A 144,179-nucleotide genomic window follows, 5' to 3' on the forward strand; every position below is an offset into this window, starting at 1 on the left:
AGTTAATCTCCTCCAGAACTGGATTACCACTGGCTAATCCCTTTAACCACAGGCACATAATGTTGGAAATTGATAACTTGCTTAGAAACCTGCTCAGAGCACATGCCTTTAAGACACATACATGGCCTTTTGGCTGCTCAGCATCACGCCTGTTAGAGCAAACACTGCCCACTGCTATTTACTGGCTCCTGCCTTGCTTAAGAGGCCTGCCGTACCTTTCCTATATACATTATAGAAGGTTTTTTACTGAGCTGTTGTACGCTACCCTCCACATTATGCTGGAGCTCTGCTATTCCACCTCCTGCCTTCTTGGAATGTCTTTTATATTTTAGTTGGAGAGCTGTAGTAAAGATTTTAAATGAGCGGTTTCTGCTCATTACACAGGCCTGCCACCCTATTAAACAGATAGATGTTGCACTTCTCATTGCGCTGGAGTCTTCTGCAGCAGTTTGTGTACTGTGTCCCACACTACACTGCTTTTTATTTACATTTCAAAACACCTGTCTAGCGCTGTGCGTGCTGCACAAAAATTAAAATTGCAGCCTAGTGCTGGAAATATGCTAAATATTTCTGCCTCGTTGATACTGCACTGGAATGTATGAGAGGGGAGAGAAAAGCATTATTATTTCATTCAGAAAGTATATGAAGAACCAGAGTTTTTTGATTAGTAGTGTGAAGCACAAAGGTCAGTTATGGTACAGGAGTAATAATACATCTTGGTTGATGAGTCAGCACCGAGCAGGGAGGCAGTGACATTGTTTTTTACTCTGAGCATTGTTAGTATTTGTTCCACAATCAGACAGTATCTGGGATATTGATTAAGTATAGATAGCAATACTGGTTATAGTCTAATCATGTAATTGGAAGGCAGCTTCTGAACATATAATAACTCATACAGAAAATCATCCATGCTCTGTGCTGAATTATCATATAAAAAGGAATATTATTAATATTCTGTAATGGCACAGAGGAGAAGGTAATGATCATAGAATCATAGAATCATAGAATGGTTAAGGTTGGAAAAGACCCTTAAGGTCATCGAGTCTAACTGTTAACCTATCACTGCCAAGTCCACCACTAAACCATGACCTCAAGCACCACGTCTACCCATCTTTTAAATACCTCCAGGGATGGGGACTCGACCACTTCCCTGGGCAGCCTGTTCCAGTGCCTGACCACCCTTTTGGTGAAGAAGTTTTTCCTAATATCCAACCTAAACTTCCTCTGGCGCCGCTTGAGGCCTTTTCCTCTCGTCCTATCCCTTGTTACTTGGGAGAAGAGACCGACCCCCACCTCGCTACAACCTCCTTTCAGGTAGTTGTAGAGACCGATAAGGTCTCCCTTCAGCCTTCTTTTCTCCAAACTAAACAACCCCAGCTCCCTCAGCTGCTCCTCATAAGCCTTGTGCTCCAGACCCTTCACCAGCTTCGTTGCCCTCCTCTGGACACACTCCAGCACCTCGATGTCCTTCTTGTAGTGAGGGGCCGAAAACTGAACACAGTACTCGAGGTGCGGCCTCACCAGTGCCGAATACAGGGGCACTATCACCTCCCTGGTCCTGCTGACCACACTATTCTTGATACAAGCGAGGATGCTATTGGCCTTCATGGCCACCTGAACACACTGCTGGCTCATGTTCAGGGGGCTGTCAACCAACACCCCCAGGTCCTTTTCAGCCAGGCAGCTCTCCAGCCACTCCTCCCCCAGCCTGTAGCGTTGCATGGGGTTGTTGTGACCGAAGTGCAGGACTCAGCACTGAGCCTTGTTGAATCTCATACAGATGATGATACAGTATATTCCGAGTCTCACATTAAAGACTAATCCAATGCTACATTGTGATTCAGGGTGTGAAGTTAGAGGCAGTCGAATGCAGTCCTACCCACCTCATAACCTTGGATGTTGATACCTGCTTGATGTAAGACGGAAGGGGCATTTTACTCTTTCAGTATATATAAACCTCGAATTTACAGAATCTTCTTATAAAATGGCCATTACATTTGCCTGAAGGCTCCCTGCAGTACCAGTTTCTAATCACATATGTATTTTCAGTATGTATAATGCCTAGAGAGTCATTCTAAGTTATCTGTGACTAGAAAGTTTTAAGCTGGTAAAAAGAGACACTGCCATAATATGAAATGAGGCCCTGTCTAAAAATCACTGATAATGGAGAGCAAAGGCATTATTTCTTTTTGTCATTTTAATATTGACCAGCACTGGTGTAATCAGTTAAGAAGAGTTGTTAGATTCACAGATTTCTACTACATTGGAAATACAGAAGTGACAGTATGCCAGTATGCCATATGTGCATCACTTCTGTCTCCTAGGCATAACAGGGAAACAATTTATCACTATAGCGCACCCAACATGTCCCCATCTATCATCCAGCCCCTTTATCATATGTTTGTGCCTCCATTTCAACAGCAGGTACCAAATGTCACACTTGTATTTACTACTGCATGGTTCTGCTGAGGCAGCTCCTCAAAAGACTTTGCACTACAAAACCTGATCTTTCACCAGAAAAGACTTTAAAAAAAAATGCACAAAGACTGTGCCAAGGTATGTGTCTGCATCCGGTTGGCCGCTGTCGGCAGAAATCCAAGGTCTAGGTAAACTGTTTTGGAAACGGTTCAGATGCTCGGGCAATGTCTAGTCTACAACCAGCATGTGAGCTTCACCTGCTGCTATGAGATTTCCAAGGAGGCAGCTGGCAAGTGAGGACGTCCATCAGCCCACGGGGGCTCAGAGATGTTGATGCTGCCCTTCTCCATGCATCAGCCAAAGCAGCCTGAGGATGGTGTTTGTCTCCAGGGGGCAACTACCTGCAACAGTGAAGTTGTTTCAGTCCTGTCAAACTGAGAAGTGTTTTCCATATGCTGAAGATTTGTTGTTTTATTTATGATGCTGTGATGGCTTACTGTAATGAAATGGCGTAATATGGGCTGCAGTCTCACTGGAGCAGAAAGCAGAAATTATCTTCATTTATTAAGATGAAGACTTTAAGTATTGCTAATTCCTTAAAATAATTTTTAAATGAGGTAACTGAATCTACACATTTGTTTCCAGTCTGTGGAATGAGGCTGGCTCTTAATGCTGCAGTGACTAGGAAGTGGTCAGATATCTCTGATCACAGAGACAGCATAGATATTTCAATTTAATCATGTACAGAAAATTTCTACAGGTTTTAATTATAGTCCCCCTCCATTTCCTATAAAATTCAAGGGTGCTTTCATTAATTGAAAGACCTGACAGTGATGTGAGATTTATAAATCTGGATTTTAAATTAGGTAATTTAGATTACTTGGGATAATCCAAAGCACATTACTTTGACTGGCAGAGGCTTTGTGTCCCAAAATGCTGAATTCAGATCTTTTTCATGGGCCTCTTGGGAAGACAACTTGGGCAGACACTGCTACCCCAGAACAGGCTACATGTCTCAGCATGTTCAGCTGAGCACTGGTGCTGGCTCACCTATACTATTAAATTGTTAGCACAGTCCTGAGTATGTTTAATGAACTAATACAGATGTCTCTGTTTCCAAGACAAGAGCAGATGACTCAAGAAGCTGTAGAGACCCCACCTTCTGGCTGTTACCAGTCACCGTTTACCACTCCAGAAACCAATATTTGATATTTTCAACCTGTAACTCAGGGGCTTTGCAAATCTTCCTGAACTGTGACTGTTTGAAATAGTACAAGCTACAGACAGATCTTTCAACCACTGTGACACCTGGATGCAATCTCTGCCTCAGTTCCTCCAACAGTTGTGCATGTTCTCTGCAAGCTGGGCTGAATCAGCTGGGACATCACAAATCTTCTCGTGCAAAATTTCTCCTAGAGAAACACTGTTGAATCTCCTGCTTATCAAGGCACAAGCAATTTTCCTAGTTTGACTACAAATCTTAGCACTATATTGCCCCATAAGAGATATTTAAATGTTGCTAGTCCATGTATTGAACCCAAGTATGATGGCATCTTGCGCTTACCTTCATAGGACAAGAGAAAATGAAGCAAGAGCTTCAATGCAAGTGTTTAGCACAAGGAATTCATGATTTTAAATTCATGAATTGCAAATAAACAGACCCGTAATAGGTGAGGAACCCGAACTTAAGTGCCAAGGAGTTTTATGTCCATTGTATTCTTACCTTAACAAATCAAAATGATTTAAAATTACTTTGGTGGCACAATAAGAACTGGTTGACTGTAGAAGGGAAGATACCACTGCTTAAGAAACAGTATTTGCCTCACAGTAGTAGGTGAAATCTGTCTCGTTCACTCATTTTGGCCATCAGTTGTTTTTGTGATGGAGCAGCTGCGAATTACCTTTTTTGCTTTTTTTAAATTTAAATCTTCTCCTTTGAATGTCTGATAATGCAGCCAGAGAATGCATTGAGGGGAGCATGCTGGTGAGGCACCTGGATGAAGTCAACCTGGCCAACATTTTTTTTAAAATGAGAAAGGTAAAAGGTCAAACAAGTAAGTGCAAGAGCACAAGGATAACAAGATGCACTTTTTCTATCTCACTGCTTCCCAAATACACACACACCAGAGACTACCAGGCTCTGTGTGATTAGTTGCATACTGACACATCAAACTCTTCCAATGAATTTGTAACCAAAGGACAGGCCAGCTCAGCAATTTGTTTCTCAAAATATGTAAACTTCCTTTGGGCCAAATTGTCGTGCAACTTCCAGAGCCACACAAGGGAATAACAGGACTCAGACGCCCCATAAAAAATTATACTGTGAGTGGTTGCTAGAGCCCAGCATTTGGTAACTCAGCTCACCTTGCAGTCTGCTGCTGGGGCAATGTAACATTATCAACCCTTTGCATGGGTCTCACAGCAAAGCCACAGTTTGGCCTTTAAAGAATAAATCTCCAACATTATATTATGCCTGAATTGTCAGCGTTAACCTGCCATGGTTAGTTTTGGAAGTTACATGGTGTTGCTGGTTAATATAATGGCCAAGCACGTGTAAAGTGGGAATTCTGAATATTGCAGCAGGATATTTATAACTTAACACAGTTTTTCAAGGCAAAATTCAGCATTACTTTTGGTGGCAGAGTGGTGGCAGAGTCTGTGCTGGGGCTGGGGGGGAGGAAGTAGAAAAGGGGACGGGAAGGTTGAACGGGGCAAAAGTTCTGCGTGGCAGAAAGGAAAAGCAGCAGAGAGCTATACATGGAAATGCTTTCTTTTCCCGCTACTTCTGGGATGGGAATAGGGGCAACATTTTTATCTGGGTGGGAGTAGTGCATGCCTTGAAGTAGTAACCGTCCCATATACTCCTATGTGGAGGCTGGAGCTGGAAAGTATATAGGGTGGAATAGCCTGTTTCAGGGAAGCTGCCTGCTCTGGCCCTGCCTTGAGCAATTTTGAGATGTCCTGCCTCAGATTTCGGCTGTCACAAACAGCTGGCGCTCCACTGACTTTGGAGTGCCACCTCTTTCCTTTCCTCTGTCAACCCCGTCAGCAAGAGGGGCAAAGGCACATTTCATATGTAGCACAGTGCCAACGGGAATGGCCACTTGTGAGTTTTTAAATCACATGTTCATTGTAAAACTCCCATCTTGTTTAATGGCTGTGCTCACCGTGCATTTGCTGTGCCTGTCAGCCTGCGAAGCTGTGCAGCATTCACACAGGAGCGTGAAAGGGTTAAGAGTCTGGCTGGAGCATATGCGCAGCTGCAAGTTCAGATAAACCCTTGCAGACATTGTACTTCACTGTTTGTACAGGGTTCATTTTCTACTGCACTCCAGCACACTCGCATGGCACCACTCGCACGGGCACAAGCACACATATAAACACACGAGTACCCCTCTGAGAAGATTACAGTAACCAGCAGTTATAATTTTACTTAAGCCTTTTTGACGTTTTTAATTAAAAAGGCTTTAGTGCTTTTCTAGCATGACATTTGATTGCACTCTAGATAATGCACCCTTGCCGATTCTGGCAGCAGTAAAGCGTTTAGAAAATATATTAAATATTTTTATAAGGAATTTTGCCTGATCTGTCTTCAATGAAAGACACAATGATTTCAAACCATGTGTATTCTTTTGAATAAAACAACAACATATGCCAGAGCAAGATAGCTGAAGAAAATCACGCTGTCCAAACTACTGCCCGTTCTAAACTGTATTATTTTCATTCTCGCTGCCTAGATTCACATTTATGTTTCATATAAGAATTTACTCAAATTTGTTGCACCATTTCTAAGCAGTGACTTAAGTGAAACCTGCTACAAGCTGCTTCTTGCCTGTCTGGAAAAACCTGGGTCTGATGCCCTCATCATCCATACCATTTTAATTTATTTGACTTAATCCTGATTTTCATCTCAAGCAGAACCTTAGATCCTCATTCCTCAGAAGCTGTCAGAATTATGCTTTATTATTATTTTTATCGCTATTAATATTTATATTCCTTTGATTTATTCACATGTATTCCTTTATCCACCTTGGTCAGCAATAATCACACTTTGCTTAAACATGGTACCTTGTTAATCTCTGACACTGAGCTCTAATGCTACGCTCTTTCCTGGATTTATGCAAATCTGAGAGCAGAAATGCTGTTACTAAGGACCTCACACACTTTGATGCCATGGATGCATTTCCAAGATCAAAGAACAAAATTCTAGCACCACTGAAGTCATCTGAAGGTAGCCATTGACAAAAAGAGCTCCTAGATCTTTCTCAACATAATAGATCTCTTAGATAATTATTTGGTTGTTTGGTTTGTTTTTTCCAACTAGGGAAAGCTTCTGACATTTCAAACTGTTTCCACCCAAACTGAAGTGAAACTCCCCTTTTTTTTTTTTTTAATTAATTCTGAGGAAAAAAATCCTGGGTAAAGCCAAGTTGCCCTTTTTGAAGAAATTAAAATCTTTTTTTTTTCAGTTTGTAGCAAAAACTGTGTGTATTTTATCCTGAAAAATATTGAGAAAGTTTTACTTTTGTTGTCTTTTTTCAAAATAAAACTTCCATGGAATATCCCTGCAGAAAGCTTCAGTTGTGGGAAACAAATTAGACATTTCATGATGAATTTGTCTATGGCTCCATCAGGACAGTATGCGAATGCTTCCCAAATGGATTTGTCCTCATAGCATCCTTATGACATGAATAGTTCTCACCCTTCTCCTGCTATGGATGAAGAAAAAGGCACAAATATTCACATCAAAACCTTCTCCTCATTTGTTAAATCCTGATTTGAAATGCCAAGCCCCAGATTTTTCAGCCAATGTTGTTTTACAGCGCTTTATTTACTCCGAGCATAATTCCCGCTGACTCCAGTTGTCACCCTGAAAGCTCAGCGTTGCTGCAGACCAAACACCAGATGTCCCCTGGTAGGCACTACAACAAGGAACACACACACTTAGTTACCACCTGTGAAAAAAAAGTGATTTATGCCACTTGCCCAGGGATGCAGGGTGACCTGACCCTGCAAGAGTCCTGGGGCTCGGCTGGACCTGCCCCAGCCTTGGCCTGTCTGCCTGCATACAGGGAAGGATGGAGGCGACTGGCAGGGGACAAGCCGTGTGTGGCAGGAAGGAGGTGGCTCCTCAGGGGACAGCTCTGCGGACCAAGCGTTGCCCAGGCAGATTGCTCCGAATTGTGTATCTACTTCAAAAAATCAGCCCCACATTGGATCTGCTGTCAGACTGCTTCTTTGGAAGGGCTGGGGAGAAAATTGTTATCCCCCACTGAGAATTGCACAGGGCTTTAGTCAGAGGGCAGGACTGGGTATCACTCTCTGCTTTAACAACCCATCCAGACTTCCTGTGGCTGCAAGCCCGTCAGTGCTTTCCATTTTTAGTGAGACGCGGGTCCTTTTTAACGAGGCTTTGCTAAATCCCTGTCTTGATCCATTTCCTGAATACCAGCTATCTCATGTAGTGTGTGAGGCGGGGATATAGAAGAAAACATTTTGTCGGACTGAACCTGGTAAGTCCTGTCTCGTTCATCAGCAGCTTGAGCCTCAAACAACGACGAGCTCTGCCCCTTGGCTCCATACGGAGAGTGGTCCTCCATTGTGCACATTTGAGTACGTAGCTCCTTGCTTTTGGCTCATCCCAATTTTTGTGATCCTTAGGCTGATATCACTGAGCTGTTCTACACAGCCCGGCAGCCATGGCAGCAAGCTGGGAGAGCTGGCAGAGGCAGCCCTGTGCCATCATGCCCGATGCCCGATGCCCGGTGCCTGATGCTGGATGTTGGTGATGAGACTGTGGGGAGAACTCTGCTCAGCCCCATCAGACAGCGCTCACCAACAGGAGCATCGGGTCTCTTTTTAACAAGCCTTCTTTGAGCCACAGTGAATTGAAAGGCTGCAGAGGCTTATGACTTGGCCAGATGTTGATAGCTTTTTTTTGGTGAACACTACAAGCATGTTCTGACACCTAGTCAGGAGTGGCCCATGACTCAGGTTTCAGATTTGTTGCAAACCATGGAGATTCTAGTATCCTTCAACAAAATGGTGGCTGAAGCTTTCTAAAATGGGTGAAGCGGCTCGTCTTTTCCTGCATGCCATGCTGGGGAAGCAGTGCACCATTTTTGCAATATTTTTCCTGGATGTTTTGCTAACACTTTTCCAAAAGCATTCACCCTGGGGCAAGAACTCAGCAGGAGATATTTCAACTCAGAAAGATTGGCAAAGTTATGAGAAACTAAAAATGGAGTCTTAAAAGGACACGTTTCAGGCAGCTTTCACCATAAATACCACTACTTATACCTATAAGGCATGCACTTACACATTACATGTAATTTTTGAGGCACCGTAACCAATTTTTCAACAGTAAATTTTTCTGCCGCTTTAAAATCAAAACTCAATGCAACCTTAACTCTGGAGCTAACATGTTACCTCCACAATGAAATTTTGTAATATCTTTAACACCAGCCATTCGTATGACTCCTGCCATTATTTGTGGCCTGAAAGATATCAGGAGAAGGAGGGGGAGGAATTCCTACTGACTTAAAAGAGGTTTTTAGAACCAGCGTATTATAGAGTGCAGTCCCCTTTTTCTTAATGGCCCAATTTGGTTCAAAGAATGCTTCAAGGCATTTAAAAATGCTTTAAAAGCAGCAGGTTCTCAACTACATATGTCAAGTTGCAGCCAAGAGTGAAATTTTATAGCTCATTGAAAAATAAAATCGTATTATGGAAAAATCTGACATGTCCTTAATTATTGCAGCCTGAATGAACCCATTACAATAAAGCAAACTGATAAAACTCGGGAGACACAAAAGACAGGTCTGTAATAGGAAGCCGGATCAATGCCTTGCATGCGTTGCTGCAGAGCTCTGGGGATCTTGACTTTTTAATCAGAATACTTGGCTTGTAGCCTCAGCGGCACCCCTTCTGCATGGCTGCATGGAAAACCAGCCCAGGATGCACTTGAACAAGAAATAGCATCGTTAAAAAAATCCAGTTATTTTATGCCAGTTGTAACAATTAAAGCCCCTGAGCCCCAGGTACCTGCAACATATAATCTTCTTACATTCTTTAGCGTACTGAGCATGTTCAGTTTCTCTGTGAGGAGAAGAAGTTATAATGCATTCATTTCAGACATATAAAGCAAATGGGGCATAGGGGAAATAGGACTACAGTACTATTTAGGTACTTCACTTCTGCAATTTTTGAGTATTAGTTACCTAATTATCCCTGAAGATGTGGGTTTGTGTGATCTGCTCACAGCCACACAAGAGAGCAGTGACAGAAAAGGCAAACCTTACCTCAGCAGTGCTGTTGTAAAGATAAAGTATTGTGTTTAAATTCTGTGCAACTGAGGGTCATATTAATCACCTTATTTAATATTCCCCTTTTGCCTTTCTCTTAGAGGGATGGTATAAAAGTACTTGTAAAAGCAACATCTTTATGCCATTCAGCAGCTTAGGCAGCTTAGCCAGTGTTCTCTTAAATCAAGAATCAAAAAAACCCAATGCCTACCACGTATCAAAATGGCTTTAAACTACCTTTTGGTTTTCCACCTTTTAATACAACCATGTACCTTCTGAGTGAACCCCCCTGTTCTTCCAGCTCTTCATGTTTTATGTTTATACCACTCTAAAGCTGACTGTGCTTATCCAGCTATAACCCCCTCTTAAATCCCAAACTGCCATATTCAGTACTTTCGCTCCCTCTCGTGGCTCTGTGTTATCTATACACCGACTCTAAAGCATGGTTTGCAGAACAATTGCAAACAAATAACTTCAGAAGAGACAGAGTTAATCTAATGTGCTGCAGATTTGCCTTTATGCATGAGCGTGCCGATTACACTGGATTAACAGAAGGAGTAAAAGAAAAGAAAGTTAAAAGAAAAGGAACTGGCATCCCAATAGATCTAGGCACGCAAATGGAGCCAGGCGGGTGGGTCGGAGCCTGCCGTCTGATCTGCAGCGCTTCCCCCTTTGATGGAATTTATGGCACGATGCGTTTTAAAATCAGACTGCTCACATCACCCGTGCCAGATCCACTCCCTATGTGGGGAAATCTGGGCAAGCGGCAGGAAAGCCTGCAAGGTTCCCTCAACGTGGCTTCCAGCAGATTGTTTTGTCAGATGTTGGCCACCCTGCAGATAAAGCCCCAGGGTCTGTAGATCTCTGAGGGAGCCTGCCAAAAACCAGACACCTCCTTTGGGTTGCTGGGGCTCTGGCCTCCTTCCCCACCTCCCTGCAGCCTAGCTCCCTGCATCTCCCTTTGGGCCCCTGTGGTCCTGCAAGGGGAGGATTTCACAGTACAGGAGACTGCCTCGGGCAAAATTCACTCCCCAAATTCACACTAAAAATCCTGTTTCTGGAGGTCAAAAAAGAGGATCTTAATGTCAACAGGCAGCACTCCTTTCTGCACGAGTCTCTGCACAGATCACCAGAGACATCAATAGGTCATACACGCCAGCAGACAGCTGGTGATGGAAAAAAGCATGCAATCTGAGATCCCTGCTTCTGTCTGGGATGGGCAGACAGCCCCTACAAAAGAAAACATTTGACAAAAGAAATAAGAGATATTTGTCTAAAAGAAATGCCATTCCTGCCATGCCCTTTTATGCTATAGAACAGATTATGAGGACATGGAGGTCTTTTAAAAGTCCTTTATATATTTCCCATACCACTCCGTTGCTTCAAATACTTGATTCTTCTTATTGAAGCACTTGAAAATGAGTATATCTTGAGGCTGTAAACCTCTTCCACCACCTGAAACAGGGTGAGACACTTTCTCACTGCTGACCAACACTGCTGAGCCTCAGCATGTGCACAGCTCCTGTTAAAGATCAGGGGCTTAGTGCCAAGGGCTCTCCACATCTGAATATTAGATTCCAAATCCACCATGTGGATCCTGTTAATTCCACACTGAGAAAGAATATCAGAGCTCAGAGTGATAATCCGTAATGGGCCTAACCCAAAATCCCCAGCTGAAGCAGCCGTGACCTCTGAAGGAGTTCAGACCCAGATCCAGACCTCTGTGACTTACCCCAGCTCCACAGGCTGTTCATGCAACATTAATGCGACCCAAATCCCAGGAGACAAAAGCAAACCACAGACTTGTTGATGCCCCAGCTGTGCTTGATTTACTGAAACTGGATTCAGGGCTTTCCTTGTCACAACTGGCCATACCACTGGCATGGCTGGAAGCAAAGGACATTATTTGCTTTTCTCCTGCAGTGTGCTAGTCTGTTCCTGCCTATTTTCTCCTCAATACTGCAAACCAAGGTAAAGCAAGGTTTGATATTCACTATAAAACTGTTTCTCTGTAGGATGGGAACTAGAACAAAGAGCTTGATTACAGAAATCTTTGAACTCCTCCTTCACACTGGTCATCTCTTTACCCCCTCTTATGTCAATACCTCCAATTCTGCTGCTATTTTCTGCTCCTTAACCTGGCAATTTTTCCTGTGGGATATGAACCAACACCATCTACAATATATTCATTTCTCTCTCAGCAAGTACCGCTGCTGAGGAAGAGAACAAAACAAAAACAAACCCTCAGAGAGGTGAAACAATGGTGAGAACAAGCCTCCCGCAAAGCTTTCAAGCCTGCTGTTGTTATATTGATACAGACCCCTATGAGAGCAGGATTTCTCATTGCTTCAGCATTTGTAGTCCTGGTGAAGGCAGGGAAAGAGATATGTATGAGAGAAGTTGAGCTTCAGAAGCTTCTTGAGGAGTTTCCTAGGCTGCTAGGTTTGGTTTAAGAGTTTTAATCATATCCAAAACACTCTTCCCATCCCTATTGCTGATGTTTTCTAAAAATTGATCAACACATCATTTCTTTTGCTATCTGTCTGCCAAAGATAAAGCCAGAAGTCTGAATAAGGTACATGCATTTTGCATGCAGAGTGTAGACTTTGATCAAGGAAATCATTACAGCAGTTGCACACAGCTTAAATGTCTCCAAAAGTACCAAAGGGGAAAGATTGAGCAGAGGTCCCTATTAAATCCTCCTCCCTACCAGACGCATTACTCATGTCTGCCCAGGAGTGCAACGTCACCTTGGCCGTACCCTTTCAGTGAAAAGACTGGCCAGGGCTCACCCACCAACCTTGAGAGCACAGGGAGAGAAATGCTCTTCTTTGTACAACAGATAGATTGACAAAATACATTCCAGGAAGACATAACCAGGGGTCAGATCCTTACTCTACCTTCAGAGGTTCAATCCCTTGTCTCTTTTCTCAGGTAAGAGTCAGGCTAAAATTGCTTTGGGAACAAGAGTGTTCTTACTCTTGTAACCCTGTGGGGAAAAAGATTAGGAAATCACCACACTTGTCTTTCCTATCTCCAGTAGGCATTTGAAAAAAAAAAAATCCTGTCATATAACTAAGCTATGTATTCAGAAACAGATTCAATTCCCTATGCCTTCCTGCAGCACGGATGTGTGCACATACACACATACACACACACACACACATGGACACATATGCATATGCACAGCTCAGGATGGTGTGCATCCAGTCCAGCATCCCTGCATGCTTGCAATCTTGCATCACTGTGATTCTATCATAGATGATCAAGTTTTGAAACAGAAATGCCTCTGCCTTTTGCATTTTCTTCATTTTTTTCCATTGCTGATTTTGTATGGAATATTTACTATGCTTTTTGTGGCATGACCTTTCAGGAGGGAAATGCGTATTCCTCTGAGCCTGCCTTTTGTTTGAATATCCCCTATTTTTCCTGTCTTATTCTTTATTATGGCATGGGCTGAGCACAGCTCTCACTGATTCCCCTCTGACTCCGATCTCCCCTCTGCCTGGTGGGCTGCAAACTCGGAGTAGCTCCCAGGTTGTTTTGTTTGTGTTGGAAGACTTTCTTGTTTTCCTTTGCCCTCCCCCTCCTGCAATTTTGTTTGATTGGGTTTCTGAGCCATGTGCAGCATCCCAGGGCTCCGTGGTCGGGGTGGACATCAGGGACTGTTCTGGCCAGTGAATCTGCATGTACAAGTGGCTGCAGACCATTCTGCCCCCCTTCTCCAGGACAGTACTGCAGCTGTGCTTTTGTTTTGCCCTGAAAATAACTGCCCAAAGGATTGCTTTGGAAAAGAAGATGAGGGTAGCAATCCCTGTCCCTTCTGAATATTGTGAAATCATCCTGAAAAAAACACCCTGTAGATCCAGTGTCTCTGGAGATTTACGTGAGCAACAGGTTTTGTCGCAACAGATTCAAATTTATAGGAAAACCTTTGTGAAATGCCAAGCAATTTCTTCCTAAGATCAAATACTTTGAGAAAGTGAATCTATTTTTGGTGATCACTGGCAATGCTACATATAGGTGCTTCCTTTGAATTGCAGCTGCAGATAAATAAGTTTTAATTTCCTATGCAGAGCCCACATTCAGATTGTTTCCTAGCTGTCTGCTCAGTGAAACTCCCACACAGAAAAAGGAGAGGCTTTTTATGGTACCTTGAGAGCAGTTTGTTGCACAGATGATGCATCCTCCAAGGGAGGCAGCTGTAATTGTAAAGTTGATGAACTCTAGAGCTGAACTCTTTGCTGTGTTACAAGAGTCATATGGGAAATGCTGCTGGTAGCTGAGGAGCTGTGCTGCTATGGGGAAGCAGACCCAGACCCAGTTAAAGGCCTCTGATCACAAATACCACTGTTAAACCCAACGGCATGTCAGAAGCTGGGAACTGCTAAATAAAATCTAAGTGCTTTCCCTTCACTAAAATAGCCTATATTCCATTTACCAAACAAAGCTCATGTGGAAAATGCAAAAGCAGAGCAAAACCCATGTTATTTGGGCAATACACATATGTAGAACACAAAAATAATACATGAACTACATAATCAAGGAATGTGTATATAGCTCTTATGAGAACAGACATACTTAAGTAATCAGCTTCAGTAAAATATTGTTGCAGAGTGAGAAACCTCAAATGAAAGTGTGAGCAGAGAGACATTTTCGCCAACCTCACACAGAAGCGTTGCATCCCATTTTAGAGTGAAAACTAAAAATAGTCTTAAGATGTTTGAGGATTTCTTTTCTGGAGGGGCAAGATGGGTATCAGGGGTGTCTGAAGCTTGTGTTGCCAGCACTTTGGACTGCAGGAGGGAAAGGGATGTTTCTAGGAGCTGCAGTCACGGACTGGAGTATTCACCCCAAAAGCTTACAGGCCAGGAACAAGGAGTACATGCAGCTGGATACAGACCAAACTTCAGAGACAGCAGCAGCACAGTATCTTCCGTGTGTCAATACAACAAAATCTGCTTACACCAGCAGGTGAGACTCGTTAGCATGGTGCATCGTTACTTACTGCTCCAACCTCATACAAGTCTGACCAATACCACTAGAGCCAAGACTTACTGGAAATGGTCCTCTGCGAGAGTATTTGTATCACCAACAAAAGTCTCAGAGTCTCTAGCCCAGGAGACTTACAGCTGTGGGAGGTGGTCTAGATCCTCTACAGAATTTGTCTTCCATCCTCTCAAGAAAAGATGTGTCTGCTTGATGACAGCATCTTTCACGAAAGAAAACTGAAAGCCCAAGCAAATAGGCAGACTGCACTAAGCTTTCACCTGTACAACTGGCCCTGGGAAGGGGGAGAGCAGCAGAAAAAGTAAATTACCCCACTGGAGCTCATTCTGTACCTGCCACGTGCTTAAAATGGGGCTTTATCTGGCTGGCTCTTTTCATAAGCAATGAGTTTGCAGACATAGCATTTTGTGTCATATTTCCCCTGCTTTGGAGCACATGCCATGCACTGTCTCTATGGCTGAATAAAAGGTCGTGACTGACCAGCTGGTAACGCAGAGTACATTTTTACACTAATGGCAGGGTATTCTAGCTTTTGTTTCACATTACAATGACTGCATATTTACATAAACCTACATCTGTTTAGTTAAATTAAGCCAGAGGGTGATGATCTTTGTCTTTACAAAAGAGCTGATTTAATTTTATTGAACATAGCTTTCCATTTAAAAGATCAAAGTCAGTGCAGCCCCCTGCAGCAACAATTCAGTCTTATGTGTTTCTTCAAATATTCAAATTAAGAAAATAGGAGAACTGGGACTGAAAAAGCTAATGAACTTTAACAGACACCTAGCAATTATTCATTCCTTAAAAAAAAAAAAAAAAAACAAAACATAAAAAAGAAAAAAGGAAAATAAAAATAAAAACTCTTTGGGGCCTTTGTTTACCCTGAGCTTGAAGAGAGACATGTTTCCTTCCATGAAAGTCCCATAGAATATCCTGACTCTCCTGCCTCTGTCAGGAATTGATAGCGGAGGCAGCTGGACATTTTTATGCAACTTTCTAGAACCTAGCAATGCTATGGGGACATTACACAAAATGTGGAACAGTGAAGAAAACCTGGTGGACAACTGGCAACCTAGAGAGCTAGGTGCCATGTGTTAGTTCCAGGCACTCAGCACAGTGAACTCTTATTTGATAAAACATCAGTTTGTATATAAAGTTGCTTGTTATCTCTACAGAAAATAATGGTAAAAAATCATGACTATGAAACTGTATCTGTAATGGAGATAGATATTTCATGTCTTCTGAAAGAGCCTGCGTATCATCTTCTAGCCTCTGACTTTGGGGAATTAGTCTTTGTCTTGCAAACTTTTACTTTGGGGGGGGGGGGGGGGGGGCAGAAATGGCTGAATACCAGCCTTAAATTTCACTGCTGAAGTTTGGTATTTGCTTACATGTGGTTTCCTCACCTCTCAGGCTGACAGTAGCTCTTACTACTCCCAACACTGGATGAGCACCATTGCTACACCCCATGCTATGGCAGGATGGGACCAAGAACACACCAAAATCCACTCTTCGCTGCTCCCATCCTGTGGTTACCCGCTGTAGGAAACCTGGCAACATGGACCAAAAGCAGCTGTAGCATGTTCCAGGTGAGCCCTCAATCTGGACACTGAGGAAACTGGACCCAAAGTCTGTTTTGGATCCAAGGAAACCTTTCCAAGAGATACATGTTGCTTCTATATTGCATCTACATAACACATTCACATTAGCATTTCAGCTTGGATCAGGAACACACTTTTGAAGCATTCCTCCTGACTACCCCTCCTCACCATGCTTTGCTTCATGTTGTGGAACAGTCCTGGCGTCTGTGAACTGGACTCCATCCAGACAAACCTAAACCAAAAGATCTGGTGTAGAAGGACACTTAACTGCACTACAGAGAGACCAGCCCATGTGACCAGATTAGAACTGGTCTGAAATAAATCTCTGAAATACATGGAGGGCACGCACTGCACCAGCTCCTCTGTGCTACAGATCTGCCCTACTTGTTCCAGGCCACCTGCTAATACAGACACAGCCCATAGGGACTGCACTGCTGCTTTCTAACCCTCTCACTGCTTACATGGGTGAATAGTGCCATTTTAGGCACCATATGGTATCCCTGGAGGCCTCCAGCTGCCACTCTACAGATCAACAGCTCAACCAAATGTCTCGTGTCATATCTGGCAACCCCACACAGACATCTCAGATACCTTAGGGAGACTAACTGGCTGTGGATGTCTATGTTTAGGCAACTGAATACCATTTTATTTAAGTATCTATTCCCCTTTAGACCAAAAAAATGGAAGCAAATGAAATTAAAAATGAGAAAAAAGGTTCTTGAAATACTATGGTGAGTTCTATAAAATAAAATAAAATAAAACAAAATATCTTGTAAAAGTGTCTCATATAAAACTCTTGGAGAAATTTTAAAAACAACTAAAAAGTACAAAAAGTTAAATTTGGGCAAATGAAAGTATTGTTTTGTACTTCAAGAAACACCCAAACTTTACAAATAGTGTTTACTGTTCAGTAAGGACTGGATTCATTGACGTTAACAGAACTATTGAGGAGCTTGATATGAAGTTCCTGTGTGTGTACTTTACTGATCTAACACCCCAGATGCTCTGAGGACTGTAGTATCAGGATCTCTGCAGGATCAGGTCCTAAAGCTAGGTCTGTACTGATAAATCAATAAATTATCAAATTGCTAAATTTACTGGGGTAGTAATAAAAGAAACATGCTTTGGCATGTCCTTTGCCCTGAGGATGACTGACAGAGAGCAGCTTTTGTCTGTGCTAGCAAATGCCTGGCCTCCAAAATGGGTTGGCCACAGGTAGACAGGGATGCTCCAGGGGCTGACCATGCTCAGGACTGTGTGGCAGAGGCTGGTGGCCACCGGCTAGCACTGTGTTATGGGTTACCCTCCCAGTCTTACACAACGACTATGCTCCGAAGCTACAGAAAACCAGTTTTATCTACCAAGACATAGCCTAAATTTCTCAATCTGCATGGACATATTTGAAGCTTCAGGTCTTTTAAGCACCGAAATCAAAATCCTGACCTCTTGTGGCCATCAGACTGCCCAGCAAAACAGTTTATAACACATGAAGCCAGTGTTCCTCTTGCTGGGCGCACGATGGCAGGTGTTCGTGTATTCCTGCTTCTCCTCTCCCAGACCTGCCTGCATTTCAGCAGCCAGTGACAAACCTCTACATTTGTTTTAACTGTAAATTAAAGTAAAGGTGTAATCTTTTTAGACACTGTGGACAAAAATGTGGCAGAAATGCCACAGAAATGAGACATATGATTATGCACATTAACATCCTGCATGTGGCACACAACCTCTTGCAGACCTTTAATTCTAACAAAGACATGAGAAAGGGACATGTTGGTTTGGTCTACCTTGCTTTGCTCTTCTGTTAGTCTGCCTAAGTAGCTTTGGGTTGAAGAAAAACATGGACTATGAATATATCATGCATTTGTGTAATAGTGTCTGATGCCATTCATTGCATATATATTATCAGCACTCTTTTAAATACAAACCTACACCTCTAAGAACTCAGCATCAAAAACCAGGCAGTCTGGCTTCACGTGCAAGTTTGCATAAGGAGAAAAGGCTTTTAGTGGCATTCCTCAGGCCAAGTGATCTCTTAACTGGAAAAGCTAAGACCACAAAACATTAAGGGCAGGCACACTATTTGTATCCTAATAATCCATGTGCAGTCATGCTCCCTATACGTGAATTTCCTTCATCCGGGACTGAATACCTGAATGCTTCATAACTGCTAAAACAAGTGGAGCACCTGCAACTATATATTTCCAGTCTGCATGTATGGCAAATCCCAAGGCTACTGTTATACAAATAATACACTGAATACAACAGTGGATATTACTAGTATGTATAAATTTGTTATGTTAATAGCATATACTCACAAACATTAAACAGTACATGAATAAAATGTATTTTTAGAAGTTTTTTTTCTATTACCTTGCATATACAGATGGGATACAGCAACCGCAGTACTGAGTACATTTTTATTTACAGGACAGATTCATTGATAATTGCCCTGGCTTGACACAGGAAAAGTAAGGAAAAATACTGGTTTGAATCAAATTTACATTTTAGTTATGTTCTTTCTGGATCTGCAGTTCATTTCTGACTCCACAAAGGCTTATCCATAGGTTTAGTTTTACACTTACGAGTAACAATAGTGAAACTAACATACATAAAAATAAGCCTTTGCAGAGCTGAAGTCTTGATAGTAGCCTGCTTTCACATTCAACATGGGAAAAAACCCATCTGAGAAAGAAAAGGTGAAGTGAAAAGGTACAGTCACTCCCACTGCTCAGATTCTCTGTGGTTTTCCATTTTACATTCTCTCAAAAAAACACAAATTCACATTAACAAAGCTATTAATAGGATATAGGAAATGTTTTGTAGAAAAATACTTTAGCAATCATATGTCAATATTTTTTAATTTCAGGTTCTTCTCAGGTCTCTGTTTCCAATATGTCAGCATCCTCCTCCTTCCCTCTGAAATGAATTGATATTTCAGTTGCATATGTTGACAGGCTTGGACTTTATTACTTAGAAGCCTAGATGCTTATTGGCCCTCATTTACGACACATTTTTTGCAGGATGCCCATCACAGCAGCAGCTGCTCATCCTCTGTTCCAGTAAACAACACTGGGACACTCGATTCTTTGTTCCTCAATGTCATGATCATTTTATTGTTTTACTGCTGGATGACATTTCAGCCTCTCCTTGGGCACCTAATGCTCCTGCTGCGGTCCAGTGAATTCTGGTACACAACAGATGCAGGAACAGGTTCTCCTGGTGACGAAGATGCAACACGATAGCGTCTTGAAATGTCACAGTGTCAGAGAGCACTCAGGTACTTCATACGTAACCGTAGTATGTCTGTGGCTTTGCTAAGAATGCTGAACAATGTGGGAGTGGTAATTTGCTTTATACAGTACCAGCAGGCAGCAGGGAAACAGATAACCTGCCCAGATGACTGTGGACAGAAGAAAGAGAAGATTCTTCTGTGGGACAAAACACATCACAGTGCATTTTCAGGTAGCAAAAATAAAGGGACAATAAAAAGTACATTTTAAGTGCTATTACAGAGAAGTTGCTTTCACAAAGCACAGTGGTTTTCAATTAGTTGTAGCACTGTCTTGAGAACCTCTTCCTTGGAGGGGCTGGCATCAACCTCTTGACACGCAGGATCCACCATCCTTCTGTATGACTCTTCAACTCTATTTAAAAACCAAACAAAAGAAACGAAACTGCAAATTGCAGGGATATGAAATGGCATTAGTCATCAGTCTGGGAAGAAAGTGTTTGCACTGCAGAATGGAATCTACTGCAAAGAGCAATAAACCATTAGTAACTATTACAATGTGAACCTCAAAGCGCATAGTTTCATTGACACTGGATCCCACAGCTCTATCCATATTCACATGGCATTAAAGTATTTCTTTCTTTACAGCTTAGCACTGGATAGTGTCTGATATAGCAGTACAGTGGACAGCCTGCTTCTAACACCTGAGTTAATTTATTCAGAGCCTGCTAAGGTGTCTCTAAACTATATGGCATGGCGTTGTGTAGGTATGTTCACTGACTGATCTCAGCTTTGAGTCACTGGAGGACTGGATTACCGAGTTGACACATCGTTTAACCTTTTCCTCTGATCAACTTTGCTAACCAGATGAATACCGGAATGAAATTCAGGATGAAAACCTCCTTGCTTAGACCATAACCCTTCTCATAATGCAGAACTCTCCCACGTTTAGTCTATGAGGATATGAATGAGAATTTGAATATAATTGTCTATGTTCCCACAAGAATTAATAATGCCAGACCTTCAGGCCACAAGTCATTAAGACCAATCAAGCAAGATTCTGAATGTTCTCACATCCAGGTTGACATAATTAACAAGTAGAAATAACCAAAGACTCTGTCGGGAATTAGAAGTAACAGAATTAAAACATGAAAGATTCTTAAATGGCAGCATGTTCCCTTGGCTCACCCATCCCTCTGCAGGTCCCGCTATATGAACTGTGTGTCTGCACAGAGCTTCTGACAGAATTAAGCAATGCATATTTTTAAGGTGTGTCATCACCAGAAATGTTAACACTCTAGAGGCAGATTTCAGTTTTGCAATTTGTACATACGGACACTGACATTCAGGTGTCTATACTGAGGTATCTACATGAGCACTAGGTATTTAAGTCTCCACTGTAGACAATGGTGGTCTAAGCAATATATTTGGCAGAGCCTAGACAGCAATTCAGCACACCCTGAAGTAGGATACCTAGGGTGCAATTCAGTTGCCTAAGCAAATGTATCTAGTACTGCTTGAGATGCCCTGGACTATCTCATTTAGCTTCCAGTTGCTGGTCAGAAAGGGTCAGCAGGTTCTGCATCACATCTGCCAACCTCATGCAGATGTCTCAGATCATATCAAATGGCTCTAGATACTTATGCTTAGATCACTGGGCTCCAAGCGGGTGGCGAGCTGAATCATTTCAAAGGCTCCATTGAGCGTATTGATTATATTGGGACCTGAAACAGCGCAATTAAAGACATCTGCAAGAGGAGATCTAAATTTTTTTCTCCTGATCTGGAGCTCAAATCCAGACTTTTCTGAGGAAGCTATGCATTTCAACTTCTTGCTTCCCAGTTCTGGAACTTTTAGGTCTCTGTCCTTCATGACCTCAATAAGAAAGGTGCTACAATACAAGCAGCAAGTAGCAAAATACAAGTATTTTAACTCCAAGGTCCTTCGAAGGAGAGCAAAGTTCTTTACCTGCAGCTTTCAAACATTTTCAATCAGAAGTGACAGAATTTGCCCTCCTTGTCAGCCATGAACACTTTCCAAAAAAATGCCAACCCAAATCCTTGTCCCAGTAATGTGAGTGGGACATTTTGCTACTGATCCCACAGGAGCCAAGATTGCCTCCATCCTTTTATTCCTCATTAAGGTGTACCTTTGGCGAAACAAGCTGTTAGCTTCCAGCTCAGCTTCCTCTTTTGTTTTCTCCAGCCCCCGATGCTGAAGTCTCTGGACTCGCTCCTCAGGATCAACAGTCAGGAGAAGAACAAGATCAGGTTTAAGCAGATCCTCAGGCCACTTGTACACCTCATCATGAACTGGTGGAAGATCCTGTACTTTCCCATTTATTTCAGTGGCAATTGTGTAGGCAGCTGTGCTGTGCCAGTATCTGTCAGGAAAATACAAAACAGAGAGAGTAATTTTAATGAGGACACTAATTCTTCAGTAATATAGGAGACAGGTGTCAATATAATGACAAGTGCAATAATGACTAGGTAGGTGACAACGTGATTTTGAAGGAAACTGTAAAAAACAAGTCTGTGCCATCCATTATTTCTTAACAGAGCAATAATACACAACGCAATATTCAGAATTACTGTGAATTATTAATTAAAACATGTGTCAGAAGTTAAACATTAGGCAAAGAGTGTTCTAGATACTCCTATCAAAAGAAAGTCTTCTCACATAATGAGAGAGATCAAAAGAAGAGTTACATCATATGTCCAAACCCAACACTCAGAGTCTCTTTTTTGTGGTTCCCATGCTACTTCATGCAACAGATTCGGTAGACAACATGCAGTCTTCAACCACATGTGAATGAAGACGGACTTTATTAATGGTTACACATTTCACTTGCATTTAACGTTGCCACCACTATGAGGCACTGTATTTTATATATTTCAGTGGTTTTGAGGCTGGTTAAAAATGGCACTTGCACACACGCAAACAACTTCTGTGTATGTGTGTTGTGGGGGTAGGTTACAATACATCATCTGAAACAAACCAGGGGTTTCAAAGTGCATCTAGACTTTCTTTATTAAGAGTAATACTAAAAGCTGCCTACACAGTTGGTGAAAACAAGAAACGACATAAAACCAAAAAAGTGGGAAGTATATTTCTGGCTTTACGTCCTCAAAGAGTAAGTCTACCTAAAACTCAGTCATTCTAATCCACCCATATCTCAGACACTTCTTAGAGATAGCCATGATCAGCAGCCTTCATTCTCCTCAGGTCTGTCACAGGTTTGGCTCAGGCTGCACAGTCCATGCCTCCACTATTCCTAACCAAAGAAGTAACGCTTTTCATGAGTGCCAAAGCCAGTTAAGAGTATTACACTGATGGATGTCCCCCACCTTACTGTTATCATAACTATTACACTTTAGAAGGTTTAATATTTATCTGACTACCTGCAAAGTAGCACTTCCAAAAAAAAAAGAAAATGGAAGAAACCCAGAGATTATCATTGACAACGTCTTCTTGTAACACTGAACAACTGTATGATGGCACTGATATAAGAGGTTTTCTTAAATACACAAACCTGTCTATGATCACAGGTGCCTGAGTGGATGCTTCCGCTATTTCTGAAGCAAGAATGTAGTTGCCTGCAGCATAAAATGCTCTTTTAATGGCTTCTGGCTCATCATCAAATATTGCCCTCCACTGGTTGATGCAAGCTGGTGGAGACCTTAGCAGAACGCCATTCAGGGTATCCTTGACAGACTGGGTCACAGTGGTTTTGCCTGCATTTCATTTACAGAAGGAAACATTTGTTATATTACATATATTACAAACTAGTTTTGAAAACTGAAAAATACTTCTATCTGTTCACTTGGAGCACATGTTCTGACACCTGACTATGTAACCTGAGTATCTTGTGATAAGGTTTTTCAGTGGAAAATGATCATGAGCCTGCTTCCACGAATTATTGCTCCACTTCCTAGTCTCAGGGCCACCGTCCCCTCCCTCTCGCCAGCTTTCTGTCTTCACTCCTTTAAATGTATTAAATGCATGGCAATTTCTCGATATGTCCGTTTACAATACTTTTCTAGGTCACAGTTCATGTGGATGTTGCAACACTGTGGTCTAATACTTTCTTTTTAGAGGGCATTTTCAGTTCTCTTTGCAGAAAACAAAGCTCCTCAGAGGCAACTAATATTTCTCTCCGAGACAAACTGCTGCCAGTTTCCCAGACTGCCACTATTTTAGTTCATTTATTTGAAAACTCTCCAGTAAAATATTTTTCATCATCTGCACAAGAAATTTAATTTCCAGTACTCCACTCTTTGTATTCTTTCATTTACATAGATAAGGAATTCATCCACTGCATGAAAATTAGCATAGACTGTTTCATCTTTTACAAGTAAGAGAAGACAGACTGCGATTTGTAATTACTAATTCTTTCAAATCTGTCACAGGTTTCCAGGATTTTTTGAATTTTTAAGCCTTATGCCTGGCTGAAAGCCACAGCGGTTGCTCTTTCCAACAATTTCTCATCTGCGGTTCTTCAACTACACATTGCTCTTACCCGTGGCATCCAGCCCCTCAAAAACCACGACGGGAAAACCTCCCTTCTTCTGGTGCTCAGGACACTTCTCCAGCAGGTCGAGTACTGCTCCAGCCTCCGGGATCCGCGCTGCGCACTGCAAGGAAGAGATGGGACCCTTGGCACCCGCCCGCCGCCCAGGCTGCCTTCGCATCACCCCGGGAAGCTGGAAGAGCCAAACCCCGTCCCCCCGCACCCCCGCGGCCCCGGCGGCCCTCACCTCCCGCAGGCGGTCGCGGACGGCGGGGGCGTCGGGCGGCAGGGCGCGGCGGAGGGGCTGCGGGACCGGCGGCCCCGCGGCGCAGCACCGCAGCATCGCCGCCGACAGACGGGGCCGGCGGCAGCGCGGAGAGGGGCGGGCGGCGGCGCAGCCAGCGGGAAACGAAACTGGCCCGAGACAGCGCCTGTCTACGGGGAAATGCTCGGCAGGAGAGGGCTGCTCCTCGGAGGGGAGGGTTTTCGGCCTTCCCCCCGCCCCCGCTTTAGGCGCACTGGAGTGAACAGGCTCGGTCCCCGCGGGAAATGGTTCTGTCCGTGGATGGGCTGGAAGTCAAAGTGAAAAACAAGGCCTTGGCCTGCCCCCCCCACCCCCGCCCAGCAAAAAAGAGTCACATTCCCACGGACTCCAGTGGCTGAATCCTGGTGGTCTCCCAGGAAAAAAAAAAAAAAAAAAAGCCAAGCGCAAATGCACTCTGCTACTTCGGACTGGCCCAAAGAGACAAGCAAGCCATAAACCAAATAGAACTGGTTTGCTGTGTTGCACTACCCAAGCAGCAGCGAGCTGTGAGGGCATACTGGTAACTTAACCCCATTATTCTGTTACTCAGTACCCTGATAACAAGACTAACGGACTCAAATAATTTGGGACGTAAAACGGACTCTAATAAACCTGAAGTGTTTTCATAACTTTGTGATGGCCAATTTCAGCTCAGGGGTAGGAACCAGAAGCCCTGCAAACAGCTGTAACAGTTAGTTTCTTGTCAGCTGCTGTGAGCAATGGTGCCCAAAATGTGGATTTAGAGTTTTCAAAATATGTAACTTGAAACATAGGAGAACCTGCACCTCTACAGAATCCTATTTCTCCTTTTCATAGAATCACAGAAGCATAGAATTGTCTGGGTTGGAAAAGACCTTCAAGATCATTCAGTCCAACCGTTAACCTAGCACCGCCAAGTCCACCACTAAACCATGTCCCTAGGCACCACATCTACACGTCTTTTAAATACCTCCAGGAATGGGAACTCCACCACCTCCCTGGGCAGCCTGTTCCAGTGCCTGACTACCCTTTCGGTGAAGAAATTTTTCCTAATATCCAACCTAAACCTGCCCTGGCACAACTTGAGCCCATTTCCTCTCCTTCTATCGCTTGTTATTTGGGAAAAGAGACTGATCCCCACCTCACTACAACCTCCTTTCAGGTAGTTGCAGAGACCAATAAGGTCTCCCCTCAGCCTCCTTTTCTCCAGGCTAAACAACTCCAGCTCCCTCAGACGCTCCTCACAAGACTTGTGCTCCAGACCCTTCAGCAGCTTCGTTGCCCTTCTCCGGACACGCTCCAGCACCTTGATGTCCTTCTTGCAGTGAGGGGCCGAAAACTGAACACAGTACTCGAGGTGCGGCCTCACCAGTGCCGAGTACAGGGGGACGATCACTTTCCTAGTCCTGCTGGCCACACTATTTTTGATACAAGCCAGGATGCTATTGGCCTTCTTGGCCACCTGGGCACACTGCTGGCTTATATTCAGCCGGCTGTCTACCCCATCCCTCAAATGTTGGTGTGCTGCCCCCAATGTTGGTGTGTCACCCCCAATTTCCAACAGTTGGAAAACTGCCACTTGAAGATATCTGAAGTTAAGCTTCTGATCCATCTTCTGAAAGAATATACTCTACAACCCGGTACACTCTACAAGAAGTTCCTCAGAAACCTGATGTCTTCCTCTGGTCAGCTCAAATATGCTGCCCAAATATCTTCTGCTTGGTGTATCTGCAGGGAGAGGGAAGCAGCTGGTAGGCAGTATCGGTTAGCTAGAGATCAGCAGCAGGTACTGAAACTGGCTTTTTCAGGCGCAACGTGTCTTTTTTTATACCTGAGAACTCCTGTGTCATTCCACATCACTCAAACACATGGCTATGGCTCCTGGGTATGGATGCCAGAAGACACAGGGCAAAATATGGCTCGTTATATAACAAGCCAATAGATGGTAATTTTAAGAACATAATAATATGCACTACTGAACCAGACTAATGGCTCTTCTCGCCCAATTATTTTGTCTCCAGCACTGGAAGAATGACATGCTGTGCATAAGCCTAGCTTATCCATGGTCCCTCCCCCTAGTCCTCGTGCTTCTCCAGGATCCACAGTCACTGGATTAGGAGTGTTAGACAGCACGTCTTCACTTCTTCCTTTCAGCACCTATTTATGGAGCCTTGCTCCATAAATCTCTCTGAAACCCTTGTTGACTCTGCGATGCAGTCTACCTCCACAAACCCCTGTGGTCTCAAATTCCAGCAGTGCACAACCTGTTGCATATAAACAATTTTCTTTTGTCTGTTTTAAACTCATATCCTACTTGTTTCAACAAGTGCCTCCTAATAATATTGCTGACTTTGGTGAATAACAGTTCAACATTCAGTTTATTTATCCCCTTCATGGTTTTGTAAACGCTCACTCAGATTTTCCCCTCAGCTTTCTCATGTCAGAAATGAGAGCCCCTATCTCTTGTAACGCAGCTGCTTCATCCCCTTGATCATTTAGATGCAGGGATAACTTCTTTAACTCCGTGAGGTCCTGCTGAGATGTGGAGACCTGAACTGTACCAGTAGTCAAGGTATGGCTATACATACCAAAGTTTCACAGAAAAGCAAAATAATGTCATCTGCCTTGTTCTCACCTTTCCGGATGGTACTAAGCTTTTTCTTAACTTTTTTTGCTGCTGCCTCCCACAGAGCTATTGATTACACGGGAGTAGCAACAGTGACTCTGAGATCTCTTTCCTGGGATGTAAGAACCAGTACTGAGCTCAGCATTAGGTATACAAGGTTTCGATTATTTTTTATTACATTCATTGCTTTACCTTTATCTACACTGAAGCTTATCTGCTACTTCTCTGTTCATTCATTTTTTTGAGGTCCCATTGACTTGCAGCCAAGTTTCGTTTCAAAAGTGTTCAAAAAGCTGACCGTGTTCCTCACTGACCTGTCTGGCACCTTGCCCTTCTGTTTTTCTGCTTTCCTAATGCCACTGTTGCCTTTCTGCTCCCTGCTGACTAAATGGAAAGAGCTTACTTTCGTTTTTCCTTTTCCCCTCCCACCGCCTTCATATAACCTTGTTTACAAGCATTCCTGAGCCAAGCTGGTGATGCTTCCTTCTTCATTTATAATATGCTTATGAGATCATTTATAATAGGTGTATGACGTCTGTCCTCCTGGTTACTTATTTAAAAGTATATTCTTACAAGCTTTTAGGTCTTTCCCATCAGATTATACACAAACAATTCATGTAAAAATACAGGAAAAGAGAGTTGCCTTTTATGTCCAAGACATATCTTTGTACAGAGTATGAATCTGCTTTGAAATTAACTTACAGTAAGTATTTTTCAGTTAGTTCACAAGGACCTTTATCATTTTGTCTGCTGTATAATATGAAATGATGCTGAAGAACAAATATGCTGATTATGTGAAAAACACTGTTCTGGAGCCTCTTCACATGTTTGAGGGCCCACTGTGCTTGCATGTACCTACAGGGAAGAGATACAGACACAAGAAGCCGCATGACCATTCAAAAACTTTTTGATCCATCCAAAGTGGAAAAAGAGGAAAAAAAACCCAAAATTAATCAACCTGTAACTTTAAAAATACAGAATCATAGAATCATAGAATCATTTAAGTTGGAAAAGACCTTCAAGATCATTAAGTGGAACTGTTAACATAGCACTGCCAAGTCCACCACTAAACCATGTCCCTAAGCACCACATCTACATGTCTTTTAAATACCTCCAGGGGTGGGGACTCCACCACCTCCGTGGGCAGCCTGTTCCAATTCTTGATAACCCTTCCAGTGAAGCAATTTTTCCTAATATTCAATCTCAACCTCCCCTGGCACAACTTGAGGCCATTTCCTCTTGTCCTATCACTTGTTACTTGGGAGAAGAGATCAACCCCCACCTCACTACAACCTCCATTCAGATAGTTGTAGAGACCGATAAGGTCTCCCTTCAGCCTTCTTTTGTCCAGGCTAAACAACCCCACCTCCCTCAGCCGCTCCTCACAAGACTTGTTCTCTAGACCATTCACATGCTTTGGACACGCTTCAGCACCTCAATGTCATTCTTGTAGTGTACCAAACACAGTATTTGAGGTGCGGCCTCACCAGTGCCGAATACAGGGGGACAATCACTTCCGTGGTCCTGCTGGCCACACTATTTCTGATGCAAGCCAGGATGCTATTGGCCCTCTTGGCCACCTGGGCACATTGCTGGCTGATATTCAGCTGGCTGTTGACCAGCACCCCCAGGTCCTTTTCTGCCAGGCAGCTCTCCAGCCACTCTTCCCCAAGCCTGTAGCATTGCATGGGGTTGTTGTGACCCAAGTGCAGGACCCGGCACTGGGCCTTGTTGAACCTCATGCAGTTGGCCTCAGCCCATTGATCCAGCCTGTCCAGATCCCTCTGCAGAGCCTTCCTACCCTCCAACACATCAACACTCCCACCCAACCTGGTGTCGTCTGCAAACTTACTGAGGGTGCACTCAATCCCCTCATCCAGATCATTGATAAAGATATTAAACAGAACTGGCCCCAGTACTGAGCCCTGGGGAACACCACTTGTGACCGACTGCCAACTGGATTTGACTCCATTCACCACAACTCTTTGGGCCCAGCCATCCAGCCAGTTTTTTACCCAGTGAAGAGTATGCCCATCCAAGCCATGAGCTGCCAGTTTCTCCAGGAGAATGCTGTGGGAAACGGTGTCAAAGGCTTTACTAAAGTCCAGGTAGACAACATCCACAGCCTTCCCCTCATCCACTAAGCAGGTCACCTTGTCATAGAAGGAGATCAGGTTAGTCAAGCAGGACTTGTTTTTCATAAACCCATGTTGACTGGGCCTGATCCCCTAGTTGTCCCATACGTGCCGTGTGATGGCACTCGAGATGATCTGCTCCATAACCTTCCCTGGCACTGAGGTCAGGCTGACAGGCCTGTAGTTCCCTGGATCCTCCTTCCGACCATTCTTGTAGATGGGTGTCACATTTGCTAACTTCCAGTCAACTGGGACCTCCCCAGTTACCCAGGACTGCTGAGAAATTATGGAAGATGGCTTGGTGAGCACCTCCGCCAGCTCCCTCAGTACCCTTGGTTGGATCCCATCTGGCCCCATAGACGTGTGTGTGTCTAAGTAGTGTAGCAGGTCACTAACCATTTCCCCTTGGATTATGGGGGCTTCATTCTGCTCCCTGTCCCTGTTTTCCAGGTCAGGGGGCTGGGTACCCTGAGAAAACTGGTCTGACTATTAAAGACCAAGGCAAAGAAGACATTAAGTACCTCAGCCTTTTCCTTGTCCTTTGTCACCATGTTTCCCCCTGCATCCGATAGGATGGAGATTCTCCTTAGCCCTCCTTTTGTTGCTAATGTATTTGTAGAAATATTTTTTATTGTCTTTTATGGCAGTGGCCATATTAATTTCCAGTTGGGCTTTGGCCCTTCTAATTTTCTCCCTGCATAACCTCCCAACATCCTTGTAGTCCTCCTGAGTGGTCTGCCCCTTCTTCCAAAGGTCATAAACTCTCCTTTTTTTCCCGAGTTCCAGCCAAAGCTCTCTGTTCAGCCAGGCCGGTCTTCTCCCCCACCACCTCATCTTTTGGCACATGGTGACAGCCTGCTCCTGCTCCTTTAAGATTTCCATCTTGAAGAATGTCCATCCTTCCTGGACTCCTTTGCCTGTCAGCACTGCCTCCCAAGGGACTTTGTCAACCAGGCTCCTAAACAGGCCAAAGTCTGCCCTCCAGAAGCCCAAGGTAGCAGTTCTGCTGACCCCCCTCCTTACTTCTCCAAGAATCGAAGACACTATCATTTCATGATCACTATGCCCAAGACAGCCCCCAGCCATCACATCACCCACCAGGCCTTCTCTGTTCACAAGCAACAGGTCCAGCGGGGCACCTTCCCTAGTTGGGTCCCTCACCAGCTGTGTCAGGAAGTTATCTTCCACACGCTCCAGGAACCTCCTAGCCTGTTTCCTCTCTGCTGTATTTTATTTCCAGCAGTCATCTGGTAAGTTGAAGTCCCCCATGAGAACAAGGGCTAGTGATTGTAAGAATTCTCCCACTGCTTAGAGAATACTTTGCCTCTTCATCCTGGCTGGGTGGCCTGTAACAGACTCCCACCATGATATCTGCTTTGTTGGCTTCCCCCTGATTCTTACTCATAAACACTCAACCCTATTGTCACCATCATTAAGGTCTAGGCAGTCAAAACACTCCCTAACTGTCCTGGTTTCAGCTGGGATAGAGTTAATTTTCTTCTTGGTAGCCAGTATGGGGCTGTTGTTTGGGTTTAGGATGAGAACAATGTCGATGATACACTGATGCTTTGCTTCTTGCTAAGTAGTGCTAAGCTGTTGCTAAATAGGTGCTAAGTGGTGCTCACACTGGTCAAGGACTTTTTCAGCTTCCCCTGCTCTGCCGGGTGCACAAGAAGCTGGGAGGGGGCACAGCCAGGGGGAGTGCTGACCCTGACTGGCCAAAGGGCTATGCCATACCATATGACGTCATGCTCAGTATATAAACTGGGGGGAAGAAGAAAGAAGGGTGGGGGGCATATTGGGCGTGATGGCGTTTGTCTTCCCAAGTAACCGTTACGTGTGATGGAGCCCTGTTTTTCTGGGGATGGCTGAACACCTGCCTGCCGATGGGAAGTAGTGAATGAATTCCTTGTTTTGCTTTGTTTGCGTGCACGGTTTTTGCTTTGCCTATTTAACTGTTCTAATTTATTTTACTTCAATTATTAAACTGTTCTTATCTCAACCCACGAGTTTTCTCCCTTTTACCCTTCTGATTCTCTCCCCCATCCCACCAAGGGGGCACTGAGCGAGCGGCTGTGTGGTGCTTAGTTGCTGGCTGGGGTTAAACCACGACAATGGCTTTTGAAGCACAATGGCTTCCAGCTCCTCCTGTTTGTTGCCCATGCTGCGTGCATTGGTGTAGATGCATTTCAGTTGGGCTATTGATCCTGCCACCTTTTTTGGGGGAAAAGCTCTAATTCCTATGTGAACATTCTCAGGTGCTTCCATGGTTTCTAACACATCCATAGCCCTTGCATCTTTGCTGCTGCATGGCTCTCCATCCCCTGCCTCCACCAAGATGGCAGACCAAAGGATCTCTCTAGCACACCATCCCACAAACATTGGTGTGCCACCCCCAGGCTTATCTCTACCAAGCCTGATATATATATATATCTAAGTGCACAGTCCTGTACTATAGATAAACAGCTGAGACACAAGGCAGGAATTACGTAAGTTGAAGGCCCATAAAATGCATAGTTACATAAAATACACAAAAATAGAATATAGGTGTTTTCATGCAGAATAAACTTTAAAGGACAGCAGTAAAGGACCCTCCAGTAAAGATAAAGGTCTGTGGATAATATCATAAGAACACAGAAGTTAGCATAGTGTCAGGCCAAGAGGCCCTCCTCTTCTGCCCATGATAGTGGCCAGTGCTAGTTGTTTGGAGAAGAGTATGGAAAGGATACAGAAGGATCCTTCTCCCAACATCTTGTCCCAGATTCTAGGAGTCATCTGTTCAAATGTTTCCTGAGCTGGAGATCACATATATGACATTAAGGACCAATGGTGGACCTCTTTCAAATGTGCCTAATCTGTGTCTATATTGTGCGTTTCATATGTGTTTCATAACTTGATTGCATGTGGGTTTTAACTTTCTATTTGGTAATTTCAGTGGCATGCCTTGGATTCCTGCATCCTGAGGAGGGATGAGTCACTGCAGGTACAAGGTCCTTGACAGAATCCCATTTATGATGCTGCAGATGCAATGGGGGAGATCATTTCCAGCTGGGAGTGGAACAAGAAGTAATACATTTACCAAATGCTAAAAACTACAGCTGCCATTGCGTGACTTGCCTGGTTGTCCTTGGACCATTTCTGGTCCTCACAGATGACGTGATAATGGCTCCTCCTTTAACCTTATTTATGTTACTCGTTCATGTCAGTAATTTGCTTTGATGGAACTGCCAACTAGTCACACTGTAGAAAGCAATCTCTTTATTGAAATAAATAAAAATACATTATTTAGATAAATAATATATCATTGTTTTAAAGTTTTCCTTTCCTAGCAACTAAGGAGCACAACAGCATTATCCATGTTTATCTAGTTGGATTCCTCCATGCTAGTTGTGTACCTATCCAGTGCACCATTACTACTATTAAATCGTTTTTGAAAAATGGGTGTTGAAAAGGTTTTTTGGTGCAGATTTGCAGAACTGAAACATTTTGAGTACTGGGACTCCATCGTCCCACTGTAGGATGACTTCTATAGGAAAGAAAGAGAAGGGATCAGACCTCTTACTGCTTTCAAAGAACCTCATGATTTTCTGAGCCTCTTCTAGAAGGCTCCAGGACAGAAAATCTCATTACTGTTCTTTCTTGCAACATTCTTTGTAGATTCAAAGCTAGTGCATAAAAATGTACATTTGTGTTTTCTTGTAGGTCTCACCATAGAGCATGTTAGCTAGAACAGTTTGGGAAGTAAAATGTGAATGTCTTTCTTGTTGCTGCTAGGACTTGTACATCTGTAGGAGGCATATCCCAGTCTGGGTTTACTTTTTGGGGCTTTACTGAAATGCAGAGAGTGTCATCTGAAAACATACTTAGTTGAGGCAAAAAAGAGAGAGAACTTTTATAATTGCCATTTTCTAAGAAAGCATAGATAAAATTACAAAGAACAGGAAGTCGTGAGTGAGCTTGAGTGTTGGGTTCTCTGCATATTTTGTTCCTTGAAACAAAGCTCTTCCGTTTCAAAGGAAAAACAGTTTAAAAATGGTAATGTTTTAGTTTGCTGAGTCATTGAGCAACGCTCTTCTGACATGCTCTTGGAGTGTTTGTGTATCAGATGCAAGTCTTGTGTTGAGAGAAATTGGAAATCATCAAGGATTTTTTACTGATCTTGGAAATGAAGTATTTTGAACCTAATTTTCCTATCCAGCTGAGGCACTAGGCAATGAGCTCAGGGCTGAGGCTGCAATAGGTCTACTTCACTGTGCCACCCTCAGTGGATCTTCTGCGATGCCCAAACTTTCAGAACAGGGAAGTTTCTGAGACAAGGTGAGCTAAGTGATAATTTGTCACCTGCAATAAGTTCTCTATGCAAAGCTAAATGTAGAGATTGTGAGCTTGGTGGTGTACATAAATATATATATACACACATATATATATACATATAATACACGTGTATACTCAGACACAACTCAGTATTTCTTGAGATGCACAATTTGAAGTGTTGTGATTGTCTTTAAGATCTTGTGCTTACCACAAGTATTCTTAGTAAATGTACTCCCTATATCTGCTTTGGCTCAACTTGACATGAACAAAAGATAGGAATGAGGTGAGAAAGGAATTTCAATTGGGGCCAGAAAAGGTAGGAAATGAGATGGAGTTCCTAAGACAAAGCAGAAGGGATGCATGGAGCGAGGGAGAAAGCAGAGCATACCAGACTTCTCCAAATTAATTGAAACACTGAAACAACCAAGGAATAACTTCAATGTCAGGTTTCATTTTCATTTCAGGCTTCAAACTTGCATTGTCTTGTCTTCCTCCTTTCCCATTTCCATTTTTCAAGTTTGTGATCAATAAACCCTTTATTAAAAAATCCTGCTTTCATCCTTAAGTTTGTGTCTTATGTAAACCTCAAGGAACTGAAAGGGCTCATGGATAATTCCTCCCATGGTAACTCACTGAAATAGTGTCTGCTAACAAGCTCTGAGATAATTTTGGAAAGTCTCAGGAACTGAGATGTTTCCTATCACGCTGCAGCAATGCATTTGTGAAGTGGCATTATGGGGGCTAGACACAGCAAGAAGCCTCCCATCCTGCCCTACTGGCATGAATCCATTCCAGCAAGAAACAGCTGATAGAGATAACAATAAATACTGGCTGAAGGCGAAAACCTTCAGGGGAAAACCTGAAGCTCCGTTATTCACTGATCCAGACATTACTGAGCCAGTAGATCATCTCCAGGCAAGTGAAGGAAAGGTGATAGGAATTTAAGAATAGCAAAGGACAGGACTAATTAACATAAAGGCAACAGTTTTTATTCACAAGCAGGTTCTGTTTCCCATTAAAATTTGCAAACAGGATGAAGCTAGTTCTCCTACTCCTTTTTCAAGGGAAAAAAAAAGAAGTCAACATGAGGGCAAGACTGTCCCGCTACATTAGCAGTTCTGGCAGGTCAATGGAAGTTAGTGAAGCTCCAATTTAAGCCTGCCAGAGCCAACATGCAGTTGGTAGGCAATGAGATTTGAGTATGGCTCCATACCTTGGCAGCAGTGGTGACACTAAACTGCCCATGCAAGAATGAGGGCAGACTGACTGAAGGCAGTGTGAGGCTGAAAAGCTGCGGAGGACCTCCCAGTCTGTCTAGACACATTGGAGGACTGCAGAGAGTAACTGGTGCTATGATGGAGGTGCTTCTCTCCAGCAATAGCTGTTGTGCCACCGAGGAATTGAGGAATATGGGAACTGGCAGCTTCATCCCAGTCTCTCCTGGTGTTACCATGAGGGGGTAGCCATCTGCCCCGCCAATGTGTCACCTCAGGGAGTTGCCAACTCTTCCTGCTGTTAAGGCTAACCCTGTATTCAACTCGGTGCAGTAGCTTTGCTTGAGGTGCTTTAGGCAGTATTGGAGACCAAGAATTAAAGAACCTTCGAGTACTTTGTTTTCATGAATCTTAAGTCATCAGTCTCCCTAACCTGGAGTGCTCTGCTGTGCGAATCTGTTTGAACTCTCAAGAGTTCATGTCTGTCTGTAAGAAGGATGGAGTGCACTTACACAAGCTCAGCTTTCCCCCTGCTTATCGGGTCACACTCTTTTTGACCAGAAGAACTGAAGCCACTGGCCCACACACATCAAAAGGGGTCCTCAGGTGCTGGACGGGCTCAAACCTAGAGGTGCTCACACCAGTACCAACCCTGGGCAGCCGACGGGTTTCGTGATGGCCCTCCGGGGCCAAGAAGCAGGTCGGGGTGGGGGGACACGACGACACACACGACACGACGACACACGACGACAGACGGGGACACGTGAGGCAGGGCGGGAGAAACGAAACAGCGAGCGAGCCCTCGGCACGGTGCCAAGTTTCCTTTCTGCGAGAAAGGAAAACGAAACCCAGCGCTTCCCTGCGCCCCGGCGCGGCGGGGAGGGCCGGGCCGGGCCGGGCCGGGAGGGGCCGCCGCGCCTTTTATAGCGGAGCGCCGGGCGCCTCGCTGCAGCTTGCGAGCCGAGCCGAGCTGGGTCGAACCGAGCTGAGCTAAGCCAGGCCGAGGCAAGCCGGGTCGGGTCGGGTCGGGTCGGGTCGAGTCGAGTCGAGTCGAACCGAGCCCAGACCAGCCGGATCGAGTCGAGCCGAACCGAGCCCAGGCCGGTCCAACTGAACTGCAGCGCATCCCGCCGAGCGGAGCCGAGCCGAGCCGAGCCGAGCCGAGCCGAGCCGAGCCGAGCCGAGCCATGCAGCTGAGCGTGCTGAGCCGGACGCCGCTGGCGGTGGCGCGGGCGGTGCTGGCGGCGCTGGGCAGGCGGGTGGGCGCGCTGTGCTGGAGTCTGGTGCCCTTCTCCCTCTCCCTTTCCCTGCCCCTGCCCGGCTGGCGGCGGGTCTCGGCCCCCAGCCCCGCCGCCCCGCCGGGCCCCCGGCGGGAGCGGGAGCGGGACGACGCGTCCCCGACGCCCACCAGCGTCAATTACCACTTCACCCGGCAGTGCAACTACAAGTGCGGTTTCTGCTTCCACACGGCCAAGACCTCCTTCGTGCTGCCCCTGGAGGAGGCCAAGCGGGGGCTGGCGATGCTGAAGGAGGCGGGTGAGTCCCGGGGGGGCCGCCCGTGGGAGCCAGGGCGGGGGGATGCGCGGCGGCCGCGTCCCGGCAGGACCAAGTGGCGTCGGAGAAGTTATCCCTGCAGCTGCGCGGCCGGGGTCCCTCTTCACATCGCTGCAGCCGGGCACTGACAGCGTGTGGAAGGAGCGGGCAATGGGCAGGCAGAGGTTCACAGCATCTTTCTTTGGTCCTTTTCTAGGAATGGAGAAAATAAATTTCTCGGGAGGAGAACCGTTTCTTCAGGACAGAGGCGAATTTGTAGGCAAACTGGTCCAGTTTTGCAAGGAGGAGTTGAAGCTACCAAGTGTCAGCATTGTTAGCAACGGCAGCCTGATTAGAGAACGGTGGTTCAAGAAGTACGGTAAGGAAAAGCCACTGTGCACAGAAGCGCTGGTGGGGTTTCGGAGCCTCCTCGGGGCAGCCTCACCGAAAGATGGTTTTCGGTGCAAGTGGGAGATGGTTTGTTAGTGGTTCACTTACAGTAAACACAAACCAAACGTAAATACCAGTGAAATATCATTAATTATATGTTGCGAACATAGACAGTTTGTACTATTGCCTCTTTGGTATAATAGTATAATAGAATAATATCTCAGACTGTCCCCATAATGCCGGATACACACAGAAAATATGTGTTTTGATGATGCCACTGCTGTGGCTTTTGTGGTTCATGTGATGACTTCACAGAACTCTGTTTACATGGCACTTCATGACAGATCACGAGGAAGTGAAAGTGGGCAGGGTCCTGACAGCTTTTAGCTGAAGGACTGCATATTAATCAATGTTTAAAACTTGTTTTCAGGTGAATATTTAGACATTCTCGCAATTTCATGTGATAGTTTTGATGAGAATGTCAACGTTTTAATTGGGCGTGGTCAAGGAAAGAAGAACCATGTGGAAAATCTGCATAAACTGAGACAGTGGTGCCGAGAGTATGCTGTTGCTTTCAAAATAAATTCAGTGATCAACAGATTTAACGTTGAGGAAGACATGAATGAGCAGATCAAAGCACTCAACCCTGTGCGCTGGAAGGTAAGAAAGTGCTGTGTACCGTAGGTTTCCTGTTCAGAGAAAAGGAATGATGAAGTTCTGGAGTTGTCTGAACCTCTAATGACCTCAGTCGGATCTCCAGCTCTACCTTGGGCTAGCATTAGCGGACTTCTTGTCAGCGCTACATGATATATGTTTCAGCATACATAGATCTAGTTTTTTTACGATATTAAAAGTAAGATAGAAGGTCTTTAACATTTGAAAATGTGTCATGGTGTCAAGAAAATGAGGGTTAGTGTACAATGATACATTAGAGTTAATATATTAGCAATATATGTGTTAATTAGACATTAATGTTCTGTTATAGAGTATTAGTGGTTAGTGTGCATATATTATATTTTCTGCCAGAAGTGTATTAAATACACTACGTTATCAGTTTGAAAATGGGAAGAGATAATGTGACTTATAAATATGGGAGAACTTGTGGAATAATTTCTCATTATTTGCTTCATGAAAATTGGTGTACACGCATGATTTCTCAGAAAAAAAAAATGACTGTGAAATCTTTGTCCTACTAAAGGAGTGTAAGGAAAATATGACATACATTTTAATGTTTTATCAAGTTTCCTGGCCTATTTTCTTGCTGGGGTTACAGAGCACGTTGATGGCAAAGGCACCCTTTTTCCCCCAAAGTCTGAATGTAGTTGAGGACTTGGCCATTAGAAGGAGGCTCCTAAGTAGACAAACTATGGCATTTTGTTTCTGAGGAGTCTTCTCTATATTTTCTGTGACCATCTGAAGCTAGTTAAATTTACAGTCACAAATCTGGTTAAAACCCTCAAAAATACAGATTGACTTGATTGGCAGTCTGCATTGTACATAGTACTTACTGGCATTTATAATACAGCCATACTATTTGAGATTCAATCAAAAGTTAATTTGAGCTTTTGTTATCTGTGCCGTTATTAAGACCAGAGCAGTTAAGATTTCTGTGGAAACCTGATCAGGAACCATGACTGTATAATTACATTTAGAACTATGTAATGTTAATTTGCTAAAAATAAACCTGCACCGTGGCCTTGGTATAGTATTCACTTATCACAATTTATGTCAGTGTGGCTCCACTGACAGAAAAATTAAAGACCGCTACTGAGACAACTGAAGGTTTTTGTCATGGTGACAGTCTCTGATACTCAAGGCAAGTGAAAATGTCAGATCTTAACCAGGTGACTTTTCTCTTCAGGTATTTCAGTGCCTGCTCATCGAAGGGGAGAACAGTGGTGAGGATGCCCTGAGAGAAGCAGAGAAGTTTGTTATCAGTGATGAAGACTTTGAACAATTCCTGCATCGCCACAAAGATGTCTCCTGTTTGGTGCCAGAATCTAATCAGAAGGTAAAATTGAAACTGTCGTTTTGTAACTTTATTTTGAAATGAAGTTGGAAAGGTGGAAAAGAACTAGAAGCTTTCATGGCAATTAACGCTTTCCCTCTTAGTATTGGCTTAGAAGAAGTACAGTACAACTTTGTCAGCAACTGGTTTGGTTATGGTGGAAGCCAAAGTTTTTAATTTTCTTCAAGGCTTTTTACTGAGCACAAAGTTATTAACAGAAGAGTAAAAACTCATTGATCCCAATCCTCTGGACACCACCAGGAGTCCTCTCATAGCATGGTGTGGGCCTCTGCTCAGTGAGATGTATAAAGTATCAGCACAGAAGCTGGAGAAAACTGAGTTCTCCACAGCTGAGTGGTGAGCTCAACAATAATTAAGTCCTTTGGAATCGAATAGCTCTTCCCCACCAGGGCACAAGATCCTGAAAAAGTTGAATGTCAATGTAAACACACTTTATACTCTAAGCATAGTTTCATAATAGAGATTCACCATGATGTTACGCTGTGGCAGTGTCATCAACCCACACAAAGTAACATATCATCCCAATCAGCATTATATTGAGTACAAGAACTCGTATTTTTGCCTGACACATCTTACTAGGTACTCCCTCCCACAATAAAGTCACATTTTTAACATTGTCTATCTGAACTCCTTTGGACTGCACATTCAGGCTCTTTATTCACAAGGAGACTCCTTGTGCTACCGCAGAGCCCAGCAGTTAACTTCATGACCTGCCATCCAGCTTACGTTAGCTGCAGTAAAGTGCCTAAGGGTGGAGCTCAGGATCTTTTGTAAGATGCCTACAAACCCTGTAGGTGGCATGAGGAGAGTTAGAAAACTCACTGTTAAGGAAGTTTATGAACTGAGTGAGGAGATACTAAGATGAATCAAGTTCAGGAATGCCTTAAATCTCCCATCTTGCCTGCCTTTTCCTCTCCACAGATTAATACGCTCCATTTACAGTTTACTTTTTAATGTATAGAGAGCTCAAGTGAGCGGACTGGGTTGCTTCTACTATGAAGACATAGAAGTGCGGTCTAGTGTTTAAGGCATTCAGTGGGAGAGAGCACTCATCAGAGAGGGTGTTTAGATGGGAACCTAGAACTGTTTCTACATTTTTTTCCATGTAAGAAGTCCTACAAAAAAAGTGTAGACTTCCGTCAGTAGCTTTGGTTTTAGAAGACTGTTTCTGATTTCTGTTAAACCTGTGTGAAGGATGGGCACCAAGTTGATCAGATTTCCTGTCCTACACAGTGGCAAGCTCCAGCTACCTGGAGAGTTTTAGGGAGGATCATGTAGGAGATGCCCAGTTAGCTGAACAAATGTGTCTTATTTCAGCTGTTGGCCTATTTCCTGGTGCAGACCTGAGAGCTTTTTGAGCTGGGAGATTACCTTTGAGCTGGGAGATTACCTTCGTCTGCTGGGATGATAACTAAATACCCCAGCTTAAATGGTCATGTCATCTGTTTGGAAAATGACATAATCATTCCAGTATGCAAAACAGTGTGTGTTCTGCTGATGTAGAAGTTAATAGAAAACTTGGATATTATTCAAAACACCTTTATCCAGTTTCCTACATTCCAGCACCTACATTTCAGTTAGGCACTTGAGAGGTCATATTCAAAGAATTACTGTTCTATTGATGCACTAAGTCATGCTAGTAATCCTGTTGTTTATTTCTGTAAATTTGATCCAAGCTCACTGAAATAGTGGGAAGACACTAGCTGTTTCAAAGATTTGCATCAGGCTTTGAAGGAATAGTTGTTTGTTTCGTCCTTCATTTTTCACTAGAATGGAATTTTGGTTTGTATATTAATTTAGTTTTTTCTTTTGATCTATTACAGATGAGGGATTCATACCTCATTCTGGATGAATATGTAAGTCTTTGTTTGATACTTGGTATTTGTATGCTAATATATATATGTATACAACAGTGATAACCAATTCTATTTATTGTGCATTCTATAAAATGATTTTACCACGTAGTACAAGGAACAGATGTATTTTTTTCTGATCAAACATACTGAGAACTTGAATTTAAGTATGACATAAGGAGGAGTTGCCATCAGGTTGCATGCATGATCATTGCATCACGGATCTTAAAGTATAGATGTGTATCTTTGCAGAATTTTTTTGCTGTTTTTCTTTAATTTAAAAATAGAGAACTTGTCCTGAAAGTTAAGTTTCAAAGAGCCTACTTAGTTTACACGTTACTGAAGAGCAAACATTTAATCTTCAGGAATTATGGTATGGCTTTGTTCCTGCTAAGATGTGTTGGTGTGTCCAACCGTGAGCTTCTGAGCCTTCTAAGGACCACCATGAAACTGTTCATGCACTTACATAGCCTTTTGTGGGATTGCAGTGCAACTTGTTTAATTCTGTAGAAAAATTAAGCTTTTACAAATTGAATTTATAATGTCTTATCTATTGATGTTCCAGATGCGTTTTCTAAACTGCAGAAATGGACGGAAAGAGCCTTCCAAGTCTATCCTAGACGTTGGTGTAGAAGCAGCTATAAAATTCAGTGGATTTGATGAGATGATGTTCCTAAAAAGAGGAGGAAAGTATGTGTGGAGTAAAGCAGACATGAAATTGGACTGGTAACTCCATATACTGAGTTAGGGCAGGTGCATTATGTAAAGAAAATGGGTGTGTATATATGTGCATGTATATATGTTTATATGTATCTAATGCTTTTAACTACACTTGGTATATTATACAGATTGATGTTCAGTATAACTATGTATGTGAATGTGTGAAATGTTTTCAGAATGTAGATTATGTTCTTATCTATTGTTTGGTTGCACATTACCAAGTACCTATAGAACTTTCATATAAATAGATCTCTGAAATCGGCTTTCTAGCCCGTTGTATGAAGGACTTCAGGGCAAACTGTTAAGGTAGTGTCACAAAGGAAAAGGTTTTAAGATAATACATAAGTGTGCATGCCAGAAAATAAACCAAAACCCACCCCAATCTCTAATTCATTATAAACAGCTGTAATGATGTACCCATCATTACCCATCAGTGGAAACTTAACCAGGGAATGTATTCTGCCTGCTTCATAAGGAAACGTAGATTGCAGTTCCTCACTCGATCACAGGAGGGCCAGCTAGCAGTCCTTTAGAAGCAGCCCCTGCCTTTTTCAGGGGTAACAGAAGGTCATAATCTAGGAATCATTATCTGTAACAGCATATTTAAAAGGAACTCAAGATGAAAAAATTGGCAATTTTCATTCTTTAAGACTTAACTGTAAAAGTGTCTGTTGTTCTTCTCCCTCTCCTCCATATACACGCATGATATTTGCAAAAAATGTTGGGGGATGTAATTTTCTGTGAAAACCTATTTTTAGTCATGAAAAAATATTATATTTGTCCTAGAACATAAAAGTGCATTTTACCCAATGACAAACAACTTCTTATTTCACATTGGCAATGACCTTAGTTCTAACAAATATTTACAGTGAAAACAATGTTTTCATTTTATTCATAACTTACTCCATTTTCCTTTCATCTGCAAATATTGATTTAATATTTTTAACATTTTTTTCTCTCCCTGTACATACAGTTCTGATGAAGATTCCTTCTGAAATTAATTAATACTATGTAGCACACCTAACACGTATCTTCTGTTGCATACTGGCTGTGTTATTGCTTTTTATTTTGCTAAGCGATGGAATACAAACAACAAAGTTCGTATATCATGTAACCTTGTTTTAAAGGTTGCTTGGCTCCGCAATCATTCTTAGTTGCTGGTTACAAACATGCAGGTATTAAGTGAAACTAATCAGGTTTTGTGACTTTAAGAGCTGGCAGCATCAACATAAAATAGAGAAAAGTCAAAAACCCCTGCAAAAACAGTAATCTAATATGCTGCCCTCGTTCTTGGTTTTCTGGCAATTTTTATGGCTCTATAATTACAGTTTTCCAAATTTAACTAGTCACATCTGCCCCAAAGCTCTGTATGAAGGGCAGGGGAATAAGCATTGCACAAAGCAGGAGTGAGCTGGCACTACTCATTCTTACTGTCCATTGAACTCAAGGCCTTGACTGGCTCACACTTTTAAATATTTGCAGCAGTTGGGAGCCAGCATGCATCAAATATACCATGTAGAGAAAATTACACCTTCTTTCCTTTTTCTGATAATGCTAGTTGGTGTTTTTATTTAAAGAGTTTTCCAAGATAAAGGTTTTGCATTCGCCTAATGCATCTTCAAAGTTGAAGGGGAAAGCGCATAAGTAGGAGCTGCTACTTCTGAATAAAGGAAGGTGCATCTCTGAATACACTGTGAAAATGTTTCCATTTATAATTCCTTGTTTCTATTTTTACTCTCCTAACTGTAAATATACTGTCTCAGTGGTGCTCTTCTGTCTCTTTGTATTTTGCATTTTGCAGTCACAACATTTCCTAGACACTTAAATGTCAGTATTTTTTTTCTTGTATTAATACTAAGTGACATTTAAAATGTGGCCCACACACATTAACCCCACAGTCTTTTGGCAGCTGTTTCGTTGACCTCAGTTGGAGTTCTGCCTGAGTAGCAACTACAGGCAGCGCAAATTTATGTAACTGTGGGGTTTGACTTCCTCTGTGTTCCCATTGCTCAAATGTTAAATCTGTCCTCTTCCTCAGCATCTACGCGGCATGATAGAAAAGAAGCATTTTCCTTTGCTGCTGGCTCAGTCCCAGCATGGGGTAAGATTTAGTGCATCAATGTACCACTAAATCTACCAGCTTGCTGCTTCTGCAGAAAATGCCAGCTGTATCACAGCACGCAGATGTGAGGTGCACAAACTCCCATTCAGATCCAGAAATCCTGCCATTCTTTGCTTTGCATTTTTCTCTGTAAATGGCTATTCTTTTGCTGCAAGAGATCCTCTGTGCCTATGGAGGAAGCTGCAGGATAAACAAACTGGAGCTGAAAATGTGAATATCCAGTAAATAATGTAAAGACATTGAAGATGGCTTTTATCAGAAGGTTCTAAGTTCTTCTTAAAATCTTAAGGATTTTACATTGCCTCTTGCTACTATATGTAATTCAGAAAAAGTTTCTGCTCCGTGATATTCTTTTCCAAAGGAAATGCCAGTCATGTACATTGGAAATGAAGAATTTGACATAACACAATTTGACAGACAATTGTTGAAGTTAAAGAATAGCTCTTGGTATTTTTATATGCAAAAATAATTTTTGTGTAAAATCTCAAATTTTTTTTTTGCTACAGCTTGATTAACCTAGTTTATTTTTTTTTTAATCTATAAACACATTTCATGTTCGACCAAAAATGGACTTCAGGCTTTCATTCTGTAGTTGGGCCTAACTTTCAGCATGGGACTAAAAAAATAATACTGAATTCAGCAGGGCTACTCCTAAGCTTAGAGATTACATGCACATTGTGGCCCTGAAGAGTCAGGATTTAAATTTAAGTCTTGTAAACAGAGACATGCTTAACTGTATTTTCATGTGTAAACTCATAGTACTGCAGCTAAGCACTTGCTAAAGATGCTGAATTGGGAAGGAACTTAGACTGTAGTTTACTAGCATTATGCAACTGTTCATATTTGTAAAATTTGTAGAGAATGAGCGTTTGGGAGGATGAGTTACTTCAGTTAAAAATCATCATTAATATATCTTGGGTAATGAATAAAACTGTGATTTAAGATGCGTTTTAAGATGCCCTCTTTTTCAGTATGAAGGATGCTTGATATATTTGAATGTTACAAATGATGAATTTTTCAATGATACTGTCACATAATGAGTGCTAAATATTTCACATGAGTATGTTTCACATTTCAATAAATGTTTCCATTTTCTTAAGTTTGCCTGTAATTTCTTTTTTTTTTTTTTTTTTAAATATAACCCAGACCCATAATAGCAGAATGTGACTGCATTCACAAGAGATCTGTAATTCTGGATGCAGTCTGTATTTAGCAGAGGGGGCTGCTTGCACAGTGCCAGAAGCAGCATCTAGGCCGAAAGGGAGAACAATAGTGGTCCTTGTGATGAAAAGCATTTGTTACACACTTGGGTGGACTGGGCTGTGTTGGGAGAAGACAGTTAAAATACCTTGTGCTGTTCAGATGACAGCCATTACGAAAGACATAACTATCCATAAACATCTGAGGAGAAAAAAATATTATCTTCTGTTATGGTAAATAAGAGACAAAAGCTAGTCAATTTAGAGGAGGAATAAAGACAAGTGGCTTCTCAAGCGCATCTCCTGTCTTCAGGCTGCAGTACAAACTCGTGCTAGACAACCTGAAATGGAGCTTTTCACAGTAATTGGTTGTGTGTGTGGCAAGGCTTGCCTTTTTTTCCCCCTTGCCTTTGCCAGGTTTTTTCCTGCATATTGTAGGGGAGCGAAGGTGCCCAGGAGCAGAGCTGCAGCGAGATGCTCTGTGCCTCCTGCCTCCCCCGGCCCCACGACCCCCGCGCGGTGCTCCCCAGGGGCTGCTGTGTTGGGTCGCCCCTGCTACGGCTCGGGCAAGGGCGTAAGCTGCGTTTTACTGTATCAACCAGACAGCTCCTATTCATCTCTCCAGCTCAGTGTTCTTCCTTTTGTGTCTCCGTGCATTGCAGAAGAAAGCCGGTCGTTGCTCCATACATAAACCAACAACAGGAAAGCAGCTGGTTTTGCTAAACAGTGCTTGCAAAACAGCTACGACCATCATGGTTTCCTTACGTTCCCCTTCTTCCCTTTCTTGCAAGCAAGGCAAACCCTCCTGCCCTCCTCTGTAAAATCAGTCCCCGCTGTTTCTCTCCTGCGGCTGAATGACCTGCTGGCCCGGGGGGCGCCACACTGGGACAACCTGAGATGCGATTCCTTAAAAAAAAAAAAAAAAAATTAAGATAGGAGAAAACCGGCAGCGCGGCACGCCCCGGGAGGCGGCCGCCGCCGCTCGCACCAGCGCAGGGAACACGCCCGGCGCTGCCAAGCGGGAAATCCCGGGATCCCCCCGCCTGCCGGGCCGGGAGGCGCCTCCCGCCGCCGCCAGGGGGCGCCGCTGCGCCTGGCGCGGCGGAGCTGGGCGGCCGCTTCAAAGCGGGCGGCGGCGGCGGCAGCGCGGCGGTTAATGGCGCCCGCCTAGCTGCGGGCGCGCCCGCCCCCGCCCGCCCTCACCCCACCCTCCTCCTCCTCCGCCCCCGCCGGAGAAAAGCCCGGGAGCGGCACCCGCCGCGCACACTCCGGCTCCGCGGCTGACGGCGCCGCGGGGGTGGAGACCATGCCTGGGGCGGTGGCGTTGCCCTGCCGCGGCTCGGCGGGATAGCGCGGGGCGTCGCGCACCTTCCGCGGGCCGCCCCGTGCCGGCAGGGGCTGGAGCGGCAGGGTAAGGCGTCGCGGGCAGCGGGCGGGGGGGAGCCGGGCGCAGCAGGAGGGGTGCGGCCGGGGGGTGGGGGTACCTGAGCCCTGGGGGGGGCAGGCGGTGTCCCCGCTCCCCGCCGCGGCGGAGGGGCAGCGGGAGGTGGCGCCGAGCCGCGCGGGGCACCCGCGCCCCCTTACGTAAAGGGCTCTGCCCGGCGCAGGTGCCCGCCGGCGCGCTGCGGGCCTCCCCCGCGGGGTGCTGCGGGGGCAGAAGCGGCGCTGTGTCTGCTGCCCCTGCCTCCCTGCGGCGGGGGGCGGCCCCGGGCACCCTGCTACCCCCGCCCCGCGGGGTGCCCCTTCGCCGGCAAGGTGGGGTTTCTGTACGAGGCGGGGGGGTCGCTCGGTTTTGGGAGCGGTACCTGGCTGTAAGGGGGTTTATGGCAGATCACGGGCTGCCGTAGGGGAGAGGGTGCTGCCAGCGGGTGTTGTCGGGCACGTAATGAAATCGGTTACTTAGACTCGCGTGTTTTCTGTTCCGTGATTTCCATAAATGAGCTAAAGCTTCTTGAAACAGTTCAGTGCCTTGGAGTGCAATAACCACTCTTCGAGGGGGTAAAAATCATAAATAAAGGGATATGTGGATTGACATCTGCTGCCAGTGTTCTCGGATACAAGTGAAGCGTGCAGTTTGGGGAGAAATCGGTTTGTTTGGGTTGCAAGATGGAAAAAGTAGGAGTAGGACTCGGTTATTTCATGTTTGTATTTTTTTTCCTTCCCTCACTGCACTTAAGAGATGCTACTATTGACTTTTTCGAAATGTTGGAAGAAACCATATGCATGATAATGACGTTGCTCCCACACACACACACACCGGCTCCCCAATGTCATTTTAAATCAAGGGTGTCTTATTCCTGAAAAGTCAGGCCCTGTATCACTCTGGTTTTATTGCTTCTAAAGAACTGGAACAGGGAGCGTCAATGAGGCAGGCTGGTGGAAGAAGATACAAGCTGTTTGAATTTCCACTGTTTTCTTGGCAATACTGTAATTTCTGCCCTGGAACATATTATTCTCAGTTCTACAACAAGCATAAATGATGATTTACAAATAGATCCATTTGTTTATATTGTTCTGGTGTAGCCAAACAACTGTTTACATTGTGAAATGGATTGCTTCATTTCACATTAGCTTATCAGTGCTGATCCAGGAGTGGCGACAGCTGAAGTTACAATGTTCTTGGGCAGAGTGCTACTGGAGAGATTACATCAGTAGTTCAGAGTTAAAGTCCTGGTTCCTGGCCTTTCTTTTTGCTCGTGTGTGCTTCTCTTATAGACGTGAGATGTAGTGAAGCGGGGTGTGGGGGGAGGAGAAGGGCGTGTGGGGATGTGGTGTGCTGAGGGGCAGATTCGTGCCTTTAGAGAAGCTGCTCTGTTCATGCTTAGATGGGACTTTACAGTGTGGGAGAATTTGAGTGACTGTCTCCTAGTAATGTTAGGGCACCAGCCAAAGTGACCTGACTTGAAGTTTGTTAAATACCAAACAGAAGAAAGATCAAGTGAGAAAAGGGTGCGGGGGAATCTTTGCTTTTGCTTAGGTACTACTTGAAAAATACAGGGTTTTTTTCATGGTGAAGTTTTATTCCTTTACCCCTCCTTTCCCTGGCCATCATGTCTCATTATCCTCTTGTGCAATCTGTATATTGTTCATGAGGGGGAGGAACCATCTGTGATTGAAATATGAGTACAATGACGGATGTTTCAATCTGATATAACTACTTTGAATGAGACATCCTTTAGGTAAAACAAAGGGTTGATTTCCATCCCCCACCCCCGGGCCTTCTAAATCACCCTGACTCCTATTTTGGGAGCTGCTAGATCAAATAATGTGTTTATCATCTACAGTTATTGCAGATTTTTGCCCTTGAAGCAGTCTAGTATTATGAGTTATCTTCACTTACAATCTGGATTTTTCATATTTCAGTATTTTAAGGCAATAATTTGGGGGGGGGGGGGGAAAGACTGTGTATTTGCTTAACTGCTTTTGTTTCTAACATTTTTCCAATTCTTTGTCACATTTTCTGTGTTGTTGTGGGGGGTTTTTTTGGTGTGTGTGTTTTTTTTTTTTTTTAAGAACTTCTGACAACTTTCCTTTCAGTTAAGCCAAAGGACAAGGCTGCTGTCTTAACCATGAGTTTTGGCTGTGATGCTGTATTGAGGGTATGAATGGCTTCAGTGTATCTGCTGTATTTACAAGAATGCTCTCATAGGCTGGCAGAAAACTGTTGTTTGCCCTCCCAGTGCTGAATCAGGGGAAAAAAAACAACTCTGATCATCCCGCAGCTTGATCTGCGCACATAGAGCCTTTCTCTCCTAGACACCTGATGTAGCAGGGGAATCGGGACCTGTTATATATAGGCAGTTGAGTTAACAGTGTATGGTTTGATTAGGAGATTTGCTTTTAACTGTATTCCTTTTAGTATGTTGAGTTACAAAAAGGAAATGGAAAACAATTACAAACCAACCCACCACTCAGTTTGAATGGTTTAGCAATTCTGTTGTGTCTAACTTAGGCTGTGGTCAGCCGTTCTTTTTATAAGACAGGATCTTTTTCTATTCTGCTTTGCAGAAAGGAGCTCATAATGTTCATCTTTCCCTGACCTTTTGAAGGAGATCAGACAAAAAAAAAATCATAGATAATTTCTGTTTTTCACTTCTGATGGCTGGGACGAGCTGTTGAAAATACACTTGTTCCTCTGGCTGCATGCTGCAACGTAATGGGAATGATTTTTCTATCTCATAATCAGATCAGAAATGCTTACAGTTTCTCTGCATATGCAGTCAGTGAGTACTGGAGCTGGCAGTGCTAGTACAAAATGGGTTTTCAAATAGCTTGATTGTTTGCTGATGGTGCCATTTATGGTGGTGACACCATAAGTGTCCTTTCTCAAAAAGGCTGAAGAAAATGAAGAGCAGAGAAAGTGAACCAATGTGTCTGGTAGTTCTATTTACTGTGAGGAAAAAAATCTCATCAGATGGTTCTAGTCTTGGCAAGACAATGTTATTTCCTTTTTATAGCATCATTTCCATCTTTTCATTCAATGAATAGCAAGTGAGTGGTAGCTTGTTGTTGTGATTTAACCCGGCAGACAGCTAAACACCACACAGCCGTTTGCTCACTCCCCCCCAGTGGGATGGGGGAGAGAATCGGAAAAAAAGAGGTAAAACGCGTGGGTTGAGATAAAGACAATTTAATAGGACAGAAAAGGAAGGGAAAATAATAATAATGATAAAAATATACAAAACAAGTGACGCACAATGCAATTGCTCACCACCTGCTGAGCGATGCCCACCTAGTTCCTGAGCAGCAGCTGCCTCCCCCTGGCCAGCTCCCCCCGGTTTTTTGTTCAGCATGTTGTCATATGGTATGCAATATCCCTTTGGCCAGTTTGGGTCAGCTGTCCTGGTTGTGTCAGCTGTCCCCTCTTGTGCACCTCCAGCCTCCTTGCTGGCAGGGCAGTATGAGAAGCTGAAAAGTCCTTGACTTCGTGTAAGCACTGCTCAGCAATGACTAAAAAACATCAGTGTGTTATCAACATTATTCTCATCCTAAATGAAAAACACAGTACTATACAACTGCTAGGAAGAAAATTAATTCTACCCCAGCTGAAATCAGGACACTTGTTGCATTAAAATACTTTGCTGTTATCTTCCAGGTACCACTATGACAGTTTAACACAACTACATTTTGTTTGTATTGAATGGAAATTACTTATGATTGAAGAAGTGGACTAAAGCTTACTTAATATAACCTTTTTCTACCATATGATACCCAAAGGATCATCTGAAATACTTGGGAGTGAAGATGGGTATTGCAGGTTTTCTTGAAAATAACAGATTCTGACTTAGCAGGTTCAGGCCCAATTTTTTTCACTATATACAAGTGCTCAACTTTGTTTGCATTGATCACAGCTTTGTTTGTGAGCAGCTGGGTTCCAAATATTTGGAGTCTTTATATTTACTCTTGACTTTCACTTGGAAATTTTACTGACCTGTTTCTGGATTATTGGGGTTATTTCCTGTTATCATCAAACTCCACAATGAACTACAATCTGGGAAAGCTATCACTGTGGTTCTTGGAGAAAGTTTCAGCTGACCTGCCTTTATCCCAGCTCCAGCCTCTAGTAAATAGGTCATCCGCAGCATAATAATTGGGTAATACCTGACAGCTGTTGTACACATCCAGCCCTTGTTGAGGACTCATATCTAGCTAGTGAGGAATATGAAGATGAATTTAGGAAAATATATTAAGGCAACAACTCATTATTGGCCCACCATAATCTGTTACATGATCAGCTTCTTCGTATTTCTGCTATTGCTGTTTACCAGACAATCTGCTTCATGCAGTATTGCTGGTAAGGATCCATGGAGAGGGAACCATGTGCAGATTTCTTCATCTCACAGATATTAATCTCCTTTTATATACAGTTACATATGTGTGTGTATTTATATAAAATGTTATGTATAGTATTTTAGAAGTTATATAATATTATATATAAAAATATTTTTTTACCCTTGAATTTCTCTAAACAATGTCTGGTAGGGGGTGGATCTGGCAGAATTGTCAAAAGTGATCGCATACTGTCTCACCCACACTGGCTTTCCTGGAGCACTTGTTATTATAACTTCTGGTGTCTTTCTGTTTCTCAGTACATTGCCCTTGAGGTACGTCCTCTCCAGATTTGGATATGCTGATAATGAAGCTTTCGTTTTGTCAAACAGTGCAGACTTAGAGAAGCCTCCTCCTGTTTCAGGTAGCTGGTATGCACAAACCGTGGCAGACCAGTGCAGCCTGTTCCTGGTGGGGTAGCAAAAGTGGTGAGGAAGCCAGGTTATTGAATCACAGAATGGTTTGGGTTGGAAGGGACCTTCCAATATCATCTAGTCCAACCCCCCCTGCCAAGGGCAAGGGCATGTTTCATTAGATCGGGTTGCTCAATACCGCATCCAACCTGACCTTGAACACTTTGAATGAGGAGGAAGCTGGGGCTATTTCTCTTTTTCTGGTATCTAAAAGGATCTGGCAGGTCAGTCTTTCTGTTACTGCCATAGATGAGCCTGCTGGATGACTGCTGCAGCTACACATGCAGTGCGATCCCCAGAGTAACTCAGGGGGGTGGATCTGCTGTTGTCCTGATGCTGCAGTCTGGCCAGATGCTCTTGCCTGAAGGACTTTTGGGAAATGCCCAGCTGTTGCCAGGTACCCAGGGGTGTTACATGACATCGGGCCCTCCCAGGAAGAATTTTGACCCCATTTGCAGGCAGGGCTGCCTGCCCACAGTGACCAGGCAGGGTAGCTGTGGCAGTGTGGGTGTGCAGAGCCCACTCCCTGCCCAAATGTCTCTTCCCTGGGGTGACAGGAGGGGTCATGCCATATTGGTTAAGGCAATTGTATTTTTCTGGGCCTGATGCTTTAGACAATGTTTACATCCTCTTAGGAGTAAAATGAATGTTATTTAATTCTGATTTTTCTTCTATTGCTGCTTAAGGACACAGTTTTCCCTTCATATCTCTATACCTGCATTAAAAAAATGCATCCGTCCAGACAGAATGAGAGCGATGCTCTGCAACTAGTGCGATCAGGCTTATGTCTCCAGGGCAATCTTGTAGCAGTGACTGCAAATTCAAGACCAAGCTATTTGCAGTCAGTGTATATATGTTTTTAGCCTGGTTTTCTGAGAAAATAGAGATTATGTGCAACTCGCTCTATGAATGTTTGTCTTTTGCTCTCGCTTTTAATAACTTCTAAACCTTTTGACCAATTCCAGTTGCACTTGTGAGAGGGGCAGAAGCTTATCTGCAATAAACCTACAAGTTTTATGGCAGTAGGCAGCCCAGGAGATGCTGAAGGAGAGATTGAAGTCTGAACTCTTCCTGCAACTTTGACACACATTCCTAGGAAACCGGATTTTACTGGCTCGGTTGCTTACAGATCAACTCATATTGTGCTCCTATTTTTTTGTCCCTATCTCAAATTAGACTGTTACTTCCTCTTTGGATATTTTTGTAATAATTTTGAATATGGAGGAAGAGCAAGTGTTTAGTCTTTAGCCCCAAATAGCTTTATAATACTGCAGAAGGTGCATGATGACAGAGAAAAGGCTTTTTTTTAAACATTGTATTATAATACTTCATATAATAATCTGCTGCTTATGTTAACTCTCTTTTGTTAAAATAATTATTTTAACTCTCTTCTTTCTTTTATTAATTTTGTCTTGTAATAGCAATTCTTTAGAGACCCAGAAACTTACAGGATTCTTGTAGTTGTCTTGTATAAAGATAGTTCCCTGAATGGAGCATGTTACTTGATAGGACACAAACTGAAACAGTTCAGTCTCATTTCTGTATTTCTCCTCTGTATTTGTTTTGCATAAACATACCCTGTGTGACCCTTTCAATTAGCTGATCACTTTTGGTGATCAGTCATATCTGTTGAATACATCTTATGATCTTCTTTTTGTTTCTTCATGCTGACTTGATTAATGTTGCACCATCATCTTCCTTCATCGAATATAATATATTTCTTGTCATTCATTTAGACCCTACTTTCTTTAGATTAATTATGCGTTACTTTTACCTTTGATGTGTACTGTCCTTTACCTTTGTGGAAAAAGTGCTGAACAAATGTCTGTGTTGAGGATATGTGTAAGATGAGTTAGATTTGTGGAGAGGCAGTCCATATGGAAATTAAAAAAAAAAAAAAGCCAAAAAAACCCCCAAAAAACCCAAACAAAAACAAACAAACAAACAAACCACCAAAAAAAAAAAAACCCAAAACAAACCCACAACTTTAAAGCATTCAATTTTTTTTCCTGATTCTCTTTGTACTTCTGATATTTGTTGACATCTTAGATTCTGAAAGGCTTGCAGATGACATTTCTCTCTATTTCAAATGACTAGGTTATGCTTGTGTCAGTCATTGTTTCCTAGTTGTGTGTGTGCGTGTGGCTTTCTAGCAAAGATGTAGTGACAACGTCCACTAGGTTTCACTAGCTGCAGCTGGAAAGCTGTGAGAGGTAGGATAACCACGGTCACTTATGTGGGATGCTTGTGCTAGCTCAGACTGGTGCTCACTGCACCTTGAGGTCCGGTCTCAGGTGATCCTCGGGACCAGACGTGCCAGCTGTGCAGGCAGGAACACTGCAAGTGGGCTGCAGGGGCTGCCTGGGAGGATGAGGGAGGGCTCCTGAAAGATCAAGGTGACACTGGCGACTTTGCCACATGTCCATGGGGCAAACAGGTCAGGAGCCTGCGGGGCTCTGGCTTGCTCCTACGACCAAGCTGGGGTCATAGCCTTTGTGCCTCAGGTAAGCTGCAGGTAAAACAGACCAGGCAACTCTTCCTATTAATCACTGAGAGGTGAAATCTGTAAAGGCTGTTAAGCACAACATGGTGGTGAACTTTGTAGTTGCTGTATGTGTTGACACCAACCACTTCCTAAGGGTGCGGTGTATATTGTCTCATCTGCAACTCTGATGGTAAACAGTTAGAAGCCTATACGTTCATGGCTTCTTATCTCTTCATACTCACCTGCAGGGTTTAAGTTTATCTCAAGGCTCCAGCTAGTTTGTTTTGCTTTACTTTGTGATGTGACAATCCCTGGCCTTGGGAAATCTTATGCTAGGAGCATTTGTGCTGTGCGAGGCTTGCACTAAACAATGCTGCTGACCCTGGCACCTGTCCATGCTGTTGTTGGCTCCGATATGTCTGTTCGGTTGTGCCCTGTACTTTGGATCCGTGTGGCTCCAAGGGAGCTGTTCTCCACAGTGTGAATTCATCCTTTCCTCCGCTGCAGTTTCTCACCTCTGCTGCTTGCCTGAGCAAATGCTGCCAGAGCTTGGCTTGAATCAAATCGCTGCCATCACTGGGCATCAGCTGTGGTGGTGTTCAGAATATGTAACCTCCTGTATTTATCTCCTTTATTCCATGATGTGACGTCCCACTGGAGCAGCACCATCAGCCACATACTTTGCATGGATTTGTGTCTGAAAATCCATTCTCAAATATTTTACCAATGGCTGTTATTGAGAGTGCAACATATAGTTCTTGCTTGTTTTACTGTCCCCTTTGCATCTGCAAAGACACATTAGTAGGGTGATAACCCCCTTCTCTCTTCATCTTTTCTTCCAGGTTGGCATTGCTTTTGAAAAATCTCACTTCAGAGGGAGCAGCAATGTAGTTCTAGCTTCAGTTCACATTAGATATTTAGCTTAAAATCAAGTTATGACAAATCCTTAGACGACTCATAAATCCAAAGAGTGTGATAGTCTTTTTAGCAAACTGTCAGTTAGCGCTAAATATTTTCATCAGTCATTTCACATTTCCATTAGCTCCTTAAACAGCTGAAGTTCACAGATTTGAATGAAATATTATGTTTATGGCTGTGTTCCCTGCCTTTCAATTTAGACTACTGCTATAAAGCTTTATTATAGTTACAGGTAAACGTGTTTTCAGAAGCTGCTCTTTCTTGGGAAGATCACTGTTTTGTTTTCTCTTGTCTGAAAGGTCTGCATGGGGTTTTGGGGGTTTCTTTGGTTTGGTTTTGTTTCCCTCTCTTCCACGATTCTACTGTACTGGTCTCCAGACCAACACAGGCCTGTCCTTGTTACTTTCATTAATGGGAATTGTTGCTTTTGGATGGGATGATTCAACATAGCTGCTAATATAAGGAAGAGTCAAACCATTGTGTCCCCTCATTGTACTAATAATAGCGATGTACCGTTTTTCTGGCAGGCAATGCTGCTGCTAGTGGTAGCTTCAGGAGGGATCTCTGGAAGGGCAGCAGGGTCATTCAGGCTGTCTGCTTTTTGCTCTCACCTTTGTATCTTTTCTCATACAGCTTCAATTCTCACCCCTTGAGACTGAACCATTCTTTTCATTGAAATAACTGCATATTTCTCACTGTGGTATCAATTAATTCTGATCTTGAACTGTGGAAGAAGGGCAAAGACAGTGCTATTTTTTGGAGAGGAAAAAAAAAGGGGGGGAAAAAAAAACCCCAAACCCAACAAAACAGTTTTATTGCTACCCTGGGCAGAGTGTTACTAAAATTACAACTTGGAGAGGACCAGGGTAAAAGAATATGTGCATGTGCACATCAGGATGTCCTATCAGTCACCTCAACTAACATGAAAGTCCACTTGTCTTCTCAATACCAAGGGAGCTTTCATATGATTCCCTTAACATCGATGACATGGGAATTGCCCAGCCCTACTGGTTATGGAGGTTTTGAAGAATTCACAGGGTCTGGAGTTTGATATGAAAGAGGAAATTCTCGTTCTCCTCAAAAAAATAATAAAAAAAGTCTTTACAGTCAAAGAAACTTAAGGGAAGTAGGCTTAAATGAATGACAGTAGAAATCTGTCAGGTTACAGCAAGGTCTAGATCTTTTCTAGTTTAAAGATTTCTGATAAATGTTTTATGGACTTTGTTTTTTGTTTCTTTAATGTTTGCCGATATGCTAAAAAGTTGTTAATCTGGGGTGGGGGGAGAAGGTCTGAAGCAAACCAAGAAAATAACTTTTAAGTAAAGTACAACTTAATTGCTTCAGAAACAGCAGCCCTATCTTTTCCCTGTGTAACTGCCTACGTTACTGCAAGGCCTGTGTAAAACTGCTAGCAAGTCAAAATGGCCCATTCCTTCATGTAGCAGGCTGCTCGCCCGCCTTCTGTGAGGGGAAGGGGAAAACCAGCACGTGTGGAGTAAGGCTGTGGGGTCAGTGTTTATCTGATGGAAGAGAGCAGCTTAAAGGACATACTGAGAACTACCTGAAGCTAAAAGTGAACGGCCCACCTGTAAGTGGGTATTTGGGGTGGTGACTGGGAATCTGTGCTATCTGTGCACTTGAAAGTTACTGGAAGGCTGCAGGAGGTTAGTATCTGACCATCAGCAAGTAGGTCTTCCAAGAAACGTGTGGGAAATGCTTTTTATAGAAGCTGTAGGCCTGAGCTTAGGTGTTTCATGTTAGCCAAAATCTGTGTCTGCTGTCCAAATATTCCAGTGTTTGAGTGGGAGAAAACTAGGGGTTCCTCAATGAGATCCCTCCCAGACATTCATCAGGTCTTTGATTATTTCTGTTCTGTGAAGATATGGAGAACTCTAGTACTTGAAAATGGTAAATGCTGTAACATGACAATAAGAAATAATTTAAAACACCTAGGTTCCTATCTGATATGGATCTCTTACCTTGAATACAGACGTCAGATACAGGCACATCATGTTTTGATGCATTTATAAAAGCTAAAGAGAACTTCATGATGTCTGTATATTCTGTGATTGCATCAATATATGCTTAGGGAGTCTAAGTGCCTAATTGACTTTAACTGAGGTGGTTCCTGCCATTTAAATCTAATATAGACCTACAGTGCTGGGAAGTCTGCAGGGATCAGAAAAGATTCCCTGATTTGCCTGAGAACTTTTTTCTAAATATAGTGTTCTCGTATTTCTCTAAAACAACAGTTACTTTTCCTAATAATAATACAAAAAACCTCCTCCAGCTTCATTTTTTTTCTTCCTACTCAGCAGCCATTCAGTATACTGAAACAAGGAAATGAGGATATTTTGAAATAGGGATACTTTGCATAAATTATTTCCAAAAATACTTGCTGGTTTTGAATGTTGACATTTCCTATGGATGTTAGCAGTTAAGTAATATAATGGAACTGTCAAAGAAAACAAGATATGAGTTCCTCAGAAAAGAATAATGTAAATATAGTGGTTTTCCTCTCAATGCAGCATGCTTTGGCAGATGTCATCTATTCTTGGGAAGTACCACATATGCAAAGCACACAAATGCAAAGAGAGTGACTTCAAGGAAATCTGTCTCAAAAGGAACAAGAGCAGTGGGCATCTGATGGTACATCTTAAGTGTTTGAACTCTTAATGTGTAAAGACTTGGTGTGTCTGTAAATGAGTGAGCAGTGCTGTATGACAGGGAAGACGTGAGTTATTTCAGAACCTTCTTGGAGGGTTGTCTGGTGTTGGAGGCAGCCAGGCTGAATGGGGGCCTTTGACTACTGTGGTGTTATGAGTTACAGCCTTGCATGCCGTGCTATAAATGACTAACAGTGTACACAGAGAAGGGGCTGTGTACCCTGTATACAGAGCTGTATTTTCCTTCCTGACAATTCTTGTTTGGATCATTTCCATCTCCTTTTATGCTCTCTCCTTATATTCTCCTGTGTGTGTAGGAGGGTATTGGCTGGTTGGCTTGGTTTTGAGGCTACATGGTAAACTTGAGGCAGAAAATGGAAGATAAACTGCATATGCAACTCCCTTTTCCATCAAAGGACCATAGTCCTCTCTTTAACTGACACAGCGCCTTTGGTCAATGTGCTGATACAATACAGGGGAAGAGCACTGGCAGTCACTGTACAGCTCTAATCCAACAGGAGTAGGGAGGGTACCCCCACAAAGTTCTGGGGATATAGGGAGTGTATGCCTATAGTGATAACACTGTTCCATCCATTTCTTCTTGCTTCCTTTTTTGCCTCTGTTTTGGCTGTGTAGCTCACTGCTAATCAGCAGTGATCAAACTATTGCCAAGTCTGTCAATCTGGCTGTAGACTATATGAAATACAGTTGTACCTCTGTTAACCTCTGTACCTCTATTGCATGTTATGTGGACAATTTGTAGTCCGAAAGGAGTTGACCCATGTATTCTTCTTCACCCAGTCTCTTGTGTGCTCAAGTTTCAAGGGGGAATGTAGGCACTTCAGGACTGTAGGAGTGTGAATGTAGGGCATATAAAATAAAAATTCCCTTCATTAAAAAAAAAAAACACCACCAACAAAAAAAACCCAAACAACCTACCTTTTTTCCAGTCAAATTCTTTGTGTGTTTCCAAGTACCTGAGATGAGCAGCAACTTCTCTGGTCCCTTTGTGACTGACTGTCAAAATGAGGTCAGGTTAAATCTGTGTGGAATTCTAGGTCAGGCTGAACCTGCCCTTAGACTCCTGTTTAATTTTTCTTTAGTACTTTAAGTGAACAATAGCTTTAAAAAATATTTGCAAATGGAGGAACTAAAAAATGGATTTACTTTCTCATATATGTCTGAGGTATGGATAGAAATTTCCCCAAATTCAGCCTTTTTTATACCATTTGGCTCTTCCTTCCAAATCATAGTCAATTACTTTAATATTTCTCCTTAAGAAACTAGACTAGCAAGCCACATGGAAGAAGCATTTTTTCCCCTACACAATATTAAGACTGTTCAAAGTGGTATGATATGTCTACATCTCCCTTTTTATGGGAATCCATACAGTATTTTGTCAACTTTACTGCATTTGAAGATCATCTGGAAGGATTACAAAACCTTCTCCAGTAAGATAAATATGAAATGCTGATTTCATTTTGTTTGTTCTTCACTGGAGGGAAAAATAAATACAGGGAAGCAATTTTCCATTCCAACTTTTTAATGAGGAGGTATGTGTGTGTGTGGAGTTGTCTTCTCATGAAGGCTTAGTTGTGTGTGCTGTTCTATTGTACATATTGTAGAAAACCTGGTAGTTAAATCTAAGTTAAGACCACCTCTTCTTACAAATCTAAAATGACAAGGCTTCTTTTGCAAGTGCATCCAGGAGTTAGTAGAGTACTAATAGCTGTCAGGTTCAAAGCAAAGCTAGTAATTAAATCTTCTGGCCTATCATGTTAGAAATGTAATATATTTCAGCGTTTTCAGCACACGGTATCTCATGTATTAGTATGAATGGATCTATTAAATACCTTTTATCACTATGCTTTGAGTTTTTCGATCTTCATGAAATCATGTAGCTGCTTTCTGTAAAAAGCCTTTAAAGAGCTTCCCACTCTGATCTGATAAAAAGTACCTTATTGTCATGAACCAGCCAGATGAATAACTGTTCAGCTGTGGTAACCAGAATAACGCCAAGAGAAAATGACGTGGGATATGTCAATCCGAGGGAAGGAGGGAAGAGTTGTGGTGGGTGGGTAGCTTCAGACTCTGCTCCAGGGTGTCCATTGGAATTTCACCTCCTGGCTTGAATGACAGCAGTTGGGCTGACACTGAGCAGCAAGGAGCTTTACCCAAAGCTTGTATGTGCTTCTCTCTTCACTAAACTGTACACTTAAGTTCTGCTTAAGTGTTTCAAGATGTAACTCTGTGTAACCTCTCTGGTGTGGGGATCACAGGACTTTGGTTTGGTTGCGGAATGTAAATACCTTGCACAGCAGAACTTCCCTTGACGAGTACGTTGTGTCCCTGGCTCCTGTGGGAGCTGTCGCTGCCAAGGGATCTCATCTTTCACCCTGCAGTTCTTCTGTCTTTCTGTAGGGGTGACAGGGTAGGACTGTATGAAATGCAGCCTCCTGACAAGGCTAAGGAGGCTGGTGAGGACATCGTGTTTTGCATAATCACACGTTGTCAGCACCATAAGTGGAGGTGAGAATCCAAGGCTGAAATTCCCTCTTGTGCATATAACCCGTCAAACTTCATCCTTTTTCCTATGTGTCCTTAAGCTTTCCTCCTTGGACCCTGTGGCTGTGGGGCTGTGAGCTGCAGCATCAGCTCTGACAGGATGAAGTGGAGGGAGATGAGTTTCACGGCCATTCATGCCTCCTAGCTACTCTTGGCTGGCACAAAAAACAGATGAACCATGGGCTGTCATACAAAGATAGAGCAGATCCCAGAGCCTTTCTTTCAGCATCTGTCACTGGTCCTGTGCTGAGCCTGACACAGGCTTCCTAATTCTGCCTGTCAGCTTGTGGCTCTGTACAATAGAGCTTTCTTGTTGGGAAAACCATTATAGCACGTCAGCAAAAGCACGCCGGGTGAATGGAGTAGCAGCTGACTGCGAAATATAAACAAGTAGATGTCTGTGGGAAATAAACTGGGAATCAAGATGCTCCAGAAGGACTGGGCCTAGACCAGACACCATTTAACAGTTTCATTTGTAAGACAGAAGCTTAAAAAAAAAAAAAAACAAACCCAACAGATTATGCTGTTTACCAGTCTGTCATTCCCAGATTTTAATGGTAAGTAAGCAGTCACAAAGAATTATTTCTTTCTTTTTGATGAGTAAAACCAAAGGTAGGTATGCAGGGTGTGGCTGAATGCAGTCAGATTACTCAGTGACAAGATTTTTGCACATCTGTAGCATGGGAGACTGCATCCTGGAAAGCAGCAACTCTGCAAAGGTATTAGGGATCATATTGGATAACTTTTGAGTGCACTGTTGCAGAGGGAGGAGAGAGGGCTAATTAATCCTTGGCTGATGGGATTTATAAAAGAAATATTTTTCTCTCTGCACGGTATTAATGATAGCAATACCCAAATTCTGTACCTAGTCCTAGTTTTCACATGTTTAAAAAGTCTTGAAAACTTGCAGGAAGTATAGAAAAAGAGCCACAAGAATTTAGTGCTGAAAAAATTCCTGGTAGTGGAAAGGGTGGGGTGTAAGCAGCTTTCCCCCCGCATTTGTCTTATTTGTAATTATTGGATCCCTCTCCATATAATTTTAGGACAGACTTTATCTCATCCAAAGACAAATGTCTAAAATAGGTCAGATGGATTGATCTGTCAGGTCCATCTCTGTGAGACAGATTGCTCTGTTGGTGATGGAGGACGATGTCACCAGCTGATCAGAAGTAGGCAGCTGGCTCTTAGACTGGTAAAAAAATTATCTAGAGAAAACAGCCTGAGAAGGTTATTAAAATTATGGAGAAGGAGATCGGGTTTTTTAAGTGAATTAAATAGCGAAAAACGGTTAAAATGGCAAGGCGGCATGCAGGGGAGATGACCATTGGTTATGTTCCTTCAGAAATACTTCTCAAAGTCAAATTTTCTTGGCTGAAGCACAAGAAAAGGAGGAAGATCTTGAGTGCCTGGATGAGCATTTTAGTTGTCTGACAGATCAGAAGGAAAAGACTGCATTTTATGTATATTATGTGTGTTCTTTCTACAGGATTTAGATGTACAAGTTCTTGTTGAATATCATGATCAGTCTGCAGGCTGGGGGACTCGCAGGATGCTGGCTAATCAAGGAAGAGCCTCTTGGGAAAGCCTTGTGTGGGAGGGGAGATAAGAGGTTTGTCTGGCTCTTTGTAGAGCTTAACCTAGTAGCTGGATATCTCCAAGGAAATGTCAGAGAGGAGGATTGAAATTTCCAGTTTGGATAAGGAGAGGGGGGCCTGGAATAGGAAGTAGATCTGTGAGGTCCCTCTGTAGAGAGGATAACTGAATTTTTGTGGCTGGAAGAGATTGCCCAGGAGCAAACAGGAGGAGAGACAAACACCACTGATAGAGGGAATTGTTTCCTCAGGATCCCTCTTGCCTTTGAAAGACCCAAGTGGGAGGGAGGGCCCCAGGAAGGCAGTGCTGGTGGAGCAGTTAGTGCAATGCTGGGTGAGGTGCTGGCAAGGGCAAGATTTTAAGAGGAAAAAAAGAGGTCAGGAGATGCCTGAGTCGGATGAAGCTGATGCAATGACTGAGAGTACTGGCCAGGACAAGTTTTGTGCTAAAGAAGAAGGAGGGCTGGCAGAAGAGCTGGAAAACATCCGTAGTAGAGCTGTAGGAAAGGAGTTTACAGGCAGCTTAAAAACTAACCGTACCCCAACAGTATGAGAAGAGACTGAGCATTTTAGCTGCCTTGACAAGAAAGTATCCTGTACTAAATTTCTTTTACCTTCCTTTTTTTTTTTTTTATTTTCTTCCTCCTCCCATTTAGAGAGTGAGAGGCATAACTAGAACCAGTGGCTGAAGTTTAAATGGAAAGAAGGTGAATGGCTACAGCTCTTCAAACCAGTAAATTGCCCTTCCCACAATTACAGAAAGTGGTGGATCTCTTGAGGTGCCCTGCCCAAGGCAGGTCATGTGCCCGGGTGGTATTTGTTAGCCATGTACAAGTTACTTGTCTTGCTTTTAGGGTACTTGGGAAATGGGTAATAATTTGTGGTGTTCAGGTTAACAAGCTAACGGATCCAATGGTCCTTCTGACCCTAAGCTGCAGATAGCAGTTTTGTTTTACAAGCAGATATACTGTAATGAAAATAGATTTTTGTTTGTCACTTTTTTCCCTCCTAAAATGTCAAGAGAATGTGGGAAGAGGGTAATAACACAGTTTTGTCAGATTTCCTAATTTTCAAGCAGAATTTGTGGCAAAGAAGCAAGTAGGAGGGGAAGGTTGAAGTGAGGAGGATGTGCAAGAAGGGAGGAGAGAATGTCTTTTTGGTGACATAACTATTGGTTGAATAACTGATCAGTAGCCTAAAATGTTACAGTGCGCATATATCTGAGCTTGTTCAAGTAAAGGTTGCCTGAGCTGTCAGGCCATTCCTTTACCTACTGTTTATTTTTCTTTCTTCTAAAAGTGTAGTAGATATTTTTTTCCATATCACATCTCTCTAAATGGATATAAGAGAGTGGAGGATGAGAATGTTGCAGAAATTAAATGTTCATTTTTAGAAGTTCCAAAGGTTAATGCATGCCTTGATAATTACAACTATTTTTAAACAGCATGTTCTTAAAACTTAAGATGAATAAGGAAGACCAGAGTCTTGCATGTTTGGCTATAAACTGATTCCAAAGCTGCCTTTTTTTAGATTTGAATAAAGGACAGGTTTTATGCTAAAAATATACATACTCAGTTTGGGGGATATAGGTTTTCTGAGTATTCACTGGAAAGGAGCTGAGCTCAGAAATTCTCTCTCAGAAATAACTGTTGAATAAATCTGAAAATGGGAAATAGCTTGAAGTGAAAGTAGGACTCCTGCCAACTGCTGTGTTCTGAATTCCTCCTCTTCCCTGGCATCTCATCACATTTATTAAAATGCTCTGCCTACAGACTGATTTTGCTCAAAGTGTTGGGCTTTGCATGTGGGTTTGTATGTATGTTTTCCTGGTACAGTTTCTAGAAATGCTTTGTGAAGTGCGTGGAAAGTTGTAGCTCACTGTTGGTTTTGTACATAAGAAGTCCCTGAACCTAGTGCTGGATACAATTTGTGATCCTTCAGAGTGTCTTTTCCTGAAGTTCTGGGTCATGGGGGCTGCAGCGATGTAAGATGATAGTAAAATGTATTTTTTTCAGGCTTGGAAATCCATTGCATTAAAAAAAAAAAATTGTCTCTTGTGTGATGGGACTAATCTTCCCAAGCTGATAAGTACAAACTGAGCCAGTAAGTGCAGTGAGTAGAAAGGGTTAAGAGCTGATTTTTGTCTTCCTGCACTAAGGCCACTTGTGCCACCACCCAATTTTGAAAGCTCATTGACAAGAATGGAGCTGTTAGTTCCGGTTTTATACAGTCAATCTAAATAAAGTCTGACCCTTATTTTTTGTTTTTCAGGCTTGTCTGACACTACCTTGAGCCAAATTCCTAGCCTGGTTGGTGCTTTCTCATGGGATCCCTGTGACTGACAAAGGAGAGATTGTTGTGGTAGGCGTTTGCATTGACTGTCTTGACAACACTTGGCCTGGGCACAGACAGATGCAGTTTCCAATGCAGCCACTCTTTCATGGGACTCTTATGCCAGCAGGAGCTGGGGGGGGGGAGGCGGGTAGGGAATGCCTCAGAAATGGATTTTATAGTCTTTGCAATTGCTGTTGTGTTCCCCTATAAAAATCAAAACCACATAGCCCAAACTACTACAGAGGAGGGAATTTGTCAAAGTTTGCTTTTAATTATGGAGCTCTAGAATGAAAAGGGCTGCTTCATTTACCAATTAAATGTAGGAAAACAATAAAATCTGCATTCTAGTTAACTTCCTAGCAAAGTCCAAGGTGCAGAGAGAAAGACTTGTTTTGGTGCAGTTTGATAACTGGCTTTGAACCACAGTTTTACGGTACTACCTAAAATAGGTTCACTAGGCTTTTGTTTTTATATCTCTATATAACATATATATAATATGTATCTTTAGCTCTCTAACAGAGCCTGTTTTGCTTTCATATATTGTCCTTGATTTAATAGTTTAATGTCCCACAATACTACATTTTCAGTTTTAAACAGTAGTAAATCCATACTCCCGATGAGGAAGTGAGATAATAAAGAAGTGATTTCCTTTTTGAGATGGCTACAGATCTATATGTATGCCATAGCAAATTGTTGATATATTTGATAAATGCATTTCCAGTCAATCAAAAAAAAAAAAAGTAGCACATATTTATCTTGTCTTCTAGAAGGCAGTAAAAATTCTACTTAAATAATTAAAGTCTGTCCATTTCTCTGTTTGCGGTTTGGAAAAGATCACCCTGTAAATATCACTAGAGCTGGAAGTACTGCATTATGCTTGCTCTAATACATGGCTATATGCAGAAATAATGACATTTTTAGATTCTTCATTTGCCTGAGCTCGTGATTAGCTGTTGGTAGCTTTCCATTTCCAAGCAATGCCACTCATGCATGCATGCATCTTCTGGAAATAGTATTGAAAAGTCATATACTTACAGACTGGAAGACTTTTAATTTTTTTTTTTTTTCTCCTTTCCTTTGAAACTCATGTTCTTGGCTTAATTATCAAAGTGTAATGATGTTCTTGCTTGACTCTTTCTGATCACAGGAAAACAGCCAATGCCCTCATAGGCTTAAATTTAAGTATTGAGGATTTAATGTAACAAGCTGTATGCTAAGCTTGAGTAACATGTCTCAGTGTAAAGAAGTACTGTTTGATTGTAAAGCTCATTGAAATATTTTTCATCTGGAGGTTTTTCTGCTCACTTTTTTAGTACTAAGTGAAAAAACCTTTTTTGTCATATCTTTTTTTTACTAGCAGAAAAACAAAATGGGGAAAAAAGGAAGAGATTAAATTTAATTTAAAACTGAAATGACTATTGTTTTCAGTATCCCTTGCTTAAAAAGCAAGGTGAGGTTCAAAAACCAATTTTACAGTTCCATTGCTTTCTTTTTATTTTAACTAGTTGATTTAAAATTTAAATATAGAGAAGTGGAAAGGATTTCTGGGGTCTCTCAGAGTTTGGGCTGTAGATGGTGTAATTCCTTTCATAAACTTTCAGCTTATAAGTAATCAGTATTTCTGCTGCCCCTACTTTTGGAAAGCTGTAATAGAAACATATAATGCATCTCTGATACTTAAAACTTGAAGAAAGTTTCTATAATAAATGGGCAATGGCAAGTTTATACATGTCTGTCCTTGTGGTCAGTGATGTCTTTTTAGCTTAAATAATTCCTCTCCTGTTGCGTGATATACATTAGCCTGCATCATGTGCCCATCACATTGATGGGCAGATGGCCACTGTATGAGCTTCAACAAGGCTCAGTGCAGGGTCCTGCACTTGGGTCACAACAATCCCATGCAACGCTACAGGCTGGGGAAGAGTGGCTGGAGAGCTGCCCAGCAGAAAAGGACTGGGGGGTGTTGGTTGACAGCTGGCTGAATATGAGCCAGCAGTGTGCCCAGGTGGCCGAGAGGGCCAATGGCATCCTGGCTTGTATCAGGAATAGTGTGGCCAGCAGGACCAGGGAGGTGATAGTGCCCCTGTGTTCAGCACTGGTGAGGCCGCACCTCGAGTACTTTGTTCAGTTTTGGGCCCCTCACTACAAGAAGGACATCAAGGTGCTGGAGCGTGTCCGGAGAAGGGCAACGAAGCTGGTGAAGGGTCTGGAGCACAAGTCTTATGAGGAGCAGCTGAGGGAGCTGGGGTTGTTTAGCCTGGAGAAGAGGAGGCTGAGGGGAGACCTTATTGCTCTCTACAACTACCTGAAAGGAGGTTGTAGCGAAGTGGGGGTTGGTCTCTTCTCCCAAGTAACAAGTGATGGGACGAGAGGAAATGGCCTCAAGTTGTTCCAGCGGAGGTTGAGATTGGATATTAGGAAAAATTTCTTCACCGAAAGGGTAGTCAGGCACTGGAACAGGCTCTCCAGGGAAGTGGTTGAGTCGCCATTCCGGGAGGTATTTAAAAGACGGGTAGGTGTGGTGCTTAGGGACATGGTTTAATGGTGGACTTGGTGGTGCTAGGCTAACAGTTGGACTTGGTGATCTTAAAGGTCTTTTCCAACCTAAACCATTCTATGATCCTATATGTTTTCAGGGAGTGACCGTATCTCTTCTGGATCTCCATATGCAAAGGTAAATAAGCCAAGGTCTGTTAGCCCTCTTCCCTGAGATCAGCTTTCCATCCCTCTCCCCCAGAGTCGCATGCCTTCAGGCATAGTGGTCTGCCTCTGCACCCATTCCCTACCATGTTCTTATCAGCAGTGCAGCTTGTTCACACTTCTCTGTTTGTTTAGTTTTCTGCTGAGGTGCTTCTAAAGATTCTCAAACCTCTCCAGGCACCATGTTCCCTTTCTGAAATATAAGGGGAAAGCTGTGCATAAAATACTCTCAGGACCTGTGTCCATTTTCTTGGGAAAGCATGCAGAGCTGGTCTTTGTTTTTACTTTTCCTTAAAGAAGTAGAAACTTCAGTTTAGTGTCATTGTTCTGGCAAATGTGAAACAACTGTGGGCTTTTACGATCTTTCCTAGACTTCTGTGATCGATGTGAGAGCAGCTCTGACATATCGTGCACATACATAACTGAAATGTGCCTTGAGTTTTTGAATCTTTCTGCTGCCCGCCAACGCTATTTCACTGAAATGGCTCTGAAGGATTACTGAAATGGAGCATATCCTGGCAGAGGTCTGTATTGGAAAATATTTGTGGCATACGAATGATCATGAGGTATTTGCGTAATGAACAAGAACATACCATACATAGTTCAGACTATTAATACAAAGCAGAGGAGTGTTGCCCTCTGATTTTTCCTTGTCTAGCAGGCAAGAGCCCAGCAGTCCTGTCAGTGTGATAGTGAATATGGTGGCAGAACTCATTGATCTTTCCTAAGCATCTGGAGAAAAGCTTGTGCGTCTCATCACCTTTAGAGATGCTTTCATAGACATAGCTTGCTCCTGCTCATTAGTAAGGAGAGAAGGCAGCAGATGGGGAAAGTCAGTTTGCCAGTAAAAGGCAAAATTCTTCTCTAATGATCTAGTGTTGGCTTGAAATTGTGGTGCTTTCTTATGGAGTTGTTTATTTCTGTCTCATTGTTTATAACCTTAAAATAGTTATAATGTTTCATTTTGCTGTGGAAGGAAGCAATCAAAATATTTTGGCTTTGCTTCAGATAAAGATAATGTTTTCTAAGCATCTGTCTGTAACCCTAATGGCAGCTGAGACCTCTATAACTGAGTCAGAGTACCATAATTTAGTGATAAGTGTGCAGTACGGATGATCTGGCTCCAGTGACACATTCATAATTTGCATTATTATTATTATTATTATGTCTTGTAGCAGTAGCCAAAGGCATAGCTTGGCTCAGTCCAACATAGAAAACTTTGATAGGTAAAATGAAATTTAGTAAAGATGTAAATATAATCTGCCTACAAAAGTCCAGTAGTGTTTTTTTCAGCCTGTGACAAAAAGGACGAATCACACTGCAAAGATGACAAACTCATTGTGTGGTGACAGCCACAAAGTAAAGTTTGTTTTTAATTATAGTTCATGTAACAGGATGTAAAATTAAACCTATTTATTGGCTTTAGTCCACAAAAAAATCTCCCCCAGCAGCAAAGAAAGGTTTGAAGGTGGGAAATCATGTTAGGTTTTTTTGTAAGCAAAGTTTTTAAAGTAACTTACATCAGCTTAATTCTAGAGCCATCTGCATTCCTTTGTTTGCCTGGTTTTTATGTGCAGGTCTGTGGCTTGTGCAGAGCAAAATGGAGCGGTTTTAACCAGGCAAGGGCTTCTCAGTCTTCAAGGTTTTTAATTCTTAGTTCTGAATGTCTCACTACTACAACAGAAGAACTTAGCATCCAATTGAAATAAATAGCTGTAGGTTGCATTTCTGGGGTTTTATTTCAAATACCATAGACTTTTTTGTTGTTGTTGTTGCTGGGTTTTTTTCGTTTGTTTTTAAACCCAGTATTAGTTTCTAGTAAGTTCAGATTGAATAAGAGGTTTTGGGGTTGTACCATATGCCAAAAACTAAACGGGAGTTATATCTTCCCTCCTTTTGCAGTCTGTAGAACTGAAATTTGGCTGCAAATGTTCACTTTTTTAACAGTTTCTGTGTATATGTAAAATCAGCTGAATAGTTTGTTCCAGATTCTGTATAACTTTTCTGTTAAGACAGGGTTGGAAGAGTCAGTGGAGTTAGGGATAGTTAATTTTTTTCTCCTGTTCCGTGACTGTGAAGGGACTAGAGGACACTGACTACTGTAGATGCATAAAGCAATAAGGAAAAGCAGTAGGATTCCAGTACTTAAATGTGCTGGAATGTACTGGCAATCAACAAAGTAGGGAAAGAGGCACAAATCAAGACACTTTCCTGCTGTTGTGTATTTTGACCGTCGTAGAGAAGAGTTAGGCAACCACTGCATACCAGTCCTTGTAGCAATCATCTGTCTTGTGCAAAAGGGTCTCGCTGCATAACAAAGTCAGTTCCTGAGTTTTCACAAGCACAACTTCCACTTTTTCTACTTTTTTGAATGCAACTTACAGAAATAATTACAGCAGTACTTGAGAAATTTTCTTGCCCCTTAGACTCAGGCATTACAAAGGGGCCTCTAATTTTATCTCTGATCAGTTTTTGATTCTCCTGTTAGTATATTGGTCCCAACAGGGATCAATAGCTCTCTCTGTGTTTGCTTTCATCTCTGTATCACTGAATCTTCTCCCCCTGTCCCCAATAGCTAGAAATTGAGCTTCTTTCTTTAATTCTGGCTTGCTTTCTGCATGTCTCAATCCAGTTTCACTTTCCTATAAAATTTGCAGGTTGCTTTGAAACCATCCTTCAGGATAAGAACTGCCAGAACTGAAGCTGCCAAAGAGCTCTGCATCTCAGAGGGGATCTGTCAGCTTCATCCCTTTACTTTACCACCGTGGTAAAAGGCTGATTTACAGCTTGCCTTGTTAATCAGTAGTCCTTCTAATGTCCCTGAGGTGCTGGTTCCCATTTCTGTAAGGACTAGAGCCCAAGGCTGAGGAAGAAGCAGGCTGGTTGCTGGTCTGTCACAGGCACAAGCAAAGTAGTTTTCTCAGGGGCTGTGGAAGGAACTTCTCCAGGAACTTGGAGCCCTCTCAAACCTCACCGCTTGCTGTGTTCCAAGCACAACACCCACTTTTCAACCACGCTTTCTTTAACCAAAACATAAAGCCAATCTCCCCAGAAGAAAACATTTCATTTTGAGTATTAGTAGAGAAGGCAGGAGAGTACAAACTGCCTGTGACACAGGATAATTATATTGCCTTCTGCACTACATACCACTTTGCCTGCTTTTTTCCATCTGCTAAGTCTCTGACCACTGCTGGCTTTGCAGGAACCCAGGCCTCCTGGTTATTTCAGGTCACTAGCAGGTATTGGTGCATCCTCCTCAACCCAGCTCAGTTGATTTAAACCTATGGTTAGACGTGAAGTCCAGTTTGTCACTCAGTATTGAAGTGTTGTGCCCAAGTGTAAGAGCCTGTATTGCTGACCAGTGCCTAGGGGAAGATGTCTCTGCCCAGCAGCCTGAATTCTCACTCTAATGCTATTTTTCTGTGACCATAATTGGTTCCTTTTATATTGCTTTGTGATTATTTTTTTCTACTGATTTTTTTTATCTTTATCAGGCATTTTTACAGATGGTTAGTTACTTTTATTGATTTGCTAACAACCACATAGTCAGAAGCCCCATGTGGTCAGCTTATGCTTTATATGTTTTTAAATCTTGTATTTGGATGTTTCCTGGTTTGCATGTCCTCATTTTCACTGTCTTCTGTAGATCTTCATTAGTGAGGTTTGGGTTTTTCGTTCTCTTAAAGTATGGATGGACTACAAATGTGCCAGTAGTTACTGACCTAGTTGCTTTGTCAGTGATATTCCCAAACTCCCCATTAACTCAACTGTGTGACTTCAGAGGCTTAAAGTTTATGTATCATTGCCTTGGCTTACAGCTGGTGCAGTAGGTCTGGTGCAAAATCCTCCCTATTCTCCATTTAGAACAGAGTTCGGTACGGATGAAAGAAACCCTGAATTTCCCATCTTCTGTTGCCTTGTGGGGTCTTCCTACACTGCTCTGGCCCTTCCCACCTAAATGAGATCTGGAGCCCACCAAGCACTTTCGTTCAAGCTGCAACGCTCTTGCTACCATTTGTGCTGACCGGTGTAAAGAAGATGCACTGCCCTTGTGTCTCCAATTTTTAAACAAACGGCTGGTTCCAACTCTTTTGGAGAAGCAGCAGCCAGCTACTGTGCTCCTCCCTCTTGTTTGTTTTTAAAGTAGCACTGCTTTGCCCTTGAATCTATTTAATTGGTTTCCTGCTGGAAAGAAACTAAAGGTCTGCCTTTGCCAGTTAACTAGGGCAAAATACTGTATTAGTAGACAATGTAGGTTAACCAAGGATTTCAGAAAAGAATGCGGGATACCTTTGATGGTTAAACACTTGTTCTTTGACGAGGGGGGGTGTGTGTGTGTGTGTGTCTCTTCGTTAAATATTGAATAGGAATTCAAAGACATTCCAGGGGTTAGTTCCTTCCCTCTGAAAGTTTTCTTCCTGTCTAGTTTTAATATTGACAAACTAATCCTAAAAGCATGTAGAGTTTTTAACTCCTAGCCAAGCACTTATTGTCCTTTGACTAAAAAAAAAAAAAAAAAAATCTAGAGGATGACTTCAGGCCTGTGACACAGCTTACTCATGTAATAGGCTATCTTTAGGAACATTAATAGCCATATTTTAAATGAAATTTCTATTATTGGCCTCCTAGATTGCTAGGTGCAATAAAGTCAACCAAGAGAGAGCAATCAGATTGAGTTTGTTACTAGGAATATCTTAAAAACAAACCACAAAAGCTAATTTTAAGCAGTGGGTTGCAATCCATGTTTTTTAGTTTAGAACCTCTGGAGCAATTCCTTTCCAAATGTCTCTATTTTAAACTGGTATGTCAGACCACTGTGGCTGATCTTTCACGGTCTACTTAACATAAAACACTATAGTGACCATTAAAGTAAATATGAAAAAGTAACAATTACAGAACTTACCAAAAAAGATTCATTTCCTAGTACAGTGGATTCCCTTTAAATAGTGGGGTATGTCTCAAGAGCTGGGGGGTGTGGGTGTGGGGTGTGTGTACCATGTTACTTGGCTGGGACCATAATGAACGACCTCATCTGTGATCTTCCCAGAAGCTGAAAAGAGGGCAGGCTTCTGTGGTTTATGCCTTGTTTGGTTTGGGAAAGCACGAGTTGAACTTGGAAAGATTCCTACTATCTAAAATGTTCAACACGTGGCCTCTGGAAAGTGTAGAGTATCTTTAACTACCATTTTTAATTCAGCCTTTTTAGTAACTTTTCCAGTAGAATTTTGTCTTACTAAGGCTTTTCTGCTTTATTTTTTAACACTGAAATAATGTTCAATGGTTGACGTGATTGCTTCTGCTTTTTTAGGCTGCATACAGAAGGGAGGAAGCTACAGGAGTCAGAACTGCTCAAATACCGTTGCAAAGATACTTCCTGACACCCAAGTGGGTCTGGAGAAAATGGTTGTCCACTAACTTCAGCTACTCATCCACTTCTAAGGCACAGAACATAGTACCAAGGGTATTAATATTAGCTGAATTGTTTTATAACTTTGCTTTGATGTTAACTTCTGAAACGTGGTCCACTGCAGCATGCACTCTTGCAAACATAAAAGAAAAAGTAAAATCTCTTTCCCACAGAGGAGTTTGCACTCTGAGGGTGATACTGACCGTATTCTGGGTGTGGTATTCAGTATGAAGTGAGACCTGACTTAGTGTTTAAGGTAGTTCGTTTGATTCCTGTTAATAAACTGGCTGTGACAGTGCAGAGCAACCATCTGAGTATCTGTCAAGTTTCTGAAAAGATTTTTTCAGACATAACTGGTCTCCAAGGTGAGAGGCTTGAAGTAGATGTTTTGGATAGGTAGAAGCATATCTTTAAAGAGCTGTTAGCAGTTTCCTGGGTATTGCTTTTGTGGGACAAACTTTAGTCACCTTTAATGGACTGATCACTTGGACTTGTGGAAGGAGCTCATTTTATGAAGTGGCTTAGGGAATATATTGTGTATATCAGTGCTTTAAATAACTGTTGCTGCTTTATTTTACTTCCTAAAGATGGAAACAAGATAACTTAATTCTGGTAATGTTAACTTCCTTTAAAAAAACATCAAGACTCACTGAAGAAAGCTCTGTTTGACTGTTTTGTTTTTAAAGCTGCTCTTTACAAACCCCTAGAATGATAAGTGCAAACTTAGGCTGCCTTAGAAATGTTTGCCTCCTTGCCAGAATAAGCCTATGCAAATTTTTCTCACTTCATGCTGCCTGCCAGATCTCTCTGCTGGGAAACTGTGAAGAATAAGTATGTTTTCTGTCCCTGTGCCCAGCATGTTCTTTGCTAGTAAGCAGGTCAGCACTGTGACCCACAAGAAGCATGCAGCAAGGGCTGTGTTTCAGTATCCTTCCTGCCTATGCTCACGAGCAGGTAGGAGTTACGGATTGAGCAGGGTGCAGGTGGCTTGCACAGAGGCAGAAACCAAAACTGTTCCTATGAATGTGCAGTGTGGGATATACCCAACATGCCAGTACCTGTTGCAATGTGTGTGTTGGGAAAGGGGTTAGGAGTGCTAAAAGGAAATGCCTGCTAACATTTTGCATTGCCTATCTTGTGAGTAGGCTGTCACTTTCACTACATATCAAATCTATAGCAAAGTCAAGTACTCTGATCACACTGAGTGTTTTTGCATTGCTTCATTGTTACCTGAGGTGTAACCTCTTTAGCAGGTTGAATTATGTGGGTATGTAGAAGGTGTAAGAGACTGACTTATATACCTTTGTTTTTCTCTTTCTAACAATGCGGTGACATGTAAGGCAACATGCTTTTTTATTTTTTTATTTTTATTTATTTTATTTTTTATTGCAGTACAAATCAACTATGCTGATATGTTAGAAAAGCTTTATTTAAAGTATTTTTCTGATGGCGTATTCTATTCTAGGTTGATATCTTCCTTTAATTTTCAACATCTGTTCTGTTTGGATAACTCAAAAGTCAAGTCTCTTCCCTAATACTAAAGGTTAAAAAAATCAAAAAGTCCTAATCAGCTCCATACGGTCCTTGCTAAATGAATTAATTGTCAGGGAAAGCCACTTACAAATGTAGAACTGCCAGTAGTTTGTTCTTAAGGTTTTGTTATAAATGAGGAAAGAAAAACTATAGTTCCAGCTCCAAAAGCATCTTAATTTACTATAGTTAATCAATGAGCAAGAGGAGAAAACTAAATGGAAACTAGCAGTAATAAACCAAGGCTCAACACCTATTGATTTTGTTTTTTTAAGAGCTGTGCTCAAGTGTACAAAGCGGTGTGTAATAGAAATAGCATTTCTCTGCATGTGTTCCCGAAAACAAAGGTCTGTTGCCATCTAGACAACTGTAGCGTGGGGAGCCCTGAAGGGAGTGTTTCTGCTATGGTGAACCTGTGCTCTTTCCTTTCTTACCCTTATGCTCTCTGCTGTCTCTGCACGCCTGAGCGCTTCAACCTTCGATTTTGGTCTTTCTGCCTTCACTGTTGCGGAGGCGTTGTGCATGGTCTCTGTCACATGCAGATGGGGTGCTACAGTGCTTCTGCTTTCTGTGGTAAACAGGTACAAGTGTTACACGGCAAATGTTAAATGTGTGGGGGGGGGGGAACACCAACAAAGCAGGAAGCATTACTATGCAACAGTAATATTAATGTGAAGGATTAAAGCTGGCGCTGATGTTGAGGCCAATACAGTATACCTCTGAAAATACTGCAAATGCTGATTCTTACTCTGCAGAGAGAGAAGGGAAGAAAAACAGGCACTCAGGCAGCTAATGCACTGCTCATCCACCCACTAGCCCATGTGATGTGGTGGGTACCAGCTGATGTGTCTGAGGCACGACTAAACTGTGTGAGCTGCTCAGTTATGCAGTATGTTTGAGGCAGAGGTTATCAGTAGTTTCTTATAAATCAGGTGATGTTCTAATCACTAGAATATCCTTTTTTTGGTGTGTGCAGTCTTAGTGGTTCACACTGACATAAGAACTTTCTCTTGATTGTGCTTGTTGAAGGTATTCAAAGGCCTGTGCTAAATGACTTGACTGGACCATCAATAAGAAGGTAGGAAGATACCAGACCAAATTAAACATCTGCCCCTAATCAGAGTGTTATTACGTATCAAGAATCTGTCTGTAAGTTCCCTAGCCCATGTGAGTGACAGGTCTGTGCTCAGGCATGTGCTGGTTGAATGTCACATCGGGACATGACTTGGAGAAATGTAGTTGAAACACGTAATTCTGTTATGTCTGAAAGGAAACTTGGGAACAAAAACTTTATTCACCAGGCTAGCATGGCTGAGATATTAATACAGGCCATAATATAATTAAATTTGTAGCACTGCTTAAAAAAGGCAAACTGCTTCTCTCACAGAGAGAAGAGGAAAACTTGTCCCAAGCCAGTTTCCTAATAGAACACCCTGACCTCTCCTGTTTGGCTGACCTGGGCTGCCTTGCTTTGGATACTGTGCAGTGGAGGTGAGACTGAAGAACTGGATTGTGATGCAGATGTGGTGGGAAGAGGGCAGGCTGCTTCAAGCAGGGGGAGATTAGAGCAACAGTATTATGTAGAGGAAAGGAGATAAAAAGACAACAAAAATAAAACTTCTAGGAGGATGCAGGGAAATGATCAACTGAATTTGAACAGTGTGCAGAGAGAGATTTGAATCCAGAGTCATCAAGTTTGTCAGGCCAGAAGTTTGTTGTAAAATGTCCTAGCTGATAGGTGTAGTTTTTATCATGTGGAGCATCAGATGGTATGAAGGGTTAACTGTTTGAGAGATACAGGAATTCTCAAATCTTTCCTCTGTTACCCATTTTTAAGTTTGGTACCACTACTAAGAGACGCAGTGAATAGCTAGTACTGTTGATCAGGCTAGATCCTGTTTGTAGGATGTACTGAGCAGGCTGTATCAGAGTTTTCTCTCTCTCAAACACTGAAGCGGGGGTGGGGGGTGGGGGGGGTGGTGTGTGTGGAATCTTCCTGATCCATAATTCAGCCCATTGCACAGCCCAAGCCATTGGATTTATTGTGAGGAGATGGAATTCTTCCAGAAAGATGTGGTGGGTTTTTTCTGTTTGAGTGTTTTTTCCCTTTGGCTGAGGTGCCTGGTACTAGACGCACAATCTCTCTCTGAAGGCCTTCAAAATCACTTCCCTTTGTCTCACTGAGTAGGTAATGTAGGCAGTTATCTTTGAAAATCTGCTTCTTTAGGCACTAACAATAGGGTGACAATCTTAGGTAGCCTGAATGCCATCCTAGGTTTCTCCTTATGCTTAGTCTGGTGTGTCACACTGACATGGTGAGTGAGTTTGTATACCATGACATCTAATTAAAATACACTGTACTTTTTTGTCCTCTGAAGACTAGAGGGGCAGTTCTGGGTCATAGCTGATGCACAGTGCAATATGGTATGATGGAAGCTGTTACTTCTACAGTGAAGCTGTTCAACTTCTAGCTAGAGTTGCTGTTTTTAGGCATGGTTTTGGAAAAAGTAAAAGTAATTTTCCGGATGGCTGTAATTACTGCACAAAAAACTTCTATGAAGTTTTGCTCTTTCTACGAAGGCTTTTTCTCCGTTCTTGTACTTTGGCAATATTTTTTTTTCCTAGTCCTGTTGACTATATGTGCTCTGTTGGTCCTTCTCTCTTAATATTGTTAGTGAAAGATAACTCGTCAGAACAAGGGAGAACTTCATGCTAATCTCTGAGGGGCAGATCTGAGGCATGAAACTGGGAACTCGCTGTCCACACTGGGAACTATGAAAAATGCTGCCTCTTACAGCTATCTGCTTGGAATTTTGTAGTTGTTGTTGAGTCACAGGAATAAAGAGAGCTGTGGGTAAGTTAACAGCATTCAGAGTGGGGTGAAGTTTGGTTTTCAGCTATTAGCACATCTGCTTTGCGGTTCAAGCGTAGCGTATGAAGGGATGGTACTTGTTTATATGTTGTCTTACAGATATGATGTGAGCTGTTGTTAAAACCTGAGCTCCACTGTTAGTATACGAGTGTAAGATGGCAAGAGGGTTTGCGGTGGGCTTTTTCAATCCCATGTGCTTTGTTCCTTCATCTGAGACTTGTCAAGTGCTATGGAAGTACAGGACTGGGTAGTGCACCAAGCATGCATTTTACTATAGTTGCAAGGAAAAAGACAATTTTGACTGGTGGAAATGAGAGAATTGCTCAGTTGGTCTCTCCAAGTGTTTCAGTCAGAACTAGGGCTCCATTCCCCTTGTTCATATTTGCGTTTTGTCAGTAATTTTGCACAGCTTTAAATGTGGTTTCTAGCTCTAAGCTTCCAAGGCTTTTGTCTTCCCTTCCCCCACAATAAGGAAAAAACCCACATATCTCAAGCTTGGTGTTACTTGGGTTTTGTGTAAACATAGCTCTTACTTTTCTGAGAGAGTCAACTGTGGAAAAGGAAAAACCTTGTGGTATGTTAAAGTCTCAGACTGCTCCTTACCGATCTATTGCTAGTGTGGAGACAGCTGGGAGTGTATTAATTCATCAGTTCCTTGTAAGCAGAGAGCAGGGAAAGAATAGGAGGAAGCAGGGAAAGGGGGTGGAGGGGGAATGAGTTGGGGAAGAGAAAAATAAAAACATGGGAAAATGTTAGGGATGGGAGAAAAGGCATAGCAAAGCAGTTGTTTTTGACTGGGTAGTTTACAAGTTTCTGGAAAATAATCAAATAAGATGTTACCCTAGAGAGCAGTGGAATTGTCTGTGCCCTTGTTATTACTGTTGCCTTCACAAGCTAGACAATAATTTAGCCATGAGTGACTTCTCACTGCTAGATAGTGTTTGGGGGTTGTTGCAGCTGTAAGTTGCATGCTTGAGTTACAACTGGCTTTGGTTAAGACCAGTCTGTTTTAGGTTGGCTTCATCCTGCCTCACTTCAAGACCTCCTACAGATGTTGTCTAATCAATTCACCCTGGTCTCTGTTCATTGTGGGAGAGTTAGGACCATCAAGAGGGCAAGGCATATGGGTGGAAATTTAAGCTATTTTAAATGAAGGTCCTTAACTGGGTTACCTGTAGCCAGTAGCAGAGCTGTAGTTGGTATGGCCCACAGAACTGCCAAAATAGTCAGCACACCCTAAAGTAGACACCTACAGACTCTTAAAACAGGCAAATCAGATGGGCAGGCTCGATCTCTCCAGACCAAAATGTGTTGCATTCATGCCAGTTTTGGATCCAGGTGATTCACCTGTGCTACAGTGTCTAGATCTCCAGTGCAATGGAGGATGGAATTTTCCTGCTCAGCATGGAGGAGGATGCTTTTAAAATGTGTAGCATCTTGGCCTAGCTGTTCCAAATTATCTTGAGGCCTTGTCTCTCTGGCTACTGAGAATGCCCTGAGGTGTGCTAGAGGTCTGGGACTCCACTGCTGGGAAATGGGATGGTGCAAGGACTTCCCAGGTCTCACTTGAGCTGCTGTGCTGCTCCAGGACTCATATAATCTCTTGGATAGCAAACATCAATTAGACATGGAATTCTGAGAAATGTTATTTAATATTACTACTTCTCTGTCCTCTTATTCATGTCATCTTTTGGGGATATTGAATGTTTGGGGCATAATGTAGTGGAATTCCACTTCAGTTGTAGTGGAATTCCACTTCAGTTGTTGTTGTGCTCTGTACAACAAAATACACATCTATTGGGAACAGCCAGGAAGATCTTTTTCCCCTATTTTCTCCTCATTCCTCCCCAGCTTTCCTGTGTTCTCTGTCTTCTTCCTCACCCCTTTTTTCTTTTTATTAAATTACAGGGGTTTTTTTCTCCATACCTTTGAATCTTCCAGTTCTTTCCCTTCTGTCTGTACAACAATTTCTTTCACATGGAGTAAAATGATTTTTCTTTTTTCTTTGAAATATTTTCACCCCTGCCTCTAGGGTCTGAATAACAGCCACACCCAGTTTATTTCAGGTTGCTGCTGTTTGGCAGTGCTTTGAGAAGCCACAGTAGCACCAGAGCTGGTGACAAACACAGGAAAGTGCAATGTTGGAAGAATCTTTGGCTCTATCAGATTATTCAGTGGCTGTATTTTTTGGGATACATGAAATGAGGATCTAATGGGTTGATGACTCCTAAAGCAAGCAAATGAGATGGGCAGGCTCATTCCCTCCAGACCAAAATGTGTTGCATTCATGCTGGCTAGCTTCAGATCTAGGTGATATGCCTGTGCTGCAGTGTCTAGGCTTTTGTAGGCCCTCTGAGGTACCTCTGCATGGACAGAAGACAAGCTTGTGGCATGTTTATTTGTAGAATTCTTTAGAAGCTGGAGCTTTAAAAATCTGTCTTTTTTTTTTCTGTTTGTTTCCATAATATGTTTTGCTCTTTACCCACCTGTGCATTTGATAGGGAACATCGTCATATACATCCATAGATCTAGCAGCTGTCTTTTCTAATATTTAAAATCTTTCATGATCTGTGATGTAATCAAACTAAGCTGTGTAAATTTTTTTTGCCTTATGATATTCCAATTTCTCAGGAAAACAAACAAGAAAAATTGTTAGCCGGGTGTCTAGCAAAGAAAACTTTTTTAACTTCCTCTAACTCAGTGACTTGTCCCAGACGCAGTCCAGTAGATTTTTTTTTTGCACTCTTAATGCTATTGTTCAGGTACCTTTTAGTGAGAAACCAGCTGTTCTTTCTATTTTTTCTTTTTTCTTGGGCATTGAGATGTTTGAATGTAATCTTCATACATGTATGTATTTTTATATTATATATACATGTGCATATAATTAGCTATTTATATATATTTAAAATACGTGTTGTATTAGTCAGGAAGATAAAGCAAAGAAGCATAGTGGCTATTTGTGGGGTGGACCGAAGTCCCTGGAATGATTCGGTTTCAACTCAAGAAAGAGCCGGTTTCCCACATGCTATATTGGCCAGGAGACTGAAGTTGCTAACAGTGCTCTAAACCTTTACATGGTCTTTTATCTCCTCTGGCCTCAGGCCCTGGAATAGCTTGAAGATAAGAACAGAGATGGTGAGCTTGGAGTTGATGGTTAGCCAGTGTAAGGACTTACAGGCCAGGTCTGAAGAGTTCACGACAGACTATGTGTTGACATGACTTTCTGCAGTATTCTGTACAAGCTGAGGTTTGTTATGTGTTGAAAAGAGTTATGCCTGAAAACAGCAGCCTATTATACTGCTGGAAAACAGAACATGGCTTTACTGGTTGGGGTTGTCTGGAATTCAAAGGACGACTGATGCCTGCTGGACTTGCGCAGTTGATTGTGGATCAAATTTATGAGTGAGCCTTAAGAGTTAGGTAGGCATTTGGCAGGATTTAAGAACCTAAAGAAGGAAGGCACCAAGCCTCTGTAAGGTAGTTATCTCTAAACATCAATGTGAATCCAGTCTTCTGTGTGTTAGTTTGCCTGACATCTAGCAGAGAGAATTATCCTACTTTATCACCAAAGCAGTTCTGTGAGGATGAAGACTCTGAGACAGACAGTTAATGCAGTGATAGACACCAGTAACTAACTGGGGTTGGTAAGTGGGAGACACTAAGTCTGCCTGCCCACTTTTATAACCATAAAAAATCTACCCAGTGGGTGAATTTATTCATTGATTTGTTTTATAGAGGGACTTTTAAATGACCTTATCAGTCTATGGTACAGTTACATAATGACAACTGGCAACACCAACAAAAAATACTTGCTAATTGGTCAATTCTGTCATATAGGTTTCTTTATATTGCTGGGGAAATACAAATTCTACTGAGGATCCATGGAAAAGCCTAGGAACAGGGAAAATGGTGTCAAGCTCAAACTCTGACAAAGGGGTAACAAACAATCCAAGTTGCAGGACTGCCACTGAATGCTCTCAGCCACCAGTCTTGATCATGTAAGCTAGTCCCTGCTGACTTGGGGGTCTTGGAGACAGCTATCGAATCGCGTGCAGTGAGCTACAGCTGTGGCTACACAGGAAAGCTCAGAATTGTTTAGGTCACAGAGTCAAAATATTCACTTAATAGATGTAGCAGGCAGGGCTAGTTCCAGAGTGTAGTGTAATAGGCTTTCTGCAGATGACTCCGCTTCAGGAATGTGCACTCTTTCTCAACATAAGTAAAATACCTGGAGAAATTTTATAGACTTATATTTTTATACATTTCTAAATATCAATTGTATAAATCTAATATATAAATATACTTTATATATAAAAATATAAAACTGTACTATGGCAGATATGTTTGACTTCATTTAGGAAGAAGTGTAGCCTGGATTATATAAATATATATATATTTATTTATAAAAAAATATAAAACCCTGTACTATAGCAGATGTGTTTGTCAAAATAACTCTAATTAAAATAATCCAGGCTACTAGATGTAGTCAAAGAGCGACAACAGGAATGGGAACCAATTTTAAATCCCATTTAAATCCCTTTCTTTGGCTTCTAAAAGAGCTGTTTTCCATCATGTTAGTAAATTTAGATTAATGTAACTCCTTAAGGCAGATGACTTGTACATGATTAACTAGTTGTCTGGTAGGAGAGGGGACTGAAGCCCTTATTTAGAAATTAAACCCATCCCTGATCTAAAGCTGAAATTTAGATTCTGTTGAAAGCTCTATTTTTGGTCTTGCTTGGTGAAAAAGACCCACCAGTTAGTGTGCTGTGTATGACTATTTTATTCAACCGTATTTTCTAGTCACATTTTTCTTACATAGCCAGTCATATATATCCATGAAGTGTTAACTTGATGCGATTAGTTTGACTGTACTGTGCCGTGAAATACTTGACTACAGTGCAATGAGAAAAACCGTACTGTTTTATAATTTCTTGAATGACTTGCATGGAAGAAAGTTGCATTATTTCCTGATTTCACAGTTTTTCACAGATGTTTTCACATTATTTCTGTTTCACTGTTTTCTGCAACTTCTTGAAGCCTGGAAAGAAAGAATTGTTCTATTCTTGACTTAACAGAGATCAAGTCAGCCATTTGTTCTCACTTGAAAATGTAGTCTGTGTAGGTGGACCAAAAAACTAAGGGATTACTGTTCATAAATCCAGTTTGTATTCACTTAATTCATTAATTGTTGTGCAGAAATAATGGAAGATTCCTTTCCCCCTCCATAGCCGTCTCCCAGAATGCGTAACAGTCACGTTTTAAATATATTAACATCTTGTTACAGCAACAAGACTTCAGTCACTTCTGTGTCTTTATGCAGTGGTTCCTTTTTTCTGTGGACATGCACATGGTTGCAGAACTAAATAGTCAGTAGTTAGGTTGTTGATTATTTATGAAAAGACAGCTCTGAACAAATTATTACTAAAGCTGTTTCCTATGCTTCCTACTCCCAGGTTGCTTTGGGATGCTGTCCTAGAAAATGATGGGCTGCAGGACCATATTTCTTACAAATTCAGTATTACCAGATATGGACCACAGTCTGCAAAAATATGTAAATGAGACTGACCTTGACTGCAGTAGAATTTGGAGTCTGAACTGACAACGAACTTCTCCTCTGGTTTTCTGTTATTAGGGCCTGTGAAATATTGATGTTTGTACTGAGTTTGGTAATCAACACTAAATCTCTAATGAACTAAAAATTTATTGGTCTAAAATCTGTTCAGTAGGTGGATTGGACTGTAGTTCTGTACCTTTACTAGCTGTATTTCCTGGGGCCTCCTGGCAGATAGCCAAACCATGAGGCAAAATTTTCTGCTGGCTGGTGCTGTAACCAGTGGCCTTCATCATGAGGGCATACCAGTACGTATTTTTCTATGTTTTGTTCCTCTAGAGGTCCTTTCAGTTGCCTTCTCTTTCTTCTTGCTGTTACTTTTACATTCTTCCTGAAGCATTGCATGTCACTAGAAGGCACGAGAATACAATCTGAAGCCATAAGAGACCACAGCTATGGAACCCTAGGAGTCTTAATCTGATTTTGACAGAAGGTAGCTTTTTCTCTGCTGTTATCTTGCGAGTTTGTGTTTTTCGTTTGTTTTTTTAAAGGGTTTCTTAAGCATCATAGATGCTTAAGTGCATAGATGCTAAATAATAAGCAAGAAGCTTATTATTTAGTTGCAACAGTGTGCCAGATGATCATGAAGCAGGATCTAGTCTGTGCTTTGGAAAGCTTCATTCCTGTGTTCCTTTACAGGGATACCCAGCAGATGTTCCACTGGGGTGTGGTAGCTTTCTGTATGTGTTTTCCAAGGCTAGGTGGCAGATTTCTTGATCCTTGCTTTAATGCCACCAGCGACAACAGATGCTTATTCCCATGCATGTGAATGTAATATTTCATTTTCTATGATTCCATGATTATTAAAACTAAAGACTATTTTAGCATAGATTTAGTGTGTAATTGAGGTTATAATGCATATAATGCTGCAGTAGACTGAAGTGAAAGGTGTAAAGTGATACAATGCTATCTTGTACTATTTGTTACTCTATTTGAAAAAGTGACGTACAAAAAATAAATATAAGACTAATTTGGTGACTTGGAACTTGTTTTCTTTGGCAGTGTGAGATGGAAGCCTTTAGGAGTCAACGAAGCATTTTTTTAATGCACCCCTATGAATAGAGGCAATCAGCCTCTGCTGCACGTATTACTGTCTCAGCAGAAGGTGTTTGGCAAGGAGAGCTGAGCAGAAGTGGCTCTGCTGCCACTTGAAGCTGCATTCAGGTTTTGTGTTCTGTTATCACCATGGCTGAGCTCGTCATGGATTACGTGCCAACTATACTGGGCAGCCAACTTCTGCTGGCCTGCTAGATGCCAGCTTGAAAATTTCACTTTAATTCACTTTTGCTTTGCAGGAGAAGACAAAGAGGAGAAATACTTCCTAGTGAAGTGTTACTGCAGTACAGTTGTGCTGCAAAAGTGGAATTACCACAGTGATACCAGTAAGCCTCTGTTGAAAGTCCTGGGGATCAGGGAACAAGTTTAAGCCTTTGAGCTGAAAGGTTGATATTGTCCCCTTTATCATCACTTACTGACCCACATTGAATAAATATAAACTTCTTTTTTTGTCTGGATTGAATTGCATCAATATATTTGGCAAGCTTTAAGTCTGAATTGTGTCAGATACTACAGCTTTGCCATAAAACTTGCTAGGATTTTGGTCTGCCTGACGTAAGCAAGTGCATCCTTAACTTAAATTTATCCCTCTTCATTGTTCATCTGCTAGTTTTATCTGCTTGCTGCCATAAGCAACAGATGTGCAATGAACTGGGCAGGACAAACAAAGGACACTCAAACTAATAGAAAACAGTTCAGGTGTGTTTGATCACTGCTTCTCAAATCCTTACTATCTGCAAATGTCAGATAAACCAAAGTTTGGAAGAAGAAAATTGTTTTTGCTGATATTTTGTGTTAAATGAAAAAGTGGTGGCAATTGACAGTAAAGAAGCAGTTTAATAATAGCCTTAAAACTTTTGGGTTTTCATTGATATCACCATGTCAGACTTTCACATTAAAGTCTCAGAAAAGACTGTACAGCACAAGTCTTATTTTTTTGATGTGGAGCCATTATTCATGTGCTGTTCTGCGAGACTATTTCATCTGTTTCTTTTGAAAGAGTGTGGAGTTTGCCTGTGGGCTTTTGGAGGAAGTGATCCAGAGCATCCGTGGAAATGGGGTCGTTTTAATCTTTCTTCTCTCCCCCTCTCCTCCCTGATGGTTGTAATAGAAATAAGTATTATTAGGCTCTACTCTTTTGGTGTCCTTTATGTACTTTTTAAATGGCATCTTCTAATGAGTTAGAATGAATGGAGGGCTAATGTAAAATCTTCACTTTGTTTCAGAGAATTTAGGAGACCTTAGTGGAGTCACATCCACAATGAATTGAATATGAAAGACTCAGACTTCACAAACACTTCTTTGAACTCTCCATGTGATTTGTTTGGGAGCAAAAAGTGTGTTTTGCTTGAACATCTGCCTAAACCTACTGTAATAAGCATAAAAGTCATTTGTTGCAGTTCTGAAGGTCTTGAAGTTCATAGAAATATATATAAAAACAATTGCTGCAAGTGCCAATGAGAAAAAAAAAAAAAAGCTGTAATCATTGTTGGAGTAGCGTAACTGCCTGTGTGGGGAAAGTAAAGAACCAGCTAATTTTGGGAAGGAGGGAGGTGAGATAATATGGACCTCCCAGCAGCCTCAGGATGTGAATTTCCCACACTTGGAAGTGACAAAACAATACTAGTAAATATGGTGTTAAGATTGGACATACTACATAAATTACCCTAGATGTTTGGGGGGAGTCTGTTTTTTTCTTCCCCCCCCCACCCCGTGTGTGTAACTTGTAAATTAGCTTTCCTCTTTGTGGGAATACATTTGTTATGTGTGATTTTCTTTCTGGTTAGCCATTTGACAACTCTCCATCTGGGCCCTGAAGCGTAGAATAAAGATGCTCTGCATGGTCCTATCCTATTGCTGTCTTGAGGGTGATATATAGGTATTATAGCCTCTTTTTATGGCTCACTTTGTGTTCTTATTTGCCCCAGTTGGTTGTTGCTACAACAAAGTTGTGCTCTTGGCACATAGCAAGGGTTAGGAGAAAAATGCAGGCTAAAACTCTGAGTGTACTCAGAATATTAATCGTTATTTCTAAAATTAACTTAGCAAACTGATTGATCTGTCATGCTCTTAGGAATAAAAATATCTGGCTCTGTAAGTCACAATATCATCAGGCTGGAAAAGGGGCATAATAGATGCTTGGTTCATGAAAGACCTTGTGAGTCTCACCTGGGTAGGTAGAGTTGTGGGAGTTAATGTATTTTAAGTGATGGGTAATCAATGTTGGTGAAAGAAAGCTTGTAACTAGTGGTGGAAATGGGAGAAATTGGGAATGATTTCTGCATGTATAATGTCAGACAAAAGTCTGTGACCTAAGGATATTTCCTGATTGCTCTCATATTTTGTTAGTGTATTATGTGTTTGTTTTTTTTTCCTTCTGCTTGCTATGTACATGTTCTGTCAGGCAGGGGATGTATAGCCTACTGCAAGTGCTGACACTGTCAAATTAGCCATTGCTGTTTATAGCTTTTTTCCTAAATAGCCAACAGGCAGCAGCTGACAATGAGATTTACAGTGGCAGAAATGTACCGAGTATCAATATAAGGAGATGATGGAGTATCGTTAATTTTGTGCTGTTTTTCAGACTGCTCTGCAATGACTACAGCAAGATATAGGCCTACCTGGGACTTGGTACTTGACCCATTAGTGTCCTGCAAGCTCTGCCTTGGTGAATATCCTGTGGAGCAGATGACAACAATAGCACAATGCCAATGCATCTTCTGTACCCTGGTGAGTTTACTTTTTTATTAGGTATAAAAAACAATACACAATTTTAACTGCAGAAATCATGTGTCTTTCTGCTGAGTGGGTTTCACCCAGAAGTATTGGTGCTGCAGTGGAAATAAATACTGTTGCTGTGTACTTGACACAAATGCTAGCAAGTAAACTTTTCTGTTTTCCTGTTTGGGGAGGAGAAAAAAAAAAGGTTTTTACTCAGCACTTCTGTATACTGCTGTATACAGTTACCTCCTTAGCAAGGTTATTCACATTTTCCCTTCTATCTATCAGTGGCTTGGATTTGGGTTTTCTTTGCTGGGTTTTGTTTGTTTGGGTTTTTTTAACTTTAGCCCCAAGTCTTTCTGGAACAGGGCCATGCACACACTTGTAACTAGAAAAGTACTTAATATATTATGGATTCTAATTTCACTCTATCATAATTACAATCACGTAACAGGTTTTCATTACCATATTGCACAAATGTGTGCCTAGAATAACAAGGATCTTGTCAGCTAAGTATAAAATACTATTTGGTATGTAGCAAAGATCATCATCACAGTAAATTTGTATTGCTAGTTTACAAACAGAAACAAAAGTAGTAGCAGTTTTCTATCTCTAATCTTTTGGAATGAAAACGTTAGATCCTTTAATTTTGCAATGGGTGCAGGTACACAAAAAAGACCTTGTAATGATGGTTCAGCAGTGGAAAAATTACAGTAACATCAGTAAGAATATAATTTTGGGGATAAATGCTTAGACTTTAACACCATGTCGTAAACTCTTGAGAAATAATAGGTTCAGACATGGAATCAAGTGATTTTTAATTCAAAAGTCTTTTTTGACAAAGTTTTGGGTTTTATTGGGGGGGGGGGGGGGGGAAGTTTCTTAATGTTGAAGAGGGAGGATTTTTTTAAGTAGTCTTTTATCTTTTATTTTTCTTCATGGAAATATTATCATTTTTTTAATTATAGAATTTTTTCTATAGGGAAGCTATAGGGAGTGCCAACAGAACAGACAGCTCCTTTTTGTTGCTTACTGAAAACACCAAAAAAAAGTCCAATGTAAACAGCTCAGTTTCTAATACATGTAATATTCTAAAAACTCCATGTCATTGCAACCAACTTTCAGTGATGTTCCATGGGAAAAGAGAAAGTTAGTACACAGGCAGATAAACAGGTACAGTCTGTTGCAAACACTGTGCCTGTCCAATTAAAAAATAAGTATTACTTCATTATGTGCTTTGAGAGGAGTGTTTGCTCAAGCATGCAAAAGTATATAAAATAATAGGCTTCATGAAAAATAGAATAAAAGGCTTCGTGAAAACTGTTCTCTACTGCACAATGGATAGTTCTAGTATTTACAGCTGAGTTTTCTGTGTCTCTCCCTGTTGCCTGGATGCAGCGAATATTTTCATTTCACTTTTCAGTAACACGTATATGGCAGCAGAATGGCTGGGTTATCAGATACATCTTTTCCTCTCCACCTTGTTCCTTCTGATTGTTGCTGCAATCACTGATCTTCTGTTTCTTCTTGGTAGAATATGGTTACTGACTCTTACTGCTGTTTTGAAAGATATAACCTGTTATAGATATTAAAGATGTAACCTTTGATGTTGGATTCTTGTGTTGAACTCTGTTCAGGTGGAATCATCAGTCCATTTTTACCACTTGTATTTGATTGTCTTGAATAGTTCATTCAGCTTTGTCCTGTTTAAGCGAACCGGTATACCTTGTCTGCCTTTTGTATTTCATTGTAATAATGAAAAAATTATTTACCCTAAAGTTTTCCCATGAATTAATAGGAAGTAGTATGGTTTAGTGGTGGACTTGGCAGTGATAGGTTAACAGTTGGACTGGATCTTAAGGGTCTTTTCCAACCTTAATGATTCTTTGATTACCTTTGCTTTTGTTGATTGTGGTGCAGGAAGAAATAAGAATCAATCCTAATAATTGCAAGAGGCAGTAGCTATAAACCTGCTACAGCCCAGGAATTCAGCATGACTGAAACCCAAGGCCTCCATCTCTGCCTTGTGGACAGCCTGCAGGTTAATAAATTGCCTGAGAACACAGTCCCGTAATGAGTCAGGCAAGACTGTTTAGCCCATTGGCAATGGTTAAGGAAGAGTGTGACAACTATGTAGCAATTCTTCCACTGGTGTTCCTCCAGTGATGATTTCTAGAAACTTGGTGTTTCTGGAAATCATCGTTGCAGTCCTCAATATAAACTGTATTTTGTAAACAGCCAAATTAAAGTTATTGAAAACCAATGGGGGTGGGGACGGTGGAATCCTTTTGACTCAAGACTTTGGATGGAGCCTGCATACAGTAGATCCAGTACGTTATACTAGGATAAGTGGAAATATAATCAGAGAAATATTTGACCATCTCTGTTTTGTTCTTGATGGACCAATATATAATTTTGTTCTGGCTTCTTGCTTTTATGTAAATGACCTGAGGTAATTGATGGCCTCCGCAGTGACATGAGCAAAAAGCAAAAAGGGATGTCCATTACAAGTGTGAAAACTTATTTTTGCTGCAGCTCTTGCTCCTAGCTCCAGCCCTTCTGTCTAAATTGCAGCAAGCTGAGACAGCATGAGTATGTATTACAAAGAGATCTTGCAAGTGCAGTGCTACTGGTATGTAGGCAGAATTTAGATCAACATACAGATTTCTCAATTTTACAAAATTTCTGTCTGCAAGTCTTCACTCTTTATAACCATAGAAGTGCTGTGGTAAAGATCTCATGAAGGATTGTCTCTTCCTGACACTTACACAACAACACAGCATTGCTATTCAGAAAGATAGAATGGGGACACTGTTTCCTTTTGCTCTCTGGCAGAGCTGTGCATGGACTGAATAGAGCAAACTGCCACTCCTCTGCTGATAAGGCATAGAGGCTACAATTTCCCATCGTATTATTTTGCCAGTTGTGGCTATTAGTACAATACTCCATTATGGTTTTTCATCGTTATGATCGGTAACGAGCACACAATGCTGTGAGCTCTCAAGTTTTGTATATCTCATCCGTTAGGAATGTATCCGTTGTTGGATTGCTCAAGGTACCAGAGGAACAAAAGTCTAGAGTAGAAAGGAAAACAAGCTTTCTGCTGCTGGCTTTTTCTTTGGTTGTTTTTCTGAGTATTGTCAAGGGCAAACTAATATCTCTTCCCTTCTGGAATCACATCAGCAACAGGACCAATCTTAAGTGTGCTTTTCAAATTTTGGACCAAAATGCTTAAATTTCTTTCTTTTTATTAAATCACCTTTCCCTACTTAAATAGCACACAGTAGATAGCTAGTAGCCTTAAATTTCAAGATAGTCACTTAGCAGTCGCTTGCCCCAGGAAAATTATTTGATTTTGCATGTTTCTTCAGAAAGCTTTCCTTATGACACTTACCTCCTTAGGGAAGGAAAGGGAGAGTAAAGCAAACAGAGCATCACTTTTTTCTTTTTGTTTAATTTTGTTTTGTATTAGTTAGTGCACCAAAATTTTTCAGTTATTACTTAGCCTTTGCTTTTTTTTTGGAGTGAGAGGAGATAGGGAGGGAGCAATTTTAGTCCAGTTCCTACCTGAAATTCTGACCATTTAATAATCTGTGATGAAATTCTCATATGTCTTAAAGGACAGGATGTTCCCTTGATGTGTTAACAATTGTGTATGTACTAAAGTTACAACAGTTTTTTTTCCAGTTGATACTCTTTCATGGAAGTCCATGAATTAGTTGCTGAAATGTATTGTGATTCAGGATTACATGTATATTGATGTAGATATATAATTTTTATATATAAAAACATACACATAAAAGTGCCAAATAACGTCTTGCAAGTACAGTGATGCCACTACTCTTACTTCAGACAGGCTTAGCTCCTCTTGCCTTCGCATTAGATTGTTCAGTCCCCCTCAAGATTTTATGCAGTGCTGATGATTCTGGTACCGGAGGATTCATTGCTTACCTTTCTCAAATTTAAAAAGAAAATTAGTCAAGTAGGAAGTCCAGACAAGCAAATATCTAGAAGAAATATGAAGCCTGAGAGAGAACTTGTCTTTGATGGAAAAAAAAAAAAAATTATTTTGATTACTTATCTGCAATCCACCTTATTACTGATGGAAGAAGAGCGTTACTCGGATATGTGTGTGAGAGAGAGAGAGAGAACACCTACAATCAAAAAGAAAATAACAAAACTAATGTTAAGACCTACCTTCTGCTGCTTGTTTGTGATTTCTTGTTGGCCAGCTGTGGACATGTAGATCAGTTTTGCGGTCTTTGAAAGTAATACTGCCATGCCAATTTTATATCTCTTTAGTAGATACATGTACTTCAGTTCTTACCCACAGGCTCTACCTTAAGCCCTTGAGACAGCTGGTTAATATTCCCTGGACCTTTAGGTGTCCCTCTGAGTTTGGTAGAACTGTGATTTAAATCCACCTGTAAGTGTATTCTATCTCAAGTAACATGACAGTGGGATAGTGATAGACTCTTCCTGCTATCACTAGCCCTCTTTAACCAGGATTACTGCATTTGCCTAATCATGACTGTTAATACTTGTCTACTTAATTCTAGTCATTCCCCTAACTGAGCTTCTTCATAGGCTGAAGACCTGAAAGGAAGGGAAGACCCTATGATCAGCAAGGCAAATACCATTAGCCTGCCTGTAACTGGCAGCGGGCATTTTTTTTTTTTCTTTCTCTTGTCGTGCTTGACTGGAAGCACATAGAGCTTTGGCCTCTGAGTTGAAAGACAGGAAAACACAGGATTTACTCAGTGTTCTCCCTCACTCCAAATGAGGCAGCATCAGCTTCTGCTTCCCCTGGGGCAAGGCAGGTACCAAGAGCAGTGTAAATGGGAGCAGGTGGGCTTGGCTGCCTTCCTTTGCCATGGTTTGTCCCTACTTGCCAAGGGAAACCTTCTTTTACAGAGCAGCACTGGGCTGAGGCCAGGCTGTCCCCCACCTCCACCGAGGGGAGATGCCCTGCTTGCTTTGAAGCAGGAAGAAGGGGTAAACCTAATGGCTTCTGAGGTTTTATAGAGCTCTGGTTACTTCTCAGCAGCTGTGACGTTTTCCTGTTTCCCACCAGCTGCTGGCAAAGCTTAGAGCTTGCTGCTTGTGCTCACTTCCACCAAAACAATAGCAGAGAACTGATACTAATCTTGACATGTTATGTGTCAGTAGAGGCTTCATGGTTAGAAGTCACTATGTGTTTGCATAGCAATTCACATGGCTGTCTGGGTTCTGACTTTTCTTGTAGGTGCTGTGATGACAAAACTCCCTGCTTAAATAATAAACTTGCCTATTTACAGAGTAATTAATGTACAGTTGGGAACTGCAGAACCCTGAGTGAAAACTAAACTTGATCCAGAGCCTTCAGCTCTCCCCTCTCCTGTGTGATGTTACTAAATGAGATTAACATTATCTGTCTTCTTCTGGGTGTTGGGAAAACCAGTTCATTTTTGTTTGCATAATGTTTTGCATGTGAAAGTGAAAGGTCCGTTGTTTGCTGCAGGTGTATTGTCCTCCCACTGAGAAATATTCATTCTTTTCTGAAATAGAATAAACTTTTCTCAAACAACCATATAAGGGAAGACAATTTGTTGTTGTTGTTTTTGCCTCCTGAATGTTTGAGTTTCATCCTACATATGTTGGCATTTGAAAAGAAATTTCTTTTTGTAAGGTTTACTCTGTTTCTACGGAATGCAGCCCTGAATAGGTGAGAACAAGCAGCTTATGCAAGATAATGGAGGGGTAAAAATCCAACATGAAAAATGTTTAAATATCCATCCACTTGCAATAGCTATTCTAAGGTGAAGATATGCATGAACTGCAAGATATTATCCTTCTCTCATTTAGCCATTTTCTGCTGACTATCTACTGATGTGAAAGATTTCTCTGAAGAAAAATTGTTTATCTTCTATATGTTTTACAGTACATTCTCATATATAAATTTGTATATAAACTCTCTCAAAAAAACCAACTACCCACCATTTCAAAGGATAGGCAGCTGTAAGTCTTCATTGCCTTCCCTTTCTCTATTAAGACATTCAACTGGAAACACATGCTTGGTTTTCAGGTTCATTTACTTCCTGTTGCTTAGTCCTGCTTGTGATTTCCACAGCCATTGATTGCTGTGTCTCAAAGGATATTTGCTGTAGTCTAATATTGCTGAAGATGTCAGCAGGGCTCCTCTTCCAGGGATATCTCTCACTGAAAATACCTGCATCCTTGACGATACATGCATTTCTTCTTGCCTCACCTTCATCACTTGTTGATTGATGGCCTGATGTTGACACTTCCCTGTACTCAAACTAGCACAGTTACTCTGATGCAGTGGGATTGGAGGCTGTGCTCAAGCAGAGGGGTGCTGCACCTCATCTCTAATGTGAATATCTTGTCTGTGGGGTTTTTGCTTAAGTTAAGAAGTGTGTATGAGGGACTGCTGTGATATTTGGGTGTACTGTCAGAAAGTATTTGGGCAGAGGTAGAGCCAAAGCAGCAAAATCTGCACTGCTGTCCACAGGCTAAATCAACAGCTGTCTTTGCACTAACCACAGTGGCATTCGCAATGGGTGAGTCCCTGCTCCTGGCAAGCTGCTGGCCATTTCCCATCCTGAGATTCTACCAGCTGATGGGAGCTGATGGGATGACTTTTGGACAAGACCAATTTTTACACCTCAGGAAAGGATGCTCAGATGGTTTGCCCCAAGACATGGAAGCACATGAGTTGCATTTATCTTCCCCAGCCAAGACACTGTTTGGCCATCATCCACAGGCAAGATGATGTCACTGGATTTAAGCTGACAATATAGACTCTAGCAGGGCTGCAGAAACAGCTGGTATGTACACTCTTTAAAAACTGACAGCATGCGGGGAGGAAAAGGCATTTCCCTTGGCAATTTTGAACAAAAAAATTATCTTTAAGAAGGTGCCAGGTGTTGGGCAGGTAGAGGCAGGAAGCCTGTTGAACAGAGCTTTTTCAAATTACTTGCCACTTTGGGGAAAATGTTTATCACCTGTGATGTTATCAATTTCTGGTCCTGGCCGAGGTCCCTTTCTTGGTGTGTACTTTTTTGCTCACAGCATAAGAGGCCAAATTTGGGCACTAGGTATTTCCCTGTTGCAGAGCTCTGGAGAGCCTTGCAGGTGCTTGTCTTAGAGTCAAGGTTCTGTATGCTTATGTAGCATGATTTTTGTCTCTGCAACAAAACGAAGGATATAAAGAGCAAACAAGTTTGACTATTCTCTGTTACTGCTTTCATATTTGTAGGTTTGAAGTACTGCATGTCAAGATAAGTGACTGTTGACTCCTGTGATTTGTTCTTAATGTTGATAAATCAGCTGCAGGGTTAATAAAAATTGGAATTTTGATAGGGAAGATTTTTTTGAAAGTAGATTATTATCTCTGAAGAGATGTCTATAGAAGTGGAAATGATCTATTAAAGTTCAAAGTAGTATCACAAACATTAAATATCTGTCTAATGTACATCTGTCTGAGATCTAGGTGGTTTGTGAGGTTGAATATAGCTTGTGTTCTTGGATTTGGTCAGTATAGCTGACAGTACACCTAAAAGAAAAAAATCACTCCCACGGTCATGTGTATGCCTCAAACAGATCTCTGTGATTAAGTGTGCATAAGTATTTTCCAGTAAGTCACTTGTCAACCGAGTAGGATTAGGGTGATACCAAAAAGCCAGATTGTAGATCTGCCTTAGAGAATTGTGCATACTGGAGCAGCAGTGCAAGAGTATTTCAAAGTTGAGCCTGTGGTTAAATAAGAATAGATTTAAGCAGTATTATAACTACTACGTTACGTGAAAAGGCCATGTAGTAATTGTGAAATAAGCTTAAAAGCTCTACAAGAACCTACCACTTTTTTCCCTGTTGCATGTTTTCTTGCATGCTCTAAGTGTGCAATGGAAATTTGGCAGAAAGTAGTTTTCTTTTTCTATGAAACACTAAGATTAAAAGTGCATTTGTCTTATTACCAGATGAGCATTCCTGTTGCTTTTAGAAGTATCCACTGAAATATTAAAAAAATGTAGCATATGACAGTTATATATGGCTACATGAATCCCTACTCTACAGGAAAAGGGAAGACTTGGGCTCCAACCTTACTCGGTCATTCTTCTCTCCTCTTCAGAGAATACCCCAGCTGTAGGCTGCTTATTTTAGGGGAGTTTTTCCTCTTGAGATTGTTCAGCTTTGTGTAAATGGAAAGTCTTTCTAGAAAAAGTGATGTTTTCTTCAGGGAGAAGCTCTCTAGTCCAGAGTGAATTTGCTGCTTGGACAAAAGGGAGGGGAGCTATTGTTCCAAGAGTATTAGCCTCCACCTAAGATGTGGACATCCAAATACATCTCTGATTTATTTGTAGTGAGAGACATTCACTCTCATGCACACTCTCTCCCTCTGCCCCAGTGAGTATTGCACACTGCATCACTATTTACTATTCTAATCCGAAGCTAAAAATGAGCATTACATAACATTACCCAAAATAGTTACGGGCAGTGTGTCTACCAGCATAAATACCTGTGAACCAGACTGCAGAATTAGCTTAGTGGAATTAGCACAGAGCAGTGGAATAACCTTGGTATTACACTGTCTTCTGGCAAGAAAAGATATTACCTTCTCAGTGCTCATTTTTAAGTAATGTAAAGAAAAATACCTGATATGCAGAACATAAGAATATTACAAAATACTGTCAAAAGTAGTTGTTGCAGTAGTTTTGTTCACCTGTGTAGCCTCATCACATCAATTTTGAGCTTTGGCTTAGTATCCTTTTAGCATAAAAACTACCCGTAGACCAAACGGTAGACTTGTAGCTACAAAACACTGCTAAATAAGTGCTTCTCACTCAATATCCTTTCATATTCTTTCCTAGAATGTAAGGCCAAAAGGGATCATTACATTCATGCAGCCTGATGTCATTTGTAAATTGGATCGTAAAATACCAACCAGTGTTTCCTGACTCTTCATGTGGTTGAATGCAAGTTTATATAAATGTGTGTGTATGTATAGTTCTAGAAGTTTATCTAATCCTGGTTTGCAGATGATACAGAATTTGCAAGACTTCAGCAATTTAGTCTACGTGTTAAGAATCATCTTTCTTAGAAACATTTTCTTGTTCAGTTTGAGCTTTTTTCCCAGTATTATTCTCCATTTTCCCTCTTTGTATTGCGACTTAGGCCCACTAATTTTAGAATCAGATTTTTTTGGTTAAGAAACAAATGAACAAATACTCCCTTGTTGAAAAAGCATGTCCTTGTGTTCCTGAGGCGCAGTGCAAAACTCTTAGTGATTGTCTGCTCAAGGTGAAGGGTTATTTACCTGGTTAATATTTGTGCACAATAGCAACTGCCTTCATCTACCTTTAATAGTCACCTTTAACAAATGAATTGCAAAAAATTCATTCCCTTTCCTTTTTAGAACTTGGTAAATGCTAGATTTCTTTCCTTTTATTTCTTCTTTTTTCCCTTTCAGTGTTATCAATAGGTGTTTGGTTTTATTAAAATGTTTTACCAATACCAGCATGTCATGATTTTCTGTGTAGTGCACATTTTGTTTTGGGATGGCTGTGGCCTAGTGCCAGCACTAAAATACATTTGAAGTTTTAAGAAATAAATGATACAGTGATGATATACTGGCTCTGCCATCCTGTCATACTTTTTTGACCTTTCCAAATCCATTGACTTATTTAAAAATATTTCCCATATGACTTGGCACTTGCATCTGCAGGATTAGTGTAGTCAGAAGTCTGCATTTTGACAAAATCCACCTAGCAGCTCTTAAGAAAATAATACAGGATCATCTTTTTGCCTGCCTAACTCTGAAATAAAAGGTGACATCTCGAAAAGCCATTCCTTGTCTCCTGTGATAGTAGCAGTAACGTGTTCTTAAAAGTACATTTGTTTATAACTTTTGAAAAAGGTACGCTCTTCTATTTTAAAAAATAAATATGTTCACTAAAAATATCTTTAAGTGTTTTTGATTACATGCATTTTGTATTGTAAAATTACCTTAGGCACAATGGTAAACACATTTTTTTCTCTCGAAGTAGATGGTAGATAAATGTTGCCCCATATGGAAACAATGAAAGTCAAATTCCTTCTTATGAATTACGATGGTTTTTATTTGGTTTTTGATGTCAGGAGAAATAAGTCAAAGCACCATCATGAGAAATAGGCATAATTGTTGCCTAAATTCTCCTAAAAGAAAATTAAAAGCCAGACACTTTAATTCTTTATATTGAGATTTTTCTGTGGCCTGTGCAGGTTTGTTAGAGTTAAATGCAGCAGTTACATGTTATGGTTTGGAAATTAGCCAAAAAATAACCATTTTGAGTCTTATAGAGTATTTTGATCTTTGTAATGTTGACAAAACTATGTGCAGCTTTAAAGCAACAACACATCAATGGTCACTGAATATACCTTTCTGTGCGGTGCAATCCTTGATGTACAAAGGTTAGAAGTACAATTCATCTTGCAGAGCTTTAAATATTAGACTATGCTTGGCAGCTTCAGAAAGTAAGTCATTCTTTGCTGATACTAAAACTGCTGCTGAGTTGGGCTCTCAGTTGATCCTTGTGAGAGAATGGATCTGGGCCAAAACTCATCAAAGTGGAAGTGCACCTGACCTTTGTCACGAGGACAGCAAACAACAGTAGGGATTCTTGGATTACCAGGTGAAAGAAAAAGTCATTGAGACACCAGAAAGGACAACAGTGATGTGCAGAAAGAGGGCAGAGCAGGGCTGCACAAGGAGTGTGCGTACACAGGGAAAAATACAGGCGTAATAGTCAGGGGAGCTGACTAGTCTCTTCTGACTGATCTTATGCTGTTTGGCAGCAACTGGGGTATGTGATGCATCTTGACCTGCAGTTTATACAATCTTATAGAAAGTTTTAAATATAGTGTATATGTATATATGTATTTTCTATATATATAGTTTATGTATAACACATGTTGTACAGTGCTTTGCTTTCCTTTGTCTATAGGAAATGACAAAAGTTATATGGCAGTTTTCATGGGGTTCCCTGTCTAACATTCATCTGTGGTAGTGTACTGCAATCTCCTTTTAATTAAAAAATATAGGAAGTTGTAAAATGAATGTTAAGGTATAGATCTGTATAGTGAAGGAACCCAAACAACCTTAGTAGTGTCCTAGCGTGCCATCATATGATACTTGTTCTTTTCCTCCCCTGAGTCATTTAGTATGCTGAGAGTATGCATGCTGGAGAGAAATCTAAGCTGTTGCAACTGCAACATAAAACAGTAATTTGCCTAACAATTGTTATAAACTGACATGGTTTAGTTCTGAATTGGGAAAGGAGTAGGAGCACACACATGGTTTGTTACTGTAGCTGGACTAATGACTAAAAACTTACACGCTTGGTCCTCTCTTCTGGCTGGCTAGGCAGGTCTTCATTATTCCAGGTGAAGATTGTCAGTACAGAAATGAAGTACAAAACTGAATGCAAAGGAAACGTTTCCTTTTATGACCTACTTAATTCAGTTATTTTTTTGTGAAATGCAAAGTCTTACCCTGGCTTCATCATGTCAGACTATATACACAAGCAGAAACGTACAGAATTACCGCCATCAATTTTTGATAGGTTTAGAGTATCTCCAAGTGTGACTTACATAAATACTATTTATGTATTTAATTACTGAAATACAATGAGGTTTTTTTTAAAGAAAGAAACAAGTGGAATTAAGCGAAAGTATTGCTTCAAATAAAAGGAACTTTCCATTGACACACGTCCATTAAAGGAAGAATAAAGATGCTCCTTGGCATATTGGTTTTGTAAGGGTCAATGTACAACAAGAAGGATATCTTGTGACCTTATTCCAACCTCAGCCCTTAGGTACCTAATTTCAATTCCTGTTTTCTCTGAGAAAAATTATGTAATACAGTTCATTTTGAAAGTTGTTTGGAGTGACTTACACTCCCACATTTTTCATTCATCCTATACAGTACTTTATTGCCTTAATGGAAAGGCTATGAAGATATTTTCTTCCAGTATGGGATCAACTACAAGCTGCATAGAAAATAAGCAACAATTTATCTGTCATCTTTTTGTAGTTATTTTGTAATTAATTTTTCATAGTATATAACTGAGTATATAACTGAGTACCTAATGCTACTGTTTTGTGTTGCTTGCATGCTGGTGCATTTCTAGTACTGTAGCCAGTTTAAAATTTTCTGACACAAATGACACACCTTGTGTTTGCTCTCAAGAGAAGCCACAGCTACCCTGTGTTGCAAATTCTCTTGCAACCACTTTGGATTACTCCTTCTCCACCCAAGAAGTCTCTGGAGTGAGGAAGTCTTGATATCATCTGCCTAATTTACAGTGATATTTCATGGTCAGCATCTGTGTTCCCAGAAGGTGTAGCATAAGAAGTGCACTTTGGGTGGGCTTGTTTTGAGGAGGTAGGGGCCAGTGCCACATCGGGGGAAGGGGAAGGCCTTGGACACTGCTTGTGGCAGGGATGAACTGTGTCATTCCTTGGAAGATGTGAGGAAAGGGAAACAAATTGAATGGGCTTTGGCAATGGTCCCAAACAGGCTGAGGAAGAGAATTAACCACATTAATGATTAATGATGGCGAAGCTCATTCAGCTGGAAAAGTACTTTCTATAAGTGCTAAGTGCTGACATTAAAAATGTATGCATTTTCATTTTAATCCACATTTGGCGTCTGCAGATAGAGGGGAAAGGGAAGAGCCAACAGTGTCATTATAGCAACATTAATACCTCCCTACAGCTTAAATCGCAGTTTGCTGAGACATGTAACCTAGGACCTGGTTCTTGCAGAGCTCGGCCTTCTGTGGTTGCTGCTTGTGGTTCTCTTGAACTGCTCCACCACCTGCCCTGCAGAGCTCTAAGCGAAGGCTTGGAAACCTTCTGCAAGGCAAACCATCTACTAAGTGAACAGTTGTCTTCACTGAATCCCTACTGATAAAGAGGAAGACATAGACCGTAATCTATCACACATGGATTTTTTTACACATGTAAAACATGTTAAAAAAAAAAATCAATTATCCAGTCTTTGTTTTTATTTTCCAAAAAATAGACCTGTTGTCTCTGTTGAGTAGGAGATGCAGGGAAGGGGAATCTGACAGAAATGATTTATTGTGCTATCAAGGTGGTGGCAAGTTGCTGCCAGAAAAGCTGTGTACCAGAGTAGCAGAAATTATGTGGGAGGAAGTGAAGTTTTTTCTGCAATCAAGCTGTGAGAGGTAAAATCTGAAATAAAATGTTAATATAGGTGATAGGGTCTCTGAAAGGAGCAGAGTAGACATATTGAGAGGCAGAACAGAAAGAGAAGAGGCTGAATGAGTAGACTCAAAGTCTGCACCTTGGTAGCTACAAGCCACATGCAAAGGGTTAGGCTGGAAATGTGCTTGTTGATGGGCCTGTTTGATGGCATTTGAAGGAAGAAGCAGCTTTGTGCTCTGACCCATGGTTAGGCACACTGTACTTGGCAAGGTCGATGCAGCCCTTTGCCTTCCCAGGCTGACGGCGAGTCAGCAGCTGCATACCTTTTGCAAGTTCTGTCTGGAAATAGTACTTGAAGTCCTTGTTTTGCCAGCTTGCTGCAGAGTGTGTAATCCTTCTCGCCTCCCACCCAGCTGTATGCTGAGCTTGTTTTGTATCTTCATTTCACTCTGCTTTTGGTCTAGCCTCGCTCTTTATTCACATATCCGGTAACAGAGAGTTAGGGACCTACTTTCCATAATTGTCTCCAGTTTGCCACTGCCAGCTGAGCTCCCAAGCAGGGTGAGAACACCACAGGGTGACCCATCCGCTGGAAAGCAGACCCTCGTTTTCTCTTGCTGTGTAGTGTCAGGCTGGTAGAAGTTGCCTGGTATCTGCAGAGAGAAGGGTGTCTTCTCTCTCTCTCTGTTGCTCCCCTTGCCTCCCCAGCAGACACCTAATGCAGTAGCTCTCACCTTGATGTGTGGAGGTGGAGGGGGGTGGTTGCTTTTCAAGAATAACAAGGTTTGGTCTCAATTTGCCCTTAGTCTAAAATATCCAGCGTTGTTCTCTGTTTTGTTGAAGGTCGTGCTGTGCACTACTGTGTTAGATGCTACATTTTTGGTTATGACTTGGGTAAAATGCTCTGGTTGCTAGGGGAGAAAAGTATTGGTATTACCAATATTTATTATTCGGTCCCCATGGAAACTGTAGTTCTTCTGGGAGTCCTAATTTTCACATTTTTCCTTCCTATGGAAAAGATATATCTTTAGCCATGAAGTTCAGATAGTTATTTTCTAGAAATAGAGGGCAAGATACACCCCTCCCTTTTGCTCTCTGGTATGCTTGACAGATGTCTGTCTATGGGTAGTTACTGCTTACTAAGCTGTATTGTGGTTTCACAGTAAAGATTGTGAATAAATAAATAAAGATTTCACATAAAGATTTTTGGAATGTGGTTAATCTAATTTTATCTTGGTGGTGTTTTATTATTTTTTTTCCCCTCCTAGCTCCCTGTTTGATTTGTCCTTTTCCTCATTATTATTATTTTTTAATCTGCTGCATATTTTAAATTGAGGAAGAGTTATTTGATGGGGAAATTAACTAGCTGTTTTCTATTTAAAGGTATAACCATGGCAAAAGCTGTGAGCAGGGCCCATGGTTGTAAAAGGGACACAGTAGTATCTGTTTTTTCAAAGAAGTTTGAGTTCCTCAGATTTTCAGAGGAAAGCTGTTAAAATACCGAGTGGTTATTCTTGGTGGGATAGTTAACTCAGTCTTTGGCTCTCTTATAGTGCCTAAAACAGTATGTGGAACTCTTGATCAAAGAAGGTCTAGAAACAGCAATCAGCTGCCCTGATGCTGCCTGCCCAAAGCGAGGTCATCTGCAAGAAAATGAGGTACACTTTTACTGCAAATAGGTTTTTTTTTCTTTTCTTTCCAGCATGTTTAAATGTGTCTTACTCTGTATGTTACAGCTGTCATTGTTGCCAACATACGTTTTTAATAATTCTCTAAAGGTCAAATATTTTGTCTCCATTTGTTGAAAATGCCTTAGATTATTGCTGTTCCTAATTGGAACTTTGTCTTTTCCTTTTCCTTCCTTCAACAGATTGAGTGCATGGTTGCGTCAGAAATCATGCAAAGGTATAAGAAGCTACAGTTTGAAAGAGGTAACACATGTAACGCTACCCATTGCAAGGCTGTGGGAACGGTATCGCTCCAGAGTGATCCTATAAATCAGAATCTGGCTCTGCATGTGTTCATGCAGTAGCATTGTGCATTAATTGTTTGGTCATCACAAAAAAAAAAAAAACCACACTCAAAAAACATTGTTTCTGTTCTTGCCTGCGTGATTCCCAGAATTGCAACATTCTAGGAATAAACTGAGGGAAGAAAATTGCTATGTGTTATATTGCTCTATAACTAAGGGAGGGAGTGACTTCTATTTCGAGTTTTGCTGTTTGAGTTGACTACCAGTACTCTAGGGGCTGGAGAGGCAGACTGACCCCTTTTATGGAGCCACCAGTATCTCCTGTGATGGTATCTGGTGCAAAATTACTACATAGTTCTATGTGTAATGATAACATGAACCTTGCTAATTTTTATGAGGACACAAGCTGAAGGGGTGCCTATGGCAATGTGGAACCGTGTGGCCATAGAGAACTTACAGTAAGGTTTTGCTGAGGGTAGGACCCAGCCTAGAAACCACTGAAGTCATTGGTAGGTTTATATTGACTTCAGTGGGCTTTGAAACATGAAATGACTTACCAGTAAGCAGCCTCCAAGAAAGGGATGAAACTGTATAACAGTCTTATATTAATCATGTGGTTACATTAACAGTTAATCATGTGGTTACATTAGGGCAGAGGCCAACTTGAAATAGAGTCCTACTGGTCAAGGCACTGTAAAAACGCTTTCTGATGGGTTATACCTGCATAGTATATGCTCTGCTTAACTTCAAGTACAACTGAAGAAAAATACAACATCCCATTCTCAGAACAAGTTTAGTTCAGTGAATGAAAGCGGGCAATTAATTCAAACTCTGGAAACTCACTTTAGTTTGGTGCCTGTTTGCAAAGCAGGCCAGGTTTATGTCTAAGTGGGTAGCATAAATTAAAAGGCTTCTTTTGAAAACGTGTGTCTTTAAATGCCCTGCCAGTCAACCTCAGCTGGAATACGTTGTTATGGAAGGTTGGTCTTGTAACTGCCTTTGAATTTTGTTCTTCTATGCCCCTTTACAGAAGTGCTTTTGGATCCGTGTCGGACTTGGTGTCCATCCTCTACTTGCCAGGCAGTTTGCCAGCTCCAGGAACCAAGCCCACAGGACCCCCAGCTGGTCCAGTGCAAAGCCTGTGACATTGAGTTCTGCTCTGCTTGCAAATCTAATTGGCATCCAGGTCAAGGCTGTCAAGAGAACATGCCAATCTCCTTTCTTCCAGGAGAAACAAGGTAAAGTATTGCAAAAGATCAAGTCTTTAGAAACAAAACACTCAATCTTTGAACAAACCAGGAGTATGAATAGTAAAGACGCGTTTTTCTGATACTTTGTTTTAAAGCTGTTTCCTTCACTTTTAGTCATTCGTGTTCCTTTAATGCTGTATTCCAAAACTGGATAGTTCTTGGCAGTCTCACTCCTTACCACTGTTCCCGGCAAAGCACAAAGGAGCTGCTTGAGCCTCCATCAGCCACCTTTTTGCCCTAGTGGGAAAAATTATATCCAGGCAGCTCATGAGCTTTCCTTCAGACAAGATCTCATTGCTGCTGCTATTCTGGACAGCGTGGGGGTTGGTAACATCATGCCAGACAGTGATTTTTAGGATACCTTGTCAGTCGTCCCAACTGCTGTATATTTGGCCAATGATCTAAAGTTCTGCTTCAAGCTGTTTCCACCAGCATACTGCAACCCGTGAATAAGAAAGGCCATTGTGCATGTGTCCTGCTTAATGGTTGGGCTTTTTCAAAGATTGTGTAGCAGTTCAAGGTATTATCAAAGCCCTGGCCAGCCTTGGACTTAGCTATTCATAACTTGTCTTCTTTCAAGCTTTGCTGTCACAGATGACTAGCTAGGATGCTGTCATGAGTTCCTGGTCAAATATAGTAACTTTTGCACATGCTTTTTGTGTGTGCTTGACCAGAACTGAAGCTCACTAAACTTCATGGCAAGATAAAATCTTTATTTTCCTTAGTGTTTTGGTTGCTTTTAGGTTTTATTTCATGCTTTATTTTTTACTCCATTGAGGCTTGCTTTTTCATTATTTTGGAGCGTAATGTGCCAGTAGCAGTTTGTGCTACCACGCATTTGGAATTTCATATACAGTTTATGGATCCAAAGCATTCTTCTGTAATATGATTGCCCCTAATGTGACTAATGAGTGTATGTCCTTTTGTCCTGCTGTTGAGCAAATCAATCAATCAGTCAAGGGTCATTCCTGTTTTCCAGCAAACTGTTGATTCCCCATCAGTCGTTCTTGTATCTCCTAGTGGCAGTGGCTGCAGGAAGTGTCATTTGTTAAGGTACATTTTAGTTGTTGGTGTGTGTAAAACCTGCATATAGTAGAAAGCTACTTGAGGGAAATAAATATTCTTCTAGTGCTTCCACATTCCTCCATGTTGTGCCCACTATATGAGGGGACATCCTATGGTTTTGCACAGTGATGCAAGACAAGAAGAGGCGGTGCTGACCCTAACTCATGAACCATGACTCGTTAGGACAGTGTTAGAGATGAAGAGATCAACTCTGAAAGAACAGCATGCCCCAAAAACCTCATGGTTCCTGATTTGCAAGGAAATTCCTAGGGAGGGTCCTCAAAGAGGGCAATCTCTCCCTGGTGCCCCAGTCCAAAGGAATGTGGTCTGGGCTTGTTGTGCCATCAAGGGATTGCTTCCTCTTCTTTTCTGAGAAAGAAGAAAGGAGGAAAAAGAAAAATGATCTAGACATACAAAGCATTTAGGTGTGAACTAGCTGCTGCTCATCTGATGTATTCCGGGAGAAAACTGTATATTATCTATTAGTATCACTAGGTAACAAAAACAGTTGGTAAAATATGTGGTAGAGAAAATGTCCTGACTCTTACGTAGGCACTGTAGTCATTAAACACTTTTTTTCTAGACATACGTTTGAAAAATAGAGTATAGCCAAAATATCTGAATAACCAAACTCAGTTAAATACCTGGATCTCCACTAATTTCTCAATTTTTTTTAAAAGTAAAAAAGTAGGCTTATCTTCTTAGCACGTTTCTTAGGAGTTCTTCTCTTCTTCATGGCCACACATCTTATTAAGTCCTCACTCTCTCCCACAGTTCAGTTTTTAAAATGGAAGAAGATGATGCTCCAATCAAACGCTGTCCAAAGTGTAAAGTTTACATTGAACGAGATGAAGGCTGTGCCCAAATGATGTGTAAGAACTGCAAACACGCCTTTTGCTGGTACTGTCTGGAATCTCTTGATGTGAGTACATGCCATGCACTCTGATTGTCAGAAGATTAGAAGTTCATTGCTTTGCCATCCAGCTGTCTCATTAATCAATTAAATAGTAGCTCACTAGTTTCTGCCCAGCTTGGTGGACTGCAACCCACCAGAGCCGACGCTGGTAATTTGATAGGATTTGTATGGTCTGTTTTACTTGTCTGACCTTTGTGATCTTAACATTTTGCTTATGTGAGTCAGCAAATAATCATTATAAAGTAAAATTTTATGAAAATGTCGTTTGCAATCTTTACATGGTAACTAACATGGGTTTGGGGGTTTTTTTTGCCCTTTTTTTTTTTTTTTTAATACTTCATATAGTACTGACTTTTCATTGTTCCTCTTCTTGAAGGAGTTACAGGATGAGTATAGCAATGTTCTCAGTCTGTGGAAGTTTATCAGACAAATTTTAGACTTGGTGCGTCACCATGCAGGAGTCTAGCAGTCAGATTTGTTTACCATTCATTGTATTCTGTCGGACAAGAAATAGATCTGACATATGAAAAAGAATACGATGTTCTCCTAACACCAGGAATTTGTCAGTCAGTAAGCTGCTACTGTCATATTGTTAGTTTTTTTAAAAACAGCCTGTTATCATGCCCAAAGATCAGAGTATATACAACATCTGTTTCCATGTCATCTGTTTTATTTTATAGTTTCATTAACAATAGCAAAGGATATGTTCTAGGTTCCTGAAAGCTACTCAGGCTATTCAAATCCTGTGGTTGTCCCATTTGAATGCTTTACTAACAGTCCTTAAGTCACGTGCTTCTCACGTGTTCACTTACAAAGCACTGTTCCCTTGGTACTAGGCCTGCTATCTTGTCTGGTTTGCCAAAGGATGGCAGGACAGATAGGGACATCATTTGTCAAAAATCTGTATTGTCCTTTTATCCTTCATCTAATAAAAGGAACCAGGTTTGGGAAGGCTGCAGCACATGTATTCATTTTCCTTTGCTCTTTCTGTATGTGTGTAAAATACATGTAATGGGCAGCTTATCTTCTTGGATCCTCTTGCTAAACTCCATACTAGCATTTAAATATGCAGGTTGAGAGCCTTTGGGAGAAGAATTCGTTATAGGTATAAAACACTTGCTGAAAAAAACTGTTTGTGAAGACACTTAACTGTAAACAAAGCACTTTGGAAAGGTTGGACCTGGCCATATCCACTTCACTAAGCTTTTATCTTCCTTTACAATTCCTGGTTACAAGTTCTCAGGAAATGGTATTTTATAACTTCAAGAAACAGTTTGTATTTCTATTTATTACTTACCATTTCATTTAATATTTTGTAGGATGATTTTCTCCTTATACATTATGACAAAGGACCTTGTCGAAATAAACTGGGACACTCCAGGGCATCTGTTATCTGGCACAGAACACAGGTAAAGCTCAGATCTTTAAAAGCTCTGTACAGGTCTATTACTGTCATAGTGCCTTCCTTTGCCTTACTCATTTTATCACCTTAGGGTAAAATTCTGTGCCAGATGGTAACAATCTTCATGGCAGATTTAAAGAGGGCAGTAGCTTGGAGAGGAACACGTAGCTCTCCCAGAGAGGATGCTCCTTGGCAGAAAGCCACCGAGAACTAGGAAGGGTGCGTTTGCAGAGCTAGTTAAGTGACAAGATATGTTCTCGGTAAACATGGAGGACAAACTAAGTTGTCACCATCCATGCTGTTACCAGGAAAGCTCATCCTGCAAGCGATCTTTAGCTCCAGAACCAAAACTGGAAAGGAATTAGGCTGAGTATGCTCAGTATCTTGCTATGGACTCCAGTTGACTCATTCATGTAGGCTGGATAGAAGGTAACCCAGTGAGCTTATCAATAGTTCCAAACACAGATTCAAACTGACAATTACAAAGAGTGTGGGGATACCTCTTGTGGTCTAGATCCAGTCTTGCTGGACCCAGCATGAATGCTGGTAGTGGAAGAGCTCTCTCCACTACTTCGATGCATACAAAATAAATGCCAATGTGTGACTTAGTCCAATCTCTCACTTCAGAGATACAGGGACATCTGGGTATCTGAGTCATCTCTTTCTAAATTAACTGTAAATATCTACCTTAGCTTGAGATGAAGTGGTTTTCGTGAAGTACAGGTTTCTTTCCATTTGAGCATAAACCCCAAGTCTAGAGAATAAACCCCAAGTCTGGACAAACAGCTAAACTGAAATAAAAGGAGAAGGATCACACCCTTCTCCCTCCACATACACCCCTGGGTGCCTGAGCTGTGGACTGGGTTTTGCTTGGCTTAGCCAATGGTATCTTAGGAAGTGTGTGGGTACATAAGCTTTCTTGATATACCTGTAATATGAGGTGATTAATCTGATATTTGGAATCTGTTCTTAGCCACAGCAGTTAGTGCAAATACATTTGATAAACAGTATGTTTGATGTTCTGGTCATTGTTGAGAAAGTGATAATTCTCCAACAATCAGATATAATTCTGCTAAATCCACTAAAGCCAAATCAACATTGCAATCGTTTCCTTATATTAAGTTGCTTTCAGTATTTATCTAAGGCAAATTGAGGTAAGCCTTTGGTTTGTTGTTTGTGGATTTAAAAAAAAAATACTTGTTTTGGCCAGAGGAAATGGCTTGATGTTGAGTAGGGCAGCAACTTCTTCAGAAGCAACAGAACCAAGTAGAAAATGAGTAAGTAATACTCAGCAGGCAGTTTTGTTTAAAAAAAAACAAACAAACAAAAAAAACCAAAATAAACAACAAAAGAAAAACCCAAGCAAAATGAAACTTAATGAATTCTTTGATGGCATATTGAGGCTGAAAGGAAGGTGTAAATATGTATCTCATTTCCAGCTTGGCTCTGTCTGACCAGTGCACGCTTAGCCTGGGCTGCAAAGAGCTAGATAAGGGCATGCTGTCTCCAAAGAGCAGTAGGTCAATAGTTGCAGCTCACAGTTTTTAAAGGAGATGAGAATTTAGCTTTGGGTTATGTCTGTAGTAAATAAATGCAAAGATCAGTAAACGGAAGTTGCATCAGATTGTCAGCACTCCCAAAAAAAGAATTAGTAATGAAATGTGCACACCTCTGAAGCTGAAAAAGAAATTGCTCTTGGCAAGAAATAAAATTTTTAGGGCAAGGAAGTTTGAGCTCTTATCCCTGGACAGACAAAATCCAAGACTGAAAGAATTTGGCATAGTAGGAGGCAGTCTGAGGGTGGTGACTGCTGTCCCACAGCGCCATCTCCCGCAACCAGCCTTTCCCCTCAGCTCTTCTGAGAATCCCTGGATAGTGGAATTGCAAAAAGAAATACATAGTGATCAGAACGAGAAATTGTCCGTGGCCGACAGAAGTACTAGTAAATCTTCCCGTCTATACCATGGTTAATTAAATATTTGCCAGCTAATTGAAGCAGCTTATCTAGCCCTGGCTAGAAGAATTCTTAATGAGTACTGCACTCTAATTTCTTTTTGCCTTCTGTTTGCAAGCAGATTAGCATTCCAGTCCTGCCTTTATTATTCAAAATTATTCACAGACACTCTCATGTGAACAAATCTAAATTATTTTCTTAAATAATTTGTGGGCATATTTTTGCAGCATTACTCTTAGAGTTGCCTATGGCAAATAGGGAACTTTTTCAGGCAATGAACTTCAACTTGAATGTTTTTTTAATAATTTTCCAAATTTAAACTATGTAGAAACTAAGAGTTTGGCACACTGACAGGATGGATGGGTCTGTGGTCCTCTGCCTCTGCTGGGAAGAGGGTGATCAATAAATGTCAATGAAAAAAATGCTTTTAGATGGAGTTAGGTCATGTTCCCTGAAGCAGTAGGATGAGCTCAGGTCTGACTGCAAAAAGCCATTTGACATACGCAAAGTCCTCCTATAGTCTGTAGTGTTTGTAATCTGTGGCTGAGATTCTCGTGCTTGTGTTCCTGCTGGTGGAAAGTTTGTGGGAGTCTTCCCAGATTCTCCATGAACAACACCAGAACTTTGACTGATTCTTTTTGGAGCAAAAGGTGAGTACCTGAAAGTGGGAGTCTCTAACTCTCTTGTGGTCTTGATCCTGATATTTAATATTTAGGTTTGATCAAGAAAAAAGTACCTAGTCAGTTGCTTCGTTAGTTCTTTGAGATATAGCAAAACTCAAAAAGGCAAATAACCATCTGCATCACTTTGTGTGATGGAACTGAGTTGTGTGGCACGATTCTGACTGGAGCAATGAAACATGAATGTTTGCTCTCTGATCTCACTCACATTTACTGGTCGCAGGAGCTGACTGTAGCATATGCTTGGGAGGAAGTACTGGCTCTGGTAAGGTCAATGGCATTTGCTGAGATCCTCTTGAAGGACACTGATGATGCACTGGTGTCAGCAGAATCTAGACAATTGTTCCCTAATGCAATGTTATTCCTTTCTTTTGCAGGTGGTAGGAATTTTTGCAGGATTTGGTCTTCTACTTTTGGTGGCCTCCCCGTTCCTTCTACTGGCTACACCATTTGTTCTGTGCTGCAAGTGCAAATGTAATAAAGGAGATGATGATCCTCTACCTACTTAGACTGAGAGAAGATTGGACTCATCACAACATGTGTTTTGATTTTATTGTTGCTGTTGATGTTTCCCTCTTTCACTTACGTTGCTGTAGCCTTACTTGCCCCATTCTGCTTTTTATTGACACACAGTCTTGGTTCCAGGAACTGTTGTTACTACTGTTGCATAGATCAATTGATAATAGACAAGGAGGGTAATGGAAGGCAAGTTTGGTGCTAAAGGGAGACCGTGGATCCAGGTAGCTATCTGAAATGAAGATTATCTGCTAAAAATAATGCAAAAAGTTTCTGATGCACTGCTGGTGGACCGGGAACTGTGCTGAATGACATCAGCAAAACAAGCTAAAAATGCATACAAATCTAAACTTCCTGCATATCCGTTCGCTTCAAAATTTGGTGTCTTATTCCTGTATATATTTAAGTTGCCTATCATTTAAATCAGATAGTCAACTTAGTGTGACTTTACCATGTTTATTACACATCTGTTTTTGTTAAATTCATCACAATGTCCTTTTTAGTACCTGTTTTTCCAAGTATAACAAAATCAGTAAGGTGCATATAGGCCATCCTATGCCTTTCTTGAGATTTGGGGAGGGTTAGAAGGACAAAGTTGATCCTGTTGCCTTCCAGGAATTTTTTGAAGTCTCTTATAAGATATTTGTTTGACTGAAAGCTACATTTCAAAAATGAATTGATGAAGCTGTAGGGTTGAGTGGTGATACAAACCTGCTATCCAATCAAGGTTCTTTTAAAGATGCGTTGATGGTATTGATTACCGCTGGACCACTAGTGTTTTTCTGAATTGTTATTTTTTGCTGTTATTTAGGGTTCTGCTACACTTACAGGGCTACGTAACTTCTAATCCAGGTATCTTAATCTTTTTATATAGATAGACATATATATATAAAATCCTATTTAAACCAAATGTGTAAATAGCTGTGCTATTGAAATATTTTGGAAGTTCAAGATAGCTTGCTTCTGTCTTTAGGGCAATTATTAAAAAATACAGGACTAACTTTACTATTTAGCAGACTCTTGGGTTATCAATGAATCTTTCCTTTTAAGTATAAAAATACATCAGGGTTATCCCTGTAGTTAATAATAAAAATGCCTGGGATATTTGTGGAAGTTGTACTTTACATTTAAACTACTTAGCCCATTTTCAGAGTTAATATCGTATAATCTATGGTGTATGCTGTTAATAACAATGCTGTGACGAAACAAATTTTCATTTGAAAAATAATCACTTGACTTGATTTAATAGTTTTTACAGAATTCACAGTGCTGTGTTTCCAGGGTAGTAAAGCGTGCTAGTCGACATACTATTAATCATTGTAGTTTCTCTTTAGAAATATTTTGTTGAAAACCATTTTGCTCTGATTTTAAAGCCTACAATAATTTGACTAATAACTTCTTGCCATGAAATATGAAGCATCGGACACAATGAGTATGTCTGTGTGTAGTATTGAAGGAAAGCATTCTTTTGAATGGCTTGTGGACTGAAGTTTGACTGCGTTTTTTTCATCATTATATATTTCTGTGCATTATCAGTGTACTGAGATGGATGAATATGTTGAAGCCAGAATAACTTTGCACTGAAAATGTATTAAGACCCTTAAATGCAACTGCTTCTCGGTGCTGTCACAGGGTGGGAATATGTTTTCATAGCTCAAGAATAAGGAAATGACTCCTTTCTTTATAATCTTTCATTTTATACTCTCTATCTGTTAAATAAAAAGACTGTAGGGTACAATTTTGAAAAGGGCCACTGTCTTTTTATAAAACTACTCTTGAATTTGTTTTCCTCCCCCTTCTTCCAAGTTTAATAATATCCAAATTCAAACTGTATCTAACCTCAGATTTTAGCTCCGGGAGCCAGGGGTTATCTGCAGTTCACTTATTTGGCTTGATTTTAATGAGTTCAGCCATTATAACGCGAAGAAGAAGGATAGCTGGTTTCCAGCAAGTCTGAACTCCTTGTGATATCTTCAGATTGTTTATGGCAATGCACAGTTAAGATCTTTACTTGTAATATCTGTTTTTGTTATCACAATATCTTTAGTGTTTTAGTTATCTTTGTTATTAAAAATTGTTTAGTTGTTCAAAAGTATCTGTAGGGAAGTCTGGATAGCGCATTCAATCACTGTTTGCCACCCCCAAGGGGTGTGTGAAGCAGGGCTGAGTTCAGTGGGCAGTGAAGTGGTTATCTCACGCCGGGTCCGGCGGCAGCTCAGTCCATCTCCCCAGAGGTACCCTCAGCTGAGCACCTGGCTTGTCCTGAGTCATAGCTTCAGTGTGCAGAAGTAACAGAACTCTTCTGCAAAGGACAGCTTCCTGCAGTTAAGCTTAAACTATGACCATTCATCCTTGGCCCTGTAATTCTGTTTAACTGGAGAAGAAAAAAAAACTGGACAAAAGGATGTAAAGATTCCATGGGTTGTTAATTTTCTAATTGGGAGCACTAAGGGATTTTGCTGTATGTGGCAGTGGCTCTAACGACCAATTCTACTACTGGGATGACAGGGAACAGCAGAGGTGCAGTGGCCTGTTAACAGTACCAGAGTGTCCTGGTACAAGGTTTATTTTCTCTGTGCCTTTCTTAGAGATGGCCTTTACGTGGCAATATAGCAAAACTTGAGTTTTCCACTGTACTGTGTGGCCAGTTAATAATCAATGTCAAAATTAATGCGTTTCCAGATTAAAAAAAAAAAAGGGAAAGAAAAAGAAGTCCTTTACAAATACAGACATTTTAAAATGAGAGTTTATAATTAATGCTCACAGGTAGCATTATATATAATCAGAAAACCGTGCACTTCTTTCAGTATATCTTTGTCTCCAATCTCAACATACTTGAATTGCTACTGGAGACTTTTATGACATACTTCTTGTTTCACATCCTGGCTGTTGGGATAGACTATATGCTTACATATATTTACCAAATACGTAATCCTTTCAGGTTTGCTAAAAGTCATTCCATCTGTATTCTTCTCTGGGATTTTTTGGGGGGTTTTGTGTGTGGTGGGGTTTTTTTTGGTTTTTTTGTTTTTTTGTTTTTTTTTAAATACTGTTTTGTTTCCAAAGTAGCAACTTCTGGCGGTGGTGTATTGAGTTTGGGGCGGGTTTATGTTATAGTTTATGTTGATAGTGTGACATTTAATACCCTGAAATTGAATTGTAAATACATGATTTTAAACTCTGACATTTAAACCCCCTGCCATGGAAAAGCGAATGTTTGTCTCTGCCGCTTTTAAGATGAAATTCTGTTACAACAGCTTTGGCTTCTCAGATTCTCACCAGAAAAAATAAGAGTCATTGCATGATTTCTGTTGCATTTTTATGGTTATGCTATTATTTAGGGGTTTTGCAATGTCTTAAATGCTGTTTTTAGTGGAGTTTGTAACAGTACATCATTTGCATGTTCTGTTGGGGTAAAGTGGTGTCCTGTCTAGCGAGCATGGGACTGAGTGTGGAGTGCAGACTCCAGAGGCTTTGCATCTCCCTGGACTTGCCATTCGTTCGTTAGGCTGAAGTCAGTCCTGAGAGATAGTAGCATAGGCTGCGCTGACTTCACTGGTAGTAGCATTGAGCTTTCCCCACATGACATTGGACAAGTCACTTATCTCCTCTTATCTCAATTTAACCATCTTTTAAATGGATGGACCAATGTTTACCTACCTCACAGGAGGGCTGTGAGGGCAAATTCATTGGTTTTGAAGCTCTTCAAGATTCTGTGATGAAAGGTTACATATAAATGCTTACTGTAGTTTTATGTTAATATTTCAACTTTATTCATGTTGGCATTCATCCTGAAACCTCCTACTACTGACTTCAGCATGCCAAGAACTTGGGATGCTTTCCCCCACATACCAAGCAGGATGATCTTTCCTCAAATACTCCGGCTTATGAATTAGGCAAAATCCCAAATTAGAGCTGACTAGATCAGCTCTCAGCTTCCAGTTGATCTCTTGCCATGCAGGAAACACAATCAAAATTAGTGAAGCACTCTTGTTAACGGAGCTGACAGGATAAAATAGTCATAGATCAGAAAAGGATGAAGTGCTTTTGATTTAAAATTGTCATGGGCAGGAAAACAAAAATTAAGTTTTGTGCATTTCATCTGTAGGCCTTTTACTGTATAGTCATAAATATATTTAATACAGTCCATTCTCATCCCAGTGAGGTGCAGCATGCATAAAGCTTTGTGCAGGTTTGCTTTTTTAAAACCAAAGTTTGTACATTTCACATACATAATCTAAAATCCTGAGGAAAACAGGTTAGAATATGTTTTTTGATGACAGTGATATTGAAGACATCAAAAAAGCCTGCATCAGTGCTTAATTGCTAATGCACTTATACTAAATAAGGCATGCTGTTTGTGTTTAGAGCCCTGTGGTCTTCATTATTGCTTTGATTTGTGTATCTCTGTTATAAGAATTCCAGGAAAATTAGGTACAGGTACGTGATACATAACTGAACCTTTTTTGATCATTTTATCATGGATATATTTTAAACTTGTATAGGGATAAGCATGAAGGAGTCATGCGTATGTATAAATAATGTATTTGACCAGTGTAAAAATAGTTCTGTTGATGTATTGGAAATGTAAGTACATTTTGTGCCACTAACACTGTGATGTATAAAAGAGCTGTTGAATGCCTTTTAATGTTGTGTTTTGTACTTTGAATCATATTGAAGAGTTTAATTTGTAATTTCAATAGATATTTTAAATGAATATGTCTCCTGTGATTCTTCATAGTGACTTTTCAGTGCTATATTGTTCACTAAAGAAAAGTGCTTTTGTTATGGTAGGACTCCCTATACTTTTCTGCCTCTCCATCCTTCAGAGCAAGAACAGCCTGCAGCCTGGAGACCTGCTGCCTCACTTGTGGGCATAACAGCGGTTTCTGGCTCATCATCTCGTCTTGCAGCTTAGCTGAAAGACTGAATCTGCTTATCTCTAGAGATAGTTTGACCCACAGCTGGGTCATAGAATCATAGAATCATTAAGGTTGGAAAAGACCCTTAAGATCATCAAGTCCAACCGTTAACCTAGCACTTCCAAGTCCACCACTAAACCACGTCCTCACGCAACACGTCTACCCATCTTTTAAATACCTCCAAGGATGGAGACTCAACCGCTTCCCGGGGCAGCCTGTTCCAATGCCTGAATTTGGCACTGGTCTTTGGTCCAGCTCCTGTTGCAGTCTTCAGTGTACGCTCTAGCTGGGTGAATGTGCTGCTCCGAGGATCACTCTGAGATGCGTGTATATTCTTGCACCACAGATTTAGGTCTGGTGGAGGTGGCTGTAACAAATCTCTCCACAGTGAGTAGCTTGTATTCCCCTTGGTTTGGTGTTGTGGAGGTAAAACTTTTAAAGGCAAATCCCAATCTCCTGTATTTCTCAGTAAAGTGCAGTTTTCCTGTAGTTCAATAACATTTACGTCCTGGGCATTTCCTCAGTCTCTCTGCCAGGTTCAGCTTACCTTGCTGTAGAAGGATTTTCTTAGCCAATGCTTTCATCTGTGTGACCGGGTTTCTGCACACCAGGTCTGTAGTCAGAGAATCAAGCACAGCAGAAACTCTAAGTGGAGTAATGGACTTCAGGGTCTCAACGGTCTAAAGTCAGAGCATTTAAGTTGAATTCTTAAATGGCAAACTTCTAGGCTCTGTATGCTCTAGTAAATAGAGAGTGTCCAGGATCATTCAGTCACCAGAGGTGACCCACATCCATAGTACTAAGTCCTGTTAGGAGTGGCCCCAGCCCCAGAATAACTCCTGAACTGTACCTGGGCACTGGATGGGAGAGTTCAGGTCAAAATCGTGCCAGTCACTGTCCTCTAAGAACTGAATGATTGTGACAACTGAATCCCACAGTGCTAGTCCTAGCATTCTACTAGTTTTAATGGTGCTAATAGAGATGTGACTGTAGACTGTAGACATTGAATTATGTACACACACATGTATGGGAGTAGCGCTAGAGATTTCCACTGCCAACCTGCAAGCACCGTGCATCTACAAAGCTTTTTTTTTTTTTTTTTTTTTTGTATTGGAGATCATCTAGGATGTTTCTCATAAGAGATTTTGTGCTGTGAGTACTTGCCCATTAGCCATGCATCTATACCAAGAGTCTTATTTTATGCAGGCTATATAGAAACTGATGGAACTTTTGTCAATTTTGAAAGTAAGAAGGGGGAAAAGACTATTTTGTACAAGGAAGCCTTTGCTGCCCAGACTCCTCGCTCTGGGAACCAAGATTCAGCATTCATTCACTTAAGCATGAGGTTTGTCTTAACATTCAGGTATCTGGCCTTAACTGATGGCAGTCAGTGCAAAGACACATCTCCTGTGTCTTTGGGACACTTCCCATCCTGTGCTGCTTACTAAGATAGTTGTCTAGACAGCTTGCTTAGCTGGCTCAAGGTGTGGGTTTTTTCCCCACCCGCTTTGATGACAGAAGTAGTCTAGGCAACTGCCTTTGTACGGGGACGTAACTTTTACATGGCTAAAACTGAGTGAAACAGTCGTCGAGCACCTTATTGCACGTACTGCTTTCAGATACCAGGGCAGAGCTTGGTGGTGCAAATGCGAACCAGGTTACTCTGCTCCCATACGGTGTTTCCAGATGAATATATATGTGTGTGTGTGCCATGACTACAACTTAACACATGTGGCACATATACAAAATGTTTAGATGCTGTAAATCAGGCAAACCAACTCACACATGCAAGCAATGGAAATGCACTTGAAAGGCTGAATAGTCCAGTTCTTTTGTGGTGCGTGCACCGGGTGTCAAGCTGTATGTGCTAACTGGTAATTTATTCCTGGTGTTCCTTGGTCACTTTTTTTTTTAAGCCAAAAATGAAATGAACACTATAACCAGTATATAAATGCTAAATTTAAACCTAGGACCCAAAGAAGAGAGCCCCGGGAGTAAATTGTAGGTGTCCTAACTCAATGCCATTTTCTAAAACCTGAATGTAAACATGTATGTCTAGATGATGTGTGGTACTTTATTTTTACTTGGAGCATGTCCTTAAATGTCAAATGTGGCTTCTAGTCAGTGTAGCTTATATATGTCTACAGGAAGAAGAAATTCTACTGCGTAATTTTGTAGAGCAAGAAATCTGATCCTGGAGCAATGCAGATTGCCCATATTAAACAGACTGATAAAGGTTCTGGGATATTTTTTGTAGCTTTATGTGGAAGAAAGTGTATTAGGAATAGAATTAAATCGCTTCCTCCTTCAAAACACTGCCTTTTTTTTTTCCCCAAGTAGCTGGAAAAGTGAAAACAAATGCCTATAAGCTTGAATAAGTGGTACTCCGTGTATGCTATGAATTGGATGCTCAGAGCCCATTAAAATGGATTAGTCCCTCCTTTACTTTCTAGTGAGTTTGGATTTTCATTTTAGGTGAGCTACGAGCTCATCTTGCTGCATAAGAGAGCACCTGCAACAGAGAAGTGTGTTTTTCTGACAGGGTTTTCTCTGCCAGTGATTTGCTTCAATTGTCATGATCTGTTTTGTGTGACAGAATCTGAGGGACTGATTTCGCTGTGGACTATAAAAGAAAAAAGTTATGTATCATTAAAGGAGGGTGAACATAACACACTAATTTAGCAGGTTCTGTAGGCCTGACCTGCTCATACCAGTCTAAATTAAAGTCTGTGGGCTCAGCAATTCCTGAGATCTACACTGCTGTGGTTTATTCTTGAGAACGATTACAAATAAGCACACATTTTATTTTTTCTCTTTGCTCCCTTGAGATGATGTTTTGGGTTTTGGTGGGAGGCAGAAATGCTTGAGCTGCCTCAAAATCCTGAGGTCTTATTATATTTTGAGAATGACACTGTCATTTTGTGGGATTACCCACAGGAGAGATGCATGAGATATTGTGCAAAATTTCATTTTAGAATTGCCTTGGCAGCTGAACGTAATGCAACATTTCTTTCTTTATTTTCATGCCTCAGTAATTATTAGTGTACTCATTTTGTGGAAGTCTCATGAAACTTCTATGATGGGTATAGGTCGAGTGAGGGGTACCTGTGTTGGAATATGGGTAAACTTTTCTTGATGCATTAGAGAAGCGCACGGAAAGGGTATTTTAAGCCCTTGCAGTAAGCAGTGCTGCTATAAGCCAGCAGGGTGCAGTGTCTGAACGCCGTTGCAGACAATGAGGACTGGCTTGCTTTGAGAGTATTACACATAAATCCATATTAACAAGATTTTTATCTCAAGCTTTTAAAGTCTGTGTTTCAAAACCTCCACAGAGTTAATTGTAATGATATCATGGCTAAAAATAACGATGTTATGATGGGCCTGCACACTCTGCTGGGGCTGTTTTAGTCTCTGGATATTAACATATGTTATTGCTCCTGTTCTCTGAGCGTATATAAACCTTTTCTGAAAGTGAAAAAGCCTAAGTATTTGAACTCTTAGGAAATCGATACAAGTATAGAGTTGTTTCAATCTGTAAATGTAAAATGAGAGGTGCAAACCAGAGGTCTCTCAAAATGTCGTGTTCAGAGAGCACTGATTAATCACACTGAGAGAAGGGGGAACTCTAAAAGTCGGTTCAAACCAGATTAAGTATTGGCTATTAACGTTGCATCTTCTCTATATTTTATAATTGACGGATGTTGTCACTGAGCCAAATTATTCTCTTCTCCCTTCCTACCCACGCCTGCTGTCGTGTCTGTGTTCCTCAATACAGGTGTTCAGCAGAAACAATGCAACTGTCCAAACAATAACTAACCATCCGTTTAGCAGTCAACATGTTTGGCAGGGGACGCAAGCTGCAACAAGGGGTTGCTGTGAGTCCTTCTGCCTTTACCTCACTCTATTTATATATGTTCCAATGTTCATGTGTCTTTCTTCCCTCCAGCCCCCAAGTATATCTGAGTAAAGCAAAGTGAAAAGTTATTTTCTTGTATTTTTTGTGGCCTAAACGTATGTTTCAGGATCCTGCCAACACTAACACAAACTTGAACTTTTATAGAAAGTATAATGTGCTGTCCCGGCTGCGACCGTCTCCCTGCCAGACTTCCAGGGACTCCTGGGAAACTTCTGGTTCATGCCAGTTACAGCCTGTTAGGGATGTGTCTGGAGCATGTTTTTCAGCTGGATCCATTTTTCCTTTTCAGGACCTTGCAATTATCTTATACAAAACAGTGCAATTAGAGGATTGGGGTAGTACAGCGTGTCTTACCAATCTGCTAGCACTTTGCTCCCACCATATCACTGCATTTTGTTCAGCAGATTTCCCCAGCCTTCAGCATTGATGGGGGGTTACAGACTGAGGACCTTCTCAGTGCAGGATGCCTCCAGCCTTTTAGTGCTGCTTGCAACTCCTCCTGCCTTCCCAGCAGCAGGGTATGGTTCCTAGGTGCAGAGCAGCATTGCATGTTGAAGAATGGCCCTTGGAAGATGTATTTCTATAGGGGCCATCTCATTGCTTCCCACAGTAGGAAACAGAAAGCAGAGAGATCCAGAGCAGCAGAAGGGAGAGGCACTGAGAAAGAGCACCTTTCTCTGTCACCTCTACCTATGCGGTGACAGATAGAAATGTAAGTTTGGTGCTTAGTGCCATCACCCTTACCAGCAATTTTCATCCTTTCACTTGTGATCTTAGGACGTGCTGCACTGCAGGCTCTGCAGGCAATTACTAGCATCTCCTTACAACTAAGACTTGGTAAGGGAGGCAGAGGGGAGATTGTGACTGGGTTAAAATCTGAGCGCCTTATGTGAGAGCTGACCCTCTGAGTCAGCTTCTCCTCTGCATTAAAATTGAGGCAATTAACCCAGGTATTTTCTCTGCCATTTGTCTGTGGAAAAAGAATGTGAAAAGCTAGAGTACCTGCAAGCAGTATCCTTGGTCCTTTTAGATACATCCCAGGGCTCCCTTTAAACACAAAGAGCTCTGTAGGGTGCAACCATCTCCCTTTGGTAGCTTTTACTGTTGTGCCTGAGAAAACACCTTTTGAGCCACAGGCTCTGGCTAGAGGCTGTGGCTGCAAGGCAAAGGAAACGGAGAAATCACTGAGGTTCCAGCAACATCTGCTTTAAATCACAGGATGCCTTAATGACCCTTCAGGACACTCAGTACTTAAGGTCTTTAAAGCTTTTGATAGCAACCTCAAGCGCGCAGCCTGTCAGCGCAGCTCAGTAAGGTTATAACACTTCTTTTGGCTGGATGGACTATGACTTTCTGTATTCCAACACAAATACAAAGCTCGCAGAGGAACTCTAGTTGCTACCCAACACCAGCAAAGCAGCTGGGAGCTGCCTGCCTGCCCCTTTGCTGTGGCTCACAGCACCTTGGAGCACTCAGTAAGAAATGTTCATGATTGTCTCTGCTCATAGATGATCATCTCCAAATACGGGTGGGCAGCAGCCCCACAGAGACAACTGCTGTGTTCCTGGTGTCTTGCTTCAAGCAACAGTTATTGGTCTCAGTCAGGAGGCTGCATCGGGTGGGATTTGCCAATAAAACAACTAATGATGCTGCAGTGGAAGGATTTTATAGGGCTTTATGTTTCTGAGTATTCAACAACCACGTGTGAAACACTATGAACTGTAAAAGTTCCTGGATACAAGGAACAGTCAGCATGGAAGGAATACCTTTTCTGTTTACAGTAAAATATCATAATGTTTCTAAAGGACATAAAAGCAGTCAGAACATGAGGTCCAAAAATTTTTCCATCACTCTCTGGAGTGCCCTGTATGTCCTTTGTATAAAATAGGTATTTCCACCCTGAAGAACCCACCCTCTCCTAGCATCTCTGAGGAGCTATTGAAGACTCAACATAAGGTTTGTGTGGTGGGTGTGTGGGTTGTGTGCTGTGCTCTGGCTAATCGCTGCCCCTGAAGCAGCTGGGTGGGGGTGGCCCAGAGGAATATTAAATGAGGGTAGTCCACAAAGATTAGAAAAGGCGATAATCACTTGATTTGCCAGGATTAGAATCAGGCAATTTAAGCAAACCTCTCTGAATCATTATTGTTATTTCCTTTAATGAGCAAGGTTTCAAAAGATATCTGCCATCCACCCCTCTCCCACTCCAGAGAGGAAAACCTCTCTGGTGTTACTGCTAACTTTTGTTTCATTAAAATCGAATTTTCTTGCTATTTTAAACATTAAGAAACAAAACCCAAAATTCCAACAAGCTCTTGAGTGCTGCACAATGTGTGGCTTATTTCTTTTCATGCATGGTGTCATGGCAACAGGAAGAATTCAAAATTAATTATAATCCAGGCAAGATGGCTTCTGCTTATATTACATGTTGGGTTAGCCTGGCCTTGTGATTTTATTTTTGCCAAAACAGTATCAAAGGTGCTTTTTGCTACTAAGGATTTTTCTTTATTTGGTAAATAAATCTTGTGGTCACTAATATGAACATGTAGCAAGCTACCAATGAAAATTATGACTTTGAATTAATATAAAGTTATGACATAAAAGAAGATTCAAAGGGAAAAGCAGAAAAAGGTAGTAAGTGATTAAGAGAAACAAATCTTGTTAAACTTCAGTAAACCCCATGAGTAAAACAAAGCATGTTCTTTTTAACAGGAACAGCTCAACGAACATTGCTGTTAACAATTTCTCTAAAAAGATTTGATTTATGGGCTTAGTAATGAGATATGAGAATGTGTTTCATCTGAGAAATGTTCAGTACCTGCCTTGATATGATGATGCTTTAACCTTAAAGACACTTTGGTACACAGAGAGAACTCAATGAAAATTCTATCAGGCTTTCCAGCCTAACAGGTGTTTCACTTGCTCATTCAAACACAAAGTCCCAAATTCTTCATTTTTCTCTTCTGCTCTGTAGTGCTAGAGAGTCACATATTGCATATGTTTTCCAATATAAAGGGCTAAATTTAGGGTTTTAACCATTAGATAGCATTCTTACACCTGGAAAACCAGCTCTGCAGGTCCATACCAGCAAGGCTATTTTGCAGTTCCACCTGCAGACGTACTGTGCATCCTGTGAAGGGACCACAGCTGGCAGGAGAGCTTGCGAAGACTGAGATTTCCCTGTAGCAGATTCCCACAGCCTCTGTTCCGTGTAACACGGAAGTAACCCCCATCTGATGAATGAGCGACCCATTTATGAGGCAACTTCCCAAAAATCATGAGAGGTGTAAAGGCCTAAATCATAAAGAAAAGGGAAGTTCTGGGTTCTTTATATCCATCTATTGGCTTTTGAACCATAAGCATCCATATCTGCAAGTTTTCATTCATTATGAAGACCAGAAGCAATGTGTTTAAAAAAAAAAAAAAACAAAACCAAAACAAACAAACCAAACCCAAAACTGAGATTCAATACAAGCTCTAAAAGTGGGATTTCTGAATAAATAATAAATCCAACAAGGTGTTGCTTTTTCTTCCTTTGTTTGTATGAAATGTTTTGCATGCAGCTTATTTCCTTTGTGCCAAGTCAGTCCTGAATTACATGTTCCAGGTATCAGGTAGCCACAACCAACCTACCATTGACTAAACAGGATATTCTCTTTCTTTTTAAATGGAAGGATAAATGCTAATTTTTATTGGAATGGAAAGCTATATCCATCTGGGGAAAAAAAAAAAAAAGGCTATATTCAGGTGTTACTGTGCATTTAGTTCTTGACTAAATGAAGAATGAAAGAGAAGACCTTGAACTAAGTTGATAATCCCTCAGGAGTTAGGCACTAGGCAGTCCTGAAGGCTTGTGAACATCACTATCGTTCAAGTCTTTGCATGCAGTCAGAGATACTTGGAGGGCACTTTGACTGTAAGTCTCTCCACCCTTATTTGCCTCTGTGGTCTCAGCACAATTTCTGGAAGTTATTGCACAAGATGTGCTGATGACAGCGGAAGTTCCAGAAGATAATGCCACCCCAGACTTTGGCATCAGGGATTGGTGGTATTGCATAACTAATCTCTGAATATTGTGACTAATTTCTATGTCAGAACAACAGCTACTCGTTGCAACAACTGAGAAAGAATATGTGGGAAAAGTAGCAACAAGCACTGAACAACACATTGACACATGTCCTCTAGGCAGAGTGTTGGAGAACTGATCCACTTACCAGATGTATGAGAGAAGTCCAGGCATCTCTCCTGATTCCTCTTGTCCTCACATACGGAGCATCAAGAGATGAGCAAAGACTCTGTTAGCTGCGTTTTTGAAGAAGGAAAGTTACTCACTCAGTTCTTCAACAGAAATATTTGGGGGGGTGTGGACACTTCCCCAAGGTGGAGGATGGAGACATTCTGGTGTGTGATACCACTTTAGGATCAGCTTTCTGAAGAAACCTGGGAGGCTAACGGAGAGTGAGTAAGAGACAAGGAAGCAAACAGATTTACTAGGCCTCAATTACTCTGAGGAGTAGTGCTTTAGCTGTGGCTCTCCTACTGTGGCTCTCTTTCTGTGCTTTGTATCTGTACTGCCTGTAGCCCGCCTTGTTTATAGCCATAGATGATGCTGGAGGATTTAAAGCATCTGAATTGCTCTAGCATGTTTTCAGATAGTTCCACAAATGACTATTGCCATTTTTTTTTATGTTATTTTAAATGACTGTGTTTCTTTTATGAATGGAGATGATGAGACCCATTTTTTTTTCCATATGGACTGACAAGCAAGCAGTGATGAAGACGACTGACATGTACCAGTAACCCCTCACTCCCAAATTGCCACTTCTGAAAAATGCGGTCCCAGTTAGCAAAACAGTGAGACCTTGCAGGCAGCTGAAGAGAGTCTGTATGTTTAATCCATAGTTAACCAGGAGCGGGAAAGCAGGAGGAGCCCAGTAACTTCCTGGATATGAGCAATGTTATGTCAGCTGAAAACTTGGCAGAGCAGATTCATAGTGGGGGCAAGGATAAAAGCTCAGAAAAAGAGTCAGGGGAGAGGTGTCCAGTAGAATACAAGAGGACACTGTATTTAATAAAAAAGGGAAACAAACAGCAGTGTAATTAAAAAAAAACAAAAACAACCATGCAAATACAAGTGAAAGGAGAAAAAACACCAAATGCAAATTGAGCAGGTGTAAAATGTTTGTATGAAAAAACATACATACTTAATTTCATAGAATACCTGTGTAAAAGACTATCCTTACTGTGTTTGATAAACTGTCTATGTAGAAAAGCACCTATCAGGGTTACTTCGCACCCGCTATGCAAATCTACTCAAGCCAGGACTGCTGGCAGGACACCTCCCCTCAGCGGTAGCGGCACTCCCACCTGGCTGAGCACAAATGACTTGCCTTCATGCAGCATTCCAGCCAGGGTCACCAAAGAGGGGGCACTTTGCATCTTCATCTAGGGTAAGTTCAAGAACCAAAACTTGTGATACTGTAATTTTAGCATCTCATCACTTAACATTTATTAAGAGTTTTGTTGATATAAAGAATGATGAAGCAGTTCCAAAGGTGTCCATGGGAAACTCTTCTCAACCACAGGGGATAAAACTGAATGAAATGAGTTTGGAAATTGAGAAGAATTTGACCTTGGCAGAAGGTGGACTGAAATCAGGGACTGGCATCCTTTCAAGGGTGTTGTGCCAGTCAGTATTTTTCCTGCCCAAATCAGAGTTTAAGCATGCTGGTAGGAAGGTGCCAGGAGCCAGAGGCATTGCCTCTCAGCCAATGTGCCATTGATGGGAGGTTCAAACCCCTCAGGAGACAGGGCTGGGAACTGCTGCCTCTTGTAGAAGGCTGGGCTTTTAGATCCCAGCCTATGCTGGCCCTGCCAATAGGGTCCTGATGTCTTTCCAATAAAATATGGTTACATACCACCTTTGCAAAGTTTCTGACCCTGATTTTCCCCATCCTTGGTTTCTAAGAACATTTCATTGTTATATTCAGCAAACGTATATTCAGTGTTAGAAGCAAATGCTAAGAAAGTGTTAGAAGCAAATGCTAAGTCGAGAAACAGACCCAAAAGGCAACCACAAAGTCACTTGTTTTATATTATTTAGCATCTTCTTTCTTTTACTTTTATTCTACCAAACACACAAATCCTTAAATATCTTGGAGAAACTTCTGATTTTAAAAAGCAACAAAGGAAGCTGCATCAAAAGAGCTGTAATAGCTCTAGCAGTGGTCAGGTAACAAGAAACAAAACCTTGCAGTAACCCAGCAAGTTCCCATCCCACTTCAGTCTGGGGACTGGGATATAGGGAACAACAGTGAAAATGCGTTTAAAAGAAATTTGCAAGGCAGCCTTATATCTTCAAAATCTTTTTTCCTCTCTCCCTCTTACATACATACATATAGATTCCCAGTATTTACATTTGGTGTGCTTCATTTCCACTGCTCTGCAGAGTTATTCATTCATTCCTTTCACAGAGCTGTGGTGAGGAGCCCAAAACTGAGTTTTTCGCCCCAATTCTCACAGTTTTTTATCTCACCCAAACTGGATGTCTCCAAATTAGATAGCTAGACAGCAAAGTCTCCCATTACATTCAATGGAAAGAAACAGTTGCCTCCAGAGGGGGCTTATCTCACAAGTTATGTGAGATTCAGGCTTGTCTCTAGGTTTGGTGTCTAAGAAGGAGGAGATGAGATGAAATGAGATGAACAGCTCACTGTTTCAGTCCAATGATGGTGAAGGAAAGCCAGCCTGACTGAAGGGTGGTGTGGGCCTTTCCTCCAAAAGTCATTTGGTTCTTCCCTTCCCAAGAACTGACACTGGAGCTTGTGGGATCCTTTTCCACATGTTCATTTAGCAGGCCATCAGAAGAATCACTGAAGTCACTGTAAAATTGTACTCTGAGATGAATAACTTTTAATTGCTTAAACTTCCCAAGATAATTTTATTTCTGTTTTCTTTTGTGTGTTTGTTTTTGTGGGACTGGTTAGAGGGTTATGCTCCTGACTGTTTACTACAGAGGTCAGTTCCCATTCTGGTTTCTGAGCTGATAGGATACACTTGCTGTTTTCAAGTGTTATTTCTGTAAAAAAGGAAAAAAAAGTCTAGAAACCTTTTTGGGAAATGAAAACAGAGTATTGCATATACTCTGTATTTCAGCAGTTGAATTCCTGAGGGAAATACCTGATACTGGAGAAAGTGGAAATGGTAAACTTGATACAGCCAAACACAAAGTGAATTTGATTAAGAGTAAAAATGGCAAATGGTTAAATTTTTATGTCTTCTGTTCTGAACTCCAATTAGAAACAGTCAGCTGAGCTGTCTGCAACAGACTCGCCTAAACTCACCTAAAACACATGGGGTCATCTTTGTGACTCTTCTGTTTATTGTTGTTTATAGCCATCAGGTATGTGGGTGTACTTTTTCCAGCTAACAGTTCATAATTTCATATATCCTGATGTACCCTGTATACAAAAAGGTCCATATCAGGACATTCACAGTTTAAATCAGTACCATTTTAGGTAATATTCCTTCTTTCCATCCTCTTCTAGTTCCTGTGTTTCTCTCCCCCAGCATAACCAAAGAACACCAACGCCAGAAGCCATATGTCTTCACTTTGAATATTTATAGGTAGTCTATAGTCCCGTTTGGGTTATTATTTCTGACTGATCTTTGTTTTTAGAGCAATTCATTAGTTTAAAAATAGATGGGTGTGTTACATTCAAAAATACTGACGAAAGATGAATGCTTTGATCTTTTCTTATTCAAAAATGTGCCAAATAATAATTCTTCATGTGGTGTAAGTCTCTAAGACTTTCTTACCACAAGCATTTATCTGTTTCTGAGCAGTTTGATATTCCAAAATGATATTTTATTAATGAAAATGAAGTTCATAAAATACAGGTCAAACTAGATTCTCTTATTGTTGCCATTAACATTTTTTGCAAGTCCTCTCTCTCTAACGTATTTTGGCTAAATTCAAGACTCACACTTACATCTTAGGTTCACTTTTGTTTGAAAGCATCATCTCCTAAATCTGAAGGCCATGACCAAAAATATTATTTCTGGAGTAGTAAGACCTAGGATGAAACACCTATTCCTTTTTTTTATTTTTTATTTTGTACTCTAAGTCCCTTTCTAACTCAAAGTGACAAAGTTCTGAGGAACAGAATGAAAATAAAAATAGTTTATTTTTTAATCACTTGAGTGTTTTGGGGATTCTGCAATTTGTGGCCTACAAGGCTGCTGAAGTATATGTGGCATTTGAGGAAGGTTGTTGCAACCCTCCACACCAGAAGCTGAGTTGAACAAATGAGAAGATGTCTCGACAGGATGCTCCAGCTCCTGGCTGTCGGGTGGGCTGTAGCCTGCAATTCCAGCTGCACAGGGAGGCTATGTTGGCTGTATGACAAAAGCAAGGGATTTCTTCAGCTCTCTTCAGTTTGGACAGTCCTTCTAACTGCTGGGTAGGTGTTGAGTTGGCACCAGAAAACTGGTCACCCCCCAGTCAATTGATTGCATCTGCAGGTATTCAGCCCTTGAAAACCTAAACTGTAATCTTCTGAGTTATGAACCAGGAGTTATGGAGTAATTTGAAAATATGTACTTTACACGGCTAAATCAAAAATTATCTCAGAATTTGCCTGGCAGGTCTTTGTGGTCATTTACTATCACCTTTTCCCACTATAGCATGCTATCCTGCAATGCTTGAACTGCTTTCTTTTCCTCAGAGCAAGATGTTGGATGATTGAGGCATGTTCTATCTGTAGTGGATGGGTAAACAGTGGCTTTAGCCTGCAAAATAGGAGAATGAAGCTAGAAACAAAGATTTACAAATGGATAAGTTAGTGAAGCCCCAGAATAGGCTAAGGATTTTGAGGTTTCCAGTGTTAGAGGTTTTAATAATAGATTGGACAAATATTTCATAGGAAGGGTGTTCTGGTAACGGATTGGGACCTCCTGAAACCTCTCCAAACCTTGCTGTTCAACAACTCTAAATCCAGGATGAGACCTTATGTTATCAATAAACATTGAAGCAGCACTTACTCCAAACCTTCACGAAAGTTCAGAGGTGCGTTAGGACACTTGGGTGAGTTGTTATGGCCCCTAAGGTGTTTTATAATACAAGAAGGCTGCCAAAACCTCACTCCCTGGCAGCAAGTACTCAAGATAGCATATGCAGGAAACAGTCTGAGTCTCTCCCAGCGGCTGCTTCACATGGTTACAGGGGCATAGGTATTCATATCATTAGTAAGTGGCTGTTTGTGAACAAAAGAGGTAAAGTCTTGCTTAATAAATGGAAGAGACTTTTCCTTGCCCCTCTAATGGCCCACAATAAAGGCACTGAGAATGCAAGGACAGACCACCCTGTGCAATGGGCTCAGTTTTACAGAGGCTTTGAGAAAAGATAGCAAGAGGGAAAAATACCTGGCTTTGAAATAGTTTCAACAACAGTTTGGGAGTGAAGAGAGGTAAAGAAACAAAAGGACACTGAGAAAAGGGTATTTAGGCAAAACCACTGGTAAGGGGAAGCCTTGTGTCAAAGGCCTATGTCAAACCTGCAAGAGAAGACAAGTTTACTTGTCCAGAAAGTAAGATCTGATGTAGATAGATACACTCAACAACCTTATTCTCTTTTTGATAACCAACCAGTGGGACAGTTTGCCACACCAGTTGTGCCAGGTTGAGTAGATTTGAAACAGAACAAAATACTCCTTTGGTTGGAGGCAAGACTTGCTGTCTTTGCAGATATTGGCTGCAGCACTTAAGGAAAGCTTTTTAGGAAGGGAAAGAGCGAGCAGGCAGTGCTGTTTGCCAAGTCAGACTTACTTGGGAAGTCAATAGACTAAATCTCTACTCTCTTTGTCTTCTTATTGTTTTAGTGGAGTGAAATAATCCCTCAAAAGCCTGCCATACCATGATGTTTCCGGAATCTAGAGACCCTTTCTAAACCTATGCATCCACGCTGCACAAAAACAAATTGTTCCTGCTCCCACTTTGTGTAGATCAAAGTGAAGATAACATTCCCAGGGACATATGGGCAAGTTACTGTTTTCCAGGTGTGTACTATATTCTTCCTTAGTCCCTTTGGGCTAGCTATGAGCTGGACAATTATATTGCAGAACAATACATGCACTGAGGACCAGTAGTCAGGCTCAGTAGTACTCATGCAAGCCTTACACAGATTGATCTCACACAATATTGCACGTGTTTGGTAGACCCCAGCTGGACAGAAACTCTCCCCTACTCCCAAAGCAATGGAACAAAATCCTATTAATGTGTTTTCCTATGAGGTGAAAAGCAAGGAGACAGCTGCACTTTCATTTTTCCTGCATATTTCTAATGTAAGATAGCAGCAGAATTTACATACGGAGGAGTGGCAGGAAAAGATGTGACTCATAATTTAATCTCGCATGGGAAAGGAGGAAAGGTGTTATTCTTCAGGTTGTCACAAATGCAATACTGTACTTCATTTCCACCCTTCTTACCTGTATTGTACAGAATGAAAAAAGCAATCTCAATAATTGCAAAGAAACAAAACAATACAGAGTAAAACAGAGTATAAAGTCTGACTGGTCATATTCCAAAATAATGTTTTACATCTGATTGTATATGTTAGTGCTTTATCTTGTGAAAGAAAAAAAAAAAAGAGAGAGAAATAAATCAAAGTAGGAAACAGAAAGGAGCCATGGGAAACAGATGAATGATGACATTCAAAGAATGGCATGAAAAACTGAAGAAATGCTACACAAAGCCAGGAAATTGTCATTTTGCAGCAATGGCATCTATCTCTGATCGTCTCCAGCACTGTTTCACCACATCCATCAATGAAGGACGCACAGATGTCAGCATGAGAAATTCACAATTTGAATCAAGTTCCACAGCAAGCAACGGAAAGACTTTTTGATTGACTCCAGAGGGCTTTGGATTGGGCTCTTTCCATATCCTGGCTCGTTTTGGCTCGGGACCTGAAATCACTGTTATTCTTTTTAATAACAACACTTTCCACTTCTATAGTGACTTCCATCCACAGAGCTCAGTGAAAGCTCAAAATATTTCCTCTTATGAGTTCTATTAATATCAAGCAAGATAAAGACCTTTCGGCTTGAAATACAGGTTGTCTTACCTTCTACCACTCTCATAGTTCAGAACCAGCTGAAAATTGTTATTAATTTTGAATAAGAAATTGTAACATGTTGAAATGTGTTCTCATTCTGATTTAGAACAATACATTTCTCATGAAAAAAATATTATAAAACATAATAACCTAAGAAGTTATTCAGATTTTGAAATATCAATTCAGAGATCATTCTTCAGTTTTATATTTCACTTATGAAATGGGATTTTCTCCTTTATATATATGACAGTCAACATCTATCACTAATTACTCTCTGAAATGCAAACTATCATTGCCTGTAACACATCATAATGTGATAGAAATATGATTGAAAAATCCAGTTTGTTTTTGTTTTTTTTTTAAATTGTGGGGGGAGCAGCTCTGTAGTGACATAGTAACAAATGAAATATCTCTCTTCTTTGTCCTTTTTTTTCTTTTTTTAATCAGTATCTCCTGTTTATGTTACAATGAAATTGTTTGATCCTTTAAGACAGGACAACACACTATGAAAACTAAAGGCAATAAAGTCAAAAAGTCTCCCTTGAGCACAAAAGGTAGTATGGAAGTTGTTCTGCTACATGTTTAAGGAATGGAAAAAGTGCTTGTGCAGAGCAATATAATAGTGGATTCTTCTGGGAAATCTATCCTGGATTATAAATAAGTAAAAATTTTATTTTGAATAGACAACCAGTGACTTGTAGACAATGAAGATGATAAAATATCTCTTCAGAAATAATAGCCAGCAATGAGCACACAAGACAGGTGTATCTGTGTGTGTGCATGCAGGTTGCCCTCCTCTCCCCTAGAGGGGATTTCCAAATCCCAAAAGATGAGACCAATAAAAGCAAACAATAGTGCTGCTATTTTAGCAACAAGAAACAAGAAAAAAGGCAGCTCCAGCAGGAGCAGCTTGATGCAAGAAAAGGGCTTTTATCTCTTCTTCCATCCTGATATCATAGCCAAGCATCATGATGAGACTTTCAGTTCCAGTGCAACAGTACACTCCGTTTTTAAAGGCCAAAACGGATTCTGATGAGGCTGTCTTGATTCATTAAAAATAGCCTTGTGCTGAAGTGGAAGAGGGCTTATTCCAAAGCCCACTGGAGTCAATAGGAGTTGACTTCAATTGCCTTTGGATCTAGGCCACGGTAATGACAGAGGCACCATGAGGTCATAGTTTAACAACTTTGTTCTAAACGGCAAAGCCTAAAATGTTCCAACCCTCGTGAGTTCCTTACTTAGCTACATGAGGCTTCAATGGACAGTTTGCATTATGAATTGAATCCACTATCCTTTTAGTTGAGAGGATGCTACCAAGTGCTCAAGTTAGAAAAGCTTGTGGTTGCAGTGGTTAGGGCTGCCTCTAGAACAGTGAGGGCTCTCAGGGAGCTCTGAAGCTTTCTCCATAAATTACAACAGTGCATCTCAACTCCCTTCTTCAGCTGCCACCACAGATGGCCTGGATGGGTTCAGTAACTGCATGTCACCGTAGCTGTGATTGCAGAGATTGTCCTAAGGGCTTACATCAGTAGTTCAGCATTCAGCCCTCTGCAGCAGCTTCTTCGCAGAAGATTTTTTTTTTTGAGATTTGCAATAAATAAGTAAACATCATAAATCTATTGAACACTATTTTTTCCCTCTCTCTCATTTGTAGAAACCTTCCTCTTTTTAACTGTCCTGGCTCCCAGCACCGTTACAGTCCTTTGTTCCAGCCAGGCAGGTATAGCTGATCACATATTGCTGGTGTTCTGCCTTTACACATGGGCCTTTAGCCATGCAAGGGGAGCTCATACTAGTTTGCTGGGTAATCCTGGGATGGTAAGGTCTTACCTTTGCTTTCATCCCACAGCTGTTTTGTAAGTTGTGTGTACTTCAAGATTACCCTCAGGTGAATGCTTTTCAGAGGCCAAGGATGGCATTTGTCATTATATTGTGCAGTAATGCCACTGAGCTAGCATGGGGCAGTGTGGGGTGCAAGGTGCTCTCTGGTGACTCTCCCAGAAGGGCAGCTGAGATGTATGGGAGGCTGGTGACATGTTCAGGATGAGGCAAGTGAAGCACATGTGAAAAGAAATTAAGTCTGATTTTTGACCCAATCTGGACCAACACACAGTCTCACATACAAACCATGTAAAACACATATCTTTCCCCTGAGCTTTTGCGTAAAGGTTTGGTTGAAGTAGGAACCTCAAAACGCACGTTCAATCATGAGAAAAATCTATGAAGAATCATTACAAATGAAGCTGCTATCAGCAAATAGGTCCCAGCTGCCCTTCTGAAAGGAAATACTGTGAAGGGTTTCTTTTTCTTTTGTAACAGTTGCAAAATCTAAAGAAATAAAATAAAAAGGAAGAAAATGTTGTAACATTGGGCTAGATTTGCCTGTGCAAAAGAGTCCCATACAATTAACAGTCTAGTCCTTTGGGGCTGTGGCTTAGATGATTTGGATAAAATATCTTCATAATCAGAAATATCTTAAATAAAGCTTTCTAAAAGTATCAGGTTTTGAGAAATATTTAGCATCTTATAAAAATGTAAAATCAAGACAGGTTTATTCCTGGGAAAGGGTAATATGAGCCCTTGGTATGATCAGAAATTTATGAATTCAATATCCCAACAACAACAACAAAACTCCCTATCTATCTTTGCCTTATGCATTTCCCAGCATAATTACTGACTATCTGTTAGACTCGACAGATACAGTCCTCTGTCTGGTTCAGGTAGTCTGAGCTCTGGTATTTGTGATGAGTCCTGCCGCTAAGGATGCTTGCTGGTTCTTATCCTTGATCAAAGCTTATGTCAGTAAGTATTTCACACCAGTACTATTAAAAAGGTAGCTTGAATTAATTAATATTAGCTAAATAAATCACACATTTTTTATTTTCTGTACATGAAGTGATTCTTTCATAGACAGTAAAGTTTTTGTCCATTCTCACTGAATAAACAGTATTTTTAGTCTATTATCTCCCATCATTATTGTAATGTTACTCAATAAAACTAAATGCTTTATTTGTTCAGCAGGGTGACAGTGTATTTCCTTAACAACACAACATCATTGTGTGCTTTAGGAAACAGCTGCACAAGCCAGTAAAGTGATGACACATACTTGGAATTTTCTCCATCTCTCAACCACATTTTGATGAATATCCCATGAAATGAATAAAAGCTATCTGCTGTAAATGTCAGGCAGGTGCTATGCAGCTGCACACCAAACACGGAAAGACTATTTCATGAGAATCTATCTGCTGTATCTATCTCTTCATCTCTCCATCTCTGCCCTGTGTCTACCCATCTACATCTTTTCTGTCCATTCTGCCTAAATCCCATCTCTAAATCTGTTTCAGTTTAATCATCCGATTGCTTCTATATAAACCCAGGTTTTACTTCCTGCTGTGGCTATCTCATTCAAACCCTTTTACTAAGGATGTTAAGCTTGTTTTCTAGATTTGGTGCTGGCTGGAATGTCCTATTAAGGGGCATTCAAGAATGTCTGCTCACCTTTAAGTACCATTTAATTAAAATGCTCATCAAATTGGGACTGACTTCTGAATTTTGAATATCTGACCCTAACAGCTTGCACAATTCTTGCAGTGCAGAGAATTTTTAAAAGGAGTTTTGCCTTCACATTGCACTGGGTAGAGGCAAAGAGATATTTCAATACCATTTTCCCAATGGTTTACTGTCAAGGTAGGTATATTTGGCTCAGCTGGCTGACAAAGAGTATGTGTTTGCTTCAATGAACCTTCATACTATGCACAGCAATCTCCAGACTTTCTGAAGAACTGATAGGACTAGGAGCGTGTTGGTGTGTGCTGTCCCCTGTGGCTGTGCTTGGCACATGCTGGTGATCAGGGTGGGAGTTCACTGTCCATAAGCGTACTTATCTCCATTGTCTGTAGAATACGGATGGGACTGACACTTTCTAAAATGTGATTAAAATGAGATTCAGGTACCTAAAATCTATTCACAGCCCATGACTTTGTCTACCTCACCTAATGAATACCTATGTGGATATCAATGTGTGTATTTTTATATATATATATATATATATATACACACACACCCCCCCCCGTCCAAATGTATATATATATTTTTATATATATATATACACACACACCCCCTCTGAAGAGCAGAGCAGAGCATAGAATAGAATAGAATAGAATAGAATAGAATAGAATAGAATAGAATATTTCAGTTGGAAGGGACCTACAATGATCATCTAGTCCAACTCCTATGCACTTGTTCTATATATTCTAGTGCATAATATCTATGTTTGTGTGTATGTATGTCTCTGTGTTAAGGAGAAGCACCAACACTGCACGTAAATCCATGGTGTCAGCTTGTATCCATGTGGTTGCAAAATTGGGAGGAGTAGCTAATATACCAGATGCTTGCGCTGCAATTCAGAGGAACCTCAGCTGGCTGGAGAAATGGTCCAACAAGAATCTTACGAAGTTCAAGAAAGGGAAATGCCAAGTCCTGCAGCTGGGGAGGAATGACCCCATGCACCAGTACATACTGGGGGCCAGCCAGCTGGAAAGCAGCTTTGCAGACAAAGCCCTGGGCGTTCTGTTGGATACCAAGTTGACCATAAGCCAGCAATGTGCCCTCACGGCAAAGGACAACAACATCCTGGCCTGCGTTAGGTTGCATTGCCAGCAGGTCAAGGGAAATGATCCTTCCAGCCCTGAATAACATATCTGGAGTGTTGGGTCTGGTTCTGAGCTCTCCAGTACAAGAGAGACATGCACATACTGGAGCAGACCCAGTGAAGGATCACGAAGAGCATCTGACATATGAGGCTGATTCAGCTTGGAGAAGAAAACGTTCACGGGCAATCTTTTCAGTGTAATTAAATGTCTGATGAGAAGACATAGCCAGACCCTTCTTAAGCCAGGTAATAGACAGCCCTGTCAGAGGGGATGTGATACTGGACCTGGTGGTCACCAATGTAAGTGAGCTCATCGGTGATGTCAGGATTGAGGGCACCCTGGGCTGCAGTGATCATGCACTAGTGGAGTTCACAGTCCTGAGGGATATGGGTCAGGTGAAGAGTGAAGTCAAGGCCCTGAATTATAAGAAAATAAACTTCCAGCTCTTCAAGGAGTTAGTCAATAGGACCCCGTGGGAAACTGCCCTCAGGGACAAGGGAGCAGAACAGAGCTGGCAGACCTTTAAGGACACTTTCCATAGAGCGCAAGAGCTCTCAATCCCCAGATGTAAGAAATCAGGCAAGGAAGGCAAGAGACTGGCATGGCTGAGTCGAGTCCTGCTGGTCAAACTAAAGGGCAAGAAGGAAACACACAGGAAGCAGGGACAGGTATCCTGGACACTGCACGGTTGTGTAGGGATGGGGTCAGGAAGGCCAAGGCACGGCTGGAGCTCAATTTGGCAAGGGATGCAAAGAATAATAAGGGCTTCTACAGGTACGTCAGCTGGAAAAGGAAGGTCAAAGGAAGCGTAACCCCCAGTAAGCAAGACTGGTAAACTGGTAACATCAGAGAAGGAGAAGGCTGAGGCACTCAACAACATTTTTGCCTCAGTCTTCGCTGGCAACCTCTCTTTGCACACCTCTCAAGTGGATGGACCGCAAGGCAGGGACTGGGGGAGCAAAGTTCCTCCCAGTGTAAGAGAAGATCATGTTTGTGACCACCTGAGGAACCTGAACATACATAAGTCTATGGGACCTGATGAGCTGCATCCCAGAGTCCTGAGGGACTTGGCTGGTGTAGCTGCCAAGCCACTCTCCATGATGTTTGAAAAGTCATGGCAGTCAGGTGAAGTCCCTGGGGACTGGAAAAAGAGAAACATTGCACCCATTTTTAAGAACGGTAGAAAGGAGGACCCTGGGAACTACTGACCTGTCAGCCTCACCTCTGTGCCTGGGAAGATCATGGAACAGATCCTCCTAGAAGCTATGTTAAGGCCCATGGAGGACAGGAAGGTGATTTGAGACAGTCACCATGGCTTCACTAACGGCAAGTCCTGTCTGACCAATCTAATGCCCTTCTGTGATGGAGTGAGTACATCAGTGGACAAGGGAAGAGCTATGGATGTCATCTATCTGGACTTCTGTAAGGCCTTTGACACAGTCCCCTTCTCTCTAAATTGGAGAGATATGGATTTGATGGGTGGACTGTTCGGTGGATGAGGAATTGGTTGGAAGGTTGCATCCAGAGGGTAGTGGCCAATGGCTCAATGTCCAGATGGAGATCAGTGACAAGTGGTGTCCCTCAGGGGTCTGTACTGGGACCAGTACTGCTTAATACCTTCATCAGTGACACAGACAGTGGGATCGAGTGCACCCTCAGCAAGTTTGCAGATGACACCAAGCTGAGTCATGTGGTTGACACACCTGAGGGACGGGATGCCATCCAGAGGGTCCTTGACAGGCTTGAGGAGTGGGCCCATGTGAACCTCATGGTGTTCAACAAGGCTAAGTGCAAGGTCCTGCACATGGGTCGGGGCAACCCCTGGTATTAATACAAGCTGGGGGATGAAGGGATTGAGAGCAGCCCTGCAGAGAGGACTTGGGGATACTGGTGGATGAGAAGCTGGACATGAGCCAACAATGTGTGCTTGCAGCCCAGAAGGCCAGCTGTATCCTGGGCTGCATCAAAAGAAGCGTGGCCAGCAGGTCGAGGGAGGTGATTCTGCCCCCCTACTCCACTCTGGTGAGACCCCACCTACAGTACTGCATCCAGCTCTGGGGTCTCCAATACAGAAAAGACATGGACCTGTTGGAGCGAGTCCATAGGAGGGCCACGAAGATGATCAGAGGGCTAGAGCACCTCTCCTGTGAAGAAAGGCTGAGAGAGTTGGGGTTGTTCATCCTGGAGAAGAGAAGGCTTCGGGGAGACCTTATTGGAGCCTTTCAGTACTTAAAGGGGGTTGTCCCGATCCAACGTCGGGAGAGGTTTCGATACGATCCCAAGGACGAGATTAAGACGCAAACGAGGTCAAACGCCGTACAACCTTTTGACTTTATTTTGGCGAATGAAGGGGTGAGGACCGGGTAGGGACATGGGGGGGGGGGGGGGGGGGGGGGGGGAGAAAAAGAAAAAAAAAGAGAGAGAGAAAAAGAGAGAAAAATAGAAAGAGCGTGCTCAGGCGGGTGAGAAAAGAGCCACGTAGGGGAACTAGCTACCGCCACTCCGAGTCCGGCGTTGTCCTCTCGATCAAAGGTCCAGTCGGTCCAGTCTCTGTGTCCGCAGGAGCAGCTTCCAAGGAGGTGCGCGGTGAAGGACGAGAAGAGAAAAGAGAGAGAGAGCACCTCAAAAGGCGCACGCGATCCTTTTATAGGGCCATGCACATGCGCAGAGCAGGTCTGCGTACATGCAGTTTGCACTTCTGCTTTTTGCGCCCTGGTCTCTGCGCAGGCGTGCGTGCAGTCCATGGCCCCGCCTTCCGCGTCCTGGCCTCCGCCTTTCGCGCCCTGGTCTCTGCGCAGGCGTGCGTGCAGTCCATGGTCCCGCCTTTTGTGTCCTGGTCTCTGCATGGGCTGTGGTGGTTTCGTCGGGGGCTGGATGTCGGACCCAGAAGATGGCGGTAGAATGGCAATGTCGAGACAATTCTGGTTAGTCCTCGACAGGGGCTTATAACTTTTTAGCAGGGCCTGTTGCAATAGGACAAGGGGTAATGGTTTTAAACTAAAAGGGGGTAGATTTAGGCTAGATATAAGGAAGAAATTGTTTACAATGAAGGTGGTGAAACACTGGAACAGGTTGCGCAGAGAGGTGGTAGATGCCTCATCCCTGGAAACTTTCAAGGTCAGGTTGGGCAGGGCTCTGAGCAACCTGATTTGGTTGTAGATGTCCCTGCTCATTGCAGGGGGGCTTGGACTAGATGACCTTTAAAGGTCCCTTCCAACCCAAACTATTCTATGATTCTATGATTCTGTGATTCTCAGTGGTATCCAGTGAGAGGACAAGAGGCAATGGACACAAATTGAAATACTGAAAATTCTGTTTAAAGATCAGAAAAAAATCTTTTTTAATGTGACTCTGGTTGAACACCAGAACAGGTTGCTTGGAGAGGTAGTGGTGTATCCATCCTTGGAGATATTTAAAACCTGATGGGACACAGTCCTGAGAAACTTGCTCTAGCTGACCCTGCTTTGAGCAGGAGGTTGGACTAGGCAATCTCCAGAGGTGACTTCCAGCTTCAACAGTTATGCAATTCTTTGAATTTGTGCTTCTGTGGATGGAGGTGCCTATAATTTCTTATTTGCTTAGCATTTTGCCTTAATTTTGCATCAGTCACACTAGAAACCCTGAAGCAGAAATCTACCTTAAATGCACTCAGCAGACTTGCAGAACCACTGACATTGCCCATTCAATGCCTGAGAGACACAGATGCATGGACCGCCTTCTCTGCTGCTCCACACTCTCTTTGAAGTGCCCTACTACTATCTGTCTTTCACAGGTTTTGGTACAGAGAATTTTACCAAACAGTTATATTATGGAGATTATATCATCTTCATGCTTTCCTTGCAATGTCACTGAGATAGATAGTGCAAAAATAATGTAAAATAAGTGGTCTTCATTCCAGACCTTTGTGCATTGCAAAGTGCATGAAGTTTATTCAGTCAAACTAATCCGTAGTCTTCCCTGTTGTGATGATCCTGTGAGTTAGAAAAATTCAAATTCAACTTTAAGCTGAGCCAGCCCTTCTACTGCGGTTTCACTGGCATTGATTATTTGCACTGAAAACCTTGCCAGGGAGAAAAGTAGCTGAGGTCTGTTTTTCCAACTTTCCACAGGAAGAAACAACATTTAAGTAAAACAGCGTTCAGTTCTAGCACATACCACTCTTGAAAAGAAAGACATTCTCAGCTGAAAAGAATAGTAAAGGTATGGACCATTTTTCCTCTGACATGGTAGAAGCTGGATGAATATAATCATTTCCTGACTTATTCTAGATGAAGCCTCATGTAATTTCATAGAACAGACATATGAAAATTTTTGTCCCCTGAAAAGATTCCTAAAATCAATTTCTTTAAACTTCCAATGCACATAATAAAACATGTATGTAATAAAAAAAATGCCTCTGTCTTTAATCAATCAAGTTTTCTTTTTTTTTTTAGTCCCTAGATGTTACATTTGCATTAGATAGAACTGATAATAAATGTTAACCAAAAAGGCCTATAAGGGCCTATGGTATACTCCCATGTTTCAAATGAAATTAGAAGAAAAAGTTCAAATACCTACAGAGACTGCTGAAGACTTATTTTTGAGTTTTTCCCTCCTCAGCTAGTATGCAAATGTAAATGGGTTAGGGCAGTTAGGTGTTAGAAATAATTTTATATAACGATAGATTCTCTCGATACACAAAAATGTCTCTTTGGTGTTTTTTTCTGTTAATTATTTTATTAAATTTCTTTTTCTTGGAGTACATAAGCAAAATCAATTAAACCCCCTCTGAAATATTAATTCTTCCCATACATGCATGAGAAAAATTAAAACTGCCCTTAGTAACAATGAAACTGTAAGATTAAGATATGTATTAAAAAAAGAGAGATATAAGACAGTTCCACAGTAATTAGAACTGAAATTTAATTTTTATTTATTTGTTATCATAAAGGAGACGACGTGTGTTTATATGTTTTTCACATAAAACAAGAAATTAACTTTTATTAAATCAAGAAAGCAGCCTAATTTCTTTTTGTCTACAGCACACAATTTGTAGGTAAACATTACATTTTTAGGGGTTTGTCATATACATTTTTCATTAGAGTTTATGAGACAAAAATCTACTAAACAAAGAGCTGAAAGGAAATGCTTTCTTGTTGTGTCTGTTTTTCCTTTTTTTTTTAATTATTTTGTATATATTTTAAACTGAGTGTAGGCCTCTACTTTTATTCTCCTAGGTGAAAAGGATTTTCGACTTATGTGCAAAGATTTCAAGCAGAAGTGCTCATGTGTAAAACTTTCAGTCATAGCCTGCTGATGAAAGAATGCTCTACCTGACAGATAAGGAAAAGGAACAAAGGAACAGTTATTTATGCCCTTTTCACTCCCCAAATGGACAAACTTCATACCATACTCCAGAATATGAATCTGTCAGGAACACAACTTGTCTTCCAAGTTCTACAGTGGTTTCAAAGCCTTCAAGATATGCTATAGTCTAAAACAAGGATATCTAAAAATAACTCCCTAACCCTAGGTTTGTGGATAACTCAGTCCTTTGGAATAACCACATGCTTTACAGTGAGTCTCATCTGCAAGCGAGATCAAAGTTTCTCAAAAGAGCACTAGTTACGTCCATCACAGATCTTACACCCTTCCAGAGCAGATTGTAATCCCAATGTCATGACTATTTCTGATATTCTCTTCTCCACATTTCTCTTTGTCAAAATGGATACAGTAACTGACAACAGGATGGAAGCAACAAAAAGAGATTAAAATTTCTCTGAATCATTTTTGTTCCCTAAGAAGAAAAGAAAAAAGAAAATTCAAAACAACTGGAACCAAACATTTCTTTCTCCTTTTCAGTAAACTTTGATAAGGTTGAAAATGGCTTTTAAGTCTCTCCCCTACTTCTTTTGTTTGCATTTAAAGAAACAAAAACAAAACCATAAATCCCAATGCAATTAATTCAAGTTTCCTTGCTAGATCTTTATCATCAGATTTCTGATCCGACTTGTCACTGACCTCTGGACTCTTTCCAGAAGTGCCCTGTCTTTCAGAGGCACACCTAGAACAGAGCTGTGGCTGAAGTCACATTTTATTTTAAGTGGAAGGCATTCCATCACATCTTCCACCTTCTTATTATTACCGGTGTGATGTTAGCCCTTTTGTAATGTATGTCACCATCAATTTATGTTTAATGCATGATCCACCATAGCTTCAAGAGCCTTTTCTGTAGAATTTTTCCAACCAGTGGATTTCCTGGTGTATTTATACTTCACCTTTGTTTATTTCTTACAGCGCCATATTTTGCACAAATCCTTGTTGAGTTGTGTCCCATTTATTGCACGTCATTTATTCAATTTCTCAATGTCATTCTTGACATCAAGAATGTATTCAATTTATCAAGGTCATTTTGAGCTCTAATCCTGTCGTCTAATATATTTGCAATTCCAGGTTGGTACAATCTCAGATTTCAGAATCGTATTTCTGTTCTTCTGTCCAAGTTATTTAATGTGGATACTAGAGAGTAGAGATCAACCGCAGAACCTTATAATTCCCATCTTTATGCATCTCCCCAGCTTGATGTTGCTAAACAACTAGTACTAAACACTGGGATTAATTTTCTCATTTAATTCTGTGAACACATTGTTTTTAACCACATATTTCTAACCTCTTTATGAAACTGGGATGGACGACGAAGTCAAAAGCTTAAAAAACAAAGGTATGTCATATTTATTTCTTCTTTCCTATCCACACAGCCTTTTATTCTGTCATCAAAGGCCTTTCAATGGACTTGACAGTGTTTTTTCTTTACAAATCCATGTGTCGAATACTTATAACCCTTTTTATTTATTCCAGTGCCTTTCTAGTGCTGAAGTTAAGCTCCACTGGTCTGTAAATGACTGAGGATTCCTTTCCCTCTTTTTACACGTTATACTGTATTTTATCTTTTCAGTCTTCTGGAGCCCAGCTATCCTCCATAATCACTAGATTTTCTGGTATTGCCCTAGGCAGTGTCCAAAGTACTCTGAGGAAAATTTAAACAGGGTATCAAATGATTTGAAAACATTTAATGTGTTTAGATAGCCCCGAGTTGCTCTTTTTCTATGCCAGCTGACTTCATACTTCTTTGACATCGATGTTAATTGTGTTAGATATCTAATCACAGTTGGTGAAGACTAAAGCCAGAAAAACATAAAACATTTCAGATCCATTGGCAGCATCTGTCATTAGCCTTCACTCTCCATTAAGCAGAAGACTAGATCTTACTACTTAAAAAATTACAGACTGCTTTCTTGTTACTTTGTCTTGCTACTGTTTTGTAACAACTATACTGATATTATCCTATGTTTTGGTCTTTCTGACATTGCCACTGCATGTTTATGTTATTCTTCATGCTCGTCATTTACAATTTGGCCAGTTTTTATTTTATATTAATTTCTTTCTTAAGAGTGAAGTACTGAAGAGTTAATCCAAGTTTAACCTCTCACCATTAAGTTCATGTATTAGTTATGAAGGAAAATTTGGGGTGGAATTCATAACTAAGATTAATTTTCATTACAACTAAAGGGAAACTAAGAGGCAGGGGAGGAAGAAACTTGTGAGGGAGTGAAAGGAGTCTCCTCTGTTCTGGTTTGCAAGACTGTTGAATATGGTATTGGATCCCTTAAACCAGAATGTTAAATCAGTCCCCAAGATGGCCTCTCTTCCTTATACTGACTTTGCCATTCATCTTTCTTGTGCCTTTATTTAAAAAACTGCCATCTCCCTTGGACTCTCTTTCCTATAGCTGTGTTTCCTACTGGGTCTTAGCAATCAATTCTCTGAGCTATGAAAACGTGTTTTCCAGAAGCCCACTGTCCTTTTTTCCACTGTTCTCTCCTCCTCCATTTCAAAGAATTATCAATTCTACCACTTTACTGATCATTCTCCCTTAAATTGCCTGCCCCTCCCCATTTTCAGTAATTTCCTCATTTTTTATCAGAATCAAATCAAGAAGAGATTTGATTTCCACTCAGCACTTTTTTACAACATTTACAGTATAAGTGAGAATCTTTTAATCTGACTTTAACTGTCTTAGACACTTTGATATCTAGGTTTCCTCCGTAGCCTATGCAGAGAGGCAGACTCATCCCAAGGCAATTCTTACTATCCTAAAATAGCAGTCTGAGACAGGTAGAAGGGTCTGATTGCAATATGAGCCTACATGACTAGTTTCTAGTTTAAATTAGATACCTATACTATGAAAAGGCTAAAATTAAATTAAACATACCCAGCTTTGCATTCTCTGTGTCCTGCTGCATTTCTTTCCCAAAGATGCCCTTTCCTCCTTCTGTTTTTACCCTGGAGACTTTCAACAGGTCTGTCTCCCACCAGATTCCAGATCTGAGAGTGAACATGTGCATCCTGCATCATATAAGGCAAAATACTTTACACATATCTACAACTGATTCAGTCATTTCCTTCTCGTCCCTCTTATGACCCTATTATGAATACCTCCTCCCCCCTTCAGGAAACCCAAGTCCTCTAAGCTGCACCATCTGTATAGCCATATATTTATCTCCAGGATGTGTCTGTCCTTGCTCAGGCTTCTACCCTCTCCGATGGGATTGATAAGAACACCAGCTGAGGCTCCGATTTTCTCATCGTCACTTCAGGAGCCTTGCTGTTTCTTATGGCTTTCTCTAGCTTGTTCGTAGAGCAGTAGCATTAGCTCCCAAGTGAATGAGCCGCATGGAGGAGGTGTCAGATGGCTGAATGAGCTTTCGCAAACTTGTGCAATAGTTCAGATTTGGTCAGAACCTCTCCATAAGCATTAGGTCATACCAACAAATGGATGTTTCTGCTACTGAGAGAAGTGAGTCACCAACCACTACCACCTTTCATTTTCTTTTGCGAGCAGGGTTCATGAACCACTTAGCCATCAGAGCATGTGGTTTTTCTTCCTTCAGCGCTGCAGTTGGTTTCCCACTCATTGCCAAGACAGTTTACTACTTTTTTAAAAGCTTGATAGATTGCCAGCTGAGGCTGAAACTCCATCTGCCAGCAATAGTAGATCGCAGCCAGCTTTCTCCCTGTGGAGAAATGTGTTCCTTTTCCTTCGCTGGGGCTGCTGCAGACCTCAGCTTCTTTGTTCTTGGAGTCTCCACGTCTAGTATGTCTATGAAGTCTTTGCATTCCCTCATGCTTCTCAGCCCACCCTTCCTACCTGTAATTCTTCCATGTGATTACTAGGAAATTACACTGGCTCTCTGGATTCTGCTATAAACCACATTCACTGAAAATCCAGACTGTGACCCAGATAAAAGCATCTGCAGTTGGGATGCTAGTCTGGACATAGCTCCCCTGAGGGCAGGTAGAGGAAGAGCTGGCTGCTGAGTCAGCTCTAGCAAGGAGAAATTGCTCAGCCTTATTACCCTCTTTTTCATAGCCCTGTAAACTTTCTGAATCCTGGTTTATTCCAATTTCCTTATGAAGTTCTCTCTTGTTGCCATCTGTTGCTATTTAAGTGATCCCAACCTTTCTATGGGAAAGAGGGGTTCTAAGTCCCTGATTTAATCCTTCAAAGCTGAAACTGAATTTTAAATCAAAATGTGATACCCTGTCAGCTGATGACCTGAAAAGGTTTTTAGTCACATTTTACTAATCAGCATTTCTCAAGTGGTAGCTAAGCCTCACGAAGGCTGTCTCTGAGCCACCACAGTTAAGATGAGATGAACAGTCTGGACTAAACCTCTGTGCTTAAGCACAATAGGCTTTCCAGGGCACCACTCATTTCTGGGACTGACTTCTCCACTGAGCTCAGCAGCAGCCCCTCTGCGTATCTCCAGGGCTGCACCTAAACTCCATACCTGTTCTTCGGCAGCTCCTAGGTTGGCACCTCTTATAAGGCAAATGAAGAAAATCAAGGTCAATAGGTTTTGGCAGGGGACATGAAGAGGAATCTAAAGGAAAGCTGAGTCTGACACAAGCCATTGGGGTTAGTGGTACTGGGATTTTTTATACTGATTTTGATAGTCTTCAGAGAAGGCTGATTGTTAGTCAACTGCTATTACAATCATATTTTAAAATAAAAGTCCTTTCAAAGAAGGCCATCTGTGAGCCAGGTGTTACTTATTTGTCGATAGAAAAAAAATTAAGCAGTCCTATTCTAGAAAATCTTCTGAGAGTCACTGCTAAACAGCGTGGCATAAGACTAGGGCTATTCCTATTTCATTTGGAAACCTCAGCAAAGTACTTTGAGAGGTTCCTAAAATTTCATATTCTAAAAAATCCACCCAGGTCATCATCTAAATGCTGGAGATGTGATGACAGAAGATGTGGAGAAATTGCAAGAAAAAGTAGGAAAGTGGCAAAGCTTATTTTTCCAGCTTGCTGTGTGGTTATTTTTCTACATAAAATCAGAGTCATGTCTATGATATGATAGATTTTCCAGAACAAGATGCAGTACACAGTCTCCTGCTTTTTTCCTGTTGTCATATTTTTCTTCTTGATAAGCATAGTATATTTTCATCTGCTTAAGTCTGACAGAGGTTTTTAAATGCTTTGGTTACCGCAGAGCTATCAGTGGTCTCAGCATACATTTGGGCAAAGGACCAGAATAGCTGTTGCTAAATGTTATTCATAGGCAGCAGGCAGAGAGAAAAATAACAATATGCTATTTTAATTCCAGAAAAATATTTTTTTTGGTTTATTTTTGACTTCAGAGCTTGCTGCATCTTCAATCTAATTCTTCCCATTCCTCTTCCTATCTTGTATGTTTGTATTTTAAATACAATTTCTGATACAATCTTACTTTTCTTGTGCCTGTCCTATCAGATTGCTGGTTTTCCAATCAGGAGGAGAAAGGGAACTGGAGTTTTCCTGGATTTCTCTGAAACTGGTAAAACTGCAGCATTATTTCAGCTTTTAAAAGCAACTACTCCTATACCTGCTGCCTGTCTTGTTTCAGCAACTATTTTTTTCAAATTGCTGTTTTTCTACTAAGCTTATCCCAAATATTTAATATGTCTTTAATTTAATAAGATCTGTCCCTTTTGTGTCACTGACACTCTTCAGGTTCTCTGAAACTCTCACCAGTTCTAACAAAACACTGTTTTTAGTGTGGATGCACTGTCCTTTTTTGGAAATTCATAATTTTTTTTCTCTCTTGGTTTCCCTTCAGTCACTTTGACCCTTGATTTGTAATTTCCTTTAGCAAGTCCTTTTTTCCCCCACTTTTCCTGTCATCTGCTTATATACAGCTTTCACCTCCACCTTTCCTTGTTTTAGTTTCTGTCCCTAAGTGGTCACGTCTGTTCCCTCACATTTCCAGAGCCAATGACTCAAAACTGACCTTCCCTCTCATTCAGCATGGATTTAGTACTTATATAAACGGGAACTCCTCTTCCTTATCATTGCCTTTAGCACAATGGGAGTAGAAGGCTCGTTGGCCTCCTCCTCAA

The 144,179-nt window shown here is 41.4% G+C and overlaps 3 protein-coding genes across 3 annotated transcripts; 2 read left to right on the plus strand and 1 right to left on the minus strand.

Moving 5' to 3' along the window:
* Window positions 1-18,729: 18,729 nt before the first annotated feature.
* Window positions 18,730-24,423, minus strand: CMPK2 (cytidine/uridine monophosphate kinase 2). The gene is made up of 5 exons (XM_082306706.1): window positions 24,320-24,423; window positions 24,082-24,196; window positions 23,095-23,296; window positions 21,712-21,945; window positions 18,730-19,977 (listed from the first exon to the last, which is right to left on the minus strand). Exons 1-5 carry the CDS (start codon window positions 24,413-24,415, stop codon window positions 19,857-19,859), a joined length of 768 nt encoding a protein of 255 aa, XP_082162832.1. The 5' UTR covers window positions 24,416-24,423; the 3' UTR covers window positions 18,730-19,856.
* An 11,168-nt stretch (window positions 24,424-35,591) lies between these two features.
* Window positions 35,592-44,328, plus strand: RSAD2 (radical S-adenosyl methionine domain containing 2). The gene is made up of 6 exons (XM_082306579.1): window positions 35,592-36,180; window positions 36,395-36,556; window positions 36,998-37,227; window positions 38,429-38,578; window positions 40,420-40,452; window positions 41,015-44,328. The coding sequence occupies exons 1-6, from the start codon at window positions 35,832-35,834 to the stop codon at window positions 41,177-41,179; spliced, it is 1,089 nt and encodes a 362-aa protein (XP_082162705.1). The 5' UTR covers window positions 35,592-35,831; the 3' UTR covers window positions 41,180-44,328.
* Window positions 44,329-45,776: 1,448 nt separating this feature from the next.
* RNF144A (ring finger protein 144A) lies at window positions 45,777-112,780 on the plus strand. The gene is made up of 9 exons (XM_082307710.1): window positions 45,777-45,901; window positions 63,230-63,319; window positions 85,056-85,201; window positions 99,955-100,059; window positions 100,272-100,332; window positions 101,404-101,611; window positions 103,463-103,610; window positions 104,924-105,013; window positions 108,018-112,780. The coding sequence occupies exons 3-9, from the start codon at window positions 85,067-85,069 to the stop codon at window positions 108,147-108,149; spliced, it is 879 nt and encodes a 292-aa protein (XP_082163836.1). The 5' UTR covers window positions 45,777-45,901; window positions 63,230-63,319; window positions 85,056-85,066; the 3' UTR covers window positions 108,150-112,780.
* Window positions 112,781-144,179: the final 31,399 nt, after the last annotated feature.

The sequence above is a fragment of the Platalea leucorodia genome (genome assembly GCF_965183815.1).
Source record: "Platalea leucorodia genome assembly, chromosome: 3".
In the NCBI taxonomy this organism is placed as follows: Eukaryota; Metazoa; Chordata; class Aves; order Pelecaniformes; family Threskiornithidae; genus Platalea; species Platalea leucorodia.

Excerpts from the sequence above, each read along its gene's own strand:
- CMPK2 (XM_082306706.1), bottom strand. The coding sequence starts at position 24,415 with ATGCTGCGGTGCTGCGCCGCGGGGCCGCCGGTCCCGCAGCCCCTCCGC. Across the intron at positions 21,946-23,094 it reads GCACCTGTGATCATAGACAG|ATACTGGCACAGCACAGCTG; the intron begins GTTTGTGTATTT and ends TTTTCCTGACAG. Across the intron at positions 19,978-21,711 it reads AACAGCTTGTTTCGCCAAAG|AGTTGAAGAGTCATACAGAA; the intron begins GTACACCTTAAT and ends GTTTTTAAATAG.
- RSAD2 (XM_082306579.1), top strand. The coding sequence starts at position 35,832 with ATGCAGCTGAGCGTGCTGAGCCGGACGCCGCTGGCGGTGGCGCGGGCG. Across the intron at positions 36,557-36,997 it reads ACGGTGGTTCAAGAAGTACG|GTGAATATTTAGACATTCTC; the intron begins GTAAGGAAAAGC and ends ACTTGTTTTCAG. Across the intron at positions 40,453-41,014 it reads ACCTCATTCTGGATGAATAT|ATGCGTTTTCTAAACTGCAG; the intron begins GTAAGTCTTTGT and ends TTGATGTTCCAG.
- RNF144A (XM_082307710.1), top strand. The coding sequence starts at position 85,067 with ATGACTACAGCAAGATATAGGCCTACCTGGGACTTGGTACTTGACCCA. Across the intron at positions 85,202-99,954 it reads AATGCATCTTCTGTACCCTG|TGCCTAAAACAGTATGTGGA; the intron begins GTGAGTTTACTT and ends GCTCTCTTATAG. Across the intron at positions 103,611-104,923 it reads ACTGTCTGGAATCTCTTGAT|GATGATTTTCTCCTTATACA; the intron begins GTGAGTACATGC and ends AATATTTTGTAG.